Source organism: Tamandua tetradactyla, chromosome 2, assembly GCF_023851605.1.
Source record: "Tamandua tetradactyla isolate mTamTet1 chromosome 2, mTamTet1.pri, whole genome shotgun sequence".
Classification (NCBI taxonomy): domain Eukaryota; kingdom Metazoa; phylum Chordata; class Mammalia; order Pilosa; family Myrmecophagidae; genus Tamandua; species Tamandua tetradactyla.
The window spans coordinates 175,358,597-175,502,775 of NC_135328.1; the positions used below are offsets into that span (position 1 = coordinate 175,358,597).

Genomic DNA, 144,179 nt, shown 5'->3' on the forward strand with positions numbered 1-144,179 from the left:
CTGACTCTAACTACCACCCTTGGTCCTTGGCTTTCCTGCCACATAAAACACATAGTGGTGTCTTCTTTCTCTTTAGCTTTCATTTCCCACTTCTTGCTTCTCCCATGGTGTCTCCCTATGGCCTTCTCTATAAGGCCTCCTTGTAGGAGGATTAAGACACATCCTGATTCAGTTGGCCAGACCTTTGTAAAAATAACCTCATTGGAAGGTCCTTTTTATCATGGGGTTACACCGACAGGGATGGATTAAGGTTAAAAATATGTTTTTCAGGGGTCCATAGCTCTAAGCCACCACATCCTGAATTCAGCTTTCTTTCCCTTCGTGCCAGAAGGGCCCCCAGCCTTAGCAGAACACTCGCTTGATCCTGGTACCAGCTGCCAAATAACTTTCTCACCATCCTGTCTTTGTGGGGCCTCCCTATAACACCTGCCCCCAGTATCTTGCCCAGCAGTTCCAGAAGAATCTAAAGCAGATTCACAGGTCAAGAAATCTGGACTAGGCTTTAATTCTGGTCTCTCTTCCACCCATCTCCCCCCACCCCTACTACATATATTTTGCAAATCAAAGTGGCAACAGTTTCACCCTCTCTGGGCTTTTGTACACTCTATTACCTACGTATGACTCTTTCACTCTTTCTCTGTCCAGCTAATGCCTTCTTGTCCTTCAAGGTGCCTCCTCTAGGAAGACTTCTGTGAATTCCATGATGGGGTAGGGTCTCCTCTGAGCTCCACAGACTCCGAATTTTCCCAGAATAGCACTTACATCTTTATATTTTTATGATCCATTTCTATAATCTCTGTCCATCCCACTGTGGGCTGCTGGAGAGCAGGTCTTCTGCTCCCAACACAGCATCCGGTCCAGAGTGGAATTGATGAGTGCTGGAAAGATATATAAGTGGTTGGATGGATGGATGGATGGACGGATAGACAAGAGCTTCTCTCCTTCAGGGTAAATAAACTTTGGACTTGACTCCCCATCTCAAAGAAGAGTCTCATGACCTGAAAAAAAGTCAATCTAAAAACTGAGTCTCCTTGATAGCACAGAATATCTGAAGATAACAACTTACAGGTGCTCAGAATGGCACATCTGATTCATTCAGCTTCACTGAAGTTGAAGTTAAATGACTGGAATTCATACAAGGCTAGATGATGTGGGACATTATGATGTAGGCTGGGAGTCAAGGAGAACCCCAGCCATGAGAGGCTTGTACACAGAGTTAAGGAGACAAACTTTTATCATAAGGCTGATTGGGAGTTGGTGGAGGGATCTCTGGGCATGATAAGGTGCCGTCAACATTCTTGAGTCCTCTAAGTGAGGATGAGATCAAGAGTCAAAGGCATTAGCCCTAGGGATACTTCCATGTCCACTCTGAAGAGACTGGACAGAGAAAGAGAACATTTACCAGACCTCAGGGTCCCTATTATGAGCTGAGATATGGGTATTGTCAGAGTGGCTAGGACCTACATCCAGGCTACCCAGAAAATTGCCCTACATTCGCAGCTTATATTCTCTCCCAGCTCCCTCTACTTCTTAGGTCCTCCCTCATGCTATGCCCATGAGGGCCAGGGAACATTGGTCTTGTAGATTGAGCCCAAATCCTTCTCCCACCTGCACCAGCCTCCAAACAGATAGAGATAAACATTGGTTAGTAGCTACTACATACCAGAGGACCAATAATGTAAATCATTTCTTAATTCATTTAGTAAGTGTTATTGACTATCTATTTATCAAGCAGGATTTAATCAGAGAACCAGAGCCACCAGAAGATACACATAAGAAGCAATTTATGATAAGGAGTTGACCTTATGCAATTATGGGAACTGGTTAAATATTCTCTGTGCTTCTGTGTCTTGTCTGGAACCTGAGGTCCACAGGAGAGGCAGTGAGGAAGAGATGAACATGAAATAGGGGAAGCAAGGATAAACTGGAACTCGTGAGGATTCTCGCCATCTCTGAGCCCCTTACTTCAATAAATGTCTTCTAAGAGAAGAATGTATTCTTGCCATGCAGTGGTCACATGCACCCAGCCCAAGATTTGGAAAAGCTGAAGGAGGAGGTCAGAAAGGAACTAGTGGAGACACAGGGCCCCTGCCACTGCCCCATGCCAACAGAGCAAGCCAGCAGAGAAGCAACGCGGAGCAAGAGCTGCTCCAGCATCTCAAGATCTGCCCTGACCTCCCAGCAGGGAAAGAATACGCCTGCTACGTCATGCCATCTTCCACGACTCACTCTGAAACTAAGCAGGGAAAGTGGCTGCAGCTTAGCTAAGTTGACACAATAGAAAACCACTGAATCTGCAGGGTACCTGGCATGGTGCCAGTCAGTAAAGACACAGCAGGAAAAACCAGAGTCCCTGCCATCATAGTGCTTAGCCTAGTGCCAAAGACAATCTCTAAAACAAACACAATTTTGGTGCCAGGGTAGAGCACATTTAGTTCTTGACAGACTATTTGTTGAGATACAGTGAATTGGTTAGAATTATGTTCAACTACTTAGTATCAGAAATACCCCTAATAACAGTGGCTTAAACGAGGCTAAAATTTCTCTCTGACTTAAAGAACAGGATGATGTTTATTTGGTATAAAATTTATATTTTGGGTAATGTATTTCCTAATTTAACTTTTATGGTCAATTTAGTTGAACACCATAAGTACATGAAATCTCAAATAGGGAGTGAGATTTTGTTGGTTTGTCAGGTTAGTGTGATGCCCCAATAAATCCCAGAACGATTTGGGCAGTGAATGGAAAGGCATTTGTGGGGCCTCCTTGGGGGAATGGGGTGAAGGGGGGAGGTATTCAACCTCCCCATTTGGAGAATTTCTGATATTCTAGCAAACAGTGGGGACAACCAAATCAATAGGCCAAGCCCTTGATCTTGGGTGTTTGCTCCTATGAAACTTACTTCTGCAAAGGATAGGCTAAATCTACTTAAAAGTATGCCTAAGAGTCACCCCCAGAGAACCTCTTTTGTTGCTCAGATGTGGTCTCTCTCTAAGCCGACTCAGCAAGTGAACTCACTGTCTTCCCTCCTACATGAGACATGACTCCCAGGGGTATAAATCTCCCTGGCAACGTGGAACAGGAAGCCTGGGATAAGTCAGGACCCAGTATCAAGAGACTGAGAAAGCCTTCTTGACCAAAAGGGTGAAGAGAGAAATGAGAAAAACTAGTTTCAGTGGCTGAGAGATTTCAGAGTCGAGAGGTTATTCTGGAGGTTTATTCTTATGCATCATACAGATATCCCTTTTTAGTTTACAGTGTATTGGAGTGGCTGGAGGGAAGTACCTGAAACTGTCGAGCTCTGGTCCAGTAGCCTGTATTCTTGAAGCCAATTATATAAAGATGTAACATTTACAATGTGTGTAACTGTGAGAACCTCATATCTGATGCTTCTTAAATCCAGGGTATGGATAGATGAGTAAAAAGTAGGGATATAAATAAATACATAATGGGGGGAAAGGTAAAATAAATTGGGTACATGGAAGCACTAGTGTTCAGTATGAAACACTAGTGTTCAATGAGAGGGAGGGGTAATGTGTATGGTATGTATGAGTTTTTTCTTTTTTCTTTTTCTTTCTTTGTCTGGAGTGATGCAGCTATTCTAAAAAATGATCATGGTCATGAATACACAACTATGGGATGATTTTGTGAGCCACTGATGGTGCGCTATGAATAGAAAGTATGTGTGTGAAGATTTTTCTCGATAAAAAAAAAAGAACAGGCTGATACGATGGATACTACATTGTCAGGGACCGTGGTTGTTGCACCATTTTGTGGCTTCATTTTCCTGAAGTCATTTTGTGATTCAAGATGGCTGCTGACTGGTGCTCTGGCTATTACATCACAATTCCAACCATCAGAAAGGAGGAGGGAAGAGGATGTATATACACACTTTTTAAGGGCACTTCCTGGTAGAGCCACACATATCTTCAGTTATTTGGCCAGAACCTAGTTATACAGCCACACCTAGCTGCAAGGGAGGCTGGAAGACACTGTTTGTATTCTATATGGCCATATGCTCAACTAACAATTAGAGATTCTATTAGTTTGAAGGAGGGATAAAGTGGATGTTATTGACCCACCAACAGTCTCTCCATCAGGTGATACACATCGGTGGTCAATATGTCAGATTCTGGGAGCAGACAAGCCTGGATTCCATTTCTAGTCTGCTATTTTCTAGCGGTGTAATGCTGAACAAGGCATTTACATTCTCTGAGCCCCCATTTCTCCAAGCACATGAGTTCATGATCATTACATGCGGGTACTATCCTAAGCGCTTTGTATGAATTCTTATCCCAATCCTCCCAATGACCCTGTTAGTTAAGTGGTAACATAAGCCCCATTTTACAGAAATGGGAAACTGAGACTGAGAGGATGGAAATAACATGCCCAAGGTCATGTTCATTGATAAACACATATTCAGTAAGTGCTCAGTGCTAGGCTCTGTGCTGGACTCTGGAGGTCACATGTGGTCCTGGCCCTTCCAGGGCTCGCAGCTGGGAGGAGGTAGAGCCTGGCCTGTTCTTTCAACTCCCAAGGCCACCTCCACCCCCACCCCCATCGCATATGTGCAAGGACTTGAGGGCTGGCTGAAGGGAAAGGATAGCAAAGTTTGTCTTTTGTTTAGCCTCTTCCCAGAGTTCCCAGCGCATGTCCACAAACAGCTGTGACAGTGTATCTGCCGGCCCTAGCTCAGCACAAACTGCTTACAGGTCTGGCCAGGCTGAGGAGGAGCAGCCTGCAAATGGGTCCATCATTCACCAGCAGCTCTAGCCAGCTGAAAACAGTAACAGAAGCCCTGTCATACACCAGGTCTAACCTCATAGCGCTTCACACCTGCTATCGCATTGGGTCCCCTTTTGCAGATAAGGAAATTGGAACACCAAGATGACACAGGAACTATTCCAGGCAGATGGAACCGAAGATAAAGCCAAAAGTTAGAAGTGCCTAGTCTGTATGAGGACAGAAACATGCAGTTTAAGTGGCTGTGGCACTGAGTGGGGCAGGGAGGTGGACACTGGAGCCATTTATGAGTTTGGATTTTTCCAGTAGGCAGCAGAGAGCCAACTGCAGTGACCAGTAACACCCTATGGGAACCCAGCAGTGGGGACTGCACATTAAGAGGGTGATATAGTTTCCCAGTTGCTAAAACAAGTACCATGCAATGGGTAGGCTCAACAACAGGGATTTATTGGCTCATGGTTTCAGAGGCTAGAAGTCTTGCTTCCTCCTGGATTGATAACCTTCTGTCTGGTCAGCGGTCTTTGGCATTCCTTGGCTTTTCCACCACATGGCAATGCTCATGGCAGCACCTTCCCCTTTCTCCTCTGAGTTCCACTGACTTCTGGCTTCTGGTTGGACTCTGACTTCTCTTTCTGTGGCTTCTCTATAAGGACTCCAGGGAGAGGATTAAGACCCATTCTAATTCATCTGGGCCACACCTTAACTGAAATAACCTCATCAAAAGGTCCTATTTACAATGGATTCACACACACAGGAAAGGATTAAGATTAAGAACATATGTTTCTGGGGTACATCTATGCAGGCCACCACAGGGGTACTTTTGGGAAAACAAGCAAAATGTTTGTACCCTACTTCTTTGGCAGCACCTCAGGGGACCAGCTTGATAACAGCTCTCGATTTGCCCTTCTGTAACCAGATAGCCCCTCAGGGAATGGGAGAAGATGGGGGAGAACTGCCTCTCGCAGGCCTCAGTTTCCCCTTCTGCAAAATATTTCTTATATCTTGGTCCCAACACTGGGTACACAAAGCCAGATCGTGCCACCTTCTGCCAGGAACTTGCTCTAAAACAGACCTTCCTCCCAGCCTAGCGACAGTGCCCCACCAGCAGCAAGGGCACCAGGGGACGTTAGGAGGGAGCCATTCAGACCTCAGGTTCCAGCACTGGCTCCGGATTCCTCACCTGTAGAAAGGGATATCAGCGAGTACCTCCCAAGTGGTTCAGATGAGGACATGAGACAACGTTCACGAAGTGTCATGCTCAATGCCAGGCACAGCACAGGCCCTTGGTGAGTGGGGGTGGGGGGCTCCCTCTCCCCTTTGCTCTGCCCAATAGAAAAGGCCAGGAGAATCATTATTCATTATTCAGAGGCAGATAGTGCCAGGGCTGGAGATCAGCCCCTCCCCACCCCCAAGTGGTAGCATGATGGTTGAGAAGAATCTCTTCCAAGCTCACAAACCATGGTGGAGACCAAGCCAGTTCTAGCACACGGTTCCTCTGCCACCCGTCTGAGGGACCCTTGCCTTGACCATGAGGCTGTGGGGTTTGGGGGGTGGGGACAGGGCTTAGCACTCGGTTCTGGGACCGGCAAAGTGGAGGCCAGGGTCTCCTTCTCACCCTGACAAACACTGAAGAAACCCAACCCAGCCAACTTCCCCATCATGTCTCCTCCACCGCCTGTTGCTCTGAGGACCAACTGTGTTATTTGTGATATCTGACATTTGCCCCCTCTCCCAGTCCCCGCCCTCTTTCCTGTTTGGCCTGTGAAATGGAAAGGGCTGTAAACAGGCAGGCGGGCTCATCGCCCCCCGGGCGGGCCTGTCAGCCAGCCAAGGGAAAGGTAGGGCCCAGGGGTCCCCCCACCCCCACCCGCCCCACGCAGCCCAGCTGAGGAGCTTGTAAAGATAGGATTTGTTTGTTTTTTTGGATCTGGCTCAGGATCTGGCTGAGGCTGGGCCCTTTGGGGAAAAGCAACTTTTAAATAAATGCTTCAAGATTGTGCAAACATTTCAGTAGTATTGGAGGCCTGGAGTTCTGGGTCAAAGAGGGAAAAAAATACCTGTCAATCACTCTAGAGATGAAAACCTGATAGCAGGGTGGTTGGTAAGGACTGGGGCTTGGGTTGCAAATCTCAGCTGTGGCTGGCTGGGACTGAACTACACTTAAGTTTTCTCTCAAAAATCATTTGCATGTTAATCAAAAGAGCAGCCCTGTTTGACAGGCACACAGAACACAAGGCACTCGCAATAAGATCCGTGTGATTGCGTGCAAAAGGGACGCGGCTTGGAGACAGGCAGAACTGGATTTTAGCCCTGGCCCTGCCACTCATTAGCTCTACAGTCTTGAGTAAGTAAAACAAGGGCTACAACATCAATCTCATAAAGATGTTGTGAGAATTAAATAAAATACGGATTGCAACATAAAACTTGCCCTAAAGCAAGAGTATGGTAATAAATAATGACAACATTATTAGTTGCCATTTATCAAGCATCTTCTATGAGCTGCGGATTTGCATATATTCTCAGTGATCCTGAAAACATGTGCTATTTTGCATGACTATTGTAGTACCTATTTGGGGACAGCTCTCTATTGGCGATAAGTTGGGTTCAACCCTTGGCCTGAGGGGCTCATGATCTTGAAACAGGCAAGCTCCATGTTGAGCCAACAGACTGTAAGCTGGACCAGGGAAATGTGTACACAACTTGGAATAGGGAGTGAAAGAGAGAGAGAGAGAGAATCGGTTCTGGCCAGAGATTCCAGCCGACTTCTGTGGAGAGGAAAGATCAGAAATAGGTCCTTAAAGATGAGTATTTGCATCCACAGGCAGGTATTGGAGAAGAGTGTTCCAGAAGGAGTGACGAGCTTAAGCAAAGAAGAAGGCCCTGCCTGTAGAAAGAGTCTGGATACAGGTGCAGGAAGAGGGTCATTTGGAAGAGAAAACTGGCAATGTGAGGCTGAAGTCCACATGCAAAGGAGCATCACCAAAAGTATCCAACTTTGTTCCCTGGGGCAGGGGAGGGTCTGCTCCTGTGTCCTGGGCTCTCCTGCCAGGGGTGTAGTGTGACTATGCAAATTTTCTAAGCTTTTTGTCTTTATACTGCTTTTTGTCCCTTCTTGACCAGCCTCAAAGACTCCTCAAGATGAGGGAGTTTGGGGAAGGTTACAAGTGCTCCATAAATGCTGGGCACTATTATTTTGCATGTGCACAGAGACATGCACACACATATATACACTTGCATATACACACATGCACATGCAGGGCTCAGGGATCAGAAGACCTGCCTTTACATCCTAGCTTCTCCATTCCCTGCAGCACAACCCTGGACAATGAGTGTATATAATGTGAACAAAGTGCCAAGATGATGCCTGACACAGCATGATTATTATCTAACACCTGGAAACCCAACTTGCCTGTTCCTCCTTCAAGGAGTAACTACCACCCAACCAGGTCAAATCATGAGACCATGTGGCTCTCAGCAATTGGCCTCCTCACCCCTTCACACTTATGGAGAAACTGAGGCTCAGAGGAGGAAGAGAGCACATCAGCTGGAAAGCAGGGGCAACAGAGGAGCACACAGAGAGAAGACTTCCTGGAATGCGCAGCCACTGCGCTGAGCCTTGGAGAGTGAGCAGGACTCCAAGGTGGGTCCACGTGGAAAGGACATTTCAACAGAGGGAACAGTATGAACAAGTGCCCAGAAAGACCATCCATGAGCGTGGGGAAAGATGAGTTATCCAGTTTGTAAGAGCAAAGGGTGGTGACTAGGCATGGTGGAGAGACGGCTGGAGAGGTGTTGGGAGGTCAGTGCATCAAGCAGGAAGGACCCCATGGGCTGTGCTTGGGAAGCTGGACACTTGAGAGCAATGAGGAGCCCTGAAGGGTAGCTGCATCGGGTCAGCAATTTAGAAAGATGCCCACAGCATTCCAAGCAGGACTCTGGCAAGAGGGCTGGTGAGAAGCAGATGCATCTGAACGAGACTAAGGAGCTACAATCAACAAGACACCTCAAAGACATTTCTTTTCAAGAAAAAAGAGGGAAGACAGAAGAGTGGTCACAGCGGATACAGACACTGCTGATGATTTCAAGTCTGTTGACTGAAGCACTAAGTGCTATCTTTAACTCATGGGATTTTGAACAGCAAGGAGAATCCTCAGAACAGGGGTGCTTCCTGAGCCTCTGCCCCTCACACCCAGCCACTGCCTGGCCTACTAGGCCCAGCACCACTTCTCATTCCTGTAAGCCTAGCCACCCCCCGCCCCACCCCCACTCTTGTGAGGTCCAGGCAAGGAGACATAGAGAACAGGGTGGAGGAGGCGGCCCACTCTTTTCCCCAAGGGTGTTAGGTCCGATAGATTGCAACACCCAACTTTTTTCCTCCATATATGTGATACTGCCCATTCCAATTTACAAATCCCTTTCCTTTCGTCTGCAACCCTGTGATGGCAGTTATCATTACTATTCTCGTAGGCCCTCGAAGAGAGCAAACGGCTTTCCCACACCGACAATCAGGGGCGGAGCCAAGCTTTGAACTCGGATTCCTATAACCCTGCAGCCAAACGCCCTCCCATACCTCCCGCTGAATCTCTGCTTTCGCGATCCCGCCGCGCCTTCCCCTCCTTCCTCCCCTCTTCCGCCCGCCTCCTGCCCCACTGCTTCCCCCTGCCCCCACGCCCGCTCCTACCCCCTCTCTTCTGCCCCCTCCCCTTCCTCCTCCGGCGCCGCCCCCTCCTCCTCCTTGTCCTCGGAGCCCAAATATGCGACACCTGGAGCAATAGCAGCCGCCCGGCGGCCTGGGCCTCATTACGGGCCGGCCCTTATCGCGGCGTGCATCACATTATTTCATTTCAAAGAATCCGCAGAGAAACCCGTCCCGACCGACAACAGAAAGTAAAAACACAGCTGACTCCCATTAGGGCCCTCTCGCAGGCTCCGCGTGAGGTAATGAAATATGGAAGCGGTGAGATATGTAATGCTTTATTAAGCGGTCTCAGCTACAACGGCGTGCATGCCAATTACGCCTGCAGGCTACCGCCCGCCCCCGGCCGCCGGACCACCCAGCGCGCGCCCGGGCTGGCCATGGGGGGCGGCGGTGACAAGGGAGGAGGGAAGGGAGGATGGAAAAAAAAGAAGGGAGGAGTAAGAGGAAGAAGGCGAGGCAGGAGAGAGAGGAGGGGGACAACGGGAAGGAGAGAGAAAGATGGGGAAGGGCCAGGAGGAGAAAAATGATTAAGAGGGAGCAAGAGGAAGAAGAGGCCGAGGAGGGACAGCTGTGGTGCCCAGCGCCATCTCTGGGTCACGGAAAGTAGCAAAGGCATCGCCAAGGCCCCAAGGAAAGTCACGCCTGTTGTCTCCACTGGACGCAGGGACCCTGGGATCTCAAAATGATTTGAGCAAAACTGAAAGGACTCAGAGAATACTGGAAGACCAAAAAGGGAATGGTCAAAAATAAGGCTCAGAGAGGGACTTAACAGGGGTCACAGAGATGAATCCTGGGCAAGGTTGGAGGGAAGTCAGGCCTTCTGTTTCCTAAACGACATCGTTTCCATCCTGCTAAATGGCCTCTTCTTTTCCCCCTAAACTTTGGACAATTCTCTGGCTCTCCCCTGCCTTGACAAGGCTATTTAGTCTGTCTGAGGCTCAGTTTCCTCATCTATACAATGGTGATAACATTCCCATCTTCTTGGGGTTACCATGTGGAACAAATGAGATAATGCACAGATTGTAATCCATGGTAAGCAGTCTGCAATAATTGTGATTATTCAGTCTCACCATGAGCTTATTCCGTCAGTCATTCAGCAAATGATTCTCCAGGGCCCCCCTGGTGCCAGGGAATGTACTTGCTAATGCTCCTGCATGGAAAAGGCAACCAAGGTAATCTGACCCCCATCAGGAAGCTCTGGTAAAGGTTCAGCTGCAGAGAGGGAAGTGGAAATTACTGGCTAATATGAAGTTTGGGATTATCTGGGGATTTGCATTATCCATAACAGGAGTTCTCAGCCATTTTTCTACCTCAGTACAAACAAGTAATGGTTCACTGCCCTGGAGGGTCCAGAGTGGGGGCCACAGCAGGTAACCTGGGGTGCAAAGTATGTGTAATTACCATTGTCCGCTCAGGGCCCCGCATCTATTTCTGATGTCCAAGCCAGCATTGCAAAAGGCAAGGGAGTTGCAGAGCATTATTTTAGAAAGGAAACCTTGAATTCCCCTTCATTTCTTAAAAGGAAAGAAATTGTTTGCAAGCTTCTTTTGTCAGTTTTAGCAGCACATTCCTCGTGAATCCAGCAGGCCATGATTCCTAAATTAAGATCTGATGATCCAGGCCATGGGAGAGAGCTTGCCATTGGTGCCCCCAGCTCCCATTTGGCCTCACTTTCTATTGACCTATCCACCCTCCCCACCGCACCCCCGTCTTCTCAGGTGCCCAGTGCTTTTCTGATACACCCCTCTACCAGGAGAGAGGAGTAGCATAATGACGAATACCTAGGCGGTGATTACCTCCTGCCAGGCGCTATCACAGATTAGTTAATATATCATCAGATCTTTAGTTAATATATGGAAGACTGAATATCCAAACTCATTCAAGGAACTTCTAATACTCTTTATAGTTCACTAAGCAGGATGGACAAGTGTTAGCTAGAGATGAGTGATAGGAGAGCATCAGAAGTTTTGTTAAGATAAATTATTTAAATCAGTAGGAAGGCAGGGTTCTCATTCATCCCTTGGTAATTGTTTTTCTTTTAAATCTTGCTCCCTGTAGAATTTCTCCAGGTTATTCAGAGTTGCTTAGAGCAGAAAGGTCCAGATCTATGTTTTCATCATTCAGGTGATATAATAAAATATAAATGAGAAAACTATAACTTTCATTTATGGAGCGCTTAGTATGTGCCAGGTACTATACTAAGCACTGTATATACATTTATCATCTTGTTTGTTCCCCACAACAATCCTCTAAAAAAGTTTCCCAAAACTTTCCCACTTCTTCACTCTTCATATCTCTGGACATGCTATGCCTTTTGCCCTACAAGTCTTCCCTTTTCTTTCCGTGATGCACTATTTAGGCTTCAGACTAAATAAGATGGTTCAGACAAAAAAGCCAGCAATACAATGGTTCCAATAAAATGAAAGTTTCTGTCTCTCTCTTATATAATGGTTTGAGATATGCATGTGGTCCAGTGTGAGAGGGCAGCTGTGCTCCTTAAAGTCATCCGGGCTCATCTCTTCATGGCCACAACTAGGTCACCCACAGCACATTCACACTGCAGCCCTTGGGAAGTGTGCAAGCAATTTCACTCCACTCACGTTTAATTAGTAGCAACTCAGTCACATGACTTCTCCTAAGTACAAGGGAAGCTGGATGTTATGATGCCTAGCTGGGTGGCCATGTGTCCTGCTACAATTTGAGAAGAATATTTCCATTATTAAAAATAGAAGAAAAGAACAGAACTGGGAAAACAAGCAACATACTCTACCACTCCTACTTATCTTGTATCATCCAGTTTGAATATTGCCTCCTCCAGGGAGCCTTCCTTGATCCCCCCCCCCAAGAAGAATTAATTGCCCCCTCTTCTGTGCTTCTATAGCCACTTGTACTTCTCTACGTTATGTTCTTTGGTTTACAGATCTGTCTTCCCATCCAACCCTTTGGACTGCTATATACTCATTGGTAAATAATAGGCACTATAAGTCATGAGCACTTGCTCTATCCCAGGTTCCATACTAAGGAAGTTTTATATATTAACTCATTTGATCCTCACATGTCTCTGTGGATTTCCTCCTCTATAATGGGCATAATAATGATACTGACTTCACAGGATTGTTCTGAGGATTAAAAGATCTGATATTGAGGTGGGTATTGAGCACATGTTCAATAAACAGTAACTACTACTTTTGTATAAGTGTGGCTTGACAGATGTATCCCTGAAAAGGGTCATTCCAGTCACATCTGAGCAATAGATGTTAACCCTATGCCAAGGCTATACACCGAGAGGGGTTGAGTGAGAGGGTTTTTGGTAAGGTGGGAAGGGTTCTACAAATACAAAATACCACAGTCCTGGAAGGCCCCTCTACCAGGTGAGGAAGATAAGTTACCCAAAGTCACACCACTAGTAAATGCCAGAGCCAAGGTCCAAACTAGGCTGTGTGACCACTGTGCAACACCTCCCCAAGAACTGTCACTTAACATAGATCCTCATTTTAATGTTGAGGTGGGGGGTGTAATTGGCTAGATACAGTGCGCGAACCTCTGACACAACTAGCAACATGGAGAAAGACCACAGTTCAGACATTATCCTATTTAAGACACTACCACAATCTCTTGACAGCAACAAGTACTGAAGGCATTTAAAAGAGGCAAAAGTATACTAAGTATCGATTTTGAATTGGTTTAACATATTAAATATCATCAGGACCTTTTCAAAACATTTGGTTTTCTCTGTTATCAGTAAGCTACCCCAGGCCATTTCCATTGTTCTTGGTCAGTTGGGATATCCTAGATTTATTCTTTCATTACACTTAAGAATTTCTGAAATAAGAATGTGTCTTACAATACTGGATCAGCCTCCAAGTGGAGGAGTGTTGCCAGATAGTTGTCATGTTTATGCAACGTTACTTCGATTGTGTGATTTACAATGATAACACACAGAGTTGACTATTAATTTTAATTTGGATCCCTAATTGTTGCTTAAAATGTCTGCAAACAGATTCTTCTGCAATGGAAAAGAAAGTTCCTTTTTATGTGGGAGACGCCTGTCAGTGCCGTTACTGGAAGTAAAAACTTCCCCATCTCCTGGGATAGATCACAGAATTTTCTGAAGGGTATAAGGTGGGTCTAACAGATCCAAGATCCCATAACTTAGGCACTAAACACCTGCCTGTCAAAAGGCTTCCAGCAAACCTTCAAGAAAAGCTGTTTAACTTACAGCAATGTGCAGTACAGTTAATGGAGGAGAGGAGGGACTACATGTTTATCCAAACAGAAATGCACACGAAACACTGATATTTTTCCATTTGTCTTGTTATTCCAGAAGAGATAAAGCTTGTATACATAGGATGCAAAAAGCAGCATGATCACCATGGTGTTCTACATAACTGCTGTTGATCTAGAAGGATACAAAACAGTAGTTGCAATGTACTCTCAAACTTAGATCGTGATTCTGAAAACAAGAGTAATTGAAGGAGCAACTGTATATAATCAATGATTTTTCTTAATCACGCAGCTTTAATGTGGCAGTTCTCCTTCTGCCTCCCAAAAAAGTACAATTAAATCAAAGGGGCATCTCAGAAATAGCACTTAGTATCAAGGAGTTAGAGTTTTTCATTTTACACTAAGCTGCTCATTAAAGAAGAGGTGTTAAATTCTCCATTAGCACCTGTTCTGCCACTTGTTTCTAGCGTATCTCTCACCATGACAGAATAATAACAAAAATGATGACCCCATCAGTAATATGCACAAACATTTATATAGGACTTTACAGTTTCCAAAATCCTCACACATAGTTCCTCATTTCATCCTCCTTAAAAAGGCTCCCTATGGCAGTCCCTTTTTAATGGATCAGGAAATGGGGCTCAGAGAGATGAAAGGACCTGGCCACGGTTACGGTTACGCAGTGTGTGTAACTAAAACCCTCCCTGCTCCTCTTCTCCATGTCTCACCACTCTCCTGACTTTTATTTTTTTCTCTCTCTCTTCATCCTTTCTCTGATTTTCCCTTTATCTCTCCAGCATCTTTGCCTCCATCTCTATCTCTCTATTCCTGTCTCAGGGCTTATTTTCCTATCTGTTCCTCTCTTTCTTCTTTCCCTCCATCTCTTTCTGTCTTAGGCTTCTTTAATTCTCTCTGTCTTTTTATTGCTTCTTCTCTCTTTTTGCCTCATATGCCTCCTTCTTCCCTCCCCCTCCTCCTCATCTTCCTTCTCCTCCCTCCCTCTCTCCCTCTCCCACTCGTTCTCCTCCTCCAGCCCTGCCTCTGGCTTCTTAGCGCCTGAAGATGAAAGTTTTCTCTCCTGACAAGTGCAGCTATCTCTTCTTTGAGGATAGGCACAGGCGAGGAAAGAGGGAATGGAGCAAGGGGTAGTGATGGGAAAGCACCTTGGCCTTTGTCGCCCCCTAGAGTTTATTTGTTCTGCCAAAACCTCCTACCCCAGACTAGTCCCCTTTCACCCCAGCCAGCAGTCCTAGGCTGGGGAACCCTGGGAGGAACCTGGCCAGGTACCAGTCTCTACATACTCTGCCTCTGTGTGTGTGAAAAGACAGAGCTAAATGGAAAAGCCTGGGCATCTTGACAGAGAAAGTAGAATCAATACCAAATTTGGAGTTCCTCATCCTGGGTTTGAATCTTGTCTCTGTCAATTACCAGCTTTTTTACTTTAGTCTTGTATTTCTGAACCTCTGTTCCTAACCCATGAGGAATACCTTGCAAAGGGCTGTTGTTAGGGATAAACTGATATCACAATGACAAATACCTGGAACATAACTGATGGTTCGATAAAGGTGTGTGGATTTAGACCCCAAATCTAACGAAAGGGAGGTTGGTCAAGAGTGTTGAAGTGAAGGAAGGAGTGTTTAGGGTAATGGGAATTTGTACATGAGCCTCAGGTTCTCTAACTCTAAAAGTGGCCACAAATTCTTTCCCTCCCCTCAAGAGATGGAGTCTGTTTCCTTACTCTTGAATCTGGGTTTGACACATGACTTGTTTAGGCCAATGGGTCTTTAGCAAACGTGATGCAAGCAGAGGCTTAAAAAGTGCCTATGCATTGGGCCTTGGCCTGGCTTGCTGTTTTTGGAACCCTGTGACTGCAAAGAACCACAGGCGAGCCTGCTGGGTAGTGAGACACAGAGCCCAGGTACGCTTTTCTCCCCAAGCATCAGCCAGCTAACTGCCAGACCATGAGTGAGTGAGGTCATCACTGCCATCTGACCACAGATGTATGACTGTTTTAGTTCTTTTATTTTGCTGCATAATAAATTACCCCAAATCTTAAACAACAGTTATTGCCTCACACAATTTCTAAGGATCAGGAATCTGAGAGCAGTCTAGCTGAATGGCTAGATACCTCAAGGTATTTCAAGAGGCTACAGTGAAGCTGTGGGCTGGGACTGGTCATCTCAAGGCTTAACTGAGACTGGAGAACCCCCTCCTTGCTCACTCTTGTGGTTTGGCAGGCCTTGGTTCTTCACTGGCTATTGGCTGGAGGCTTCAGTGGCCTCTCCATATGACTGTTCATGAATGCTCATGGCAGCTAGCTTCCCTCAGAATCCATGATCTAAGAGAGAGAACCAGCAGGTATGAGTGAGAGTGGCCAAGAAATAAGGTATCATCTCTTATAATCTAATCTCAGAATGGGCATACCATCTCTTCTACCACAGACCAACAATGGTACATTGTGGGAGGGACCACACAAGGATGCGGTCACTAGTAGGTAGAGCTCATAAGCCATCATTCTGGAGGCTGGCTACCACCATGAGTAAGCCCAGCTGAGACGAGCAGAAGAGCCATCTGGCTGAGCCCAGCCCAGGTTGCCAACCCATAGCTTTATAAATGGTGAGTGTTGTTACAAGCCCCTAAGTCTTGGAGTGGTTAGCTAATGAACAACAGATAACTGGTATAAATATCACGTGCCCCAGCACTGCCTTCTTGTTCACCATTCACTAGTCTAACGAAGTCACTCTGGTCACCAGCAGCATGGACCATGATTGCACTAGCTGGGTGGATCTGCAGGGTCTACAGAGGCCTTGAGTCTGGTTCTTCTTGCTGCTGCCAGCCCTCCCTCCTCCTTCTCTAGAATAACCACTTCCTTTGAGATACCTGGGTAAGGTGAGTCCTAGGAAGGGAGGCACATGGGACAGAGGGATATGTGGATTGGTGAGAGCAGGAGAAACCTAAGTCACCCCCCATCATACCCCACTTTCACTACAGACCTCCAAGTTACATCCTCCAGCTCAATACGCATGCAAGCCTGATTCTCCTCCCAGGCAAATGAACATCACAACCCAGAGGACCATCAGAATGTGCCTCCCCACCTTCATATTATACAGTTGAGAAAGCTTGCCCAAAGTGATATCACAAACCTACAGCAACAACAAGATTTAAACTCAGCATTCCTCCTTCCCTCCTGGGATTGTTTCTTTGCAATATATAAAGAGCACACTGCAGCACTGGTGACATTCTGTTAACAACTGATTATACTTGGAAATATTGCCCATCCTTGCAACTCAGAGACCAGCCCAGGGCTTACAAGGAAAAACAAGCAAGAACAGGAAAGGGGGTAAATGAACTCACTACCTGACTTGGGTTCTCACTAGGTACCACCCTCTTTCTCCTTCTGCCTACCCCTAGCCACCCAGGACTCCTACCTCCCCCATATGACCAGTCTCACTTAGGCCCCCACTCCAACTTAGACTTTCCAGGAGGCACATGTCTATCAGAAGACATCTGAATCAGAACCGAGAGTCCTAGAATCATGGCATCTCAGAGCAGGAAAGACTCTTCCCAAGCACAGGGAAGATAGCCATTCAACCTCTGTTCCTTGCTCCCAGTGACCAGGAACACACTGCTTCCTGGGTGGACTGGAAAGAGTTGGATGCAAAGAGGTCTGGAGACAGATCTACCTCAGCTCAAGTCCTAGCCCTGTGACAGACAGCTGTGCAGCCTTGGATAAGTCACCTAAACCCTCTAGGCCTCAAATTCCTCCTCTGCAAAATGGGAATAATGCCTCCCAAACAGGGTTGTTGCGATGACCTGATGGGTTTATAAATGTGTACGAAATTTCCAGAAAGTAATCAGCACACAATTTTAATTATATAGGCAGAAGGTGATGGGACAGAGGGATCCTCTCCCTTAGCAGTGCCTGCTTCCCACCAAACCACCCCATCACCACCACCACCAAACTGACAGGGCTGGTAAAGATTTAAGATCCCTGAGATTCCTCACCAGATATGGACAGAGTCAGAAATCCCTCATTTTCTCAGGGATTTGGGTAGACACTGGGTAGTAGGATGCTAGAGGATGACAAGAAGGCAAATTACTGTATGGGCTGGGGCCAGAGTATTCGAGGATAGAGGAAGGGAGAGAGAGGATATATATAAAGAGAGAAACAGACAGAGAGACCGAGACAGGGATGTGCATACAAGAGGTAATGGAGAGGCTTTAGCAAGTCACATGGGTGGAACAAAGGCATACCTGTTCAGCTCTGTTGTTCAGATTAAATAAAGGGCAGTGTGATGGTGGCTCAGTGGCAGAGTTCTGGCCTGCCATGCTGGAGACCCGGGTTCAATCCCAGTGCCTGTCCATGCAAAAAAAAAAAAAAAAGAAAGAAAGAAAAAATGGTTAAATAAAGACCACTCAACTTATTCCTTCTCCAGCATCTAAGTGACTCTGCATCCCTCAGGAGCAAGGAAGACAGAGCTCAGTGATTCCTGAGCTGTGAAATCAGAAAGGCATAGGCCATTTGGATGGAGACTCCAATACTGCAGGGTAGGGAGGATGGGGGCTGGGCACAAGAAGCACCTCTCAACAGGAATATCATCTGCCACAAGGCAAAACAAATTTGCAATCAAAGCACTGAGTGTGAGAAGTTGCTAGGGAGCAAGGGACAGGAAGTGGAAATTCATTAAACCCTCCCACTGTCATTCATGTACAATATACAACTGCCTGGAGAGCCTTTTAATTTATTGGGCTGCCTCCGTGGTGGTTTATTTGTATGTAATTCAACAGCTCTGAGGCCTTCTATTGGCTTGCTTTTTAGCTTACCATCATCCATTGCGCCCCCACTTCCACTTTCTACTTCTCTCCCCCCATCTGTGCTGCACAGGCTGGTGTGGAGGGCTGGCATCAATAGGCTTCCTGACCCTTTAGCTTCTGGATGGGTTCAGACAGAGGAGACCAGCAGGAGGAGGGGGGAGGGAGGAGTGGGGGTGGGGTATTTATTCGACTATTTTCCCCCTGCTAGGGCAACAGGACTTAGGTGCATCCCTCTAACAAGGAAAGCTACAGCTCCTCTCAGTAGAGGTCCTTTCATGCACCGTCTCTCCTGGATCCAGCATCCGCCCCCTGCCTTTGGCTCATCATGTCTAGGGGTGTTAGCTTCTTGAAGTTACCAGCTCCAGGACACTGCACCATCCCTTGTTGCTTTTCCTGAACCCTGCCCACACCTTTAGAAATAATCCCTTTTAAAAACTCACCTCCATGGCTGAAGGATACACTGACTGAGAATTAGAACAGCGAACTACTGGTGTACGCGTATGATGGAGTACTGGACGGCTACAGAAAGGAACAAAGTTGTAAGGCATGCCATGAGGTGAATGAACCCTGGGGACATTATGTGGTGCAAAATAAGCCAGAAAAGAAAACAGATTGTATGGTCTCTTTTATATAATACTTATGAGAAAATTGTAAGCTCTTACAGCAGTCACATTTAATCTGGAGCTGTGATTGCTATTTCTAGATGTTGAGAGGCTGTGCTCTAAGTGTATACCCTTTTATCTCCCTGGAACTTTGGCTACCTGTATGACACCAAAGATTCAGGGTTGGAGTTCTGCAGTTCTGAAAGTCAGCATTGCCACATACAGCAACAGCTAAAGAAACTGAAAAAGAGATCAGCCTTCAATTAGAGATAAGAATAAAGCCAATCTGGTTGGGACCAAGGTGAATCAGAATACAGGGGTAAGGAGGACATTATCTGTATTTTAGAAGTACAACTATATGAGACCAACGGAAGAGAGTTTTATTTTGTCCAAAACCTACACTTTCTGTAGCACATAATCTAACTCAACCTGTCGGAATAGCTCATTCAAACAACTCAAAGACATGGAGCCCAGAATGGGAATGCAGGCTTGTAATTCCATATGGTTCAATGTAATACCAGGATACATCCCAGAGTATGTTGTGCAGATAATTAAAAAGTATTGGCAAAGTCCCTTGAGCGACAGGAGAAAAAATATGGAACTACCAACCTTTACCACTGGGGAAACCCCTGATACTGTCTCAAACATTAGGGGCTCCCAAGTTAATAGGCCAAGCCCTTAACCTTGAGGCTTCCTCCTGTGAAGCTTGCTTCTGTAGCAGAGAAGATAAGTCTACCCATAGTCATGCCTAATCGTTACTTCCAGATGATCTCTTTTATTACTCAGCTGTGGCCTCTCTCTCTCTCTAAGCCCAACTCTGCAAGTAAAATCATTATCCTCCCCCACCCCCACATGTGGGACATGATATCCAGGGATGAAAGTCTCCCTGGCAATGTGGGACATGACTCCCAGGGATGAGCCTGGCCCTGGCACCATGGGTTCAACATCTCCTTCCTGACCAAAAGGGGGAAAAGAAATGTAATAAAGTAAGTGTCAGTGGCTAAGAGAGTTCAAATAGAGTCGAGAGGCTAGTCTGAGCTAGTCTGACTGAGCTTCAGCTAGATATTGCTAATTATGGTTTGCCAAACTCCAACCAAAACCATTCCTATTAACACTAATGAAGACCTAGAGCTCTATCTGAGATTCTACAAAGGTTTCATGCACTAAGATTATTTTCCAGAAACCTACAACCTCCAGATGGGTTCCTTAGCCAGATAAGTCCTGAAACCCAGAAGGGCCAACCTTTCCAAGAACATCAAAACCAGTTCCATTCCCCTATCCCATAATATTAACACCCCTTTCCAACATGAAAGTTAGAATAGGCATAGCCCCTAAAGACTGGGAGAAGGATTAAAGGAGAAGAAGGAATTATAACAGAGAAGATAGGATTTAATAAATGAGTATAACAGAGAAGATAGGATTTAATAAATCCTAATAAGTCTCCAGTGTCTTGGAGCAGCTAGAAGGAAAAACCTGAAATTGTGAAACTGTAACCATACTAAACTTTGAAATCTGTTCTATAACTACCTGTTATAATCTACTTTGAAATTTATTGCTTTTCTGTTATATATGTTATATTTCACAATAAAAATGTAAAAAAAAAAAAAAAAAAAACACCTCACCTCCATTAACCAGCTTGAGTGTGCCATCTGTTTCCTCCTGGGACCCTGCCTCATGCTCTCCTCCAGTGCTATTTTCCCCAATGGTCCAAAGTTCCTGACCCTGGACTTCTCCTTCCATGGTTTTTCCAGGAAGCTGACCCTCAGGTTGGGCAGGGCTAGCTGTGGTCCCACAGGTGATGCTCCCTGCCATGGGTGAATACCATTTTAACCTGAAGAAAATCAGGACTCCTGGGAGGGCACACGCTTCTGAATCCCTCCCCCACCTTCCACCCCCCACCCACCCCAAATACACATACCTACACAGAATGCTCACATGTGTGGAAATTCAGACCAGTGTTTCTTGTTCTCTGCCTGTTGCACGTACTAGTTCCAACTCCTCACACAACTAGGGGCTCCTGTAGGGGTCAGGAGAGCTTGGTCTGTGCTCTGCAAATGTCTCTATATGACCTTAGGCAAGTCTGTCCCCTCTCTGTGCCTCAGTTTCCCATTCTGTATAAAAAGAAAGGTAATGAGTGATATTCAAACTCTTAACCAGCAGAATTCATTCTTCAAGTAAAACCTTACAAGACGTCCAGTGTAAAAGCAGAATAAAATCAGGCCTGCTTGGGATGAGAATGTGATGGGAAGACAAGAGCTCCACGCCTTCTCCATCTCACCTCCACCTGGTTCCCAGTAGTTATCATACCTACGGAACCCTAGGGGCCCTTGAAGCACAGTTTGACAATAGTGACCCAGATGGTCTTTGAAAACACTCCAGGCTCGGGCAGTGTGTGGTGAGGACAAAGTGGAACATGTGTGTTCAAAGGAAATGACTGTTAAATGAATGAAAGGATAAGCTGGAAGAACACATGCCCCTCTCCCCCAGCCCTCTCCTGCTCTGTCTTCTTTCTCTGCCCTCAACATTGAATGAAGTAGGGCTCAAACACAGGCCTGCAGTTCACTAAAACTGGGCTCCTGGTCGGGCAAGATTCATTCCCTCCTCTCTCATCCTGGTCGACAAGAAACAGCTGAGCCCTTGTGCCTAGCCTCCCCCTTGATGGGAAGCTTGCAGTTAGTTCCCGGTCAAGGGCAGCCCGTTACCTCTGAATGCAAGCAGAGGGTCCTGGCTGGGGCCAAGAACAATATTTTGTCAGTGAGTCTATTACGAAAATAATGGAATAAAAGAAGCCACTCTCAATAAGTGATGTGAAAGCTTCCCTCCGATCTGCCATGGCCTGACAAGGGCTGAGATGGCCCTTCCAGGATGGGCACACAGCCAAGAGCTTTAAATAATCATTAAAAACACATTGGTGATTTATTACTGGGGACTGGCCGGGCATGTGGCTGTGAGACTGCCACCCCTTCGGCCCCACACCACAGTCCTCAAAGCCTGCTCCTTCCCTCTTCAGTTCTGGGGGAAGATGGGCATGGCCACCCCACTCCTCCCAGGTAACCCCAAGCTGTGGACTTCCCCAAGGAGAAGAATCTGATTGCAAAAGGTCCATCTGGGCCAGGAGAAGGCAAATCATGGTGTTATCTAACGTTTACTACCAGTGTTTAAGGCACTTTTACAGGTACTTGATACGTGTTACCTCATTTAGTCCTCTTGACAACACAATGAGGTAGACACTCTTATAATTATGCCTATTTTAAGACTGAGAAAACTGAGTGTTTTAGTCAGGGTTCTTCAGGGAAACAGAATTGATGAGAGAGAGATTTATTGTAAGAATTGTCTCGTGCAACCATGGGGATTGGCAAGTCCAAATTCCATAGAGCAGGCAACAAGTTGGAAATTCCAATGAAGATGGAGTTCTGTTCCTCAGGAGAAGCTGGCTGGCTGATGAAGAGGCAGAAATTCTTCTTTCTGACATCTAACATTTTCAGCTCTGGCCTTTGAGACCTCCAAATCGTTTGATAAAAGACTCACCACAGTGCTGAAGGCAATCTTTGTTGACTGCAGATGCAGTCATTTGTAGATGCAATTGACTGACTACAGATATAAACTCAACTATGAAATCCTTCACAGTAACAATCAGGTCAATGCTTGCTCGGATGAACAACTTAACACCATAACATAGCCAAGTCGGCATATGAACTTAGCCATCACACTGAGGAAAAGAAATGTAAATAACTTGCCCACAGCGTGAAGCAGAGGACCGGGAATCTAAACCATGTGTTCCTGGCTCCTGAGAGCTCTCTATGCTGTTTCCCAAGAAGGATGGGGCAAAACCTCCCTGCCACCTTCACCCTAGGATTCTCAGTCATCACCTTCCTTGGTGCCCTACAGTTCTGTGCTTATTCACTCACCCTACAAGGGAACCCCTTGAAGCCTCCCTCATTTCCCAGTGAGGATGCAAGGCACTCAAGAGCCAGAGCTCTCTAGCTACCTTGCTGGTCCTTATGATTCTGACAACCTGAGAGCAAAGAAGCAGTACAACAATCAGTGAACATCTACAGCTGCCCTGGGAGGTGGTGAGGTCCTTGTCACTGAAAGCAGAGGCAAGTGCCTTGGGAGAGCCTGGAAAAGATGTCTAATGAAGTTGCTTCCTGCGATCCCTGGGACTCTCCATCACTCTCCTCCCACCCAAGAACCCTCCATGGATCCCCCTCTCTAGTCAATCCATGGTACTTTTCCACCTGTGTCTTATGGCTCTCAGTTTTCAGCATCTAGAGCCTCCACTCCAGCTGAATAAACCTCTCTCTGCCCTGGCATTACTTCCTCAGGTTCTCCTTTGGTCCTATCTTTCAGAGGCTAGGTCAGCACCCATCTTCTAGAAAACTGTCTCCAGGAAAAACAGAGAACAAGAACACACTGGGCATGCACCATCTGGACCCCTCACTAGGCTCCTTAAAACATCCCAGCTTGTATGGCTTCAGAGTCTAGTATTAATTCATCTTTTGCTGAGCATTTTCTTTGGGCCAGGCTCTGGAGACAGTTCAATAAGTGAGGTAGGAGCCCTGCCTTGAAAAACTGACACACAGTGGGGGGGACAAATATAAAGATGAAAAATAAAAAGTGGCACAACCAAGACCCGTGTCCTTGAAATTGAGTGAACTTCAGGGAGGTGGGGATCTAGCAGCTCACGCATGGGTGTCAGAGTCAGTCAAACAGGGTACAACTCTCTTCCTTGGAACTTCCTGGGTGGATGACCTCAGGCAGGTTACTTTGCCTCTCAGGACTGCAATTTCCTTATCTATTGAAACAGATTCTTATACAATTAAATAGGAGAATGCATGTAAATTTACTGGTCTATAGTAGCTGAACAAAAACAGTAACTATTATTATTACCTTAAAGAAGAAGGTGACAAAAAGCAAAAGAGAAGGGCAGATGCTCTCAGTGCTCAGAGAGGAAAGCAAAGGAACCTCAGAGACAGGGGAGGGATGAAGGAAGACTTCCTAGAGGAGGCAGCATCTAAGCTGGGGCCTGAAAGATGCGTGCTTCAACAGGCACAAAAGGAGTGAAAGGGCATTCCAGAAAGACTGCACAACCTGAGAAAAGGCCTAGAGATATGGAAGTGTTTTGGTTAAAGGCACTAGTCTGGTGTAGCTGAAGCACAGGGGTTTGGTTGCATTGGAGTTGATTCCAGAGTGCTTTATGCCAAATGTACCTTGGCAGTGACTCTCTTCTCCTCAGTTTCACTGTCCTTAGAAGGAGGCCATTGAAGTCAGTAACCTTGGGACCCCCCAGCCCTCCAGGACATTTCACTCTGCTGCACCCAATCTCCCAGGCTCCGAAATGCTTCCATATGTCAACTCTGACCTGGTTCCTTATCTTTGCCTGCAGAACGCAACAGGCCAGCCCTGCTTGCAGGACTTGGATGGTCTCCCTGCTGTCCCAGAGCATCCAGCTTTTCTAGAGCCATCAGCTGTGAGGCCCCCAATGCAAAAGAAACACAAGACCCAGGGTGGTGGGCCCTATGGAAACATGGATGCTTCCCGCCATTCCTCCACCACCTCCCTTCACTCCCTCCTCAGGCCTCAGAGCGCCAGAGGACAACTTTGATTTGTTTGGGGTCTGCGGGATGCAGAGAATGTTATCATTCTCGGGGAACTCCAAGTCCCATCCTCACTGCTTATTCTGGCCTCTCTGCGGATGCTGCAGGCAAATTTGGGTAAAAAGGTCTCCCTCCTGCTCTCATACCACCAAGAGCTTCCTAGTTCCAAGGGAGGTCTCATGTTTCAGAAGATTGAACTCAGTGCCTAAAGGAGCAGCAGGCCACTTCTTTAATGGCTGGAGCAGAAGACTGAGTAGGGCTGAGGGTTCAAGCTGTATCATTCCCCCTCATATCCCGTGACCCCCACCCCTGCAGACGGCAGCCATTTGCTTTTTCAACGTGGCATCTGAGAATTCTAGGATCTACAAACTAATGGAATCTCGCACTAATAGAACCTTGAGATGTTGAATCTTAGACTCCTAGAACCATGAATTTCCAGAATCAGAATCAGAATCACTGTGCCCAGGGAAGAGATGGATTCCATCACTCGCTAACTGTGCGACTTTGGGAAAGTTAGTTAATGTCTCTGTGCCTTCATTTTTCATCTGTAAAATGGGGATACTAATAGTACCTTCCTCCCAAGGTTATTATAGAGATCTAATATGTGTAGAGCATTTACAACAGTGCTGGCACATGGAAAGCACCATAGAAGTGATGACTGTAAGTCTAAGGTCAAACAGCAGAGTTGCTGCCAGAACTCCTTGGCCTCCGCCTCTAGAATATTCCCCTGGATGGGCATGCCAACTCTCAAGGTAATTAGGAGGGGACCAGCCTTGGGAAAGATAGAATTGTCAATGATGGCCCCATCCCCCACAACAAAGAGAATGTCCATGTAGGTGACAAAGGTTCCCATCACCCAGAAATAGAAGGGCAAGAGAACCATGTTTTTTTCCCAGAACAGGGAGCATTTGGCAGATGGAACTGGGCTCTGGAGATAATTTAATATTCTTCTGGTGAGTTGACTTGGCTCAGCTGGATGTTTCTTCTGCCCCCCACATGAGGCCAGCTGGGCTTCAGTCATCAGAGGACTCAACGCTGGGACATCCAAGACGGCTCACTTCACATGTCTGGCATCTTGGCAAGGATGACTGGACGGCCAGACTCAGTTGGAATGCTCAGGAACCTGGGCCTCTCCTCCCCAAGTGGCCTTTCCACATGGCTTCTCCATCAGGGTTGCCAGACTTCTTGCACAGTAACTCAGGACTTCCAAAAGGACGAGAGTAGACGGTACCAGGCCTTCCCAAAGCTTGGGAGAATGTAATAGACGGAATTCTAAGTTAGCCCCCATGATTCCAGTCCCTAGTGCATGCCCTGCATAAGCCCTTCCCCTTGAACGTGAGTGGACCTGAGAATACGATAAGAAAGCCACTTGCTTGATTTGGTTGTTTTATATGGTAAAAGTGAGGGCACAGATTACACTACATTGTATAAAACTCCATCATAGCAGAATGGAGAGGGATTCTTTTATTAGTTCAAAGAAGTAAGCCCCCACATTGTAAGGGCCATACCACTAGGAAACTCAAGGGAGTCACCCTCTAGGGGGTGCCCACTAGATTAGCCTCTAGGAGCCAAGAGTGACCCCCAGCTAACAGAAAGCAAAAAAACAGGATCTCAATCCTAGAACCAGGAACTGAATTCCACCAACAACCTGGCTGAGCTTGGAAGAAGACCTTGAACCTCAAACGAGATCACAGCCCCAGCCTACATATTGATTCCATAATAAGACCCTGAGCAGATGACTCATCTATGCCATGTCTGGACTTACAGAACCTTAAGCCAATAAATGGGTGTTGTTTTAATCCCCTAAGTTTGTGGCAATTTGTTACACAGCAACAGAAAACCAATATAAGCCAGAGCTGGCAGAGCATCACTTCTACTACATTCTGTTGGTTAAAAGAGTCACAGGATCAGCCCAGATTCAATATGAGTAGGGTCCATATAGAGACATGAATACTCACTAGGACACGTGGCTCATCAGGGCCATTTGGACAGAAACTATCATAAATACAATCAATTCCCTGAGACCCGGATCCTACCTGGACCCAGAGCAGAACCCTGTGTCTGGCTGCCAAGTCTCTATGAGGCAAAGTGTACTTCCATGGTGGGTAAACTATTTTGCTTGAAGTTGCATTTGTTATCGAACCTGATTCCCTCTTGCTAAAATTCCAGCCTATTTTATATCAATTCAATCAAAGCATGTTCTAACCAGAAAGATACACAGGATCATTTGGTTTAAACCCCTTAATTTACACTGAGGGAATCTGAGGACAAGAGGGAAAGGTGTATTCCAAGGTCCCAGATCCAACCAGGGACCAGGGTTAGAGCCCAGGGGTCTGAACTCTCAGTCTAGGACTTCCTCCATTCAGCTCTTACTTTTGTCCTCAGTACATCATTCTCTCCCGTCCACCAAAGGAAAGGCACTCATTTTGCCTTGACCCTCAGCCCCCCCTGGGCTCCACCCTGTCCTGGCCCCATGGTGGTCCTAAGGCTCACCTTGCGTCTAAAAAATTAAGACGGAAAATCAGGAGTCTCCAAAAATTGGACCACCCCTCTGCTCTTACCTCACCTCCTCACACATACTCTACCCAAGACTCAGAGTTTTGGAGGACAGGGCTATGTGCCAGGAGTTGGGTTTCACACCAGGTCCTGGTTTGACTCCTCCTGGTCCATTCTGGGACCTAGGGCAAGCCACACATGACTGACATTCTGTTTCTTCACCAGTAAATGAGGAAAATGCCCCAGCAGGTGAGGTAAACCAAGAGAACACCCATTACAGACCACAAAGAGTTGATTTCCTATGTGGTTTTTCCGAGAGAAACCTCAGCCCCTGCTCCCTATGCAGTGTCCCTCCTTCTCCAGCTGAAGGTCCAAGCTTCCCATCATCCCAGTCCCCTCACCCATCTCTCTCCCTTCACTTTTTTTTTAATAGCACTTATCACTATTTGAAATTACACTAGGCATTTATTTCTTTATTTTTTTAGCATCTGTTTCCCACCTCACCGTAAGTTTCACAAGGGCATGAATCTGTCTGTATTATTCACTGCTGTATCTTAAGACTTTGACAGTTAATGCTCACATAGCATTTGTTGAATACAAAATGGGACCAAGACTAAGAAAGCACAAAATTTCAATGCTGGTCCAAGAGAGGATCCCCAAGAGGGGATCGTATCTGAGATACCAATTTGTCCAATAAAGAACACAATGCGCAGGAAGCCCAACCTAACCAACCCACTCCATTCTTCTCTGGATCTTGATTTCACTTAAAGCTTGAACACTTCACGCAATGCTGATTTACAAATCTAGAGAATTTCTGGATTGTTGGCATTTTGAATGAACAAGTTCTACAGATTTGAGTCTGTTTTTTCTCTCCCAAGCTCATGGAGACCATATTCATTTTTGCATCCCTACCCGGAGTGCCTAACAAGTGCCATGTGGGTGGTTGTCGCTCAATTAATTAATTACAGGTTGAATAAGTGAGTGAATGAGTGAGTGAATGGATGAATGAATGAAGAACTATAGACAGCTGGACTATTCAATGGATAGATGATATATGGACAGATAGTTGGCTGGGTGGCAAGATGCATAAAAGGTGGGAGGGAGGGATGGTTGATGAATGGCTAGGTGGGTGGATAAATGAGTTGACATCTTTGATTTACTGTATCTCAAAATCTCCAAAGTTGTGGAGCAAAAGAAGCAGATTTTCTTTGTGGCCCTACAGGGCAGAGACAGGATCACTAAACCAAAGCTACAGGAAAGTAGATTTCAGCATATTTTCTAGAGACGTGCAATTAAAAAATGGAGACCTCCTATCAGAAGATTGGGACAAGCAATAATCCAGACCCTGGATGGGATGTTGGGCTATGTGATTTTTTCCTTCAGACTCAGAACTGTAGGATTCTAGAGGGAGTGTCAGAAGGGAACTCCCCATCATCCGGTTTTCGTGAAGGCTGGGCCCTATTCTTGATCCTGAATCATGGGGATTCCTTAACATGATCCTCCTCCTGGAGTGGAGGACAGAGGAGACACCAATTGGGCCAACATCGAGAGCAGTTATTAGGTACACTCCAGACAACAACCTAGAAGGCTTGTTCCTCACACTACATCTATCTGCTTTTAGTACTTTGTCTTTGTGGCCATTTTGGCAAGAATGTAAAAGCTCCAAAATCTTAAAAAGCAGAGACCAACATGGACCTTAAGCAAGTTATTGCCCTCTCTGAGCTTCAATGGTCTCATGTGTAAAATGGATATAACAATACCTTCCTTAGAGGGTTGTTTGAAGAATTAAATGACAAAACTACATAAAGTACCTAGCACAGTGCTGGACACATTGAAAACCCTCATTAAATGATAATATTGGGATTGGAATTGGTTTTAGCATTGATGTTAGTACTCAAACCCACATCTGTATTTGTATTCAGATTTATTGGAAGTATTACCATAGACTAATAAATCTCAGGACCACAGATTCATTGATTTTTGGAATAACGAATTTTAGAAACTGACACTCTCAGAGGGGTCAAACTTTTAGAATTACCAAACCTTAGAGCCATGGATGATCCATGGATGGTTCGATTCAGCCACTCCCAGTGGGGGCAGGACCTCTGAGTCACTAGCCCAACCATCCTAACCAGCATCCACACAAGGAGAAGATGCTTCTCTCCAGTGTTCTTTATCTCACAGCTCCAGGCTCTGAGCTCACCTTGGGGGACCTGGCTGGACCCCTTTGGCCCTGGGCTCCTATTCTCAGACAACCCAGAATGCCAGGAATTTGTGGTGACAAAGAATGGGGGCCTTGGACTGGGCCAGGGGGATGATGAAATATGGAAGCTCCCAGAGTTGGGCCTGGTGGGGAAGGCCACATTTTCTGTGTCATGTTCTATTGCACGCCAATCAATTACAGTGTGCCCTATATAAACACATCATGAAGGCTTTGACAGGGGGCCGGGGTGAAGTTGGGTGTCAGGGTAAAACAGGGGATAATAAAATCACTGGAGATTTATTTCTCTAAATTGGAAACTTCATGCTTACACCTGACTAAATCATCAGGCTGAAATTGGAGCCGACTCCCACGGAAAACACATGTAACCTTATCCCATCTTTGTTTAACGGAGACCCATCAAGCCGCCTGATGGATTCTGCAGATGCAGCCAGCGTCCTCCTTTGGCTCCTTGAGTTCTGGGGGTCTCAATCAGACCTGTCTTCAACTGTGCCCACCCTGCTCTCTGGGAGCCAAAGAAGCCTCTCCTACAGGCAGGTGTCCAGGTGGGATCCCCATCCCCAAGACAGCACCCCTTTGCTCTCTGTGCCTAAGTGCCAATTTTCCACAAAGCTACTCTCCCAGAGAAGGAGAGACGTGTTGAATAAGATGGACGGCAGTCACCATATCAAGGGAAGAGCTCTAAGCTAGAAGTTGGAAGCCTGGGTTCAAATCGCAGCTCTGTGATAAAATCCCTTTATCTCTCAGGGTTAAGAGAGTTAGCCGCTTCCTTTTATACTGCCTCTTCTCTCATAGAACTTTTATAAGGATTCGATGAGTGAATGGGTTGAAAGAAGTACTTTACGAACTTATGGTATAATCAGTCTCTAATTTTCCAGTTAAATTATGAAGCATTGTACAGGGAAGCAGTATAAGGTCACCCACTCTCTGTGTGAAGGAGTTTCCCTTTTACCAGGAGTGACCAGCAGGGTTGAGAGGAAGAATCTGGGAGGGGAACTCATCAGTAAGCACCATCTGTGTGCTGGGCGCTATTACCGCAGTTCGTGCAATAGCTCAACTAATGCACACGTCCTAGGATGATACCCGTTCCAAAAATGACAAATAAGGGATCACAGAGGTTCCCTGACTTCCCCAAATCAGGCCATCAGGATAGCAGCCACGACTTCAATAGAAGTTTGTCTGACTCCCAAATTCTTGAAAGTGTATGACAAGTGCTCCATGAGGCCTGAGGGAGAAAAGGTGGGCAGTGCATTCCAGAACACAATCTGGGCCCTGCCCCTCTCCTAGCCCTTCCCCTTCAGGTCCGGAAATTCTGACATACACAAATACACTCACCTCAGTGTACCCTGAAGGCGGTCAGTGGCTGGGAGGCGGCAGGGCCCGAAGCTCCCTCTGCAGAGCAGGACTCCCAGCCCACACCTCTGCCATCACCCTTTTGAAGGGGTGAATTGGGGGGAGGGAGGCGCCAGGAGGAACCCCTGTGTGTCATTTTCAGCAGCAGTCAGCAGAGCCTTGCAAAGTGCAAGATGGCTTTTTTAGTCCAGCATAAGGATCTAGTTAAAAACCAATAAATCAGCAGTGAAATGTGCAGAGCAGCCTTCTCCGTAAAATCAACATGGCTTGTGCCTCTGCGGGGAGCCTTCTGACAGCCGGGCTGAAGCCTGGGGCTCAGGCAGAGCCCTCCTCTGTGCCCACAGGGGGGATAGAATGGACGGGAGTCTCCTCTATCCCCTGAGAAGAAGAGCTCTAGGCAACCCCGGCCCTGCCTGGGTGGCACCTAAACTCCAGACGTGCCCTTTCTAGATGCAGGGATGCCAGGAAATGCGCGAGCAAGACCCCAGACAGCCGTCTGCCTCCTCCACGCCACCCCACCCTGACACAGAAAATCGAATTATGAGATGAATGGGCTGAGGAGTGGATGAGAAGGGAGGGCCCCGGGACACCTCCCCAGCACAAAAGAGAGCCATCTGCAGGGATGGGCTCGGGGACCCCCTCTTGACACCGTTCCCGTGGAAGACATCCCACGGATCTCTCACAGAACGGGCACTCCGAGCCTCCATGTGCCCAGCCCTGGCCCCCAGGCCGGGGGTAGAGATTTAAAGAGACCCCCAGATCACCCTCAAGACGGTATTTAATATCTGTAAAACTGCCACTCGGGCAGCCAAGGTAAACAGCGTCCCTGGCAGTTCAAAGGTGAGCGAGTTTAAATGTTTCCCCTTTGCCTGAAAGGAATCCGCGCCGGGCCTGTGGCAGCCGCGGCCCCCGGGGAGGCCCGGCCCCCCGCGCCGCCAGCCCGCAGCATCTGTGCACACAGAGGCTGCGTCTCCCACACAAATACTCAAAATTTCTCATTAAAACTTATGACTGTGTCAACAGCGCAGGCTGGGCCCCTAATCTGGAAAAGACATTTCGCCACCCGCCCCCGCCCACGCCCCGCCCGCCGGCGCGCTGTCCCCGCCCGCCCCGAGGCCCCGGGAGCCCCGGGCCGCCGCCTCCGCCGCCGCCGCTGTCACTCAGCCCGCGAGGCCAAGATTTGCAACTGTTCCACTCCATCTCCTCGGGTTCCCGGTGACCCGGGCACTCTCTCTCCCTCTGGCTCGGGCGGCGGGCGGAGCAGAAGCTGGGAACGTGCTGACACAAGGGCCGAGCACCAGCGGGATGCTGGGCGCACAGACCCTCAGCGCGCGGGCGGCCCGGCTGAGGCGGCTGGCTTCCCAGGCCAGATAAGGGCGCTGGGAAGGGGCCGCGGCCGAGCGAGGGGATGCCGGTGGGCGCTTCCGGTGAGCTAGGAAAAGGCTCTTTCTCCAGTCAAGGGCATGCTTCAGAGTAGGTTAAATAACCTCACCCTAATTGCATCCTTTAAAAGCTTGTTTCTAGCCCCTACCAGTTACTACAGCAGAGCTAGCAGGAAAAGGAGCCTGGCCCTCCTGGAGCTGACAGCCAGGCTAAAGGGAAGGGAACAGGGCCGTCAAACAGCACTGGCAGAGAGAAAGAGACAGAGAGAGACAGAGAGAGAGAGCACCCCTGGTGGAGGAAAGAGAAAAGTGCTCTTGGAGGTGAACTCGACTTTCAGGGTCTAGACGTGCAGCCTCTGGGGAAGAGGAAAATCAGAGAAACAATTTGGAAGTGGAAAAAGTCAACTCTGAGTTCAAATCCCAACTCTGACACATGATATTTCTGTTTTTTCTTTTATGAAACGGGAACAGAAAGATAATATCTGTATACACCTATTCAGTTCCTGGTACACAATAAGTACTTGATAAAGTAGTAGCTATTCATTCAGACAACACGTATTTATTAAGGCCCCCCTCTATGTAGGGCTGTGAACAAAAAAAAGCTAACAGTTTAGGAGGGGACAGGTGGTACCCGGGAAATTAAAGCAAAGAGGGCTACATGTTATGAAAGGGAAAGTACAGGGTGCTGTGCGGGTGCTCGAGGCGGACAGACCAAGAGGAGGGGTAGAAATACATTGTGACTTAAAGATGAGACCTTGCAAGGGCAGCAAGAGGGAGAGGTGCCAGGAGAGGGGATAGCTTGTGCAAAGGCCCTGAGCAAAAGAAAGCATATGAGCACAAGCAAAGACACAGAAATATGAATGAGGCTGATGAAGAGGCAGGAAGGCAAGCGCCTACACAGTGTGTGACTCTCGAAAAACACTTTTGGATTTGATTCTTCATTGTGTGTACCTGTACTTACTTATACATATGTGGATATACATTTAGTGTATGTGCATTTAAAGATGCCCAAAAATGTGCACCCACAAATAAGCATGTTTAAAAATATGTTTACATGTGCCTGGGTGAGCACTTATGTGTGAATAGGAGTGTATTTGTATGTATCCCTATATATGTGCCCACATGTCTATGCTCGTGAAAATCTGGAGGATTTGTGCATCTGTGTTTGCACAAGCATCTGTACCTATAGATTGATGTATCTTTATGTATGTCTGTACTCACACACTCTTTAATGAATACTGATTTCCCACTTCCGGCACCCTCTTTGGTGTGAGAACTGGAGCAGCTCGGTCCTGAATACACCCGTACCTTTAATTGAGGGCAGACGTTCCCACCAACAGGCCATGCCTGGAAATGATACTCATCAGCCTGATGGACCAACACCCTTTTGAAGCAGCACAAATATTCTGTTTCCTCTGCTCCAGGGAAACAAGAAAAGCAAATCTTGTTGAGAATTCCCTTCTCCAGAAAACTGAAATCCAGGCACTTACCCCTTCCACGCCATCCTCAGACCAGAGCCAAGGCCTGTGGAGACCCTGCCCTGTGGTGAGCCGGAGCATTTCAGCACTGGGGGTAGGAAACTGCTACAGGGAGCATCCACAGTGCTCTGCCGATGCACTGTGTGACCTGGGACAAGTCGCTTTGCCTCTCTGACCTGGTGAAAATGACCCCTCCATCTTAGGCTAAAGCAGAACACAAACATGGATGCTGCAAGATGATGACTAACCCCCCCCAAATTATTCACTGGACTGGATTTGCCAATTTTAAAAAAAAAAGGAAAACTCAGAAAAGTCTCATGAAGTGCATCATGTTGAGTGAAATATGTCAGACATAAAGGGACAGATATTACATTATTTCATTGATATGAAATAGCCAGAACATGCAAACACACAGAGACAAAGTAGAATATAGGTTACCAGGGGTGGGAAGAATGGAGAGCTAATGCATAATGGATGCAGGGCTTTTGTTTGGGATCATAGAAGAGTTCTGGTGGTGGATAATGGTGAGGATAGCACAACGCTGTAAATGTGATTAATCTCACTAAATTGTATGTTTGGGGGTTGTTGAAATGGAAAGTTGATGTTGTGTATATGTTTCCACAATTAAAAGAGACAATAAGAATTAAATCAATATATGATCCCAGACTAAATCTAATAATGAAAGAGAAAATGCCCAAAAGTACATTGTATCAGTTTGAATCTGTTATGTACCCCAGAAAAGCCATGTCCTCTAATCCTCATTCAATACTGCTAAATAAAAGGCAGAAAAAGCCCAGAGATCTCAGAGAGAAACACCCAGACAAGTTTGGAGAGAACTTAGAGAAAAAAAAGCCCCCTGAGGAGCTGAGAGAGGAAGCCACTGAAGCCAGAAGCTAAACCCAGGAGAAAAGGAGCAGCAGACACTGGCCTGTGCCTTACTAGCTAACACAGGAACCCCAGATGCCAACAGCCTTTCTTCAAAGAAGGTATGGTCCTGCTGATGCCTTAATTGGGACATGATTATGGTCTTAAAACTGTAAATTTGTAAACTAATAAATCCCTATTGTAAAAGCCAACCCATTTCTGGTATATTGCATTCCATCAGCTTCAGCAAACTGAAACAATAGGATTTTAAAACTTTTTACCACAGACCCTGCCCTGTGGTGAGCCGGAGCATTTCAGCACTGGGTGCTGAAAAATTTTTTTTACAAAGCTATTGCAATCAAAACAACATGTACTGGCACAAGGACAGACATTTAGACCAACAGAATCAAACTGAGAGGTCAGAAATCAACCCTTCACAGCTAGGCAAATTGATTTTTTTTTTTTTACTTTTAAAAATTATTTATTTCAAACATTTACAGTTTTCACTTTAAATGCAAAATAGCTGGTAAAAAGAAAAAAAATTGAAAAACGCATCATCCTGAACATTTGCCCCATATACAGCCATCAGCTTTTGGTATTTGCTTTCAGGAATTAGGTAAAAACAAAACAAAACAAAAAAACTTTAAACAATTATTTCTCCTGCCCCCGCCCCCCCAAAAAACAATGTAGAGTTGAGTATTCTATTTAATAGATGTGTGATTCCATCCGAATAAGGTCTCTATATTAATTAAAAGCCTGGCTACATATTGTTCCAATCCTTCCCTTCTAAAGTAGATCTTAGTCTGAGCATATGTTTATAAAACTCACAGTGTTCCTTAATAATCATTAGGGTTGTCACAGAAACTCACTGGATGCCTGACACCCCAATGGCATAATGAGGGAAGGACTTTTCGTGGGCACTCAGGGGCATCTGGCAGAGAACCTGAGATCCCTCCTTCCAACAACAGCCCCACTGCTACTACATGGGAAGGAAGTCTGGGTGTGGTCCCTGTGCTCCAAAGGATCACAGCTCACAAAGGATCCCGGCTCCTCCAAATCAAAATAAATTTCTCATCAGCTCCACCTTGCTGCTGGGTGTCGGAATCCTCCCTGCCTGGGTCAGCCTTAGGTATGGCCAATTGACTTTTGACAAAGGTGCCAAGTCTACTCAGTGGAAAGAGGTTAGTTTATTTAACAGCTGTTGGGAAAACTTGATATCCACATGCAAAAGAATGAAAGTGAACCCTACCTCACACCATATACAAAAATTAACTCAAAATGGACAAAAGACGTAAATATAAGAATGAAAATAATAAAATTCCTAGAAAAAAATAGATAAACATCTCCAGGACCTTATTTAGGTAATGTTTCTTAGAATTTATACCAATGCACAAACCACAAAAGAAAAAATAGATAAATAAGACTTCATCAAAATTGAAAACTTCTGTGCCTCAAAAGATTTCATCAAGAAAGTAAGAAAACAATCTAGAGGATAGGAGAAAAGATTTGCAAACCATGTATCTGACAAGGGTTAAATATCCATAATATATAAAGAACCCTCATAACTCAGCAACAAAAAGCCAAACAACCTAATTTTAAAATGTGCAAAAGACTTGTAAAGTCATTGCTCCAAAGAAAATATACAAATGGCCAAAAAAAGCACATGAAAAGATGTTCAACATCGTTAGCCGATAGGGAAATGCAAATCAAATCACAATGAGATACCATTTCCTACCCAATGAAAAGCTACTATTTCTTAAAATGGAAAAATAACAAGTGCTGGAGAGGATGTGGAGAAATAGGAACACTCTCTCATTGCTGGTGGGACTGCAAAATGGTGCAGCTATGGTGCAAAACAGCTTGGCAGTTCCTCAGAAAATTGATTATAGAATTACCATATGACTCAGCAATCCCACTTCTACATATATACTGAAAAGAACTGAAAGCAAGGAATAGAAAAAATATTTGCACACCAGTGTTCATAGCGGCACTATTCATGATAGCCAGAAGGTGGAAGCAACCCAAGTATCCATCAACCAATGAATGGATAAACAAAATGTGGTATATACACACAACGGAATATTATTTGGCTGTAAAAAGGAATGAAGTCTTAATACATGCACCAGTATGGTTGAACCTTGTAGGTATCATGTTGTGTGAAATAAGCCAGACACAAAAGGACAAATATTGCATGATCTCACGGATTCTGAATTGTGATTCAAATCTCACAATCTTTACAATTTTTTTAATAATAATTAGAATAAGCAAACTTGTAGAGTCAGAATCAAGAGTAACAGTTACCAGGGAATGGGGGATAGGGGTTGGGAAAGTTAAGGCTTAAAATGTACAGGGTTCCTATTTGGAATAACAGAAACGTTCTGGTAATGGATGGTGGTGATGGCAGTGCCAACAATGTGAAAGTGCACTGAATTATAAATTGAATGTGATTAAGAGGAGAAATTTTAGGTTGTATATAGTTACTAGAATAAGAGTTTCAAAAATAAACATAAGCCTGTACAACACAAACAATGACCCCTAATGTACGCTATGAACTATAGTTAGGACAATTATAATCATATTTGCATCAGTTATAAGAAAAGTACCCCACTAATATAGTATATATTACATAATAGGGAAAACTGTATGTGTGAAGAGAAGGTATATGGGAACTCTGTATTTTCTTAATATTAATTTAAATTTCCTGAACTATATAACTCTACCTAATGTGGATATATATATGAAGATCCTTATTCTTAGGAAGTGTATATATAAGTACACAAATGAACATAGAAGTTCACAGAGGTACATAGAAATTCAAAGTATATGATGTATACAGATTATGCTCAGGGCGGGCCACAGTGGCTCAGCAGACAAGAATGCTTGCCTGCCATGCCAGAGGACCCAGGTTCAATTCCCAGTGCCTGCCCATGTATTAAAAAAAAAAAAAAATATGCTAAAATGTTTAGAAAATAGATTAAGACAGCCAATTAGATAGCTAGCTAGATAGATAGATAAGAGAAAAGAAAAGAAAAGGGCAACTATGACAAAATGTTAAAAGTTGGTGTTTCTGGGTATCTGGGTGGGGGGTATGTTAGAGTTCCCTGTATGGGGTTTGTATTATTTTTGCAACTATCCTGTAAGTTTGAATTTTTTTTTAAGTTAAAAAACAAAAAAACCTATCAACACCTTGCCTCCAAATGTAATGGCAAAGAAGATCCCTCCTATAGGAGGCCAATCCTGGGCCCCACCCCTCCCCCACCCAGAGAGCCCACCCACTGACTTTCCTCTTCTCTGTCCATGTCTTTACCTGGGTGTTTATCAAACAGCGGATTGTGAACCATTCACGGGTCACAAAATCAATCTGGACTGTTGTGTCCAAGATTTTTCAAAAAATCAAAATAAGATAGAAAATACTGAAGTGCCTCGCACATAGTACAGGAGAGTGTATCATGAAACTTTTGTTTCATTTGCGTCTCTGTATGTGTAGGTGTCCTGGGTTTGGAAGGGAAAATGTGGGTTGCATCTTATTGGGGGTTGCAGTCAAGAGAGCCTGAAAGCCCATCTCCCCCTTTCTGCACCTCCTTCCTATCAGTGGTCAAATTCAATTGAGAATCTCACAAAGAAACCACCTCTCCCTCAAAGTTCACGTTTCCCTCCAGCTACTGCACCCCTTCCTAACTACTCCCCAAATCTCTTCACAAACAAAATTCCTTAAAGAGTTTTCTCCACCAGGTATGCATGGCATCACCTCCTGTTCCTGTACAACTCAGCATACTCCTGACCCCACCGAGACCAAGGCCACTAGCTGCTAAGTCTGATGGACACTCCAGCCTCAACTGCAGGGCTTTCAGGGGAGGAGGCCATTGGCCAGGTCTTCTTCTGAAGAACTCTCTCTCCATGGCTCCCATGGCCTCACCTTCTCCTGGCCCTACCTCTGGGCCCTGCTTTCTGAGTCTCCTCTGGGGACGCGTCTGTTGCTGCCCAGCTCTCTCCTAGACCCGCTTTTCTTCTCACCCTCCCCTCAATAATGGTGGCTTCAAGATCCACAGGCTAATGCTTCCCAGCTTGATAGCTCCATCCAGCTCTCTTGCCAGGTCCCAGACACATCTACTTTTTGGCCTCTCAAGGCTCTTCTCCACAGTTCTCTTCTAGTCCACACACCCAAATAGAGCCCAGCTTCCTCCTGTACCCTCTCTAATGTCCTCTGTGTCACATCTCCACTCACCACATCCCCCAAAGCAGAAACCTGGCATCATTCTTAACTCCCCTTCTCCCAGCTGTCCAGTCACTACCTCCTGACTTCTCTCTGGTAGCCCTTCACTTCTCGTTACCCTGCCACCCTGCCACTACTCTCAGTATCAGAGCTACAAGCATTTTCTTGCCTCAGTTACTTCCAGACTCATCTAACTTAAGGGTGTCCAATGCATCGAATAGGACCATGTCGCTTTCTGCTTTAAACCCTCCATACCTCCTCTTGGCTTCTGGGATACAGTCCAGGCTCCTCATACACGCCCTGGAAGCTCTGCCCATTGCTGACCCCCCACATGCACCCCCTCCAATTGGATGCTTCTGCCCTGATGGGCGCTCCCTGGGCTGGGTGGCCCGTGACCAGCCGGCCCCTCAACGCGCCTGGCCTCCCTAAACGCTCTCACTCTCAGGTTCCTCTGGCCAAGGCTGGGCTGACCCAGGGCACCCCAGGCTCACATTCAAAGACTCGGGCCGAGCCCAGCTGCTCAGCCCCATAAATGGGGATTAGGCACCCCCCTTTGAGGCAGGCGGGTGGGCTCTGAGAAGTGTTGGTTTGGTGTAGATTTTATGGCCGGATCACATTTCGTCATCAGACCCCTCTCCGAAGCCAGCCAAGGGCAGGTCAGGGGCAGGGGAGCCGGAACTTGAGCTGCCCATCAGTCCAGAGCATGGAGCTGCTGGCACAAGAAGGAGCCATGGTGAGAAACAGGGGCCTGCTTCCCAGCTGCCCTCTGCCACCTACCCCCTGCATGAACTTGGGCATATCCTTTATTCTCTGGACAACGGTCTGTAAAATGGAGGCTCTGGCCTCAGTGGGCTCTCAAGCCACTTCCATTTCAGGGCTCCCAGGTGTTCTGGGAAGGCATCGCCCTTCCCAGAAACATGCAGGGTTATCATGCTTATATGCCAATGAGTTAGGGTTGTCAGATAAAATACAGGATTCCCATTTAAATCTGAATTTCAGATAAATAAATAATTTTTATATAAGTATGTCCCAAATATTATACAGACATACACTTATGGTGTACGCTTTGCACGGATGGGTGCTCCAGGCCAAGACCTCGAGGCCTTGAGGTGGGATAGAGCTGGGCATGTTCCAGGAAAGGCTAATAGGGAATCAACACATGGGGCATAAGCTGGAAGTGGCCAGAGATGCGATGGAAAGATCGGCTGGAGTCAGATGGCACCCTGTCCAACCCCTGCAGCCGCTGAGATGGGGAGAGGGTGCTCAGAGGAGGGTTTTTGGACTCCGATCTGTTCTCTATACAGAATACACAACAAATCGCAGTTAGTGGATGGCAACTCTTGGACTGTCATTCTCATCAGGTGCTCAGTAAATGCTGTGTCTTTGGTGCCAGCTAATCCCACCCCCAAGCAGTCCCCATTGGGCTAGAGCCATTTCTTACCCACTGCGAACCCAGATACAACAGAGCAATGACAGGTGGTAGATTCCCACCCCCACCGGCTGAGGCACTCCTCCCTTCTTCTTCTGTCCCAGATCAATGATAAGGAAACCACCACGGAGAGTATTGTGAATGTGAGAGCATTTCAGGGATGCAAGAAAAGTTATATAAGGGCGAGGGGTTACTTTTTAAGGGCACTTGCAAGATCCACTTACAGCCAATGAATGGATAAATAGAATGTGGTGTACACGTACAACAGAACGTTGTTCAGCCACAGAGGGGAGTGAAGTCCTGATATGTGCAACAACACGGACGAACCCTGATAATGTGTTGAGTGAAATGCGCCAGACACACAGGGACAGTATTATATGATCTCGCTGATTTGAAATGAGAGGAATAATCAAACTTATGGAGTCAGAGTCTTAAAGCAGGTTACTGGGGAACAGGGTGGGAATGGGCGATGGGAAGTTAAGGCTTAGAATGCCCAGGGTTCCTGTCTGGAGTGATGGAGAAATCTGGTGATGGATGGCGGTGATGGTGGCACAACATAGCACACTGAGGTGTACAGCTGAAGGTGATTAGAAAGGGAAATGTTAGATGGTATATACAGTACCAGAATAAAAATTTTAAAAAAGGATCCTTGGAGGTGCACCACACACACCATGGTTAAACCATGGACTTTGGTTAATGGTACAATTATAAAAAGGTTCTATCGTCAACTGGGACAAGCATTTCACACCCATGCAAGGTGCTGGTACTGGGGTGGTGTATGAGAATCTTGTATTTTATGCATGATTGTTCTATAAGCTCACAACTTCTCTAACAAATTAAAAAAAACCCAGTTACATGATCTTCTCATGTCATTCTCACAAGAACTCTAGGAGGTGGGTATAAAAGCCCCATTCTAGTGCTCACTTTAGCAACATACATATTAAAACTGGGAAGATTAGCCTGGCCCCTGAATAAGGTTGATACATTAAATTCGTGATGTGTTCCATATTTCATGACTCCTGACATGCTTCTTATATCACTGATGCAATCAAGATGTTTCACTAATAAAAAACTACTGTTTATCCCATTTTAGAGATGAAAAACTGAGGCCCAGAGAGGGAAAGTCCCTTGCCTAGGGTCTTTACCAACAGTAGGGAGAGGCACCCCCCCTACATGGGACATGACATCCAGGGGTGAAAGACTCCCTGTAAACATGGGAGATGACCTCCAGGGATGAGCCTGGCCCTGGCACCATGGGATTAGCAATGCCATCCTGACCAAAAGGGGGGAAAGAAGTGTAACAAATGAGGTATCAGTGGCTCAGAGAGTTCAAATAGAGTCGAGAAGCTACACTGGAGGTCACTCTTATGCTTGCTTCAGTTAGACATTGCTACCTAACTTTTCAGATCTCAACCAAAACCATTCTTGTCAACCCTAAAGAATACCTATGGCATTATACAAGATTCTACAACAGTTCCATGTACTAGGGTAACTTTCCAAAACCTACAACCTCCAGATGGGTCCTTGGACCAGATAAGTCCTAAAATGCAGAGGAGCCCACCCTTCCAGAACATCAAACAGCTCCATCCCCCTATCCCATATTATCAACAGCCCTTCCCAACATGAAAAAGTTAGAATGGGCATAGTCCAAGTACCCCTAAAGAAGTGGCAGAAAGATCAAAGGTGATGGTGGAGTTATTCAGAGAAGGTCGGGTTTAACAAATGAGCATGAGGGCTGAATCATTATACTGGTATTTCTTTTGGCCTCTAGTACTTTAGAGCAGCTAGAAATAAAAACTTAAAATCGTGGCATTATGACCCATACCAAACTCTGAAATCTGTTCTACAACTAATTGTTGCAACGTGCTTTGGAATTTATTACTTTTCTGTATATATGTTATTTTTCACAAAAAAAGAAAAATATATATTTCTTCTAGCCTCCAGTGTTTTGGAGCAGCTAAAAGGGAAAACCTGAAAGGGTGGAATGGTAGCCCACAACAAACTCTGAAATCTGTTCTGAATCTACTTGCTGAAGTGCACCTTGAAAATCATTGCTTTCCCTTTTTTCCTTTGTATATATGTTATAATTAACAATAAAAAACATTGAAAATGATATGTGAGTATTATGAATAGTGTTGTACTAATTAATTCAATTTAGATAAAATAAACAAATTATTTGAAAGATACAAATTGCCAGTACTGACAGAAGAAGAAACAGAAAATCTGAATACACTATCCCTTTAAAGAAATTGAATTCATAATTAAAAATATTCCCACAATTAGAAAAACACATTGGAAAAAAATAAACTATTTTGATGTAATATTCGATAATGATAAAACACCTCATACCTCTCTTTTCAGAGTGCACAAAATGAAACGAGGTCTGGGCTAGGGAGAAAAAAGGTTAATGCTTATGTTTTTTGCTTTTAGAATACTTAACTCTTTATCAACTTTTAACTCTCTGGTATCTATAGCAGATAAACTATCACAGTTAACATAGTTAAGTTCAACACTTGTCTCATTTTAATGTAAGGATTTGTTTCCATTTTCCTACAGGCAGTCCCTCCTTCCTCACAATCCGACTGTGTAGGTGCTACTGTTGCTCTTTTGAATATTTTCAGAAATGTTATTTTCTTTAGAAACAAAATCTCTAGCCTGCACTTTGTTGTCATGTGTTCCCTTTGTCTTTTAAAATCCAAGGTTTCCCCTCTGGCCTTCTCTCTAACCCCAGAAGCCTTCTTAGAGGCCTTACCCCCGGCTGTTTGAACTTCGTATACTTTAATAATTTAACTACCTTTAATTACTTTAAAAAAATGCTTTATTATTTTCATAGCTTATTGCTGATTTTAACAGGCTGTTAATTTCAGTCCTTTAGTTTTATTTTATGTTTTAGATAGGGCTGGGCAAAGAAAAAGAAAATAAAGATAATATTTAGCAGTGAAAAAAAAATTCCCACAAATAAAACCCCAGGTCCAGATGTTTTCAATGATGAATTCTATTAAATATTTATTGAATACATAATACAATTAAAAAAAAATCTTTCAGAAAATATAGGAGGAAGGAACACTTCCCAACTCATTATATGAGGTTAGTATAATCTTGACACCAAACCAATCAATGGCATTGCAAGAAAACCAAATTACAGACCAACATCCCTCATGAAAAAAGACCAGAAAAATCTTTAAATTATTTTCAAATCAAATCCAGCAATATAGAAACAGAAAACAGGTTGTGAACAAGTGGAGTTCATCTCAGGATGCAAGGTTGGCTTAACAATCAAATGTCAATCAATTCTCCACATGAACAGAATAAAGGAGAAAAATCAAATGGCCATTTAAATACATGCTGAGAAATCATTCAATAAAATTCAAAACCCTTTCATAAAAAATGCTCAGCAGTCAAGGAATAAAGGGAATTTTCTCAATCTTATTTTTAAAAATCTGTGAATAACCTACAACTAATAGCATACTTAATAATGAAATATTAAACCTTTTTCCCCTAATATCCAGGACAAGACAAGGATGCCACTCTAATAACTTCTATTTAATATTGTATTGGTGATACTAGCCAGTGGAATAAGACAGGAAAAGAAATAAAACTTGTAAAACATTGGAAAAGAAGAAGTACAATTGTCTTTATTCAGCAATGAAATGATGTTAAACATGAAAAAGCCTAAAGAGAACACACAAAAAAATTATTAGTGCCAATAAATAAATTTAGCAACAATTCAGGATTCAACATCAATATTAAAAATTAATTACTGCTTTATGGTTAGTACTTTTTATGTTCTAAGAAATTTTTGTCTACTCCAAAGTCATGACTATATTATCCTATGCTTTCTTCTAGAAGTTTTATAGCTTAGATTTTTAGGTGTAGGTCTAAAATCCATTTTGAATTAATTTTTCTTTCTTTTTTTTCCTTTTTGTTCTGGTAGAGGTTCAGATTTTCCCATATGGATATCCAGCTCTAGCCCTATTAGTTGAAGAGACTTTCATTAACCTATTAAATTGATCAAAAGTTAATTAACAATGCTCACTTCAGCAGCACATATACTAAAATTGGAATCATATAGAGAAGATCAGCATGGCCCCTGAGCACAGATAACATGCAAATTTGTGAAGCATTCCATATTTTTCTACACAAAAAACAAACAGATCAAGATTCTCGGAGAAGGAACAGAGGAAAGGAAGCTTTCTCCTGGAGGTGAAACAATTACACAAAGCGCAAAATTTGAAATTGCACCACATACCAGGGCAAGGATCAGATGAAGAAGAGCTGAGAAAATCTGGTCAGTTAAACATGGGTTCTTGTAAAGGTCTAGAATAAGTTGGACCAAGCATAAAAAAGAGCCTTAACACAAAGTTAATCAACAATAAAACCCTAGACAAGAAGGAGAAACTGACCTTAACTGATAAAGATAATCAGCTGCCTAGACATCAGAAAAGAAATTACAAGCCATGCTAAGAAACAGGAAGATATGGCTCAGTCAAGGGAACAAACAAAAACTTCAGGAGAGACACAGAATTTGAAACAAATCTAAATCGATTCAAGGAGATGATGGAAAATATGAATAAAGAGATAAAAAATATTAAGAACACAGTGTGGGCACATAAAGGAAGAACCTGAAAGTATAAACAGAAACATAACAGAACTTATGGGAATGAAAGACACAACAGATAAGATTAAAAATACACTAGAAGCATATAACAGCAGGTGTGAACAGGCAGAAGAAAGAAACAGTGAACTAGAAGATGGGATAATTTAAATCCTACAGTCAGAAAAAACAAACAGGAACTTTGTGTGAGTGACAGCACAGAGCACACAAACATATGCAGCATAGATGTCCCAGAAGGAGAAGAGAACGAAAAAGAGGCAGAAAGAATATTTGAGGAAATGATGGCCCAAAATTATGAAAGATATAAATATACATGTCCAAGAAGTACAAAGTATTTCAAATAGAATAAATTCTAATAGATCTCCTCAGAGATGTAAGCTAATCATAATGTCAAATGCCAAAGATAAAGCAAGAATTCTGAAAGCAGCAAGAGAAAAATAATTCATCACATACAAGAGATCCTCAGTAGGACTAAATTCTGATTTCTCATCAGAAACCATGCAGGCAAGAAGGCAACGGTTTGATATATTTAAGGTATTGAAAGAGAAAAACTGCCAGTCAAAAATTCTTTATTTTTATATACATCAAAACTGTCCTTCAAAAATGAGGAATAGTTTAAAGCATTCACAAACAAAAATTGAGAAAGTTCATCCACAAAAGACCTGCCCTACAAGAATTACTAAAGGGAGTTCTGGGGTTGAAAGGAAAAGACAGGAGAGAATGGCTTAGAGTAGTATGAGGAAATGAAGATTACCAGTAAGGGTAACTCTAAAAGGGTAAATGGAAAATCCAATAGTACTGTATGCTCAGTATACGACTCTACTCTTTCACTCCTCTAAGAGTCAGAATTTAAAAAAAAGAATATAATTAAACAAGAAAAAGGCATATTTACTGATAATGGATATGAATGGATATCAAAATACATTAAATATTTTAAAATGGATATTAAAATATTACTCAATCATAAAAAGGAACATAGTCCTGATACTAGCGACAACATGAATGAACTGTGAGGACATTACACTGAGTGAAATAAGCCAGACACGAAAGGACAAATATTGTATGATCTCACTGATACAAATTAATTGAAATAAATAAACATATAGGGTTAGAATATAGAATATAGATTACCCAGAGACACACTTGGGTAAGAGAATGGGGAGTTGATGCTTAATTTGTACAGAATTTCTATTTAGGTTGCTTGTAAAGGTTTGGAAATGGATGGTGGTGGTGGTAGCCCATTATTGTATAATTAACAGCAGTGAATTATATGGGTTAATGTGGTTAAAAGGGGAAACTTCAGGTCACATCTGTTACCAGAATAAAAATTAAATGATAAAGCATAGGACTGTATACCACAGTGAACTTTACTGTAGAAGACGGACTATTGTTAACAGTACCAATCTAAGAATGTTCCTTCGTGAATTACAAATGTATGACACTAATACAAGGTGGTAATAATCATTATTATGTGAGAAACAATTTGTAGACTACTTGTGAATTTGGTCATTTTTTGGCCCCATCCTCAGAGACTACAGCATTTTGGAGTGTGTTTATTTTTATTCCATAGTCCACCTCCCAAATCAGTCTTCTAAATCACGCTTTCAATTAGACATCGGTCAGGGCTGGACGGCTTTTCCCAGAGGACAGCTAACCCAAGACACTTTCTCTCTGCAGTGCCACACACTGTATGTATAGGATGCTGCTCTGGAAATAGCTGTTGTTGTCTGAGAGACTTGTGTACTGTGCGACTTTGAACATCAGGGTGTGTGACTTCGAGACCGGAGTCCAGGTACAAGTGAAAACAGGCAGGTGGGCACTCAGGGAGAAACACCAAGGCCTTCTCACGTCTGGTCCATTGTTACCAGAATGTTCAAAGATTCCTGTTCACCTGCTATCAACAGAACTTAAGAAAGAGAAACAGCAGAGGTGCGCCTGGACTCTGGTTCTGTTTCTTCAGTATCAGGTGCCCAACGTCACTGAAATGATTGTGGGAAACATGCCTTGCAGCATGTCCAACTGTACGAAGGCAGCTGTCGGTGCCGGGACAGCAGCCCCACCTTGCCCAGGGTCTCTGGCCGGATCTGACTCGCTGCAGTCTCTCCGGCCTCAGTACGCAGTCCCGTGTAGCCCACGGGCTCCCTCATAAACCCAGGAAGACCTCACTTATATCTCTGCATTTTGCTGGGAACTTGCCTGTTAGAATGGTCTGAATAAAGTATATCTAAACAGAATAAATAAATAAAAATATTAGGGTGATATATAGGGGGAAATGCACTTAATGTAAACTGTGGACACTAGTTAACACTACTGTTGTAATAATCTTTCATGAGTTGTAACAAAGGTAAACTTCGTTTAACTTTCATCAACCGTAACAATGTTAAACTTTTTTTTAACAAAGTTTAAAAAAAAGTACAATTACAAAAAAGGGCTATCATCGATTGTAATGAATGTTTTACACCAATGCAAAGGTATTGGTGGCAGGGTGATATATGGAAATCTTATGTTTTATGCATGACTGTTCTGTAAACCTACAACTTCCCAATTAAAAATTTTTTTAATCAACTGATGAAATGATGGGATGTATTTCTGGACTCCATGCTATTCCGTGAGACTCATGTTCCATGAGTCTGTCTTTATGCCAATCCCAACCTTTCTTTATTACTGTAACTTTATGTCACTCTTGCAATCAGATCATCTTAACTCTTCTGCTTCTGTTCTTTTCTTCCAAAACTGTTTTGGCTATTCCTGGTCAACTGAATTTAAAATTTATAAATTGGATAAATTTATATATAAATTGGATAAAATGGATATATAAAATTTATCCATTTTATATGGATAAATTCTCAGAAAAGGATGTTGTACTTTCGATTGGGATTGCATTGGAAGAATTGACATCTTAACAATATTATACCTACTGGTCCAAGAACATGGTATATCTCTCTGTTAATTTAGTACTTCTTTAATTTCTTGAAGCAACATTTTGTAGTTTTCAGTATAGAAGTCTTCCATATACATTTTTTGTCCATCAAAGTATATTAATAAGAGATAACAGGCAAACATCTATCTCTATTCTGAACACATAATATATTTCTATAACTGAACAGTAAAATTACAAAGAATCTTATAAAAACTAGAAAAACACTTGAATGGATCCTTTACAAAGGAAGATATGCAAATGGTCAATAGGTGCATGAAAAAGTGCTTAATATCATTAATAACTTGTAAATGTAAATAAAAACTGAAAAGTGATAGAACTACGCACCCACTAGAATAACTAAATGAAAATGACTAACAACAAAAAAAATATTAATGAGGATACAGAACAACCGAAACTCATACATTGCTGGTAGGGACCTAAAATGGGTACAACCACTTTGGAAAACTCTTTGGCAGCTTCAAAAAGTTAAAAATACATTTACTTTATGACCTAGCAATTACACTCTTAGGTATTTACCCAAGAAAAATGAAGATACAGGTCCACAAAAAAGACTTATACAAGAATGTTTACAGCACCTTTATCCATAATAGCCCCAAACTAAAAGCAGCCCATATAAAAAAAGTTATATATCCATACGATGGGATACAACTCAGGAAGAACAAAAAGCAAACTACTAATCTACCAAAACATGGATGAAGCTTGAAAATATTATGCTGAGCAAAAGATACCAGACACAAAAGAGTACATTCTGTTTGACTCCATTTACACAAAGTTCAAGAACAGGCAAAAACAAAGCTATAGTAAAATAAAAATCAAAACATTAGTTGCCTCTGGAGGGTGCGAGGAACTGGAATGGTAACGAAGGGGCTTTCTGGGTCAATGGAAATGTGTGTCTTCAGTGGAGTGATGAATACGTGAATTTATGCATGGATCCAAACTCATCAAACTACATTTAAGTATGTAAATACACCTTGATTTTTAAAGTTTTAAAAAATTGTGATGAGATCCATGGAAAGGGCAAAGGGAGCCCCATGGGAGTTGAGGGAAAGACAGAGCTACAGATGCCCAGGGACCAGGGAAGGCTGCAGAAGAGGTGGCATTTGCACTGAGCCTTGAAGAATGGGCAGGAGCTGGGTGGGGAAACTCTGAAATTCAGAAGAGATGTCAGAGGTGAAGAAACTTGGGGAGGCACTAACTGTAAGGGATTGCTCAGCTCAATCACCGATGCCAAGCATGAAGCAAAGGAAGAAAGACCAGAGGAAGCATCTGGGGAGCGGGGGTGGGTTGAGGCGCGACCACATGGCGCTCTGTGTTGCTGGAGAGAGACTGGACAGGGCCAGGTCATGGGGACTGGAGTATGTGTACTCGGGGCGGGGGGCTCAGCAACGTGCTAGGGGTAGGCTTAGCACCTAGCCCACTGCTGAGTACATAGAAAGCACTCCATAAATGTTTGTCGAATGAATGAAATATAAATAAAGGCGCTGCTAACAGGTCTGAGGCTAAACAATAGCTTGGAGCCCCAGAGAAGACCCAGGGCTGGCTCGGGTTCACCCTGAAGAGAAGCCAAGCACAGTCCTGGATGGCTGAACTTGGACACATTCTATCACGCAGCTCAAGCCGCCCTGGGGGCACCATATAACTTTATTGTAAGCCCGTGCAATAACACAGGCAAATGGAATAACAATGTAAAGTTGGCTTTAATTAAAATGCAGGGTGTTTGCCTCTCCCTCCTTTTCGTCTTAAGCCAGGGGCGGCCTGCTGAGCTCTGCAGAGCAATCAGAGGAATGTTTCCAGGGCAGGAGGCAATCCCCCCTTCTCCCCTCCTTAAGACGTTCACCAACATTTGAGCAGCCCTTCCCCCTTCCCAGCCTCCACCACACTCTCTTCTTATATGAGCCACATGGCAAGAGGGCAGGAGGAAGGGAAACAGGAGTGGTGATGCCTTTCTAAGGAGCACCAGGAAAGGAATGCCAGTGTGGAGAGGAGAAAGGGTTTTCATCCATTTATGTATTCCACAAATACTGCCTGAGCAATTACTGCAGGCTAGACCTCAGATTGGGTGCTAGGTCCTGTCCTCCAGGGGCTTACTGACGAGTAGGAACTTACCGGTGCAAAACAGGTACTCATCCAGGGAAACATGAAAATCCATGAATCCAGGAATGTCCTGAGCTGTGGAAAATTAAGTTGATCCTAAGAATTTCCTAACTATGGTGAAAGACCTCATGCAAAAGAACCAAGAGACATGGACAGCACAAGGCACTTTACAGACTTCTTACCCTTTGCTGCTCCCATTTTGCAGATGAGGAAACTAAGTCTGAGGGAGGTTAGACCAGCTGCCTAGAAGTGCTTATTAAATTAAAAATTTAAATTAAGCTACATGAAATTGTTGACATTTAATAGCTTTAGCCTAAGAATGGCAACTTCATATGGTTCAACTAAAATTTTAGTCCAGATTTGTTTGGGTCCAAAACCCTTATAGTTTCCACCACCTCTGCTTTCTCACAATCAAACTTGCTCATGGAGTCTGAGTGGATGAGAAGCTGGTGGGTGGTACAGTAGAGTAGATGAGAAATGGAAAGGTTCGCCTTCTAGTGGAACCCAAAAGACCAGGAGAATTGGAGGCAGCATACAGGGGACTTTAGACAGAGTCACTGCACCTTTACTTGCATCTTCTTGTGCCCAGTCTTGAGCCTACCGCTTCTGGGGAGGGTGCAGGAAAAAAGACTTGGTCCCTGCCTGTGTGGAGCTCAGGTCAAGGACTCTTGCCCAGGTAGGATCTGGAGGAGAATAGTACAGAAGGGTAAGGAGAATGAGGGAGATGTTCAACCTATTAGTGTGCAGAAGGAAGGCCACCTGGAGGAGTGGAGGCTGGAGGGGAGCCTTGTAGGGCTGGTAGGTTGTAGGATGGGTGGAAAGAAGCAGCAGGCTGTAAGGCAGTCAAGATAGCAGAAGCAAAGGCACTGAGGCTGGAATAAGTGTGGCTATGTGAAAGGAAGGTAGCTTAGGTGAAGTTACAGTATGTGCAGGGGAACAATAAGGGACTAAGTGAAAAGAATGGTTGACAACCTCATTGACTCCTTCCTTAGTATTTACTAGCCACCCACTATGTGCCAGGTACAATGCTAGGGATACAGCTGTGGACAAACAGAACTAGTCCCTGTCCTCGTGGGTCTTTTAACCACGCCATCTTTTAGCCATCTGCTCAACAAGGGCCCAGTTAGTTAATCACAGTTTAGCTAAGTCTTGTCAACATGAAGTTCACGACACCGTAAGTACATGGAAACTTGAGTAGGGCATGAGATTTTGTAGGTTTCTCCAGAGTGATGCCCTGATAAATCCCAGAGTGATTTGAACAGTGAATAAAAAAGTATTGGCAAAGTCCTTTAGGGGAATAGAGAGAAAGGAGGAAAATTCAACTTCTCCAAGTGGAGAATTCCTGATATTCTCACAAGCAGTGGGGACAACCAAAGCAATAAGAGGAGCCCTCAATTTGGGGGTTTGTTCATATGAAACTTAACCCTGCAAAGGATAGGCTAAGCCTACTTAAAATTAGGACTAAATGTCACCCCCAGAGAACCTCTGTTGTTGCTCAGATGTGGCCCCTCTCTCCATCCAACATGGCAAACAAACTCACTGCTCTCCCCCTCTCTATGGGGGACATGACTCTCAGGGGTGTAAACCTTCCTGACAACATGGGACAGAGGTCCTGGAATGAGCTGGGAGTCAGCATCAAGGGACTGAGAAAACCTTCTTGACCAAAAAGGGGAAGAGCGAAATGGGACAAAATAAAATGTCAATGGCTGAGAGATTCCAAACAGAGTCGAGAGGTTATCCTGGAGGTTATTCTTATGCATTATATAGATTATCACCTTTTTAGTTAAGGTGTAATGGAGAGGCTGGAGGGAACTGCCTGAAAATGTAGAGCTGTATTCCAGTAGCCATGTTTCTCGAAGATAATTCTATAATGATATAGCTTTCACACTGTGACTGTGTGATTGTGAAAATCTTGTGTCTGATGCTCCTTTTATCTACAGTATGGACAGATGAGAAAAACATATAGATTAAAAATAAATAAATAATAGGAGGAACAAATGCTAAAATAAATTTAGTAGACTGAAATGCTGGTGATCGGTGAGAAGGAGGGGTAGGGGGTATGGTATGCATGAATTTTTTTCTTTTTTCTTTTTATTTCTTTTTCTGGATTGATCGCAAATGTTCCAAGAAATATCACAGTGATGAATATACAACTATGTGATGATATCGTGAGTTATTGTTTATATACCAAGAATGGAATGATCATATGGTAAGAATGTTCATGTCTGTATGTTATGCCTAAAAAAATTTTTTTAATTAAAAAAAAACATGAAGTTCAAGGAACCATAAGGGCTCCGAACAGGATTAGGAGACCTGTACCAAGTTGAATGATGTCCCAAAAAAACTCACATCCACTGAGAACTTCAGAGTATGGCCTTATTTGAAAATAATGTCTTCGCAGAAATGATGAGTTAAGATGTGGTCACACTGGATTAGGGTGGGCTCTAAATCCAACAGGACTGGTGTCTTTTAAGCAGTGGGAAGTTTGGACACAGAGACACAGACACACACAGAGAGAACGCCCTGTGACGTGGAGGCAGAGATTGGAGTGATACGCCCACAAGCCAGAGTGTCTAGGGCTACCAGAAGCTGGAGGAGGCTAGGAAGGACCCCCCCCCCCAGAGGTCTCTGGGGAAGCATGGCCCTGCGGCACCTTGCTTTCAGACTTCTAGCCTCCAGAACTCTAAGAGAATAGATTTCTGTTGTGTTGAGCCATTTGGTTTGTGGAGCTTTGTTACAGCTAATCAAGTCCGACAATGGAGAAAATAAAGAGGACTTCCCTTCCCTTTAAGGAACATTTAAATGGAAACCTGAAGAATGGGAGTTAACAAGGCCCTGGGGGAGCATTCGAAGCAGAAGCAGCAGCACCTAGCAGGGCTCTGAAGTGAGCTGCAGCCTGATATATTTAAAGAACTGAAAGAAAGCCAGAGGGGTGGGCACGAGCTGAACTAAGTCCAGGGCACCCAGGACAAGTCAGCCAGGGCCTGGTGGATCACGCTCCTGAGTTCAGAGTTTACCGTAAAAAAAAAAAAAAAACAAAACAGAGAAAGGGATATAACCAGTCCTGCACCTTCTCAAGGACTGTTTGGGCAGTCCTGGGGAGAACGGGTAGTAAGAAACAAGAACAGAAGCACGTTTGGGCAGTTCTGGGGAGAACGAGCAGTAAGAAACAAGAACAGAAGCAGGGAGACCTGTCAGGAAAGTGTTTCTGCAGTCATTCCAACAGGCAGAGGGGGCAGTCACGGCCATCAAGATGGAGGGGATCTACTCAAAGGACTTAAGGGCAAAGACACAAACGGACATTTGCACACCAATGTTTATAGCAGCATTATTTACAATTGCAAAGAGATGGAAACAGCCAAAATGTCCATCAACAGAAGAGTGGCTAAACAAACTGTGGTATATACATACGATGGAATATTATGCAGCTTTAAGACAAGATAAACTTATGAACCATGTAATAACATGGATGGACCTAGAGAATATTATGCTGAGTGAATCCAGCCAAAAACTAAAGGACAAATACTGTATGGTCCCACTGATGTGAACGGACATTCGAGAATAAACTTGAAATATGTCATTGGTAACAGAGTTCAGCAGGAGTTAGAAACAGGGTAAGACAATGGGTAATTGAAGCTGAAGGGATACAGACTGTGCAACAGGACTAGATACAAAAACTCAAAAATGGACAGCACAATAATACCTAATTGGAAAGTAATCATGTTAAAACACTGAATGAAGCTGCATCTGAGCTATAGGTTTTTGTTTTGTTTTGTTTTGTTTTGTTTTGATTTTACTATTATTACTTTTATTTTTTTCTCTATATTAACATTCTATATCTTTTTCGGTTATGTTGCTAGTTCTTCTAAACCAATGCAAATGTACTAAGAAATGATGATCATGCATCTATGTGATGATGTTAAGAATTAATGATTGCATGTGTAGAATGGTATGATCTCTAAATGTTGGGTTAATTTCTTTTTTTCCGTTAATTAAAAAAAAAAAAAAAAAGAGAAGGGATAATTGGAGATGAAGGGATACAGACTGTACAACGGGACTGGATATAAAAACTCAGAAATGGACAGCACAATACTACCCAATTGTAATGCAATTATGTTAAAACACTGAATGAAGCTGCATGTGAGGTATAGGTTTTTTGTTTTTGTTTTTTTTTGTTTTTTTTTCTTTCTATTATTGCTTTAATTCTTATTCTGTTGTCTTTTTATTTCTTTTTCTAAATCGATGCAAATGTACTAAGAAATGATGAATATGGAACTATGTGACGTTATTAAGAATTACTGATTGTACATGTAGATTGGAATGATTTCTAATTGTTTTGTTAATTCTTTTTTTAATTAATAAAAAAAAAAAAAAAAAAAGATGGAGGGGTGCGGAGGGGTCTCGGGAGATTTGGGTGGTGGAAATGGCCCAGTGAAACCGTACAATGCAAGTGCTGAGATGTAACCTCCCTCTTCCTCAGTTTCCTCATCTGTAAAATGGGGCTGCTGCAGAAGCTTACTCGTAAAGCCATTAAAAATGTTTTTAGTGAGTTGATACCCTATAAAGTGTGTGAAATGGGAACAGTTAGCTGTGACAGGCTGGCACAGTCAGATTTGGAGGAGGATGAGAGACCCATTTGGGCTATGTTCAGTTGGACATTCAGGGGGAGATATCGGGTAAGCTGCTGGAGCCTGGAGGAAGTTTGGGACTTCCTGGTGTGTGCAGGTGGTATTCGAAGCCACGGGAAAGGAAGCCACGTCCCAGGCAGGGAGGGGTGCAGAGTGAGATGTGCTGGGGCTTTGCTCCCCCACGAATGCCACCTCTCAGGGCTGGTTCCTCCTGGACACCAGGACAGCACTGGGGACAGCAGTGGCTTTAGCAGTGCCCGTGGAGACATCGAGCAATTCATCCTGACTCTGACCCCAGCGGCCACAGCTGGTGGCCTTTCCTGGATTCCCGGGGGCAGCCAGGCCTGAGTCAGCTCCTCGGGGCCCTGAACCTGTCTGAGCCTTCAGACCCACGGCTTAGGCTGATAAGCCCCGGCTCGTGCTGACAAATCCCTTCTAATGGGGAGATCAACCTTTCAATAGTACTGCTGCTGCTCAAGAGATGTGTCCCAGGGCGGCAGACAGCACGCTGGGCACAGGCCCAGAGTGGCCACGGGAGAGCAGGCATCCCAGCACCGTGGGCTCTTACCAGCCTCTGCGGCCTGTCACCACCTGCTCCAGCAGCTCAGGGTCTCCCATTGCCCTAGCTTATCAAAGACACACCCTGGGAGCCCCATGGACAAAGGGAGAACAAACCAGGAGAGAACCTGACCCTGCGTGGCTGAGAAGACCAGAGCCTTTGGCAGGCACAGTGGCTTTTGCTCGCTCCCACCACAGGGTCTTTGAACTTGCCATTCCGTCCTTGCAATGCCCTTCCTCCAGACATCTGCAGGGCTTGCCCCATCACCTCCTTCAAGTCTTTACCCCAAAGTCACCTTCTCAAGGAGGCGCTCTCAAACTACTCCACTTCAACTCGCAAACACAACCCTCCGCGCTCCCTATCCCCCCTCCCAGCTTCATTTTTCTCCATAATATGTTCACCATCTGCCACGCTATATATTTTGCTTTTTATTTGTAATCATTCATCTTCTCCTACTAGGGAGAAAACTCCATGGGGCGGTAATTCTGTCTCTCCTGTTCACTGTTGAATCCCCCAAAGCTGAGAACAGAGCCTGGTCACATAGTGGACAGTCAATAAATATGTGTCTATTAATCAGTAGTTGATTAAGAGGCTGCCTGGTGACTAAGACTGAGCACTGGGCCCAGAATCAGAGTCCAGCATTTGAGTTCTTATTCTTCCTTATGTCCTTTATCAAAACACTACATCTCTATAAGAAGCCTCAGTCTCTACATCCATAAAATGGGGGCTGTGATACCTACCCTGCCGCCAATATAAAAAGGAGCTTTGAACACCAAAGCAAAATATGTGAAGTAGGAACAGAGAGAGACAAGGCAGTAGGAGCGGGGACCATGGACCATGGGGTCAGAATGCCAAAGTGGGGAGGGGCTCTCAGGTGACTTGTGGTGTTGGTCAGGGGAACGCACTTGGCCTGTGAGGCTAAATCCAGGACGATCCTACTAGGGGTTCCTGGAGAGCCTGTCTGATTGATCTGAGTCCCCAGCGACCAACACTGGGGTTGGGGGGATCCCCTCCTGGGCCTGAGCCTACTCTGAACACAGTGTGCACAAGCAAGCCTGAGTCATCCTCCAGGGATCCCCATCTTTTCCTGATGGGAGGATTTCCTAGGGAGCTAGGAGAACCAGATACCACATCCAAAAGGCCCTAAGCACCTTGAAGAAGAGGAACCTTTTGGGTCAGTGGCCCAGCATTCTTAATACAGGACAGAACTGTCAGCTCCCTGCTAAGGCGGCTGTGGGGTTAGGCAGGAGCCCACCAGGAGCAGGCAAACTTCTCCAGACCTGCCCACTCCTACCCCAGGTACTCACTGGTCATTAAGACTCAGCTCCAGCGTCACATCCTCTGGGCAGCTTTCCTTGACAGCTTCTCCCCACCTCACTGCATCGCAGGTAGAACTGACCACTCCCGCATTTGTCACCCCTGTGCCCTGTTCAGTCATTCATTTCCTGAAGACAATATTTATGGAGTTTCTGCTATTCACCAGGAGCTGCCCTGACACAGGAAATGCAGCAGCAAAGAGTAAAGGTGATGCAATGCTCTTGCCTCGTGAGCTTACAAATGCTTCCAGAAACTCTCTACTGGCCTCTTTGAACCATGTTTGTCTCTTCCACTGTGCTCTGAGCTCCTCAAGGCCAGACGTTCTGCCCGATACTTCTCTGTTCACCCTGTGCCCAGCACCACTACACCACTGGTTCTGAATATTGAGAGTCTTCTTTACAGAGCCCACCCCCCACCCACCGAGTACCCCTCAACTTCCGGGTCACCCACGCCCCCTCCTCAAGCCTCTGTACCTGCTGCCATCTGTCATGAGGGCATTAGTGCCCCAATGCCATAGCTGGTGACCTGAGGATCTGATTGGTCAATGCTCCTGCCTTACTCTGGTGTTAAGTAGTTTTAAAGTCACCCATTCCTGCACCTAGCACCATGTTTAGCACACAGTGTGATTTGGCTAATGTTTGTTGAAGGAAGAAAGAAAAAGGACAAGGAAGGAAACAGAAGGAAAAAAGGAATCAATTCTGCCTCCACTACCATGTATCCATGTGAACTTAGATAAGTCATTTCAGCTTTCTAAGCCTGAGTATTGCAAGTTACTCAATCACTTTGCTCAAATGTGTTCCATGGACCTATAGCATCAGTATCAGACCTGTGGCCTTGTTAAAAAGGCAGAATCCCAGGCCAACCCCAGACCTGCTGAGTCAGAATCTGCATTTTCACAAGATCTCTAGGGGAACCAGAGCTACGTCAACATTTGAGAAACAAGGTTCTAAGCTACAAGGAAGGTGAGACCAGCCCTGCTGACCTCCCAGGAGAGTTGAGCGTCAAAAGGGATGACTAATGTGAAAATGTTTCGAATACTGGAACACGCTGGGCAAATGAGATGGATTGCTATGATGGTTCTTATGATTAATAATAGTCCCTGCAGAAAAGCCACTTTATAGTTGCGTTTGAAGACTTCATTAAATACTGTTCAAATGTGCTATTAAAAGTTATGTTCTCGGCGACTTCGTTTTGAAAACCCCAAACCTTTCAAACAGAATGTAATCTGGGCTCGAGGACAGGAACGCTGGCCCAGCTTAGGAGCGCTGCCATGGGCATGATTGAATGCAAATTTATTTCCCACCACACCCTGCCAAGTGATTGATCCTGGGGAAGGAGGAGATGTTGGGAACCTAGTTTCTCAGAGAAAGGAAAAACTAAGTAGACGCAGAGGGTGGAAAAAGACAACCATGGGGTTTCATGCTGGTTTGTAGGGTTGTACTGCATGTCTATAATCTTCTGTCTTTCAGCCTCTGCCAAACCACGTGGAAGGAAAAGAAGGGAACTGAAGAGAAGAGAGCAGACTCTGGTAGGGAATTACCTCAGCCACAGGCTGGGGCAGAGGACTGCTGCGGAGAGAATCCTTCGGCTGAAGCAACCACAGCTGCAGCTGCAAGTAACTGCAAGGGCTTTTGATGCTAAACTGGCCTGTAGCCGCATGAATAGTCCCATCGGGCTTTGGGTCCCAAGATAAAGGCTAAGAGTGAGTTAGGTGGGCAAAGGTCTTGAGTAGACATTTTTCCAAAGAAGAAATACAAATGGCCAACGAGCACATCTAAAGATGCTCAACATTATTAGTCATTAGGGAAATGCAAATCAAAACTAGGAGATACCACCTCACACCCACAAGAATAGCTATTATTAAAGAAAAAATAAAGTAAAATAAGTGGTAGAGGGAATGTGGAAAAGCAGGAACCCTTGTGTTTGTTTGTGGAGCTGTAAAATGGTGCAGCTGTGGTGGAAAACAGCTTGGCAGATCCTCAGGAAGTTAAGCATAGGACTACCATATGACCCAGCAATACTACTTTTAAGTATATACCCCCAAAGAATTGAAAGCAGGAATTCAAACAGATATTTGTGCCCCGACATTCATAGCAGCATTATCCACAATACCCAAATGGTGGAAGCAACCCAAATGCCAATTATCAATAGACAAATGGATAAACTAAATATGGTATATACATACAATGGTATATTATTCAGCTGTGAAAAGGGATGGCATTCTGATACACAAGACCACATGGATGAACCCTGAAAACATCATGTCCAGTGAAATAAGCCAGACACAAAAGGACAGACATTGTGTGATCTCACTTAAACAATACAGCTGGAATACGTCAATTCACAGAGACAGAAAGTAGAGTTCCATAAGTAGAGAGAGGGGAAATGGGGAGTTAAAGCTTAATGGGTACAGATTTTCTGTTTGGGGTTGGAAAAGTTTTGGTAATGGATAGTGGTGATGGCACGCAACATTGTAAATGTAATTACTACCACTGAATTGTATACTTGAAAGTAAAATGGGAAATTTTATAAACGTATTGTCACAATTTAAAAAAAAAAAAGAGTGAGTTAGGAAGCTGCGTCTAGGATTTAAGTCTAGGATAGAGGGAAGACAAAGTGAGAACCAAGATTAAATTAGGTGGAGATTGATAACTGTTCAGGACAAGTGAGAAAAATAATAAATACCAGGTGTTTTGGTTTCCCAGCTGCTAAAACAAATACCATACAGTGGGTTGGCTCAACAGCAAGAAGTTATTGGCTCACAGTTTCAGAGGCTAGGAGGTCTGCTTCTTCCAGGGTCAAGATCTTCTATCTGGCCAGCAATCTCTGAGTTTCCTTGGCTTTCCTGTCACATGCCAATGCGCATGGCAGCATCTTCTCTTTTCTCTTCCGGGTTCCCCTGACTTCCGACTTCTGGCTGCTCCCCATGGCCTCTTTCTCTCTGTGTCAAATTTCCTTTGTTTATAAGGACTTCAATCATATTGGATCAAGGCCCACCTTATTCAATTTGGGCACACCTGAATGAGGAACATCTTCAAAGGACCTCTCTCCAAATGCATTCGTATCCACAGGACCAGGGTTTTGGACCTGAACGTGCCTTTTGTGGGAGACACGATTCAATCCCCACACCAGATATCAGAAGCAGCTAATCCTCTTGCTGCTCTAAATTATGGCCACATGCTCAGCCTAAGCTGGCCACCTCAGAGTTAGCGCCTCCAATAAGAAACAGCAAACAAAAATCCCAAAGTTGGAGGGACTTGCCCACCAGGTTTTGAGCCTGTGGCTCTGTCTATAAACCCTCAATCTTGCTTTACCTCCTATTCCTCGGTTTCTCGCTTGTCTTTCCCACAGTTATAAATCTCCCGGTTCCTAGCTCTCGGCCTGACTCCATACTGCCCCCTGCCCGCTGACCCCTCAACCCTTTAAAACCACAGCACTAATCCTGAGTCATGATCTATCCCTTTATGTCACTTAATTTTCATTCTCTCAGTCAGTCAGTCATCAAACATTCGGTAGCACTTTCATTGGGCCAAGTCCTGTATTGAGCTCCAAAGACACAGGGATGAGTTAGACCCAGATTCAACCCTCAAGAACCCACAGTCTAGCGGGAGAGATGGACAATTACAACACTATAAGTTCTATTACAATGGGAAGTAAAGGAAATGAAACAGAGAGGGCAGTCAGAGAAGGCTTCCCAGGGGAAGTGCACCTGTGCAGTGACATGAAGGCCCAACCAGCAAGACTCAGCCCAGGTAAAAAGAGGGAAAGGAAAAACCCAAAGGGCAAACAAGCATATAAGAAACACTCAGCCTCACCAGTAATCAGAAATCCACAAATTAAAACTATGAGACAGCATTTTACAACCATCAGATTGGCAAAAATGTAAACACTGAATAATACCAAGTGCTGGCAAGGGAAACCTGAACCCCTGAACACTGTTGGGGTGCAGTTAGGCAGGACTCAGTGACATTAAATCCAGGTATGTCTTAACACCCAACAATCTTCTTGGGTCTTCACCACAAAGAAACTTGGGCCCTGATCTCAGAGGGAAAAGATACAAGAATATTCATCTCCGCACCACCTGTGGTGCAGTTAATGGCCATGAACCGGATTCTACAGGGACATGCGATGACACGGGTAGATCTTAAAGACATGTATTAAGTGGGAAAAATAAGAAACAGGAGGTACTCTAAAGGAAAAATACATGTACAAATTTAAAATATACATAAAGAAAATAACACCATGTATTTTCTAATAAAGAGACTGTCAGCCTTCTCACTGATATATTCCCAGTAACCAAATCCCTTCCTATTTTTACTAGCTGGATGGTTGATACAAGAGACTATAAAATTCAATCAAATTAAGAATGTGAGTTAAATAGTTAGATTCGGTTGAGTTGGATCAGGAAAGGTTCCTTCAACAATTCATTTAACAAATATTTACTGAGCATCCACCCTGTGCCAGGCATTGTTTTATTCATTTGGGATACACAGAGGGAAAAAAGACAAAAATCCCTGCCCTCATCGAGCGCCTGTTCTAATGAGAGGTACTGAAATGCTGATGTTACGTACCAAATCATGTCTGCCCACAAACACATGTTCAAGTCCTAAGCGCCAGTGACTATGAATCCTTTTGCAAACAGGATCTTTGAAAACATTATTAGTTAAGATGAGGTCAAATTGAATCATGGTGGAATTTAATACAATACGATTCTGAAGTCTCTATAAGCAAAGGAAATTTGGATGCAGTAGAAGACAGGGGAAGACGGAGAGGGAGAGAGATAGTCATGGGACCAAAGCAGAGATTGAGTTATGGATAGCTAGCACCCACCACCCAGGCTTCAGAGAAAGCATGATCCTGCCAGCACCTTCATTTTGGCCTTCTAGCCTCCAAAACTGTGAGATGAAAATTCCAATTGTTTTAGCCAACCAGTATGTGGTACTTTGTTACAGCAGCCCTGGCAAACTAAGAAAGTTGAGATAAATTTAAACAACTCTAGAAAGTGTTGAACCTAATCAAGTCAAACTGGATTGCTCCAACGTGGGCTGAGTTGTTTCAGAATGAACTGGGATAACTTGGGTAGTGCAGGGCTTATCTTAGCCCAGCAGACTTGACTTGACCGTGTAGAACTAAGCCAAACTGAGCTGAGGTAAATTGAGTTATGCTGAGCTGAATTAGGCTGGATTGTTTTTTTATTTAAGTCAGATTGAGTTGAGGGGAGATGGGGTAAGTCAAGTTTAAAGTGTAATTGATTTATACTGAACAGAGTTGAGGTACTTGTTGAATAAACCTGGAGTGGGTTAGTTTAAGTTGAATTGAGTTGATAGGTGGATTGGGATGGATTATCCAGAGTAAGGTTGAATTAAACAGAGTTTCATTGTGTTGAAAAGAGAGGGTTGAAAGGAGAGAGCGTGCGCTAAATTTCTGAACTGCATTGGGTTGGGTATATTGAGTCAAGTCTCCTTGAGCAGGGCTGGATGGAGTTCAACTTGTGCAGGTGTAGCTCCACTGAGCTGAAATGATCTATTGAGTTGAATACATCTGTGCTGAGTGAAACCACCCAGATCTGCAAGGACCTGAGATAATGCACCCAACCAACAGAGCACAGATTCAGGCAGCTTGAAGGAGTCACTCATCCTCTCCACAGATTGTGCTCAGGAACTGGCCACAGCCTTTGAAGGAACACCTACCTTCTCATCAGGACTGGTGGAAGACAAGTCTTCCTGCTCCTTATCCTTGATCCATTCTGGAAAGCAGTCCTTTGGGGAGAGGGAGCGGGAACCAAACTCAGATCCATGGACCATCCCCTCCCGGGATCCTCTCTCTCCACACATTTAGCAGATGGCAGTGGGCTGTGGCAGGATTCAGAAACAGGCTGCCAAGTCTCCTCTCCCTTTCAGCCTTCAGATGAGCTCCCTAACAATGGTCTGCCTGCAGTCCTGAACAATCTGGAGCCTTAAGGCCGCAGGAGGAGCGCTCAGCCTTCCTGGCCATGTACACAGCCCAGGGGAACTTCAGGAGTAGCTCCCAGTCCCTCCTCGGGTGCCACCCGCGACCTGCCAGAGCAGTTTGCTCAAGGTGTCAGATGAGCAGCAGGAGCAGCAGCTTAGAATCAGCCAGCCCAAGACAATTTCCCCTCCCAGCTGAGACTTGAGCAGAATCACAGCCATGCCTGCCCAAGGGGGACAAGGTTGGATGGGGGCTTCTCCTCACCCCTGTTCTCCTGCCATCATCCACCTGATATCCCCAGAGCCAGAACAACTCTCAGTTCTGCGCAGGGTGTCCCCAGTGCCTGATGGAAGCCATGACTTCATGGAAGATGCCTCACACACATCTCATTTTTGTTTTCCTGGAAGGGGCATCACCTGTACTGAGAATAAGGCAGTTTGATACATCACCAACTTAAAAATCACTTTGAAAAAAAAATTCTAGGTTTTTATCCTCCCAACAGACATCTGTAGGACAGAGAGCAAGAGTCAGAAGGATACAAAAACTCAAAAATGGACAGCACAATACTACCTAATTGTAATGTAATTATGTTAAAACACTGAATGAAGCTGCATCTGAGCTATAGTTTTTTTTTTGTTTTCTTTGTTTGTTGGTTTGTTTGTGTTTGTTTTTTCTTTTTCCTTTTTTCTTTTTTATATTTATTTTTTATTTTTTATTTTTATTATTTTTATTTTTTCTCTATATTATCATTCTATATCTTTTTCTGTTGTTTTGCTAGTTCTTTTCCTAAATCGATGAAAATGTACTAAGAAATGATGATCATACATCTATGTGATGATATTAAGAATTACTGATTGCATATGTAGAATGGAATGATTTCTAAATGTTGTGCTAGTTAATTTTTTTTAATTAATAAAAAAAAAAGAGTCAGAAGGAAAGGAGAATGAATGGGAAGTAAGAAAATCCTAATTATGGTGAGACAACCATCACTATGGGAGTGGGAAAATGGGGGAGAGAGCCCAAGATACTAGGAACGTCTTGGTGGGGCCTTGAAGGGGGACAAAGAACTTCCCTTCTCCAGCTTCTAAACTGACACTTCCAATCTTTGGAGCCACAGAGAGCAGAGGAAAAGGAGGCTGGACCTGAACATCCTATATGCTGTGAGAGACACTTCCCACAAATCAAATGAGATGGGGTGGGTGTGTCAAGGAACCTTAGGTGACAGACTGAGAATAGTCCTTTATAGATTGTGCCCTCACTGCCACAGCGTCTTTGTATGCACTCTTTTCTGCCCAGAGCTCCCTCCTCCCCTAGACAGACCTTCCTTCTCTCTGACAACTCCCACAATCCTTCAGGCCTCAGCTTACGTCACTTTCTCGGAGATGCCTGCCTGTTTGTCCCCAACTCACCAGCCAATCTCAGAGCACTCGTCAACTCTCCATTGAAGCATTTGTCACAGTTCTACTTATTTATTTGTGTATCTCTTCCATTAGAATGTAAGTTCTAAAAGGTTTGGAACATTGTCTCTTTGTTCTTCACTCTATCCCAGACCTAGTACACAGTAGGTGCTCAACTAATACTGATGAATGAATGACTTAATCTAGTACACTCATGCACACAATTCACAGATGAGAAAACTAGGCTAGAAAGCAAGGAGTGATACCCTGGTTCACACACAGGGACAGGGGTTGAGCCAGGACTAGAACTCAGACCCCCAATGCCTGGACAGACTGCCATGGTTTCCAAGCAATGGCTGGGGCAAGTGCCAAGGCAGAGGCTGGTGTGAATTAGGGCTTCCTGCCTCTCTGCTCCTTTGCTCAGCTCTGCAAGCCTCTTCTCCCCAAAGTCACTGCCAAGAGCTGGGCCTATAAATTCCTCCCAGCCCTAATCCACTGCATCTGCCATCAAAGCCCCTCTTGATTACCCACCACAGAATGACAGGCTTGGAGCAAAAGTAATGAGCCTTCAGTGCATCAGAAACAACTGTTCTGACAATTATTTCCTGAACCTTGACCTGCTGAATGGGGTAATTCAGGCTCCCTGCCTTTGGAATCCCATTTTCCTCCCTAAACTCCACTTGAAGGCATCCTGCTATTGTGCTAAGCATTCAAGGGCATTATTGCAGTTCAGCCTCATAAGACACGTGGAGGTTCTTTACAGATTGGGAAACTGAGGCTTACAGAGGTTAAATAACTAGCTCAAGACCAAACAAAGAGAGATAGGGTAGGGATTAGAAGCCAGATCTACATGACAGCAAAGCTGGTGTGCTACACCCTTATGCTATGACACCTTCAGTCTCTCTTCCCTGGACCCAGTCCCAGACCTGACACATAGCAAATCTCATGGATGTCTATGAGATTCAGCTTCCTTGGATCAGTGAGGCTCTGAGGCCTTCATTAAAATCTCCAGGGGACACTCTGTGGTCCAGAGGAAACCTGAGTGGCAGAAACTCCAGAACTCCAGTACACAACTGCACACACGTGTACACAACTGCACACATGTGTACACAACTGCACATACATGTCTCTGTCAATAAAAGCTGGGCCATTCTCCATTGGTCTTCCAGGTAACATGTCTGAGCAGAAGATTCTGCTGCCAAAATCCATCTGAGGAGCAAGCTGCTGCACAGTGGTACAGGGTCCCGAACTCCCTCATGTCTTCCAGATGGGCAGAGCAGAATAACCAGCCTGCTGCCCACCTCTCCCCCTCCCCCTCCTGCAGGGCCTTGGTAACAGAGCAGGCTTTCTCAAGGACCCTCCAGATGGGGCCGGGCATGGGTGGAGAAGCCCCGGCAAGATCTGGTGAGGTTTAAGGATGAAGCATGCAGCAGCAGTGTGGGTAGGAGATCCAGAAACAGAGGGGAGAGGCAAGGAGGAGAGCAGTCCTGCCAAAAATGGTTAACCTGGTTCTAATCACGAGGAAACATTCAAGGGACATTTTCCTAAATAGTCTATCTAGAATCCTCAAAAATGTCAATGTCATGAAAGACGACCAAAAGGGAAAAAAAACAGGCTGGGAACTGTTCTAGATTAGAGGCTACAGAGACATGACAACTAAATGCGATGCAGGATGCTTGCTGGAATCTTGGATTTAAAGTTAAATGTTACAAAAGTCACTATTTAGAAAACTGGGGAGGACTGACTATGAACAATGTATTAGATAATAGTAGAGTTTCAAAGTTAAAATTTTAGTGCAATAATTGCATTGCGGTTATGTGGGAGTATTTCTGTTTTGAGGAAATATATGCTGAAGTCTGAAGCATGAAGACTGTTACTTACTTGAAAATGGTTTAGAAAGAGAGAAAGAGGAGGAAAGGAGAGAGAATGAGGGAGGAAGAAAGGAAAATACATTGAGTGATGAATCGCATTAGAGGGTATAGCAGTGTTTATTGTACCATACTTTCAACTTTTCCGTTCTTCAAAATTTTTCAAAATAAAAGTGGGGTGGGGATTTGGCTAGATTGAGAAAAGAAGAGAAGGGAACCCTGAAGCAGAGGTGGGAACAATTTGGGGGGCTTGGTCAGGGAAACAATGGAGAAGGAAAATGGGTGGGTAGGTCTCAGGTCTCCTAAGCCAGATCCACAGGGCTTTGAAATCCAGGAGGGAGTTTAGACCTGGTCTAAACTTTTTTCTCTATGCGCAAAATGGGGATAGAAGTGAGGTCTAAGGGCAATGTCTGGGGCAGCAGCGTGGGTGGTCTGAGAGAGAGAGAGAAAGAGAAAGAAAGAGAGGGAGAGAGAGATTGGCTGGAGGCAGAGAGAGACAGAAAAAGGAGAGGCCTGACCAAATGCTACAGGAAGACACCCATGAAGTTGAATCTGGACGGTCATTCACAGATGAGTCCTTGTGACAGGCTGGGAAGCCAGGAGGTGAGAGGGGGAGGGAGGTTCGTGAGCTTGGACCCAGCTCACCCCCATCACGGGCATGGCGCAGTACACCGGCCGGGGTGGGCGCAGCACGGCAAGGCAGAGAGAGATGGACTTGGGGAGGCAATTTGGCCAGGACAGGTGCCCCCACCACCACCACTCTGTCCTCAGCCACGAAAGACAGATGATAATAGCTCCTGCCTTATGGACTCGTTGTTACGGGCATCTAGGAATGAGCTAATCTCAGTGAAGGGCTCAGAAAGCAGGTGATAAATATCAGCTTCTCACTTAATAACCCTGCCAACCCTCATCTAAGAACTGGGGATTCACACGTTCCCTCGGCATAGCCATACAGACCCCTCTGCTGTGTGCCAGCACCGTCCGAGGTGCTGTCAATGCAACTCTGAATAAACAGATCCAAAGACCTCTCCCCGGCTGCTTTGTAAAGGGGAGAAACAAACAGTTAAGAAGATAAATAATGAAACTATACAGTATGTTAGGTGATAAGAAATGCTATGGAAACTGATAAAGCAAGATTGGGGAAGAGCGGATGCTGGTGGGTGGGGGGCTTCCATTTGAAACTGGCGGTCCAGGAAAGGCATCCCCAAGGAAGACATTTGGACAAAACTTGGGGGTCTGTCAGATCCTGGGAGGAAACCATTCCAGGCAGAGGAAAGAGTAAGGGCAATGTTTCTCAGGAAGGAGTGGGACAAACCTGGAAGAGGGCGATGTGGCTGGAGTGGGATCTGTAGGAAAGAAGAGGATGTCGAGGCAGGAAGTGGTAAGAACAGAGTATGAGGGGCTCTGAAGCCACTGTAAGAATTTTACTTTTACTCTGAAGAAATGGGCCATTAGAGGGCTGGTGTCCCACAGTGACATGATCTGATGACCATTTTACCAGATCATTCTGGCTCCAATGTTGAGAAGAGACTGAAGGCAATGAGGGCAGAAGTGGAGAGACCAGTTAGCAGGTTAATTTAATAATCAAGCAGCAAGACAATGATGCCTGGGAACTAGAAGGTAGCAGGGGAGGCTGAGAAGTGGTTGGATTATGAACAAATTTTGGAAGGTAAAATCAGCAGGGCCTTTCAACAGAGGGTCATACGACTACTTTGCCTGGTTCTTGTGAAATCTAGAAAAATGTGTTCCAGAGATCTCGGTGGTTATGCCTTGCCTGCTGCAGACATGACCCCCTGTAGTAGATGGTCAATAAATGGACTGTTATTGGGAGCACAGTGGTTCACAAAGCTTGCCTTCCATGCAGGAGACCCAGGTTTGATTCCCAGACCATGCACTCAGAAAAAAAAAAGGACTGTTATTATCAGATGTAAAGCACCTCATGAGTAACGGCATTCCATTAAAAGCCTCTGTATTGCAGCCAAGCAAGAAAGTGGTGTCTCCGGAGCCTGCGAGCCCCTCCCCACCACTCCCTGCCCCAACAGGACCACAGAGGCCACAGGTTACAGAGAGGGAGCTCACGCCCCGGCAAAGATTGATGCCTTTTAAACAGACCCAGAGTGAGAAGGACAGAGTAAGTCAATATTTGTCCGAGCAAGCCAAACAGGCAGGCTCGCCCAGGAATGCGAGGGAGGGAGGGAGGCCCAGTGCCCAGGGAACATTATTTCAACAGACAGATATTTGGAAACCGTCGCTGTCCTGCATGTGGGGGAAGGGAGCGGTTTGTCCAGCCCTCTCTTCTGCCCAGGGATGAACAGGACCAGACCAGACAACAATAGGGCAATGGAAAGGAAAGGAAAGAGAAGGTAGACTCACACCGTCACGGGCAGGAGAACTGGTCTACCGCTTCCCTTGACTGGAAATTGAGATTCAGAGAGGGGAGGGAATTTGACCCAGGATAAACAGGTAAAATCCCCCGGTGGTTCTTCACACCTTTCAGGTTGAATTGCAAACATTTTAGCCTGCCCTGAAAGGCTCTCCATGATCCAGACCAGGATCCTACCTGTCCTGCTTACCTCTCCTCACCCTCTAACTCCAGCCAATCTGACTGTACGCCCCTCAATCACGTTGAGCTTGTTTCTACCACTCTGCTTGTGTACACACTTTTCCTCTACTTGGTTCACCCTTTGTTAACTCCTGTCCATTTTTTAAAGCTAGTTCAAGTTTCACCTCCTTCTTGCTTGGAGGTTAGAGCTTGAGGCCTGAGACCAGTGAGTTCTGGATCTGCCAAATATTGGCTGTATGACTTCAGGCAAGCTTCTTAACCTCCATAAACCATACTTCAATCATCTTTAAGATGATGGAGTAGACTGCGTAATAGCTCCTCAGAGATGGTCAAATCTCAGTTCCCAGAACCATGTAAATATGTTACCTTACATGGTAAAAGGACTTTGCAGATGTGAGTAAGTTAAGGACCCAGAGATGAGAAGTTACATTCTACAGATGAAGCTCATGTAATCATTAGGGTTTCTAGGAGAGAAAGGCAGAAGGGTCAAAGTGAGATGTGATCATGGAAGCAGAGGTTGGAATGATGAAAGGAAGGAGCTGCAAGCCAAGGAATCTAGACCACCTCTAGAAGTTGAAGGCAAGGAAATGGATTCTCCTCCTGGACCCTCCAGAAGGCACCAGCTCTCATGAAACCTTGACTTTAGCCCAAGGACACCAGTTTTGGTCTTCTGACCTCCTGATCTATGAGAATAAATCTGTGTTGATTTAAGCCACTACATTTGTGGTAATTTGTGACAGCAGTAATAGAAAACTAATTCAGATGGATGTCCCTATCTCCATGGTCACTGCAAGGACTAAGTAACAGAACACATCAAGACCCCTGATCTTGTATCACACCTGACAGTGGGACCTGTCAAGTTGGTGTCTTTGGCATATCCTTCTTTTGGGAGAGTAGGGATGGAAGCGCTGGGATAGTGGGTTGTAGGGGGCCATGAGGATCCAGGTGTGGGCCCCAAAATCTGACGGGCATCAGGAAATGCATCCTTGGTAACAGCCAAACAAAAGGCGGGGGTGGGTGGGGTGGGAAATAGCATAGGTTAGAAGGGAGATTTTCAAGCCAAGAGAACAGCACACACAAAGACCCAGAGGCAAGAATATGGTACATTGAGGAAAATGCAGGTCACCTGGGGTGGTGAAGAATAGTAGTCAGTCACAGATGAATGAAGCTGGAGCTTGATCAGAGGACAAATACACAATAGGACACTGAAATTGCATTTGAGCCTGAGAGCAATGGCATGCTATGGAAAGGGTCAAGCAAACTGACTTGGTAAGATTTTTTTATCTTTTTTTGGGGGGGCGGTGGTGCATGGTCTGGGAAACAAACCTGGGTCTCCCACATGGAAGGAGAGCATTCTACCACTGTACCCAGATTTTATTATCTTTTAAAACATTATACTTTTTTAGCCTAACAACATCATTTATCCAGCACTCATTATGTTTCAGACATTCTTCTAAGCACCCTGCACAGATTATTCACTTAAGCCTCACAACGGCACCAGTATCTATAATGTTCACGGTTTAGAGATGAGCAGCTGCAGCACAGAGAGGCTGAGTAACTTGCCCAAGACCACACAACTAGTGGCAGAAATGACATTTGAACCCAGGTGATCTGGTTCCAGAGCCCTGGTGCTCACTCTGGCTGAATCCTTCTCTTGGAAGGCAGGTTTTAGCCATGTCTGGGTGATGCCAAGGCCTAGCATAGGACTGGACAAAGGATGTGTCCAGGAATTCTGGGCTAGGCTGCCCAGCAAGTGCGCCTGGCTCAGGCAGAGAGGTCTTGCTCTCCAGGAGGCAAGGGCCCAAGGCAGCCTGTTAACAACACGTGTCCCTGCCTTCCCTGGACTCGGGCCCTGTGACCTGCTGATATTCTAGGAGCCCCATTCGGCCCCAGCACCCGCCCGCCCGCAGTGCTGCAAGCTCTCAGGGGACATTGCCTTATCATCTTCCCAGATTTCTTTGGGGTTTCTCCCAGCTCTGCTTTTCTGGAAGGCCTTTCCGCTTTGCTGTAGATCCTATCTCTCTCCCACATGTTTCCCATTAGCAGAACGATTAGCACACTCCCATTTGCATAAGCAAAGAGGCCCCCCCAACCCCCGTCCCAGCCCTCCCCCCACCCCCTGCCCCGGACCCACATTAGCCTCTACCTGGCTGGAAAGGGGCTCCCTCTGCAGAAAGTACCAATGTAACCCCATCAGTAAACGCTTGTCCTCTCTATGCCTCAGTTCCCTCATTTTTAACACTCTCACCTATTTCACAGGGCTGTTGAAGGATTATGTGCAACAGTATACATAAACAATGTGAAAGGAACAAAGTATTATACATGGGGTGCTTATTCCTATTAGTGATGTTATTATTACTGCATCTAAGCAAACAATGAAGTTAAAATTAAAACAGGTAAAAATTCAATTCCGTAGTAACCATTCTGAACAACAAAAAGGAACGAGCCCGCGTTAATCACTGAGAACCTACCACTTGGGCAGGCAAGCCAGGAGCCTTCTTATCTTGTCATCTAATTCTCACAATTTTTCTATGACATTAGAATTGGTGTTCCCATTTGACAGATGGGTAAATTAGGCATGGAGATGTGAGGTCACTATTGAGCAAGGTCACACATATCTTGTGAGTAGATTTGAATCTAATCTACCTGGCTACCTGGGCTGACTCTACTGGACCTTGCTGTCCCCGGACCTAGCCTTCCTCAAACTAGGGCTCCTCTGAAGAAAAGTGAAAGCAGTGAGCATTTGTGCAGCTGCAGCTGACCCCAGACCTAAGACCCTTAAGACAGACTGGCAGGAAGCACAAATAAGAGCCAGCATTTATTGGGCTCTTACTAGATGCCAGCCGTCACGTGAATTTAATCCTCATGACAACCCTAAAGGTAGGCTATCCCCATTTTATAATTGAAGAAACAGGCCCAGAGAGGTGGAGTGGCTTGCCCAAGGTCATACAACTAGGAAGTGGTAGAGCCAGGATTTGAACTGAGGTGATCTAGCTCCAGGACTTGAGTCCATAACCTTAACTTCTACACACAATAATGAAGGTGCTGAGAGGTGAGACATGTTCCACACACATTCAAATAAAACCACAGCATTCCCAATGATCCTAGCCACTATATCTGCTCTGGTCTAGCTGTCCCTTTTAACATTCTGTTTCCAAGATGTTCTGGATGAAAATATCTGGGGTGGGGGTGGAGGGGTAGGTAGTGCCTGGTTCCAAGGCCCCAAGTTCCTAGGGCACCCACTTTGGAATGAGCCATTTCCCGTGCACAGGAGGTGAGGTCAGGTAGCCTCAGGGTCTCATTTCCCTATCAGGTCTTGCTGCTATTTAAATACCCTGGACCTCAGATTGTGCACTTGATATGAGGACTTGTGGCTGCTTGCCTGAGCCCTCACTGCAGTCCATCTGTTACCCTTTAGAAAGGACTCAGTGGCCCTGGCTTAGGAGCCAGAGAGAGGAATATGCGGGGCAATAACTCTCCTTGCCACCCAGGAGGCGTACTTCCTGGCTTCTCTGTTCCAGGGACAAATCTGGAAGGAGATACCCTGAGCCTCCTTGGGAGACCAACAGGCCCAGTCTGTCTCTCCATCCATCCAGTACCCAGAGCCTTACATTCCCATCTTCAGAATCCCAGGATCCAGGCTTCTCTCTGGAACCTGGTGGGTGTTGAGGTGGAAATGATCTGGGGACCCCAACACAGCAGTCCTACAATAGAGGCCTTTGTAGATGACCAAGAATTTCTGAGACTCCATTTCCAATAACTTGACTAACTAGCAGATCTGACCAACAGACCAGGTAGACAAAGAATTATGTCTACACAAGAAGCCCAATCTGAAAAAAAAAAAAAGGAAGGAAGAAACTTCTGTATGTGTGAACCCAAATGGAGAGAAATAGCCTACAAAGCATTGGGCCCAATGGCCAAGGCCTCCCTCATCTCATTTATCCATTTATTCCTCAAAGCAATGTCTATTGGACAAGAAGCCAGTGAACTCAACTCAACACAAGATCAGAATTCTAGTGTCCAAGCCCCACCACTCCCTTTCTGTGTGACCTTACAAAGGACTTCCCTCCCTGGGCCCCTATAAAATGAGGGGTTGGCTGCTTCACCCTCCTGGGATTGAATGATACAGATTTCAAGGGCTCTGGTCAAGCATGTGTCTGCTCTTTTTATTCCAGATTCTTGGAGAAACATTCACCGTTGACCAGACTTGATCATAATAGGTGGTTTTGCCCTCGACTCTCATTCCAGTCTGCCCACATCTTGTCCCTTCTAGTAAGAAAAAGAAAAGAGACCTACTCCAGGACAGGCTTAGAGAAGATTCACAGGACATCTTGGATCTGCCAGGAGGCGGATTTGTTGGCTGAAGGCCCCAAGCCCTTGAGCCAAGCAATTGTCCCCTTAATTAAAGACACACCATGGTCTGTGGACAGAGCCAGTGGGGACTGACTCATTTACACTTGGATGAAGCCTAACCAAATAGCTCCCCTTCTTAAATTCTCCACTGCATCCTCCACACCCTTGAGAAATGAAATAAAACAGTCTCTGTGACTTGACAGGCCCCTTTGGACATTTCCACATCTTCTGACACATGCCATCATACTTTATGACTGAATAACACTGATCTGTTTTGTAGTTCCCACCATTCCGTGCTGCTTTCCACCTTTAAGTCTTTCCACATGCTGTTCCCTCTGCCAGGAGTGCCTCACCCCCTCCTCCCCCTCTCCTGAATAACTCCTGGACACCTTTTGAGATTCAGCTCAGGGCCACTGCTTCCTTCAGGAGACCATCCCCAATGCCCAGGTTGGAGCAGAAACCCCTGTCCTATTCCGGAACAGCTCAGTGGTGACTGCTCACATGGCACATTGTCTTGTCCTTGTCTGTGTCTTACCTTGTGTCTGACCCATCAGCATCTCCCCAGCACTTAAAAGAACCTGGCACATAGGAGGTTCATCAAAAGAAAATGTTCATTAAACTAATCTGAACCTTATCAGGGCAAAAAAGGAAAAAATGAGGAATTTGTGAGTTTATAGTTTGAGTCAAGAAATGTATCATGTGCCAGGTTCTATGTCATGTATATAAAAATCAGTAATTGTGGTAGAATTACAGAGTAGAAGCAAGAAGTGAAAGAGTGATATCTAACACCCAGCAAAGTGCTTGGTACAAAGTATTAAATAAGAATATGAATGAATGAATAGATGGATGAAGTTCTGGGGGTAAACTCCACCTGCCTTTACTCCAGTGGACCACTAAACATCCAGGAGTGAACGATTCTTAAACTCTTTCTGAAAAAATTGCAATTGGGAATTCCATCAGGGTTCACCCTCTCTTCTTCTTTACTATAAGTTATTCTCATGTTAAAAATGATCTTCCTGTATTACGAGAGCCCCTCCTGCTCACTTGGATGCTTATTTTATCTTGTCCTAGAATTCTAGGGACAGGGACATCCCTCCCTGGCCTGTCCCCGTCCCATCGTCTCCCATCTCCACTCAGCCAGAGCTGTTGGCCCCAATGAAAAGATCTAGTTTCACTGGGAAGGACTGGTCTGAAACTGGCCCTTGCTGAGAGACAGCAATGGACAAGGGCTGATCCCCATCTCTTCCTACATACAGCTTACAGGCTTAGGGAGTATTGTGATGAGACCACTTCATCGTTCCCGTCCCACTTTCGTGCAGGGAGCCCCCAATCTGACATAAGAGACACAAGTCAAGTCCACCCCTACAGAAGGGGTGATAGGAAACCTTAACCCAAAACATTCACTGCAAAACAGTGTAGATGCACAAATAGAGCTGTCGTTGTCTTGGGTCTTGTGGGAAGAGGAACAGCTGAAAATGAGGTGGGGGGAGGGCTCCTGCACATTGTGTTCCACTCAGGCAAGAGGCTTGCCAAGGGTGCCCTCCCACTGAAAGAAGCAATCAGGAGAACCACATGTGTATTTGCATAATATTTGCATTCAATTTGCTTCTGATTTACATTAGTCCCCTAGCCTGGGCCCACCTCTCGGGCAGTTCTCTAGGTGAACATGTCCCTCTGGTTCTGGAAAGTGCCAGCCTGGTCTCAGGGTCTCTGAAGTCTGCTCTCTTAACATTTCTAGGTCACCTGGGGCAGGAGAGGTAGGGGGTCAAGGGTGGGAAGGGGGATGATTCCCAAGGATCAAGAATGCCAGGTGGACAGGGGACCTGTGTAAGGACACACACTATGACAGAGCCCAGGTTGAGGTGGATGAGGAGGAGAGGTGCTCCTCAGACTCTATACGTCACCTCTTCCCACTCCCCCTCATTCTCCCCTTCAACAAAGCACGGGAACGATAAGAACATAGAGTGGAAAATTCTGACTGGGGTTGGTAAATCAAGAAAGGTTTTGTGAAGCAGGTACTTGAGCAAAGCTCGCAATGAAGGATAGGATATGAATTGGAAAATGGAGACCACAGTGGTGAAGGGCAGATATCGTTCACCCATAGCATGATTTAGTGATTCATTTGATAGATAGATATGGATAGATAGATAGGGTCAATAGGTAGGCAGATTAGATATATTAGATAGCTAGCTAGATGCATGCATGTATGCTAATGCAAGCCCAGCTCCGTGCCAGAGATTCAGCGATGGGTTAAGCATGTTTCCTCCAGTCAGAGAGACAGACAAGTAAGCAATTAATTAAAATTCAGCATAGTGAATGCTATGCTAGAGAGGTGTACAAATTGTTGTGGGGGCACAGAGGAGAGGAGTATTAATTCAGCTGGGAAAGGAGATGGAGAAAGCCCTGGAAGAGCAGACAGCATCGTGAAAGAGATGTGAATGGTGTGTCCTGATGGATAAATAGACGGTCACCTAAAGAAGAGGGTGTGGGGAAGAGGATTCCAAGCAGAGGAAATGGTCTGAACCAAGTATGGAAGTATGGATGAAATACAAAATGGCTACACAGAGAGGTAAAATTCAAGTAGGAGGCAATCAGACTGAAACAGGGGAGAGCAGGGGGGGATCAAGAAGGTCCCTAGGAGAAGGGCAAATGCAGAGTGTAAAAAAAACCTTCTGAGGTAGAAAAGGTGGTTACAGATGCTTTGTAGAAGGTATTTAGAGTTTCAAAGGGACATTCCTAAATTGGAAGACTGGGATATTTGGGAGGCCACTCAGAGAAATAGGGTAAGTGAAGGAATAATATAGAAAGGAAATGGTGAGATGGATGGAAGGGAGGGAGGGAGGGAGGGAGGGAGGGAGGGAGGAAGGAAGGAAGGAAGGAAGGAAGGAAGGAAGGAAGACTGAAGAGCTAAATGTGGTTGGATGGATGACCCCCATATAAGAGAGGAATCTACTCATCTACAAGGATATCAAAAAGAAGGAGAGACACTGGACTGATAAAGAGAATAACTTCTCATCTTGAAGGAGACATAGAGATCCTATTACTAATAACAATGGTGATGGTGAGAGTTTAATTTGAAGATAACTTCCAAATTTACATAGAATGTCCACATACTTGTCGCACTTCACTGAACATTTTCAAAGATGTGAAACTCAAGTATGAGATATGCAGAGCAATTCTACAGTCTTAGGTGGAGATTTACAGTCAGAGCAACACAATTTTCTGACATGAAAATGAACCAACTCCAGCTCTAGGGAACAGAGTGACAACAGAATGGAATATTTGACACAGGGATTGTCCCGGACAATCTGGTCACTGTCAGCATGGCTTTAGTCCACAACCATCAGTGACAGCAAAGGTCTAACCTACAGGCACCCATTGGGTCAGGAGCAGGGAGGACAGAGCATGGTAAGGGATGTTGTACCAAAGGACAAAGAGGGCACACGTGCACACACACACACACATACACACAACCAAGGCCATGCAAAGATGCCAGTCCAGGTAAGCCTGACACACTCAGAGCTTGGCAGAGTGATGGAGAGGCTTTCTGAAGGAGGTAACACGGAAGCTTAAGGGAAGAATGTTGTCCTGTGTTGAGACAGGAACACCCGGGGAGGAGCGGTTTGGGGGACAGGAGATGGAAAGGAGGCTGAGAAGAGGTGAAGGTGGGAAATTATAGGTTCCGTTAGGGATCAACTGATCCTGAAGTGTTTCTGTCCAAGATACTGCTTGTGCAGCCTCCCCTTCTGGGAGCCCTCCCCTGTCCCTTTCTTTCCATATACACCATCTATCCAAAAATCTTTCCATCCTTGCATGGAGCTTTCAGAGGGTGAAGATGAGCTGGTAAAAGACAGCCTTGAGAAAGCAAATCTACAGCTTGAGGGTGGAGGCTCCACCCACATGGATCCAACTCGAGCTCCAGTATCTTTCTGTGTTTTTTGGCCCAGCTCAGCCACCTTCCCCTTCCCCTCTTGTCCAGTCTTCCCAGTCAGGACGCCCCCAGCTGCACACATTCCCCGACTCTCCTTGCCAGATTTGAAATGATTCCCGTTTCCTTCATCCAGAAGAAACATGGTTAGTTGTGTGACCTTAATCAAGTCAGGAACATTTCTGGGCCTCAATATCTCTGCCCATAAAACAAATTTAATAAATTCCAGCCCTGCCTGCCCCACAGGGTTCTGATGAGAATGAAATGAAATGTAAATGGTCACCCATTGTTCATGTTAAGTACACAGAAAACAAAATAAGACACAATTGCATTAAAGTGATTTTTTATTTTCTTCTTTTTGCTCATGATACTCTTTAATGCTTTTTATTGTGAATAAGGATCACTTAAATAATACAGTGAGAAACAAAAGTTCTTTAATGTTAAACTTGCTGAGAAAAGCTTAGCATTTTAAAATTATAATTTCTTGATTTGCATTTCTTGATTTGCTATTTTGTGGGAATCCTCTTTTATAGTTATTATTATTATCATTGATTATAGATAATTATTCCCATCTTACAAATGAGGAAATTGAAGTTCAGGAAAATGAATTTGTCCAGATATCAACAGCCATAACTGGTTGACCTGGCACTCAAATCTTTTGTCTCAAGTCTCGAGGTCTTTACCTAATAGAACAAATGTATTTTTGTGTGAAAGCTTCCCAATGATGACAGTGCTTAGATTCAATTTTTAATTATCATGTGTGTCCAAGTGCCACATACCAGACTATATGTACAGTGAAACTTCACCTATCTAGAACCTTTGCTTAACAAGTTATTCCAGATACCTGAGGTTTCTGGATAGCTACAGACTTAAGCATCAACTTTTTAAATTAAATTATAATCATCCTTAGAAATTTTTCTTTAAAAATGTGATAAATCCTTCTCTGACTTCTTAATCAGAGTATACAGAAAGTAATTCTTTCTTAATATCTAAGGGCAACCATGCTGGTCCAGCTTAATGCATGTAACCTCATCATTCCTTTTTCTCTCTGACCTCCATTTTCTCCAAAAAAAAATAAATAAATAAAAATTAAAATGGCTAATAATTATTGAGCATTTACCTTATGCTTTGTTCTAAGCAAGTGTTAACTCGCGTAATCTTCCTAACCTTGGAAAGTGCAGTTTCCTCCTCTTTTACAGACAAAAAAGGGAGGCACCAAGAGGTTAAATGACTTCTCAGGGTTCAGAACTGGTAGGCAGGCAGTAGCGCTAGGATTCGAACCCAGGCAGTGTGGCTCTAGAGCTGTGACCAGGTGCTCCCAGCTCAGGCACCGGGCCTCACCTTCCAAGGCTAAAGCTGTGTGTTTTGTTTTGGTTTTTTATGACATTCCTTTGTTCTTCTTCATGCAAAAGCATTTTTAAAATTTGTACATTTAGTCACTATTATTATACATTCTAGGCATTCCTAGATTATACCATCTCAATCTTTAACACCTATCTTTCTTTCTGATTTAATTTATGCCCCCAGCCCTCCTCCCTCTATCATTCTCACATGCAGCTTCATTCAGTGTTTTAACATAATTGTATTACAGTTAGGTAGTATTGTACTGTGTTTAATGGCCACAGAAGCCTACACCCGGCATTACCAAGGATCTGAAGAGAAAGGGGAGAGCAAACCCTCCTCCAGAAACTCCACAGAGCCTTTTGCAGGCCACAGCAGACGCTTCATGGAAAATCTTCTTTCTTTTTTTCCCCAGCTCCCAACTGTTGCCACATTTACGAAACTCAAAGATCCTGTACCCTTTTCCTAAACTTGGCCATCAGCCCTTCCCCTGTCGGCCCTCCAGCCCTGCCAGTTCTGAACTTTATACCTTCAACCTTTTTCTGGCTTTTGACAAATGGAAAAAAATATCACTTTTAGGACTGGTGTGTGTGTGTGTGTGTGTGTGTGTGTGTGTGTGTGTGTGTTTCCATGACCATAGAAAAAATGACATTTTTTGGTCCTCCCCTTGCTACCAGTTGCATAACACCAGAAGAGACATGGGGCTGGACAGAAACTCAAGGAGGAGGCCACAGCCTAATGCCTACCCACCCCCCATCCACCATGGGCCACAGAGCAAGCCCATCTGCTGTCCAATCCCTTCCCCTTCCCTTCTGCAGGGAATTACTGTTGTGGCCTCAAACCCAACCTGGAAAATGTTGCATTCCTGCCCACCTTCCAACCTCATCGCCCACAACTCCCTGGCACAAACCCTTTTTTCCAGACACACCAGGCTCCTCATTGATCTCAACACATGTTTCATGCTTTCCTACCTCTGTGCCTTTGCCCACACTATTTCCCCTCCAGGAATACCCACACTTCTCCTTTCCCTTTATCCAAATTCTACCATCCTTCAAGGTCTTCCTAGAGACAAGTACCTGACTAAATACCAACTATGTGCTGCCAGGTGCTAAGGATACAAGTGATGAATAAGGCAAGTCAGGTCCCTGCTCCCAAAAAACATCATTAAAAGTAATTACACAATGACTTCCAGTAGACCTAGATGGCAGTACAAGACTCTCTATTACCCCACAGAATCTTTGAATGGCTAGCAAGAAAATGGCAGAGCCATCCTCCACAGAACTCCAGAAAACAGGTAAACAGTTGCAGTAACCAAGAGAAAGCTCAATCAAGAAAATACAGCTATAAAAATCGTAGAAGAAGCTTGTGACGCCCTTGCTGGCACCTCCCCACATCCACCCCAGTGCAGTATAGAACCAGCCAGCACTCCCATTGTGGGCCCTTGGATGTGTTCCAAAGGAAGCAGAGTATCCCCCAATGCACATGCCAGGGACCTATATGTCATTGCTAGTGTATCAGGTACCAGCATGAAAGCCTGAACTAAGAAACACCTCTTGGGTACCCTCCCAGAACTTGTAGACAACATATGACAAAGCCACAGTAATTAAAACAGTACGGTAATGGCACAAGAACAGATACATAAACCAATGGAATTGAACTGAGAGTTCAAAAATAAACTCCCACATCTATGGCCAATTGATTTTTGATGAGGATGCCAAGTCCACTTAGTAAAGAAAACGTCTCTTCAACAAATGGTGCTGGCAAAACTGGATATGCTTATGCAAAAGAGTGAAGGTGGACCCCTACCTCACACCATATACAAAAATTAAATCAGAATGATCAAAGACCTAAATATAAGAACTCAAGCTATGAACTCCTGGAAGAAAACACAGGGCAGCCTCTTCAGGATCTTGTTTTAGGCAATGGTTTCTTAGGCTTTACACTGAATGATCATGAACAACAAAAGAAAACAAATAGGTGGACTTTATCAAATTAAAAACTTTTGTGCATAAAAAGACTTCATGATGAAAGTTGTTCTAGTTTGCTAGCTGCCAGAATGCAACACACCAGAAACGGATTGGTTTTTATAAAAGGGGATTTATTTCTTTAGTTCTTCAGAGGAAAGGCAGCTAACTTTCAACTGAGGTTCTTTCTTATGTGGGAAGGCACAGGGTGATCTCTGCTGGCCTTCTCTCCAGGCCTCTGGGTTCCAACAACTTTCCCCAGGGTGATTTCTTTCTGCAAATCCAAAGACCTGGGCTGAGCTGCGAGTGTTGAGATGAGGTATGCTGAGCTGCTTGGGCTGTGCTATGTTGAACTCTCTCATTTAAGCATCCAGCCAATTAAATCAAACATCATTCATTACAGCAGGTACACCTCTTAGCCAACTGCAGATGTAATGAGCAACAGATGAGGTTCATGCATCATTATCTCATGTCCACAGCAACAGAACTAGGTACCTTCACTTAGCCAAGTTGACAACTGAATCTAACTACCACAAAAGTAAAAAAAACAAAAAAACCTACAGAATGGAAGATGATATTTGGAAACCACATATCCAATAAGGCTTTTTTGGGTGGTGAGAGAAGATGCATGGGCCAGGAATCAAACCCAGACCTTCCACATGGCAGGTGAGCACTCTACCACTGAACCACCCATGCACCCCAATAAGATTTTTTTTTACATGGGCAGGCACCGGGAATCGAACCCGGGTCCTCGGGCATGGCAGGCAAGCATTCTTACCTGCTGAGCCACCATGGCCCCCAATAAGGTTTTAATATCCAGAATATATAAAGAAATCCTACAACTCAATGAAAAAAAAAACTGAATTAAAAATAGGCAAAATGTCTAAACATACATTTCTCCAAAGAAGATATTCAAATGGCCAAAATGCACATGAAAAAATGTTCAATATCATTAAGAAAATGTAAAATAAAACCTTAACGTGATACCATTTCCCACACTCTAGAATGAATACTATAAAAAATGGAGAATGACAAGTGTTGGACAGGATGTAGGAAAATAGGAACACTTGTTCACCGTTGGTGGGAATGTAAAATGGCACAGCTGCTGCAGAAAACATTTTGATGGTTCCTCAGAAAATTGAGCATAGAATTACCACCTGACTGGGCAATCCCACTTCTAAGTATATTCCCCAAAGAATTAAAAGCAGGGACTCAAATAGATATTTGCACACCAATGTTCAAAGCAGCATTATTCACAGTAACCAAATATGGAAGCAACCCAAGTGTCCCTCAACCAGTGAATAGTTAAACAAAAAGTGGTATATGCATACAATGGAATATTATTCAGCCATAAAAAAGAACAAAGGTGACAGGTGACAACATGGATGAACCTTGCAGACAAAGGAGGTGAAACCTAAACCAAGTTCTGTAATTATCAAAAGCATTGAGGAGGGGAAAGTACATTACAAAGATAATGAAAATCCAGGCAGAGATGCTATCCCTTCTCAAAATCATTGGACAAACTGTTCAACTTGCATGAGGTCCAAATTCCTGCCAGGAGGTTACTGCCTGGTTCTGTTTCTAAAAGGATGGATGGGTATCTGAGCTAAAGGAAAACAAGAAAGGTTTTTGCTAATGAGTGAAGCAGCAGTAGAGTTCATCAAGGTATTCTGTGATCTTGCTGCCAGCCCACTATTTCTCCTCTGATGCCAAGCTGAGGGTGATCCGTTCTACTCAGCCAACTGCTCTAGAAACCACTGTCTCAGGTTGCAGCGCATTTCATTCCACATCAGAAGGGCAGGTCTTGTGGTCCCAAGGACCCATCAGCCTCTCAAACGTGTGCTTCAAACATCACAGCACCCGTAACATGCAAAATGCTCAAGACTTATTATCAAACAGACCTGAGACGAATGGTCTAGGTATTGTGAAAGAGAAGAATACTCTGAAAGCCACAGTTCACCCTAAGACGGAAGAACTCCCTCATGCTGCTTCCAGCCAAGCCTCAGTCCAAGACATCATCACTTCAGGCAGGACTTTCCATGGGTGAAGCAGTAATGGGAAGAGAATAGGGACTACTGACAAGAGCATTAAGAGATCCTCATGGAGAATGAAAGACTGTGCAAGGTCTCAATCATTATTATTATTATCATGCGTATTAGCCTGATGAAGAGGAGCAGAGAGAGTCCCTGCATCCTTAAAAAAGAAAGCAAATATTCTGGTGACCATCAAACGGCTTAAGCCAAGGGGAATAGGGCTGCTGGCGAACTTGGACCCTTCTAACTTGCTAGGAGCCTCTTTCCTTAGAACTATTAAAATAACATATGTATAATGAACAAGCTGGAGTGTAAGTATGGTTGAAAGTGGAAGGCTAGGGGCATGGGTGATACCAGAAGGAAAGATAAAGGCTAAAAACTGGGACTGTAAAACTTAGCGAAACCTAGAGTGGACAATTACGGTGATTAAATGTACAAATATAAGAAAGATCTTCTATGAGGGAGAACAAACGAATGTCACCATTGTAAGGTGTTGAAAATAGGGTGGTGTATGGAAAAAATACAGTTAATGCAAACTAGGGTCTATAGTTAACAGTAACACTGTAATATCCTTTCATTAGTTATAATAAAGGCAATATACCAAAGCTAAGTGTCAATAAGGAGGATATAAGGGAGGGGTATGGGATTCTTGTTGTTGTTTCTCCTTTTCTTTTTTTCCCCTCCTCTCTCTTTGCAGAAGAAATGGAAATGTTCTCATATAGATCATGGTGGTGAATGCATATCTATGTGATTTACCAGGAGCCACTGATTGTACTTAGGATGGACTGTATGGTGTGTGAATAAAAACTTTAAAAATAAACAGAAAGATACAAGTGCTGAAGAAGATGTGGACAGAGATACACACCTATTCATCACTGGTAGGGAAGTAGAGTGGTGCAGCCCCTCTGGAGGGTAGTGTGGTGGTTCCTCAGGAGGCTAAGTATGGGGTTGCCATATGATCCTGCAACCCCATTATTAGATGTATATTTGGAAGAACTAAAAGCAGGGACACAAACAGACATTTTTGTACTGATGTTCACGGCAGCATTATTCATGATTTGCAATGGACGGAGGTGGCCTAAGGGTGAGTCAATTGATGAACGGAAAGGCAAACTGTGGTGTATACTTATGATGGAATATTGAGCAGCTGCAGGAAGGAATGAAGTCATGAGGCATGCAACTAGGTGAATGAACCTTGAGGATATTATGCTGTGTGAAATAAGCCAGAAATGAAAGGACAAATACGGTATGGTCTCGCTAATATAAACTAACCATAACAAGTAAACTCTGAGAATTGAATTTGAGTGCATAGGTTATTAGGGGATAGACAGTGGACAGAGACTGGGCAATCAATGATTAAGGAGTATAGGATGTTCGATAAGGCTCATTGTAAAGGTTCCGAGATTGCAAGCTCTTACAGCAGTCACATTTGCTGAGTGTTAACTGTTATTTCCAAATTCTCAGATGCTGAGCTCTTTGTGTATAATCTGGCTGTGCCCTGGAACTTTGGGTATCTGTGTGATATATGAGAATCAGAGTTAGAGTTCCGCAGCTCTGAAAGTCAGTAGTACTCCATACAGCAAGTGTTAAAGAAGGTGAAAAAGAGATCAGACTTCAATTAGAGAAATGAATGAAATGGACCTGGTTAGGATTAACCTAAACCAGAATACATGGTAAAGGATAATATTGTCTGTATTTTAGAACTTTACCTATGTGTGAGACCAAAATTAAATTTTCTGTAACATACTATCTAACTTAACCTACCTGGTCCATTTATTTAAACAACATAATTAAAGGGGACCCAGAATAGGTAGTGAGCTCTTGTTATTCTATACAGGTTAATGTAATGTCCCAATATATTCCAGAGTATTTGGGGCAGAAAATAAAAAAACTATTTGCAAAGTTCCCTTAAGGGACTGGGGAAAATGTGGAACTATTCCACCTCGGGAATTTCTGATATTCTCTCAAACATTTGGGACTCCCAATTTAATAAGCCAAGCCCTTGATCTTGAGGCTTACCCTTAAGAAATTTATTCCTACAATGATGAAGCTAAGCCTACTTAGGACCCTCCAGAGACTCTCCTTTGGCACTCAGATGTGGCCTCTCTCTCTAAGCCAACTCTGCAAATAAACTCACTACCCTCCCCACCCCCAACATGGAACATGACTCCCAGGGATGAAAGCAGCCCTGGCATTATGGGATTGAGAATGCCAATTCCCAATGGGGAAAAGAAATGAGATAAAATAAAGTTTCAGTGGTTAAGAGAGTTCAAAAAGAGTTAAGAGGTTATTCTGGAGCAAGCTCCAGCCAGATATTGCAAAGCTGCCTCAGTATGGCAAGCCCCAACCAACAGTATTCCTGAAAACCCTAAAGAATATCCTTGGCTCTATGTAAGACTCCATAAAAGTTTTTCTTAGTAAGTTCATTTTTTCTGAAACTTAAGGTCTGCAGATTGTTCCTGTGCCAGATAAGCCCTGAAACCCAGAGGTACCAGCCTCTCCAAGAACATCAACCGGTTTCATTCCTCTATCCCATAAGGTTAACACCCTTTTCCAGCATGAAGAAGCTAAAATATTCATTGCTCAGATATCCCCGAAGATTGAGAGAATGATCAAATGAGAGGGAGGAGGTGTAATTGAGAAATAAGGATTTAACAAGTGATTATAACTACTGACTCATAATACAGATATTTCTTTTTAGTTTCTGGTGTGTTCGAATAGCTAGAAGGAAATACCTGAAATTACTGAACTATAATCCAGTAGCCTCAATCTTTGAGAATGATTGTATAACTGAATAGATTTTATCATGTGACCATGTGATTGTAAAAACCTTGTGACTGACACTCCCTTTATCCAGTATATGGGTAGATAAGTAATAAAATAAAGACTAAAAAAAAAAAAACCAACATCCAGAACACCCCCCCACAAAAAAATCTAAAGTCCTTAAATGTAAAATAAAAGAGAGCAAATGAAAACTAATTTTATGAAAGATCATTTAAATGTAAATTTTTAAATAAATATACTAGCATTATGGAAAACAACAACAATGACAACATATAAATCTGGTCAGGAAATATTTAATTGGTGCAGGAAGGAACCAACAACAAAACCAATATAATCACAAGACCTAGAATGACCTTGCAGATCTCTATTTTCCATAGAGACATGGGGAAATGCAAATGTGTGCTTACAATATATTATAATATATCAGGTCCTCTGGAATAAAAATAAACACCTCCACAGGTATAGTTCAGTGGATGACTGTAATACTAGTTCAGACGATGCAGCCATCCCTCACTTCCAAAATTAAAATGGGATCTTGAAAAAAGTTGAGGATAGACTAAATATAATGTTGATCAGTGCTGAACCTGAGTACTTGGTACACAGGGTTCATTGTGCTATTCTCTCTATTGTAGACTAAAATTAATCCAATATGACTAGAGTCATTACAAGCAAGGAAATTTGGACACCAAAGTAAAAGCCATATGAGGAGTCAGAGAGGACAGAGCACCATGAGACAGAAGCAAAAACTGATTACCTGCACGCCACCACCAGAATGTGAGATTCGGGAGAAAGCATAGCCTGCCCATACCTTGATTTTAGACCTCCAACCTCCAAAACTGTGAAATGATTAATTCCTGCTGTTTAAGCCAATCAATCTGCTGATACAGCAGACCTGGCAAATTAAGACACTCTACTTTTGAGTACGTTTGGAACATTAGAAAAAAGTTTTTAGCAAGTAGTCTCAAAAATCCAGAAACCTGTTGCAGCTACCACTCTACTTTTTAACACTGCTGAAGTCTTTCTCTGCGGGGTAGGCAACTGCTGATTACAGGAGGCTTAGAGCTACCGTCTTTGCATATATGCAAAATAAAGACTCTTCTGTGACTACAGGAAAAAAAAAAAAAAGAAGGGAGGAAAGGAAGAAGAAAGAGAATGGGGTGAGGAGGGAAGGAAGGAAGAGTGGAGGAGAGGACAGTGAAGAAAGAGAATGAGTTTTCACATCGTGTGGACCAGGTTCCCATCCCAGCTACAAGTTTCAAGCTGTGTGATGTTGGGTGGGTGTGTGCAACTCTCTGTGCATCAATTCCTTCCTCTACAAAATTGGAATAATGTTCCCCACCAGTTTGTTGTGAGGCTATAATTAAATAATGGATGTTGAGTATGGGGCACATAGTAGGCACTCAAGAAATCCTGATGATTATTATTTTATAAAATCTGCACTTTATAAAATAGATACACTCAGGAAATTCTTTGCTTTACAGAAGAATTCACCGCAGGGTCCCTTTAAGCCCTCAGCCCGGCTAGTGCATTTTAAATGGGGTTGCGTCTGCAGCAATCCATTTACACATAACTTTTCAAGAACGCAGCAACGGAGGCACTAATGAAGGCAGGCACGTCTACAGAGACAGCTCCCCAGGCTGACTCTCTCGGTCTCAGATCCTGTCCAGCAGGATTCTCTGAAAGACCAGAGACTAAAGCATCTTCTCCGAAAGCCTGCAAAGCCCTGCCAGCTGCCCTCTGGGAAGCCTTTTTTTCTGTGCATATCTGGAAGGCCTGCAGCATCTCCAGCTATGGGTCCAGGCCTTTGAGGACAATAGCAAGAGGCCAACACATTAGTTAACACTTACCGAGGGCTTCCTACGTGAGGAGGCACTGTGTTAATTCCCATGCATTATCCTGCAAAAGGCAATAAAAGCTAGCGTCGGTATAACCACGGGTGCTTTCAGATGAAAGAAATTCCCCTAAGTCCTCACAACAATCACCCAGGATATTATCATCTCTGCTGGGGTTATTTTTTCAGATAGAGGAACTAACGCATAGAGTAGGCAAGTCATTTGTCCAAGATTACACATCTGTAAATGATGGGTTATTAGAACCCGTCTTGCTCTGAAGCCCCCACGTTACAGATCCCCTGCTCCAGCCCCATATCACCAGCCCCTCCATCAGCACCAGATCCAACAGGGACAGCACCATAGGGCAGAGAGTCCCCGGAAGAGGCGCTGCCACTCCCTCCGCCCCCTCCCCCTCTCACTTAGCCTTCCACAAGCTGTTGTCAATTGCACTGAAGTATTTACAGCAACCAGCAACCGCCAGCACCTCTGCCCACGTGGGCTATAATTTGATGCTCAAGTTGTTAAACAGCGCTGAGCTCTTCACACATGAGTGTCTCTCCCAAGAGCCGGGCTGGCTGCCTCTCGACTGCGGCGGCTAGCTGCCCGCACACCTCTCCTGCTGGCCCCAGGCGTGTAACACACATGTACACATGGCAAATACATCACCACCACAGACTCCTCTTCATGTACACACAATCACCACCACAAAACGATTCCAGGTTCGCTGTCAGGACACACCCACCAACATACACGATGTGTATCAGACCCCCAGCCCACCCCGTACACACACCCTGTCTCCCACACACAACATACTACAAAGATAATGACTGTGGATATTCTGTTTAAAGCAGTAGTCACAAGTGAATGGTGACGGCCATGACAGTAATGCCTGTCCCATACAGACTCCCAGGGAACGCAGTCATCCCACACGATAGTCAACAAAAAATTACCCACACTCTCAACTCTGCGTTAGGGTAACCAGAATAAATACTAAAAACTGTTTTCCATTTGTTTGTGCTAAATGGCAGCTGTCGTTTGGATGCACCTGTAAGTGCTTACATCCTGGTGTGCGTGAACCTCTGACTCTACCTCTGCACATCAGTGCCAGTGTGTGTCATGGGAGGGGGGGTTTAGGTGGTGTGCATGTGCTCACACATTAGCACATTTGCCTCTGCGCATCTGTCTGTACAGAGCAGACCCAGCACTTTGGCTCTGTGAGTGACCCTCTCCCCAGAGAGGCTTTGCAGAGTTGGTCTGCCTGCTGCATATTTATCGGGGAGCAAACACATCTCCAGGAACCAAATCCCCACCCACCATTACTGCAGAGACAGGGGTGTTCAGAAAGAGGAGGGGAAGCAGAGGAAGAGGGAGAGGAATGAGAGGGGTGAAGGGACCATGCCGTAAACGCAGGGGAAGAACCTGGGGTCCATTAGCCCAGGGAGAATAGATACAGTTAGGTGTGCTCATCTGTTTTCACCATAGAAATGGTCCAGAGAAGCAGGAGCTGAGTTGGTCCAGGGTTTCTGAGGAGGAGCAAGTTTCTAGTCCCTCCTGGGGTCCCCTGGGTCATCCAGTGTGTGAGGACAGAGACCAACCTTTGACCCCCCCATGCTTGTCTGAAACCTTTGATTAGACTGTTTCCATGAAAACTGACCCACTCAATTTGTGGGTGTGACTTTTTGATTAGATGGAGATGTGACTCTGCCCATTCAAAGTGGGTTTTGATTAGCTTTCTGGAGACGTTTAAAAGGGGAAACTTTCTGGAGAAACCTCAGACACAGACACAGACATTTGGAGATGCTTGGAGGGCCGAAGGAGATGCTTGGAGTGCCAACAGAGAGAGCAGATGCCTAGACACAGACACTGGAGATGCAGAGCCCAGCAGACCTTGCCATGTGCCTTCCCATAAGATGCTAAGCAAGCCAGAACCCAAAGTTGTGTCTCGGAGAAGCTAAGCGAAGGCTCACAGATGCTTAAAGAGGAAACCGTTGGCATAAGAAGCTGGAAGCAACGAAACTGGGAACAAGGACTAGCAGATGCCAGCCACATGCCTTCCCATGTGACAGACATCAGCCTTTCTTGAATTTAGGTATTTTTCTCTGGATGCCTTAGTTTGACCATTTTTATGGCCTTAGAACTGTAAACTTGTAACTTAATAAATTCCCTTTTTAAGAGCCATTCCATTTCTGGTATATTGCATCTGGCAGAATTTAGCAAACCAAAACAGCTCCCTCCCTGAGAGTTCTGACAGGGGCTTCCTAGAAGGCTCCCTGGGAGGCTGGTGGAGTGAGCCTGAGCTGGAAGGAACCCTGCAGAGCTGTCTTCTTACAGAGGTTCAGGCCTGCCCCAAACAAGGAGCTACATCGTAAGCACAAAGGCCAGAAAGATGAAATGGGAAAGAAAGAGGGAGGGAGGAGATTGGAAGGGAAGAAAGAGTGAATAGGATGGATAAGACGGAGGCCCAAAGGAGACCTAGGGCTGCCCGGAGAGACCTGCTGCAGGAACTCTTTTGCAACAGGAGCCTAAGAAAGAGTTTAGGATTAGTGTCCCTCAGGCAGCCTTCGCAAGTCACTGATGAGAAGTACGGTCCTAGTCTGTGCACCTCTATGCCACTACAAAACAGGAAACCCTCTTGTGGCCTGGAATGCACAAAGCAGAGGTAAGGATGAACACACCTCCGTCAGCGGACTCTGCAAAGAGACCTGCCTGGAAGGCCAGGGACCAGCAGGAAGTGGTGGAAGAGAAGAAGAAAAAGACTTCAGAGTAGGGACAGGGGAGCGCATGCAACGTGGAGTCAGAAGATCAGAGTCCAGACCCTGATTCTTTTACTTACCATGGGACCCTGCAACAGCCACCAAACCTCAACAAGTTTCATCTGAAAAACGGTGGCCGTAATGTCCATACCAGACATGTTAAGGATTCAATGAAGATGGAAATGCATCTAGTTATACCTGAGCGAGCCTCCTCACTGAGCAAGGTTGCCATTGGGAGAGGAGTCAGGTGACAGCGTAGTAATGACAGTGAGCTGTGTATCTGCCAACTGGAGATTTCATTATGATTAATACTAAGGGATGCTCATATGTCCTGCTTCGTTCCACAGAGAATTTCACTTGGCTGTGAGAGAAAGATTATTGACTGATCAAAGGATGGACAAATGGACAGGGAAACGAAGGCAGAGGTGATAAGAAGGCAAGAGACCTCTCATTCATTCAGGCATTCTATTCAACATTTATGGACTGAGCACCTACTATGCATATCAGGCACTGTTTGATTTTAGTCCAGGTTTAGACTCAATTAGCCCAGATGACTTTAACCAGGGATACAGCTATGGCCAATGTGAGTTTTCTCCTCTCTCTTCCACACATGAGCATGGGAGCCCCTTTCGTGTTCCCATGCACCCCCATTCCAAAAGAGGGACCAGTCCTCATGGATCCTGGTGAACAGAAAAAGGATGGAGTTGGAAGATGGGTGGGTCTTCATCTGGGGAACCCAAACCCTGCAGGGAGCCCAGGCTCTTTGGGGAAACCTCTCCATATGGGGTGGAAGTGGGGGGAAGGGAGAGAGAAGGGACAGGTAGTTGGGTACAGGAGCCACTCAGCGCAGACTGGAGTCCAGAGGTCTCTGTGCCTCCTGAGCAGGACTTACTGGAGTTAATATAAAAGAGCATCTCTCTTTCTTTCTCTCCTCCTCCTTCTCTCTCCTTTCCAAGAATAGGCATGATACCTTTTGCACTTTTTAACAACGCTGGTCACAGTGTCTCAGCTCAATCTTTGAAATAATGAATAGAGCAGGGGACTCACAAAGAGGCATGGCAGAGTCAGTGTTAGATAGTCAACAAACCCTATTTCCTTTTCCTTGGGGTTTACACAGCTACACTATATTTCTCAGTCTCTTCTGAAGTTAGATGGGGCCAAGGAAAGTGATCAGAAGTGATATCAGCCACTGACAGACCTGGCCCTTAAAAAAATATCCTCCCAGGATCATCTACTCTCGCTCTTTCTCCTCTGCTAGCTGAATTTTGATGACCTAGTAGAGGGCTTCAAGGTCTTAGGACTTGGGACCACGACGTCCAATGAATATAATGTGTCAAGGGGAACTCCATAAATTTGGATGGGAAAACACTTTATCTTTATTTTCACACAGCTCTAAACTGAAATTCAATTTAGAGCCGAATTCATTGATGGGAGGCAAAAACCAAAGCAGTATTTCCAAAGCCTGTAATTTTAGCACAATAGAAATCACAGATATTTTTCTATATGGCATGCTGAGTTGTTGTAGCAATAGCAAAACATCATTTATGCTGTGCACAATTTGAAATTGCACAGCGATCTTATCCATTGCTAAATTTCATTTAACTTGTTATATTACTATTATACCACAAATTTTTTCACAAGTGTTATTTTTAAAATATTTTAATACTTGAGTTTCAGTATAATTTATTTCTTTTGTAGTTCTGTCAATGTGATTTTACGCATTTAAAAATATTCTAGAGGACTGCCAGGGAAGACAGCAGAGTAAAGAGCTCCAGGTCTCAGTCCTTCCACCAAACAGCTATTAAATAGGCAGGAACTACCTGAAACAACTGTTCTAGGGCTCTAGTGGCTGAAGAACACTGCACAACATCCAGGGAAAAGCGGGAGGAAGACGCCGATAAACTAGAGAAAACAATAGTGAGTTGTTCTCTCCAAGCAGTGGCTGCCAACGTCCATCCCCCTTGGAATCCAGTCCGTGGCTAGCTCACTGGTGACAGAACGGGACATAAAAATCCTCTTCCTCTAGAACAGGAGTGGGCATGGCCGATCCCTGACCACAGTTTTTGATTAGGGAATTTGGATCACTGGGTCCCAGCACCGAGCTACTGTTTCAACCCACCCTGGACAAAGGTGGTGGCAGCCATTGTTTCAACCCTTTCCTAGACAGGGGCGGAGGTGGTGGAGGTTTAAAATCACAATGCTTTAGGGCTGCGGGGAACAGTTAAGTGAAGGACTGCATCTGCTGGGCAAGCCAGGAAAGCCTTTGGAGGGGGGCCATCAAAGAGGCTTACAGCATCCTCCCTGTGACCCTCCCCAGGGCACACAGGAGCTGTGCTGCACCCTCTTTGTGGGTCCCAGGTTTTGGCCGGGAAATACTGACTTGAGAAAAGTACTCTCCAGAATTCACTTTCCAGACAAAAGCAGCTAGAGACAACAAAAGGAAAGTTAAAAAAAAAAAAAAAAAAAACTATTGAGGCAAAGCAAAAACAAACAGAACAGAATAATATTCCTGGAGAAGGAACAGAGGAAAGGAAGCTTTACCTGGAGGTGAAATAATTGCACAAGAAGTGCAATCTTAAAAAATGTATCACATATACAAGGCAAAAATGTGATGAAGAAGAGCTGATGAAATCTGACCAAAGGGTTTTTAGACCTTGTTCTAAAGATCTAGAATAAGTTGAACCAAACATCAGAGAAGAGCCTTAACACAAACCCAAACAACAATAAAACCGTGGACAAGAGAGAGAAACCTATATTCAGAGCAAACCCATCAAGATAATCAGATGTCTAGATATCAGGAAAAAATATATAAGCCATACAAAGAAACAAGAAGATATGGCCCAGTGAAGAAAACAAATTAAAAAGTAAGAGGAGATGCAGAATTTGGAACAACTAATCAAAGATATTCAAGCAAATCTCCTGAATTAATTCAAAGAGATGAAGGAAAATCTTGCTAAAAAGATAATGGATATAAAGACAATGTGTGAGCATAAAAAGAATTTGAAGGTAGAAACAGAAACATAAAAATTATGGGGATGAAAGGCACAAAAGAAGAGATCAAAATACACCAAAGGCGTATAACAGCATATATGAACACGCAGAAGAAAAATTAGTGAACTAGAAGATAGGACAGTTGAACTCTTACAGAAAAATAAATAAAGAAAAGAATAGGAAATAAATTATCAGGGTCTCAGGGATTTAAACGACAACATAAAGCACACAAACATACTCATCATGAGTGTCCCAGAAGGAGAAGAGAAGGGAAAGGGGACAGAAAAAAATATTTGAGGAAATACTAGCTGAAAATTTCCCAACTCTGATGAAAGACATAAATATACATGTCTAGTATTCCAAACTATAAATCCTAATAGACCTACTCCAAGATACAAACTAATTAGAATGTCAAATACCAAAGATAAAGAGACCTTTTATCTACCTTGTCAACAGACGAGTAGAACATATGGAATAAAATAAATAATAGGAGGAACAAATGTTAAAATAAATTTAGTTTGAAATGCTAGTGATCAATGAAAGGGACAGGTAAGGAGTATGGTATGTATAATTTTTTTTTCTGTTTTCGTTTTATTTCTTCTTCTGTTGTTTTTTTATTTCTTTTTCTGAATTGATGCAAATGTTCTAAGAAATGATCATGATGATGAATATGCAACTATGTGATAATACTGTGAATTACTGATTATGTATGTAGAATGGAATGATCATATGTTGAGAATGTTTGTGTTTCTTTTGTCATATTTTTTTCAAAACTTTAAAAATTAATTAAAATTAAAGAAAAGAAAATGAAAATTTAAAAAAAGAGGAAGAGAGGATTCTGAAAGCAGCAAGAGAAAAGTGATTCATCACATCAAGGAATCTACAATGAGACTGAGTATCAATGTCTCATCAGAAACCATGCGGGTAAGAAGGCTGTATTATGATATATTTAAAGTACCGAAAGAGAAAAACTACCAGTCCAAAATTCTTAATGTGGCACAACTCTACTTCAAAAATGAGGGAGAATTTAAAATATTCATAAACAGAAACTGACAGTGTCTGTCAACAAGAGATCTGCCCTACAAGAAATGTTAAAGGGAATTCTGCAGACTGAAAGGAAAAGACAGAGAATGGCTTGGAGTAGTATGAAGAAATGAAGATTACCAGTAAGGGTAACTAAATGGGTGAAAATAGAGACATATATATATATATATAATATAAATAAAATATATATAAAAAACAAAGGGTAAAATGGCTGTAATAAGCACTGCTTTTACAATAATAATATTGAATGTTAATGAATTAAACTCTCCAAAGACAAAGATTGACAGAATGGATTTAAAAAAGCATGATCCAACTACATGTTGCTTGTAAGAGACTCATCTTAGATTCAAAAACACGAATAGGCTGAAAGTGAAACACAGCTGGAAAAAGATAATCCATGCAAATACTAACCAAAAAAGAGCTGAGGTAGCTATAGTAATATCGGACAAAATAAATATTAAATGTAAAACTCTTTTAGAGACAAAGAAGGACCCTATATGTTAATAAAAGGAGAAATGGGAAGAAATTACAATGATAAACATGCATGTACCTAACCACAGTGCACCAAAATACATGGTGCAAACACTGGCAAAACTGAAGGGAGAAATATACGTCTCTACAATATCAGTCGGAGACTCCCATACACCACTGTCATCTAGATTCCATACCTCACTCTCATCTAGAACATCTAGATTAAGGATCAGTAAGAAGACAGAGAACTTGGATAATATGATAAATGAACTACCTAGAAGACATATATAGAACATGTACCCCAAAACAGCAGGATACACATTCTTCTCAAGTGTGCATGGATCATTCTCCAGGAGAGACCACATGCTGGGTCACAAATCAAGTTTAAAAAAATTTTAAAAGACTGAAATTATACAAAGCACGTTTTCTAACCCTAACGGAATGAAGCTGGAAATCAATAGCAGGTGGAGAACTGGAAAATTCACAAACATATGAAATTAAACAATACACTCTCAAACAATCAGTCTGTCAAAGAAAAAAATTGCAAGGGAAATCAATAAATATCTCAAAACAAATGAAAATGAGAACACCACATATCAAAACTTATGAGAGGTAGCAAAGGTAGCGCTATGAGAGAAATTTATGGCCCCAAATGTTTATATTAAAAAAGAAGAAAGAGCTAAAATCAAAGACCTAACTGTACACCTGGAGGAACTAGAAATAGAAGATCAAATTAATCCAAAACAAGCAGAAACAAATATTAGAGCAAAAATAAATATAATTGAGAATAAAAGAGAGAGAATTAACAAAACTAAAAGCTGGTTCTTTGAGAAGATCAATAAAATGGACAAACCATAGCTAGATTGAAAAAATGAAAGAAGACTCAAATAAATAAAATCAGAAATGAGAGCAGGACATTACTACTGATACCACAGAAATAAAAAGGATCATAAGAGAATATTATGAACAATTTATGCCAACAAATTAGATAACTTCAATAAAATGGACAAATTCCTAGAAACACAAACAATCCACACTGACTCTAGAAAAAATAGGAGACCTCAACAGATCTGTTACAAGTAGATAGTGAAAAACTCCCCATGAAGAAAAGCCCAGGACCAGATGGCTTCACAAGGGAATCCTACCGATCATTCCAAGAAGAATGAATAGCAGTCCTACTCAAACTCTTCCAAAAAATGAAAGAGGAGGCAACACTGCCTAACTCATTTTATGAGGCCAACATCACCTTAATACCAAAGCCATATAAAGATATTACAAGAAAAGAAAATTACAGACCAATTTGTTTATGAAAAATGCAAAAAATCCTAATGATATACTTGCAAATAGAATCTAACAGCACATTAAAAGAATAATACACTGTGATCAAGTGAATTATATTGCAGGCATGCCAGGGTGGTTAAACACAAGAAAATCAATTAATGTAACACACTGCATTAATAAAAAGAAGGGGGGAAATGACATGATCATCTTAACTGATACCAGAAGGTATTTGACAAAATCAAGCATCTTTTCTTCATAAAAACACTTAGAAAAATAAGAATAGAAGGAATTTTCCCCAACATGATAAAGGGCATATATGAAAAACCCACAGCCAACACCACACTTGATGGTGAAAGACTGAAAACTTTCCCTCTAAGTTCTGGAACAATAATGGATGCCCACTGTCACCATGGTTATTCAACATTGTGCTAGAAGTTCTAGCCAGAGCAGTTAGGCAATAAAAACAAATAAAAGAAGAAGTAAAACTTTCACTATTTACAGGTGACATAATCCTACATATAGAAAATTCCAAAAAATTCTACAACAAAACTACTACAGCTAATAAACAAGTTCAGCAAAGTGGCAGGATACGTGATGAACATGCAAAAATCTGAAGGGTTTTCATACACTAATAATGAGCCATCTGGAGAGAAAAATCAAGAAAAAAATCCATTTACAACACCAAATAAAAGAATCAAATATTTAGCAATAAATGTAACCAACGATGTAAAGGACTTGCATACAGAAAACTACAAAACATTGCTAAAATAAATTAAAGACCGAAATAAACGGAAGGACATTCCATGTTCCTAAACTGGAAGACTAAATATTGTTAAGATGTCAATTCTACTGAATTTAATTTATAATTCAACATAATCCCAATCAAAATTCCAACAGGCTACTTTGCAAAAATGGAAAAGCCAATCACCAAATTTATTTGGAAGGGTAAGAGACCACTAATAGCCAAAAATATCTTGAAAAAGAACAAAGTTGGAGGATTCATACTTCCCAACTTTAAAGCATATTATAAAGCTACAGTCATCAAAATAGCATGGTAATGGCATAAGGATAGATATATTGATCAATGGAATCATATCAAGAGTTCAGAAATAGACCATCACATCTGTGGCCAATTGATTTTTGAAAGGGTACCAAGTTAACTCAACAGAGAAAGAATAGTCTCTTCAACAAATGGTGCTGGAAAAACTGGATATTCTTATGTAAAAGAATGAAGGTAGACCCTTACCTTACACCATGCACAAATATTATCAAAGACCTAAACAGAAGAACCAAACTATAAACTCCTAGAAGAAAACATAGGGAAGCAACTTCAGGATCTTGTTTTAGGTAATGACTTTACACAAAAGGCACGAAAACAAAAGGAAAAATAGATAAGTGAATCCCATCAAATTAAAAGCTGTTGTGCATAAAAAGACTTCATCATGAAAGTAAAAAGACAACCTACAAAATGGAAAATGATATTTGGAAACCATATATCTAATCAGGATTTAATATCCAGAGTATAAAAGGAAATTCTACAACTCAACAAGAAAAAAGACAAACAACCCAATTTTAAAATGGGCAAAAATTGTGGATTACCAATTTAATAGGCCAAGCCCTCAAATCTTGGGGCTTGCCCTTATAAGAATGCAGGTAAACTCACTGCCCTCCCCCCTACATGGGACATGAGATATCAAATGTAAATCTTCCTGGCAACGCGGGATATGACTCCCAGGAATGTGCCTGGATTTAGCATCATGGGACTGAGAAGGCTTCTTGACCAAAAGGGGAAGGGAAAAGAAACAAAATAAAGTTTCAGTGGTTTGGAGATTTCAAATAGAGTCAAGAGGTCATTCTGGAGGTTATTCTTGTGCATTATATAAATATCCCTTTTTGGTTTTTAGTGTATTAGAATAACTAGAAGTACCTGAAACTGTTGAAATATAATCCAGTAGCCTTGATTCTTGAAGATTCAAGAATTATTGAAGCTTGAAAGACTGAATCATTGACTCTTGAAAGATTCAAGAATCATCTTTCAAGAAGCTTGAAAATTCTTAAAAGCTATATATAAAACTATACAGCTTTCATGGTGTGACCGTGTGATTTTGAAAACCTTGTGACTGATACCCCCTTTATCTATTGTATGGACATATGAGTAAGAAAATTAAGACTAAGTAAATAAATAAGTGATAGGAGGAGATAAGGGATCTGAGATGTTTGGGTGTTCTTTTTTATTTTTATTTTTATTCCTTTTTTTGGAGTAATGAAAATGTTCAAAAATTGACTGTACTGATAAATGCACAACTATATGATAAAACTCTGAACCACTGATTGTACACTGTGGATGATTATATGTTACGTGAATATATCTCAAGAAAAGTGCATTTTAAAAACGGGCAAAAAGGATACATGGGTAGTTCAGCGGTAGAATTCTCACCTGCCATGCAGGATACCCGGGTTCAATTGCCAGCCCATGGATCCCCCCAAATGAAAAAAAAAATGTTGTGTTCTGTCATGAATTACAACAAATACATAAAACCGATGCAAGGTAGTAATAATAGGGTGGTACATATGGGGAAAAAAATACACCTAAAGTAAATCTTGGATGATAGATAGAACTATCTTAATAATCTTTCATCAACTGTAACAAAGGTTAACTACTGTTTAAAAAACAGTGTATCCAGTCAGATATTGTTATTTATCTTGGTTTGCCAAACCCCAATTAAAACTCTCCTGCCAGTCCTAAAGAATACCTAGGGCTTTATATGAGATTCTACAACGGTTCCATGCACTATGATTATTTTTCAGAAACCTACAACCTCCAGTTGGGTCTCTGGACCAGATAAGTCCTGAAATGCCAAGGGACCAGCCTTTCTAGAACAACAACTAGTACCATCCCCCTATGCCGTATTATCGACAGCTCCTTCCAACACGAAAAAGTTAGAATGAGCATAGCCCAAATACTCCTAAAGAGTGGGGAAAAGATCAAAGAAGGAGGTGGAGTTATAACAGAGAAAACAGGATGTAACAAATGAGTATGACTGCTGAAATATTATATTGATATTTCTTTTAGTCTCCAATGTCTTAGGGCGGCTAGAAGGAAAAACCTAAAATTGTGGAGTTGTAACCCATACCAAACTCTGAAATCTGTTCTATAACTATTTGTTGCAGTGCTCTTTGAAATTTATTGCTTTTTTTGTGTATATGTTATTTTTCACAGTAAAAAGAAAAAAAGTAGTACAATGAATTCTTTTACAGAGTGCATCATCAACTGTAACAAAAGTTCCACACCAAAAACCAAAGCTACAGGCTGAGCCCCCAGTCTTGGGGTTTGTTCACATGAAACTTAACCCCACAAAGGATAGGTCAAGTCTACTTAAAATTTAGGCCTAGGAGTCACCCCCAAGAGAGCCTCTTTTGTTGCTCAGATGTGGCCTCTCTCTCCAGCCAATACGACGAGCAGTCTTACCAGCCTCCCCCTCTCTGCGTGGGACATGACTCCCAGGGGTGTGGACCTTCCTGGCAACGTGGGACAGAGATTCTGGAATGAGCTGAGACTCAGCATCAAGGGACTGAGAAAAACCCTAGAATGAGCTGAGAATTAACACCAAAGGATTGAGAGAAACTTCTCAACCAAAAGGGGGAAGAGTGAAAGGAGACTAAGTGTCAATGGCTGAGAGATTCCAAACAGAGTCCAGAGGTTATCCTGGAGGTTATTCTTACGCATTAAGTAGATATCACCTTGTTGTTCAAGATGTAGTGGAGAGGCTGGAGGGAATTGCCTGAAAATGTAGTGCTGTGTTCCAGTAGCCATGTTTCTTGATGATGATTGAACAATGAGACTTTCAATGAGCTTTCACAATGAGACTCTGTGAATGTGAAAACCTTGTGTCTGATGCTCCCTTTAGCTACTATATCAACAGAAGAGTAGAACATATGGAATAAAAATAAATAATAGGGGGAACAAATGTTAAAATAAATTCAGTTTGAAATAGTGGTAAATGAAAGCGAGGGGTAAGGGGTATGGTATGTATAGTCTTTTTTTCTCTATTATCATTTTATTTCTTTTTCTGTTGTCTTTTTATTTCTTTTTCTAAATCGATGCAAATGTACTAAGAAATGATGAATATGCAACTACGTGATGATATTAAGAACTGATTGTATATGTAGAATGGAATGATATCTAAATGTTTTGTTTGTTAATTTTTTTAATTAATAAAAAAGTTTTTAAAAATGTGAAAGAAAAGTAATTATACCCTTAATGAGATAGATACAATAAAAAGCTAAGCATGAAATAATTAAAAAAAAAAAAAGTTCCACACCAATGAAAGGTGTGAGTGGTGGGGAAGGCTATGGGGATCTGTATTTTATGCAAGATTGTTTTGTAAACTCACAACTTCTCTAATTGAAAAAAAAAAAAAAGCTTTAGTCTAAGGGGGTCAAAAACTTCACTACACTGCCCAAAGTAATCCATAGCACAGGAAAAGAGGAATTCCCCAGAGAGAACGACATAGCTCCGGGATGGAAGGTGGCTGGGTCTCTGAATGCCTATGCACCATAAGTGCCCCCTCCCCTCCTACCACTGCCACTGGTCCAACATTTGGATTATGAGATGAGTAAGAACTAACCTCTATTTGTTAAACTACTGAGACTTTGAGGATCGTTTATAACATGGAGGGAGTCCACGTGACTACAGGGGGGAGGGGAAGGTAGAGCTCTCAGCTTACAATAACTTTGGTTCTCCTAACTTCCCTTATATAATCATAACGGAAGGAATGCCCTAGGTGCCCTCCCCTAGCTCCTAATCTCCTACTGTCAAAATTCTCTCCAACCTTCAAGTCCTGGCTCAAATGCCATTTCCTCCAGGAAGTCCTCTGTGCCTCCTCCCCTCTATGATCTCTCTCAGAACTTATTGCTCCTGACCTGAACCAACAAGGATGATGAGATTTGAGTTACAGTTATCAGATGGTGAGCTAGCCCAGGGGAAAGAAGTTGGGTACATTCCCTGCCCGTCCCCTAACCTATACCACCCCACCCCTACAGTGGGCCTAGCCCAAGGATGCTCAGCCACAGTAGGACCAGTAAATGTTTGCTGCAGAGAAAGGCAGGTGAGGAGTTGGGGAACTGCCAATTTGATTCAGCTCTACTCCCCAGGGTCTGGCCCAGGTCCACACAGAATAGGCTCTTGGGAAATGCGTGCTTAAGGGAAGAGGGGAGGACCTTAGCACTTTCCCATATCGAGAGCTCAGTTTCCCTTTATCTGAGACTGTTTCTGCTCAGTCTGGTTTCCAGCCAATTTATATTGTCATCTAGGTCTCTATAATTTTGTTAGCCAGAGAAGACTTCAAGTCATGTAGGGGTTAAAAACATGATGAGCCCTCTCCAACCCAGGTGAGTGAGACCTCTTCCTGTGTCCCTAAGATGAGTCAGCCTGTTTGTACAACAAAGAGAAAGCCACTCCCTCTGTCTACCCTGCTTCCTCTCCCACCCCAGCCCTACCCCACCACCCACCCATCCACCCAAACAAGCATTTGGAGCCTCTGTCCTTGAACAAGGAAAACTCATCTTCTCTGCACAGTTCTGGAAAGCCCAGGCTTACACCCTGGACAGCTGCTGTGCAATGGAGTTGTGGAGATGGGGTGTGGGGGGGAGGGCAGGGACAGCTCTTTAGCCTCTACTTCAGAAGGTGCCTCCACCAGCCCAAGCTTCTTTTGTCTCAAGAATGGAGATGAACTGCGTTGAGGAATAAGGGTCCCCTCTCAACCTTCAGGTTGTCTTGCAACACAGGGACTCAGGCACCCCCAGCCCCTGCTCTTAACACTGCTGTTTCCACTCCCTCTCTCCCACCACACCAGGCACCAGAAACCATTATTGCTCCATTAAAGGTCATGCTTTTGAATAAGATTAACTCCATTTGTCTTTGGGCAACATGACACTTTCAGAGCCCTTCCGCACACGCAGATTCATTCATTCACTCATCCGTTCTGGCAACAACACGCCCAGTACCCTGCCATGTGCCAGGCCCTGTGCTGAGGTCTAGGGACAAAGGGATGTATTTCAGATTCAGCAACTGCCCTCAAGGAGCTCCCAGTCTGGTGAGGGAGGTGGAGCAGTAAACAGAAACGTAAGTTCTTTGAAAGCACCAGGGCCTCTAGGAGCTTGGGGGACAGGATCGAACCCCAGGCTGAGGAAGAGGGCATGGTGGAGAAGGCTTCCTGGAGGTGGCACCTGTCCTGGGAGTAAGCCAGGCGGAATGGGAGAGACACCTGAACCACAGAATCACTGGATCATGGATTCATCAAAGGGAAGACTCAGACTCCTAGAATCATTCTTTCAGTCAACAACTATTTATTATGCCAGACATCGTGCCGGTTAAAGAAGCCTCAGAATGAAATGTAACCTCACATCCTAAAGCTAGTCCAGCCCTTGAGGGGCAGACTGGCACTTTCAATTCCAAAGGCCCAGGGAGAAGGAGGTCAGATGAAGGGCGTACCCCAACCTCATGGTGTTCAAGGAGGGCTGTTCAATTGGAATCTGTCTGGGACAGACAGTGGCATGCTGGGAGGGGATCTGCATCCCTGCTCCTGCAGTGACTGGTCAGTCCAGTGGCCAGAGCTCCGGAGACCAGAGTCAGAGTCAAACAGGATGGGACTTGGGGATAATGGCCTCTCTCCCTCCCCAACAGGTTCCAGCCTCCTAGAGATGGGAATAGATCCCCTCGTTCTAAATTACAGCCCCCAGCTATTCTCTCAAAGCTCTGTGTATTCTCCCTTCAAAGCCTGTATTTCAGATTCAATTAGATATGCATTTATTTCTTTCTTTCTCTCTCCTCTACTACACTGTCTACCATCCTGAGGACAGGAACCACATCTGCTGTGTCCACTGCTGTATGCACAGTGCAGAGTAGAGGACCAGGCACAACGCAGGTAATAAAAGACATGCTGCATTGGGACCGATGGGCAGATGTGGAAGGACAGTCCAGAAAAGGAGGGATAATCTACTTCATTTTCCGAGAGGATGGAGGTGCAAGGGATAAAGGTCAGTGCTGGGTGGGTGGAAAGGCTAGACTCTGGTGAGGCAGCACAGACACAGAAAGGCATTGGGTCATGGCCCCTCAGAAAAATCCATTCCTTCTAGGATTCCTCCCTCCCCACCCCAGGGGCCTTCCCCCATCTCTGAGCCCAGAAGCTCTCCGCCCAACTCCCACACGGAGCAGCCTGGCCCCCCAAGAAAGCAGGGGACTGCAGCCATTGCAAACCTCCTAATTACAGAGGTGCAGGGAGGTGCAACCCCCCAAGTGCTTTCTCTCCCACCGTGCATCCCAGAAGTGTGCAGAGGGGCAAGGAATGGAGCAGCAACCGTTTTGCTGGGGGCGGGGGTGGTCATTGCTTGGGAGGCGGAGCCTCGGACCCGCAACCACGACTGTAAAGCCTTCGCGACTAATCCGTGCGGGGTCCCGCCTTGAGAGCGAGAGCGTAGAGCCAACCCGGTTAGCCCAAGCGCATCTCGGTTAGCACACGGTCTGCTCCGGTCTGTATAAGGGCATCCCCGCTAGCGCAGGGTCAGGCCCGGTCAGGGCAGGGTCACCCCCGTTAGTATAGGGTCATCCCTTTTAGCGCTGGGTCTGCTGAGTTTGGAGCAGGGTCTTCCCGGTCAGCCTCGTTAACGGAAGGTCAGCCCGGGTCGGGGCTGTGTCGCCTCCGTTAGCGTAGGGTCATCTCTGTTAGTGAAGGATGAGTCCTTGTCAGCGCTGGATCAGCTCCGGGGAGTGTGGGGTCAGCGGCGCCCCCAGGTGGCTGGGGCCCGCCGGCGCTTGGGATCCGGGGTCGGGGAGGCTTTGGAGCACCTCAATCCGGAGCGCTTCCTTTTGTTCCTCTTGACACTCGGGCAGGAAGCCTCGGGGACTGGGATCCCGGGCCTCACCCTTCAGGAACCGCTTCTGCTTCCGAATATTCTTCGCACGCGGCTTTGGGGTTCTTTCTGCCCACACTCAATTTGGGTGGTGAGCGCCTGTGCGACCCGCAATCCGGGATGTAGGCGGGGAGGAGACATGTCACCAGGAAAAATCCAGTCCAGCTCCAAGGGAAGCGAAGGCGGAGCCTGGCCCCGCCCCCGCCCCGGGTGCCCGTCTGCAGGCACCCACTCCGCGGACTTGTCTCAGAAAGCCCCGGTCCACCCCCTCAGCCTTTGGGTACTTCCAACTAAGATCTCAAGTTTGGCATTTTGAACAGGTACATCTGGGGAGGAGGCAGAGCCACTGCCATTCTCCTCTCAGGTTTTGGGTCCCCCACCCCCACCCCGTGAGGCGGCTTGCTCTCCCCACCTCCCCCCAGCACTCACACAAACTCGGGGCAGGGCTTCCCAGAACGAAGGGGGCCGCGAGGTCAGGGTGAACAGAGAGCAGAAAAAGGGAGCTGGGGCAGAGGGCCCCTTTCATATTTGGGGTCAGACTCCTCCCCTACAAAACCCCATCCCAAGGCCACCGCAGAGACACAGCGAATAGGACTGACAGCTCTGCAGGCTGCAAGTTGGCAAAGACACTCACCCACATCCCCCTCCTCCACAAAAGATATGTGGAGTGGAGGGACCAAGTCGGCTACTCCTCTCCGGTCCTGCTGGGAGGAAAGAAGGGTCCCCGGTGAAGCCCCTTGAACCCAGAAACGAGGAGAGCCAAGCTTCCCCTACGTGCTCTGCAGTGGAGGCTCTGAGGTGACCGCCTGGGCTTGGGTCTCCCAGGTCCCCGCGCAGCCTGTCCCAGACCAGCTTGACCCCAACCCGCACCCTTGCTGCAGAGGGATGACTGAAGAGGGAGAACCCTTCTGCTTACTAGAAAGAGGAGCTGGCTGTTGCTGACCCCAGACCCAGAAGGCATGTTCACGCTAACATATTCCAGCTCTCATTCTCAGACGAAGAAACTGAGGCCCAGTGACAAGGAGAGGAGAAGTATTGGCCCAAGGTGACAAGAGTCAGGGCTAGAATCAGAAATTCTCCACTTCTCCCCCTCCTCCCAGTATTAGATAATCCTCTCCAGGGTAGGTCAGAAGATGAGGACCACAAGGCGGAGGAAGGGGTACCAAAACCATGGTACCTTCCAAGGGCAAATAGAATTCAGAATTCCTAATGCTGCCCCCTCCCCCCACAAACAGAGACATACACACTTGGCCTCTCCTCCCTTCATGAATCATTTCTGCTTCTGAATATTCTTTGCCCTCATCTCTGAGACTCCTTCTGCCCAAAGAAGTCCATTTATGTGTATGGGCATATGCAAGACCCTGAATCCAAAATGTAGGTGAAGAGGAGACACGTCACCCGAAAAATCCAGCCCCAGCCCCAGCATAAGCGACGACTGAGCAGGGCCCCTCCCCAGGCTCTGAAGCTGGTACATCCCGATTCAGGAACAGGGGTCCAAAGCTACAGCTCGAGCCCAGACGGCCTAAAATTTCTGCATTTATTCTATGCTTTGTGAAAGACCTAGAGACAGGAGGGGCGCAGGAAGCAAGGGTGGGTACAGCCAGGCAGACTGGCAAACCAACCACCAACACACTCATAAAAGCAGGAAGGGAAGGAAGCTAAAAGGAAATCCAAAAGGAAAGACAGGATTTTTTTTGCACATTCTGACCATTCCCCTCAACCCCTTTCTCACTGCCAAGCAAGCCTGCTTAAATCAGATGTTCTGTATGTCCTGGTGCTGTGTGGCTTGGGGAACTCCAGGTGGATGGGTGGGGGGGATGCTCCTGCTAGCCCACCACCTCCTTTCCCCCTTCTATGATGCCCATCTAAAGGCAACCTATTTTATGCCCTGATTTATCAGAAAACTATCTTCTCTCCTGTGCCTTGATCTAAGCTTTCCCCCCACACTGCATCTGGGAAAGGAAGAGGGATCCAGAACCATGCGCAGCACAGCCCACACTTGAGATATCCGTGGAATACAAAGGGAGATGCTGGGATTTGAGTTTCTGTAAAATATCTGACCGAATGCTTTAATTATCCATGTTGGTGCAATATAGGGTGCAACATTTTGCTGAGCAACTTTGGACAATCTTACCCCTTCTCTAGACTTTAGTTTCCCCATCCGTACAATGGTCCCACTGAAACAATGGGGATCCATTCCTAGCCCAAAGCAGCCTGCAGGGGCTGGACCATATTGGAAACAGGAGGAGGGAGGAGGAAGCAGGAGCTGGCAGAAACCTGCCCACTCCACTGCTGGTCAAATCACTGCACCCCTCAGCACCAGTCTTGCCCCTTCCCTACATCATCTGATCTGGAGAAGGAGGTAGGGAGAAGGTGAACAGGTCCCAGTCTGCTGGGGAATGGAGGAAGAGGCTGGGAACTCAGATCTCCTCCACCCCACTCCAGCAGGTACAATTCCTAGTCCTCCATCCCAGGCCTCCCCACCCACATCCCTCTAGCCTCGGCCCCAGCCACCCATGGAGGGGAGCACACTCAGGGACTCATACTGAGGCAGTCACACATACATGTGAGACCCCCCCCACACACACACACACATTAGACCCCATACACACAGTCATTAACCTTTCCAACTAAGCACAGTCCCCCCACAAGCTAATACATTCCCTTCCTCTTTCACACACAAAACATAAGCATAATCACAGATCCACAAATATCAAAAAAGCAGACAAGTACCTACAGGATGTGATACCCGCAGCTATCATAAAGTGGAAATCTACAACCTTAGCCCTTAAGACCCCCAAACTTTTTTGCCTCAGATAGGGTGGTAATCACTTGCTTAGACTTCCCTTCCGTTTGGATCTACCAAGTTAGATTGCTCGTAATGATGCAGGGCAGATATTCGCTGCTTGGACCTCCCGTGCAATGCCCAGCACACAATAGGTGCTCAATGAATATTCGTGGAAGAGAGGATGGATCCAGAAGGGAAAGAGTTCTCCAGGGCTGGGGACAAATCAACTCCCCTATATCTGATCCTCACCAGGCAACTCCTCAGACAGGAAAACTGTTTCTGGCCACCAATGAGCCCTGAGGCTGGCTCAAAAGGTCAGCAGCTGTAGACGAGAGATAGAGATCCGCGGTTGCTTCAGAGCAGATCAGAGCCCAGAGTGGCTGGCTGCCTGGGGCATATCACAACGTGCAAGCAGCCTTACACGTCTGCCCTCACGCTGCCATATGGAAGATCCACGAGTCTGCAATATTATCTCGGAACGATCTTCGATCCTCTAGTCCTTCTGGGGCTCGGCAATGCGTGGCTGGCAGTGGCGGCCGGGGACGTCTTGGGCTGGGCGCGAGGCCAGCGCGCCAGGTCACCAGCCCCGGAATCCGAATTCTTATTTCGGGTCCAAGGTTTTGGCATCTCTCCCTAGCTCTGCCACTTACCCAATGTGTAACCTCAGACTGGTCCCTTCTCTACAAAGCGGGAAGTGGAGACATCGGGTCCTCAGGACTCTCTAGCTCCCACAGTCTGGGCCTCGCGCCTATCCTCTTTGCCTGGGATGATTCATAGGAAAGCGAGGTGCAGCTCCAAAAAAGTGGGCCATCTGCATGGAACTCACAGTTGAGTCGGGAGCCCAGACGGTCCAGGAGTAGAGGCAGCCAGGAGAGAAGACGCAGGCCAGGGTGGAGGTGGGGGTGATTTCCCAATATGCTGCCGATGGCCCGCATATCTGAATCTGAATGGGATGGAGAACCTAAACCTAGGGGTCCTTATGGCACGGACACCTGCCGGAGGTACGGGATGCAAAGGCAGAGCCCTCTGTAAACCGGCAAATTAACCTGGACAATAAGCCCTTCTCCTGCGAGCTCAGTCCCCGCCCCTTCTACGAATCCTGTTGGGCAGTGTCTACCCACATAACCAGAAATGCGCTTTTCCCGGCCTTGGTGATTTCTAGGAATCGAAGGAGCGGACTTATATATTTTTTTCTTCCCCACATAATTCTCCGTTTCTTGAGCCAAGATCCACACCATCACAATTCCAGACACTTCTCCCTGCGTGCCTCGGAGGTGGCACCAGCCTACGGCGATTCTCTAACTTCGGGGAAACCGGCACAGACCTCCCTGGTTCTGGCTTCCCGAGACTAAACGCGCGGGACCCCTGTGCGGCGGCTGAGGGCATCCTCCTGAGCCGCCCGACCCTGCCTGCACTGACGCCCGTACCTCCGGGGAGAGCCGGGCAACAGGGAAGGGGGTAGACGCTGCAAGTCTGCCGGCTCCCCGTCTGGGAGGACGAAATTGCTGCGAGGAGGCTGGCGTGGCCGCAGGAGGGCACCCGGCCGAGACGTCCGCCGCAAGGAGAAAGGTAAAGCAGCCGACCGCGAGCGACCTCCGCTCCGAGTCCGCATGGAGCGAAACAAGACCGCTCCGCCGGGACCCAGGACGCAGTGCTGGGAGCGGAGCAGGGGTTGTAAACAGCCCCGAGGGTGGCGGCGCGGAGTCTAGCCCCCGGCGCAGGTACCCGAGGAGACCGCCTACCTTTCCTAGCAATCCGAAGCCGCCGGGCCTCCGGAGCGGCCGCAGCCACCAGCCGCACGACTCGCTACACTGTGTGGAAGGAGGCGGTGCCCGCTCCGCCCTGCGCCGCGCCGCGCCCCCTCGCCCGCGGAAACGTTCGTTCCCCGCAGCAGCGCCCGCAACCTCATCCGCCGCACCACGGCTTTCTCCACGGGTGCGTGTCTACACTACCCCGTGATCAACAAACCAATTCTGCTCCGAAACGCCAATCATCATTTGTTTTGCGGTGGAAATTCCCTAACAGACGAAAAGCTTAGGGGGCCGAATTATCCTGCTCAACCCCTGCCCACTTTTAGGTCTTTCAACCTTTCTCCAGAAATCTCAGCGCGCCAGCTCCAGGGACAAATGCTGAGTCTCATCATCCTGGTTGGGCCCCCTACACGTACCCCCAGGCCCTGGCCGAGACGACCTTTTGAACCACCAATCGAAACAATTTAGACGCAAATGCAAACTCGCCTCGCTTCTATTTGGCGGGAAGAACAGGGTCGGAATTAAATCCCGGATCCGGTGCTTTAAAGACCCTACATGAGCTGCATCCTTCCACCTCCCCCTAAGCACGAAACCTTACGAGGCACGCTCCACACTCAAATCTTCTCTCCCTTTCTCTTGCAGGGTTCCTCTTTTAAACACCGTCGGCGCCTTTATTCGCCTGACCCTGTGCGGGGAGGGAAAACCCGCTTGGTCGGTGATTGTCTGGTCCGCGACCTCCCCCGCCCCAATCAGTATCACAAAACGCCGCTTTCAACAGATTCCAAACCCTCTTCACCCAGGCTCACGGAGCCTTCAACTTCATTAAGTGCGCGCTACGGCGACGCTGGAGGAGGCGAAGTTTAAATAAACCCAAGCGGAGAGGGGAGGAGGGGTGGGCCTGGGGAGAGTTACCAGTTGCAGGGGGAGAGAAAGAAGTGTTTTTGAAAAGGGGAAAAAAGTCATCGGGGGGAAAAGCGCTTTGTAACCACGAAGACGCGCCCGCTGTGGCGAGAACAAATTGGATATGGAGGGGAAGTGTCCGCCCCCACCTCAACTCCGGCTCCTGGGTGGTCTGGAGAGCCCCAGGAGAAAGAAAGAAGGATGAGGAGGAATCGGCTGTGAAAAGAATTAACCGCTTTAATTGGGCTGCAAGAGAGAAGTGGGGAAAGATGTGCCCCGATCACCCCAACCTAAATCCCCCTCAATAAAATTAAATAAAATGTCTCCTCTTAGCCGCGATGAAAAAAAGTGTTTCAAAGTTTGAGAACCAAGGTTGTTCCTCACAGCCCTAGAAAGTAAACCTGCAAATGGGGGAAATGCTGCTTTGAAAGGTCCCCTCCCCCTCCTATGGCCTCGGGCCTCCCGGCGCCGGATGAAAAGGAATGAAATTGAACGAAATTGAACGAAATGAAGTGAAATTGACCAGCGAAATTCGCCAATTTTCTTCCCTTTTAAACTGTCCGCTCTCGGCAGCACTCTCTGAACCCGAGGCTGATTTGTAGCATTTTTTTTCTCACCTCGAGAGATGGAGGTGTGCCCTGGATATTTTCTTATTATTGTCACCAACTGTTGGGGACTGTGGGGAGGGCAGAGGCTCAGCGGCCTCCACCCAGGCCTTGAGATAACACACAGGAACTGATCGAAGACTAAATGGTCTGTTTCTCCTCCCAGGAGGCTGGTCCCCTGAGTGAGCCTCCTTACAATAAATACGCATCTTATGCACCCACGGGTGGGAGGGAGCACGGACTGAGCCTACGGGAGCTGGGGGAAAAAAACACAGGTCTCTACCAAACTCCACAAGTCCCTCATTCTTCTCCTTGCCCTTCCCTCTAGTCCAGCTCCCAGGTGGGCCCTTGCCAGCCCCTAAGGCTCAGGTTCTCCCACATACATACAACCTAAAAGAGTCCCCAATACCAAACGCTCACTCTTCTCCCTTGTCTTCCACTTCCGGAGTCTCCACAGCTCCCTCAGCAATTTCCTTTCCGGGTATTTTTTCAAGCCTCCCTGGCCCTCAGTCTTCAGCCATTATTGTATATGGGCCAGGGTCAGCCTTCTTCAAATTGGTCTCCTTGGGTCACCAGGAAATTGGGATCTGGGTCATGGTTCTGGACACCAAGCTTCCTAGAAGCTGCTGTAAGGGCCACCCTCTCACCTCCCTAATCCTCTTACATTTATCGCTTTCTGATACAGACCCTTGGACACACAGATAACCACACACATCGTGCTATATGCTCAGGTAAATTTACACACACACACACACACTTTCACCCTGACACACTGAGGAGTAGCAGTGGTGGAAGTGCCTCATCTATGTACTCACCATCTGATATGAATTCTGCCAACTTAATTTACACGATTCGAGACAGGAAAAAACAAATAACGATAAATCGTTTACTCACAGCCCCAACCTAATATCTGGAGGTAGCAGTTTCACGGTATATGAGATCATGAAGCTACCTAGTGCTTTGTCGAGGGTAAACACACTACATACACACTTCCTCCAGTGAAAAGAAATCAAAACTCAGAAAACAGCAGCCAGCCAGCGAGATGATTTATCCTAGAATCAGAAGACATTTCCTCCTTTTTACCAATCAACCAAACCTTACTCATCCTGGGCCATTTTTGTAAAATGGTGGGAAGGTTGCCCACCGCGTTCAACCTTTCTCCAGTCCCACAGCCTCTCAAGATGGAGGAGAGGGCACCTCACCTCTGGCAAAGGGATTGCGTTTCATCTACAGTGTGTACCTCTAGCCTTTTCTCTCCGTGGTAAAGAGGACTAGAGGAATCAGAAGTTCCAACAATCCTTCCGTAGTTCTGATGTGCTCTTCCCACCCTAATCCGGATTCTAACCCTCTTTCTTCTCCCCTTCACCCCCACCTCCACTCCTACCATTGGTACAGCCTGGGACCCTAGCTAAAGAGGCTTCTACGGCCACTCTCTCCCCACCCTCTCAAGGTCTCTCCATCTGAGTCTGTGATTTTCTTCTTTCTTTTCTAGTCTGTCACTTCATCTCCCTACCCTCACTCTCAATGTGTCTGTTTTTTGTGAAGACACAACTGCCTCTTCCTGCACCTCCTATGATTTCAGTTGAGTGCTCAGGGGAAAGAGCTGAGCAACCATCTTTGCCTCACCCAAAGCATCATCTCTCCCCCAACATGTGAACGAGTTGGACCGCTGGGAGTCCCAGACACAGAGAGGAAGGGCGGAGGGGGGGGGGGGGCAGCTCTGCAGACCTACAGAGGACTCCAGCCAGCCCAGTGGATTTGCCTTCAGGCAGCAGTTTCTGGCTATAGATCCTATGGCTCAAGGATTGGAAAGAATTAAACTAAAAAAGTGAGACCCTCCTGTCTCTTCTTTATAGTTTACAGTACACCCCCCTCGATCTGGAGGAGAGAGAGGTTTCACAGTCCACAATTCAAGTCCTTCCCTCAGCATTCTGCGTATGGGAAGTGGGGAGGGGTGGCGAGTCCAAAGAAGGCCCTACAGTGACCAAAGATAAACCGCACTCCTCTTAGAGACAGAGGCACAACGGCAGAGTGACACATACTTTCAAGACACACACAGAAATAAAAAACACAGATATCCTGAAATACAACTCACATACATACACATAGAAAGAATACATGATGACCCAAGCAAACCCAAACATAAATCACAAGCTCCATAAAACCCCTCTCCCCTCCCCTGAAACACAGAAGCATGCAGAATATGCATGGAGATTCATTCATCTCAAATTATACTTAACGGATATAGTATCCATAGGCACTGGGCACCCAGTTTTGCCCAGGCCACACTAAAGTCTTAACTAGAAGGCAGTGAGACTCTCCAGGTGCATTTGAAATAAGACCCCTCTGCCGAGCCTCAGGCAGAAAACTTCCTAAGACCAGAGTGAAAATGAAAGCAATGGAGGGGTCACAAGCTTCCCAGGGTCCTGGTCCCATCAGCAGCTTGAAGGCCAGGGCCACTGTGCTCCTTGTATTTGATAAACACCAACCCTGCTCTTCCCAGGGGTTCTTCCTCACTGCCCATCTGCTCCAGAGCTGAAAGGCTTCTGGAAAGAACTCTGACAGGGACAAGGGAGTAGAGGCAAGCAGACAGATCTGGTGACCGCTGAAGTTCACATACATTTATTCAAATGACACCAATGGGGGGGGGCAGATTTTTCTTTTCTTCCACACAAACCATCAGACAATTTCACACAGCTTCCCCTCATTGGAGAAGTCTAAATCGATGCACACCCAGTGGACAGAGAATGCAGATAGCAGCCGGCTGTACAGATATTTACACATAATTACAGGAGCCCCTGCCACAGGACATGCCCTGCTCACCCCCACACCTTTCCAGTCCCTGGCCCAGACCGTCCTCTCCCACCCCAACCGCATCGCCTTTAGCTACAATAAATATCGCAGGACCTGGGGTACAACTGAATGCTGGAAATGCTACTGGCTCTGGATGGCTGGACCCAGCCGGCCACGGGGAAGGAAGAAAGTTCCTTTAAAAGCACCCAAACGTGAAAAAAAAAAAAAAGATTTTTCCTCAGTGGAGTGAAATGGGGGTTTCCGCAGGGATTGTGGGGTTCCCTACGACAGCTCTTGGTCCAGCTTCGCCTGCGCAGACGCGGCTTTAGGCGTCAGAGGGAACTAACTTCCTTGGAGAACAGCAAAAAAAAAAAGTTGACTTTTTTCTGTTAAGCACAAAGCGAATAATAGGTGTCTTTAAATTATAATATTTGACAAGCAGGGCCTCAACGTTGGGGAAGGAGTGAGGGAGAGGCAGATGGGGAGACCTCTCAGCTCAGTTGGTTTTTCTGGAGGGTTCTCTCCGAGAAAGCAATTTTCCGGGGCTGCCGAGAGGCGCACAGGCTGGGAAAAAGCGAAAGCTCACTCCTCTCCCCAACCTTTTAATGCTCCAACTGGGTTGGGATCGTTGCTTGCGACCGCGTCGCGTCGACCCAGGCCTCTCCCTGAGCGATGGAGCCCGCTGCGTCCCAACTATCGACAACCTTCTCCGAGGGGAGCCTCAAGCACCAAGCCGCGCACGCCGATCCACGGTCTGGAGACTCTTCAAAGATAGACTCCCTGAGTTCCGCTGGGACCGCAGAAGCTCCCGGGAGAGGCTGAGGAGTGCTGGCCTAAGTGGCCCTGTGTCTGCCTCGGTCAGAAGTGGCAGCCACTGAGGCCGGCGACTTTGCCGGCAAACGGGGGCCCTGAGGACAGGAGCGCGTCCGCGGGGTGCGAGAGGCGGATATGGCCGGCCACCGGAGCCAGGGCCGGGGCAGTCAGCATGGCTAGGACCTGGGCTTGACCTCCAGGACCCGCGGCTGCCGCGAACGGCGATCCCGGGGAGCCGTCGCCGCCACCCGGGGGTGCTGCCCCGCCGCCACCGTGGCCCATGATATGGTCTATAGAGAAGGAAGGCCTCTGCCCTGCCCCAGAGCCTCCGCCGCCTGCGCCAGCCCCCACGTCCGTCTTGAGGCCCTGGCGCAGGAGTGCGGTGGATAGACCCGCCGTGGTACCGGTTGCGGGAGGGCTCAGGGACGCGGGGTAAAAGGCTTTGGCGCAGCTCAGCTCGGCGCCTAGGAATGCGGGCAAGCCGGCGGGGCCCGGGCCCGACCCAGTGCCCGGGGCAGGGGCCGGGGCCGGAGCCGAGGCTGCGCCGGCGAACACCGAGGCCGTCGGGGGTCCGGTTGGAGGCGCAGTGGCGCGGCCTGGGGGCACCGACAGCTGGCAAGGCGCGGCGGCGGCGGCGGCGGCGAAAGCGAACGCGTGCGGGTGTGGATGCGGATGAGGGGCCGGGCCCGGCGGGGCTGCGCTGTAGGCGGGGAGCGCCAGCCCGTAGCCGTAGCCATAAGCGCCGTAAGCGGCGAATCCCGGCAGGAAGGCGCCGGGATCCCCAGCGGCCGCGGCTCCGCCACGCAGCAACAGTTCTGGATGCGGATGAGGGTGCGGATGCGGCGGCGGGAGCGGCTGCCGCTTAAAGCGCTTGCGGCGCCGCAGGAAGCTGCCGTTGTCGAACATGTCTGCCGACTCCGGGTCCAGCGTCCAATAGTTGCCCTTGCCGGGGTTGCCCGGCTCTCGGGGAATCTTGACAAAGCAGTCGTTGAGCGAGAGGTTGTGGCGGATGCTGTTCTGCCAGGCGGGGAACTTCTCCCGGTAGTAAGGGAAGCGGCCGCTAATGAACTCGCAGATTTCGCTGAGCGTCAGGCGCTTCTTGGGGCTCTGCAGGATGGCCATGGTGATAAGCGCTATGTAGGAGTACGGCGGCTTCACCAGCGGGCTCCGCGTCGCCGCGCCCCCCGACGGCGGTCCCGGACCGGGCCCCGCCGCGCCCCGAGCTGCCGCTGTGCCTGGTCCTGGGCTTCCCGCTGCGGCCGCCGCCCCTCGGGGCGCTAGAGCGCGGGGCTCGCCATCCGAGCCGCCGCCCGACTCCTCCTCGTCCTCAGCTGCGTCTGCCTCGGCTTCCTCCGGGGGAGGCTCGGGGCCGAGGGGGAGCACGTCCCGGGGGGCGCGGGGCCCGGAGCGGACTAGGAGCTCCCCCCCACCACTGCCGCCGCCCACCACGTCTATATCTGCGTCGGCCTCGGACAGCGCGGCCGGGGAGCTCTCGGAGGACATGATCTCGCAACAGCAGCTGCCCAGGGTCATGGTGCCGCCGCCGCCACCGCCGCTCTCCGGCTCCGCTCCGGCCGCGGCTCGGGCTCCGCCGCGCCGCCTCTGGGGCTAGTGTGTTTTGCGCGCGGGCGGGGAGGGGGCGGGGGACTGAAGCGGGCAGGGAGGGGGTGTCCCCCAGCTCCGCAGCGCCCCCTGGTGGTCCCACACCGCCGCTCTCACCTCCCGTTGCGCACTGGACTGGCGACTCTCTCCCACTTTCCCTGGAGCGATGAGCCAAGCTGGGGCCTGCACCCGGGGCGCGGCGGAAAGAACTGAAGCCTTTTCTTACCTTGACGGGTCTCGGCCCTCAGTTCCCGGGGTCAGGGAATTAGTCCCTCCCGCCTAGCGGCTGCCTAAAGCGGAAGAGCTGCGGCACCGGGGCGGAGCTCCCGGGGCGGGGTGGGGCGGTACGGAGGGGGCGGGTGGAGCGCTTCGGCGGAGCGGCCTGGCGGGAACAAACCACCGCCGCGGCCGGAGCTCGGCTCAAGCGGCTGGAAGCGCGTCCCGGTCTGTTGCCGTAACTCCTGCAAGCCCTCAGTGTCGTGGAACCGCCGCCTTTAGTGCGCGCAGACCCCCTGGACGCCAAGGCTCCCGCGGACGCCGGCCAGAGCCCGGAGAAGTGGCGACAGCTCCCACCCATCGTCTCCCGAAGGCGGCGCCGGGACCTGCGAGACCAAGGCGAAGTTGGAGCGCAAACAGGAACCTGAATCGCCTGGACCAACGCCGCCGAAGTCCAAGTGGCTTCCGGCCCAAGGTGGAGACGAACTTTGAGTGATCGCAAGGAGCAAGCTTGGCGCTCGCAGCCTCCCGCCGCGTTGAGGCGAGAGATTCTGCCTGCGCCCCTTTTCTCCCCTCCGAGGCCCGGGACGGCTACCCATCCCCTCGCCGTGGTGTTGTACTGCGGACGCGGGAGTGTGCGCGGGAGATCCGGGAAGCACACCGCCAGCCCATCTACCCGCGCCCCGAAGCTTCTGTGTTGCGCTGCGGTCGCATCCCCAGGACGCAGACCCCGGTCAGTCGCTCCTTATTTGCCTTTACTTTGACCTTTTGTCTCGGTATCCATTTGTCTCAGTCTCTGTGATTCTTGTATCTCCCTCGCCCTCCGTGAATCTCTGTCTGTCTCCCCGTGGAAACTCTGAATTTGCCTGGATTGAACTGTTCGTGGATCTGGGAATCGTTCGCCCAGTTCCTCCTTGTCTCCCTCCTAGTTGCACTGGAGGGCCCGCCCCGCCTTTCTTGCCGAACTTCTAAACCCTACAGACAGACAGCAGGAACCGAACGGACACCTCCCTCGATGAACCCGAGCCTCGGCTCCGGGCCAGAGCTGCCTTTATCGGCCCAGAATCTCATGCAGAGATTTGGTCCTGCGCGCTCTTTCTCCCCAGCCGGGTCCCCGCCCCTCTCTTTAGGCCTCTTTGCTTTCCGGGAACCCGGAACGAGTAGCTACAGCTCAGACTGGGCCCATCTCAACCTCTGGGAGGTGAAAAAGAAGATGCTGGATACTGATGAGGACTGAGCGGAGGGCGGTGAGGCCGCCGGGACAGCGCCGCGCAGTGGTCAAAGCTCGGTCCTGCGAGGCCAGAGACCCAGCTGCGCTGCGCTGACACAAGGCCGAGTAACCGTCAGCAGCATGCTTCCGCTTCTGAGCCTTAGTTTCCTGGTCTATATAGTAGATGATAGCCTGGAGTCAGGCTATCAGGATTCAAATCCTGGCCTCGCCACTTAGCTGTGTCACCTTGGGCAAATTTCTTAAGCCCTGTGTACCTTTGTTACTACCTCTGGAAAAAAATATTAGGAAACACTACCTTCTAGCTAACATGTAAAAATAGCCCTATTACTCTGGGCTCTGTATGTAGAGGGTGTTGAAGGCATGCTGGGGGCTCTTAGGGCACTGTTCTCTGAGAGAGAAAGGGTTAGTTAGGTACAGTGTAGTCCTCCATCTGGAGCGCAAGCCTCTGTGCAGGTGGGTCAGAATTACCACTACCTTCTGACCCCTTCCACTAGCTGTGCTGAATTAGGGCCCCTTTAGAAAAGTACTGGCAGCAGGGTTGGAGGGAAATTGCAGCCCCAGCTGGCTGTGTCTGAGCAGGATTGATGTGAGCTTGGCTGAGTTCTCCCTTCCATCTAACAGCAGCGTCCAATCTATGGAATGATCTTGTTTAAATACAGTTCTCACATTCCACAGATGGGACAGTAGCGGGCCAGAGAAGGGGAAGGGACACACCCAGGCTCTTGCAACCAAATAGAGCAGGGCCAGGTTGTAACCCTCATGTCACGGTAGAGTTCTCCATCCTCCCAAGCCATCAGGCTAAGAGCAGAGGAGGGTGGGAGGCAGGTTCAGCTGCTCATATCCAGGGAGAGCAAGTCCTTCGGGCCCTCCTCTGGGGTTTCTGACCAAGCGGAACCACTTATTGTGCTGAGTCTGCATAAATAGACTGTCCTCGGGAAAAGGAGAAGAGGTCCAGTCAGTCCTTGTGGACAGGAAATTGGTCAGGGACTAGTGGCCCTGGAATTGGAATTTCCTGAGTGATAGCATCCTTGAGGGTAGGCAGAGGCCCTGGAGACAAATTTCTTGCATGAGTCCAGATAAACTCAGATACCTGGGATTGTTAGATTTAGCAGATCTGTTTTCCTCTATCAGTCCTACACATATTCTGAGCTTGTTCTTTCCTGCATAAAATCTCTCACAGTCATGGGACCCCAACACCACCCGTGGACACCTCACACTATCGACCACACGCCAGCTCCAACCCAGCTCAGCTCTACTACTGTCTGAAAAATGGCATCCTCCTCCTTCATCTCACCTTTTGAATGTGTTCATTTCTAAAAAGGCAAATGTGAATCAGTAGCTTTCTACCTTCCAGGGCTCCCTTTGGTCTCCCAGCTTTATCCTCTTGCACAGATTCAGGGCCAAACTGGCTGACACTCAGGTGGGCATGTTTGCTGCCCAACCAACCTGGCTCTAATGTTCCATGCAAGACATTCTGTGGAGCAGTTGCAGCCACCAGCCCCAGCCTCTACCTGGCCCTGCTGCTTCTAAGATCCAGGTTGGGAAGAGGGGTAAAGAACCCTCTATTCTGCATAATGGAGGTAGGGCATGACCTTAAGGGACCATCAAGACCCCTACATGCACACACACAGATAATACACCTACACTTATACAGAGGTGGAAACTGGCCCACGAGATTATGTGACTTGCCTAGTTTTTGACGGACCCCAGGTGGGGTTGGACCAAGGTGTCCAGACTTCCAGCCTAGTACTCTTTTATTTATACAAATATTCCTGCTTGGCCTCTAACCCAACACCAGTCTAGCCTGAAAAAGAGAGTTTTCTGGGACCCTCTTATCCCTCCCAAGGTTTTGGTCCAATTTACTTTAAACAATGCCGGGGTGGGTGCACAAAGTACTGGGAGAAAAGGACGGCCCCTGAATTCACCATTCTTTTCGTTTTCTTCGCCTCTTGCATGGCTCCGCTTTTCCCGTCTGCGGCGGAGCCTCTTCGACGTCGTCAGCTGTTTCTCTGAACCCTCGTGAGTCTGTCGCCCCCTCCGCGAAAATCTGGGAAGTTTCTTGGAAGCCTGGGTCCCCAGCTCCCGTGCCTGAAACCTCCAAGGGGCTTTTCAAGTCCAGGGGCCCAGAAAAGATTGGAACAAAACGTTTAGAGGTGCCCGTTCGGGGTTTTCCGCTTCAGAATGTTCGGATAACCGGGGAGATGTTGTTGAGTATTTATTGTGAAGGATCTGTTGCCATCAGTGGTAGCCAGGCCGCCTCTCCCTTTCCCTCTTAGGGCCCCTGTAGACGCACTGTTCTTGGCTAGGGAAAATGGAGTCCTCTGGCGATTACATGAATATACGTAAGTCGAACGCGAAACTGGCACAGTGCAGAGCTGGGCTGCAGGCCGAGTTTATCGCCAGCCTCGGCGTGATCTCTTGCGGCCATCCCCGGCTTAGAATTTGCTAGGGCTGGAGCCCGTCTCTCCACGCAGCCCCGCTGCAAAGCGCAGCCTCAAGCTGGGCTGTGGAGCCGGCACGCGGTGCGCACACACTTCTTTTCTAGTTTTATAAATGAAACGCGCCAGCCTGGAGAAAAGTGGCAAAGCTAGCGCTGCGCTCCCTTAGCCCGCCCGACAAGGGGCCGCGGTGCGGGAGGGAGGTGGTGGTTTCTGTCCTGCCTCGCGGCCGGAGCCAGTCCCATTTCCCGACTTCTTCCTGGGCTCGTCCCTTAGTTCACTCCAGAGCGATCCGCCCCCGTGGGCCGGGTGGAAGGAGGGAGGTTCCAGACCCGGTAGCCCGCAGGGTCAGATCGCAGACAGCGGGGCTCCTCCCACGCAGGAACGGGACTCCTGGTTGGAGTTCAGGGAGGGCCTGGATCCTCTGCAGAGAAATGAGAGGGGCCCCTACGTGGGCTTCTTCACCGCGCAGCCCACCTGCCCCACTCCAGGCACCCGCTTAAGGATCGGGCGCTTCTGCGGCCTTCTTCCTCCCGAACGCCCCCCCCCCCGCTCCCCCACCTACGCCTCGGCGTGAGAGGGTTCGAGAATGTGAATTCCCATCTCGCTCATTATGCCGAGGTCCCCTCCCAGCATCACCTACCCCCCAAGAACTACGTGACGAGGGCCTTGCTAGAGTACACAATACTCACAAGCACCCGCGCCCCTAGCACTGCACGGCGGGAGAGATCAGAGCCAGCCGCAGATGCGGTCGACTGTCTTTCGTGGGAAGAGGGTGCAGACTCAGGAGACTGTGATAACAGCTCGGAGCTGTCGGGAAAAGTGAGGACCAGATGACGGCTTTTGCCTGAGCGGGCCTCGGCTTCCCAGTGCCCCCGAAGCGGCCCCTGCTACCCACTAACCCGCAGACCTTGTGCGCCGGCTTCGCAGATCCACTAATGCGCAGCGACCGCGGCATGGCAAGTTCTTACAGACTGCAGCAGGTGTGCTGCCGGAGGCGGGGGCGTGGAAGACAATTCCAGATTGTGTCTGAGCTTGAGCCTCTGTCTGTCTGAACCTGTGAGTGCCCGCGTGTGCACTTATGATTTCTGGGTCCTCGGGTCTGTTTCTCTGTTCGTGTGTGTCTGCGTCAAATGTCTGTGTTCCTACCCCTTTGAGCGACGGTGGCTCCGTGTGCCCGAGGTCACCCCTGAGCGACCGGCGCCTGTCCACGCGTCCTGCCTTCCCGGCTGCACGCACTGTGCTCGCAGGGCTGGAGAAACTGCCCTGGAAGACCCTGGGCCTACAGTTTTTCTAAGGAGCCTGAAGCAAAGGCTTGGGACTGCAAAACCCGCTACCCGCCAGGAGCAAGACTTGGGCGGTGAAGGAAGATTGTGTGAGGACGCGTACCTGGGTAGGGGTCTGTGACTATGGCGGGGAGGAGGATGGAGGAAGAGAAAGTGCTGTAAATACAGGTAGGTACCGTGCTGCAGGAGAGCCACGAGAGCTAGGGCAGCGCGCCTTCCTTCCTACGGATAGCAGGTCACATTGCGGAACCAGCAGTATCTGGGAGACTTGACCCTCTTCCAGAGACCTGAATTCGGGCAGGGCGGGAGAGAGGGGCATAGCGGTCGGCACCCGGCCCCAATACGCAATACCGCGCGTGCGCCATCTGGTTTAGCCGTTGGCAATCACGGACAGGGTGACAGGTGAAGATGTAAGTCCCCGCACGGGCGGGGAAATATTACTGGGTCCCTGCGACCTTCGGGCGGATGCGGAGCCCAGCAAACCTCACCGAAGCAGAGCGAGAGGACCAGTGGGAGCCCTGCTGACGGATTCCTGGGGAACAGCGACCTCTGGAGGAGCCGCGCACCAACGAGAAGTCAGAAACCGAACGACAGGGTCTGGGACCAAAGCGTCCCTTTTCCCCCCACCCCCGTCCCTAGGCAGTCACCCAGAGAATCATAACCTACGGATATCACTCTTTGCTCAGGCTTCTTCCTTTCCCAAATCCTTACTCAAATCCTGCCTCCTCCAGGAAGAAGCCTTCCTATGTAAACCCGCCCATCTTCCTTCTTCCTCCTGCTCACGACCTAAAGCCTGAACCTCCTAGAGTAGCGCTTGCACACTGCACTAAACAGCTGGCCCGCTTCCTTTCTCTCTCTTCGAAGAGACTGTTTATACACTCTACCTACCCCTTGTATTACAGGCTGGATGTGCTGATCTGTATTTGTGTACTGGCACCCCCACCCCAGCCCCAGTAAATAAAAACTGAGGTCATCTATTCAAAAACTGGACTGTAGGTTTTCAAAGCTGGTTTCTCAGACGGCACACTTCAAACCCGAAGAGAAAGCTGACTTGTCCAAGGTCAAACAAGTTGGTAGCAGAGGTAGAACCAGAAGCCTAGTATCTGGTTTCCTAGTCCAGGGCTGCCTCCATTTCACCTGGATGGGGAACAGCTAAATGTGCAGGAGGGTTCATTCTGAGGGTGGGGGAGTTTGGGAACAGGAGAGAGGAGATGCAGGAGGCAACTGGGAGAGAGGTCCTGCTCCAGGACACTATAAGGATGGCAAAAAGGGCAAAGCTGTGCTGGAGGGCAGACCCTCCCTCCCTCCTTCCCCAGGTAAGATCACACGACTTTGAAGCATCCTATATTTTAGGGGGTCAGAGAGCATCTTACCTCAGCATGTGAGGCTGGAGGTTGGAAGCAGCTACAAATCAGGCAAATACCACTCCTGGGAAGGAATTGAGGGAGTAGGATGATCTGTCCTACTAACACACTCCCAGAGGGCGCTACGGAGACACCAGATCAACAGAAGACTTGGTGCTTGCATTTATAGAGTTAAAGGAGAAGCTGATGATTCACATGTCATTTGCTTGAGGCCCCAGGGGTAACTCCCAAGAGCCTGAGACTTTCTCTGAGCAGCTTCTCTTTCTGCCTGTTGTGTACCTATCTGCCCAGGATGCCTGGTTCCTGTGTTCTTGTCCAGCCTCACCTCTAACTCCTGCACTCCCATCATACCTGACTTGCTCCTTCTCATCTGTTCATCTTTGCACATACTGTTCCTTCTGCCTGGCTCACTTTCAGCAGCCTTCTCCACAAGCTTTATGAACTGCTTTTCGCAACCACACCTCACCACAGCCAAGCTGAGAATCTCCTGCCTAGGGTTCGTGAAGCACTTAGCTCCCTCTGTTGTCATGATTTGTTTTCCAGTCTGTCAACCCCTGTAGACCGTAGCAAAGATTATACTGTCTTCAAGTTCACATTTCCTCTTCTATAAGATGGAAATAATAATTGTAACTACTTCATTGGGTTTTGGTAAGGTTTGAATTGAGATGACACATATAAAGCACTTAGCCTAATGCCTGAAACTTTGAAAGAGTTCAACAAATGTTTTTCATCATCATCATCATCATCATCATCATCATCATCATCATCATCATCATTAATAATCACTCTATCTCTTGCTAGGCATAAAACCTGACCCAGTAGGTGCTCTGTGAATGTTAGGTATATGGATACATGAAGGAAGGGGGGGCAGGGGGAGAGATGGTGTAATATATCTCTCCCTGTGTCAGGGAGCCAGTTTATATCATCAGCAAAATCCCATGTTCTCTGAAACCAGGGATTATTTCAACCCCCTCAGCTCCCATCCCTTAGAAGGGGGCAACGTATCCTCCTATTGGATAGATTTTTCCAGTGGTTCCTGAACCCAGCAGTCATTGGGTTTCTTTCTCATTCTCTGTCTTATTTTCCCCTTTAAAAATGGTTGTGACAAATTGAAACATGTATGATATGAGTCTCCTCTCCCAAAAGGCCCTCGTCATCTCATGTAGAATAACTTAGGAGTTCCCTAAAGGGTTACTCTGCCTCCCATCACCCTTTACTTTCCCATGTATATCTTCACAGGTACCAGACTGAGTCCTGCCGAAATCTTCCACGGGCTTTCAGAGCTCAATCTCCTCGGTGAAGTGAGCTGCACTTGTTTATAGTCTATTGGGAGGAACCTCCCTTCTTGTATTCCATGTGGTCCTGATGGGGCTGTCCAATCTCTGTCCCCTTCCACCTACCCTCAGGGACAACTGACTATGCTACAGCCAAAGGGCTCTATTTTAAAATGCATATTGGATTTTCATTCCCCTACTTAAAATCTCTCTCTGGCTCCCAAGTAGTATCCTTGGGATGAAACCCAAAATCCTTAACACGGCCCTGGAGGCCTTGCCCAAACTGGCCCTTGCTTGCATTTTCAGGATTATGTCATGTCACTTTCCCATTACTGCATGTCCTGCAGCCATCCTGTCATGGCTTTGGGCCCCAAAAGCCAAGCTACCCACCCTCCACCTCCAGGCCTTTGCATATGCTGTTCCTTATGCCTTCATTGGTTACATCCAGCATTATTCACATCTCAGTTCAAAAATTACCCTCTCTAGGATGCCTTCCCTATCCCCTTACTATATATACTGTATATACTGCTCTGATTCTCTGCTCCTTTCCTTCATGGGATGTAGTACAGTTCTTAATTAGGTATTTGTGTAGTTATTTGATTTGTGTCCATTTCCCTTCTAGACAGTAATCCCCACAGTGACAAATACTTTTCCCATTTTGCTCATCATTTTATCTGTCTGGCACAAAGTAAACACTCAATAAATAACCATAAATATGTATTGAATAGAACAAATGAGTGGAAGTCCCTGCCTTCTACTGTTACTGAAGCTAATTCACAGCCTCTCATGGTCTCTGTGTTTCATCCTTGGGAAATGAAGAGAGGGGTGAAGAGTGATCAGGAAGGAGAAAGTCAGGCAAGGCAAGATGTCTTCATTTAGAAAATGAACCCTCTGCTTTTCAGCTGGGTACATGATCACTCAGAATAACACCTACATTTCCCAATTTCCTTTGCAGCTAGGTGCAGCCATGTGACTAAGTCCTGGCCCATGGGCTGTCAGCAGAGGTGTGTTTAGTGGCAGTTTCCTGAAGTCAGCCTTCAGAGGGAGAAGGTTTGTACACTTGGAGACCGTCTTTATCCCAGCAGAGCCATGAGAGAGAAGGTTCCTGAGTCCTGGAAAGCAATGAACCACCATAACATCCTGAACTGCCTGTATAGATTTTTATGTGAAAAAGAAATAAACTTCAATCCTATTTAAGCCACTGATTTGGGTTTGTGTGTGTTTGGTTTTGCAAGGGAGGTAGGGGTTGGATCTGTCTGAACCTAACTGTAATACAAGAAGTAATAGGAATTACATCCTGTGGACACAAAGAATGGTCTAGGGTTGTTCAGTCCAGAGAATAAAGGGTTCAGGGTTGACATAGCAAGTCCAAATCTCTACCACGGTGCCCTAGGACAGAAAGAAACAGTACAGCCTGAGTCAAGAGACCTAGGCTCTAGTCCTAGCCCTGCATCTGCCTCCCTGTGTGACCACCAGGGTCTCAGTTTCCATCTCTGACAAATAAAAAATGCATCCCCATTATGCATGATTGTTCAGTAAGCCCACAACTTCTCTTAAAAAAATTTAAGTCAAATTAAAAAAAAAAAAAAGACGAAGAAAGAACTGCATCTCCTATCCCCAGCTATCCCATGTGAGTGCAGGGAAAATAAGAGTTGATGGTGGATGTGAAGTTCTATTACTGATGGATTCTTTTGCTTAATGCACTCAAATGACCAACTCCTGAGACACCAGGGTTTCAAAGAGAAAAAAAGTTTATTATTAGGCGCATAGCAGAAGATCAGATGGTCTATCAGCCCAAAATCTATCTCCCCCCAGCTATAGTAATTCTGATAGTTTTATAGAATCAAAAGATGGGCAGGTTTTAGGATAATGAGCACAGTGGGCCCAGATGTTGTAATTGGAGATGATCTAATTCTTGAGCATGCGCAGACTGATTACATGCTTAGTCTCAGAACATATGTAAGAAAATGGCAGCTTTATTATGATGATGGACATGATTTCTGGTATTATAATGAGGTATAGGGACTTGCAGGTTAAAGTCTAAGCTACTGTGCATGTCAGGTGGGCCCATTCTGGTTAGAGCCAGTCTTGGTTATCAAGATAACTTTGGACTTCGGGTGGGTTAGCTCTAGGCTGACCCAAGACCCTTCATTAATAAGCATTAGGGGCTGTCTATAGCAAATACAAGACTCTAAAGTTGAAAAACTGGATAAATGGATACAAATGAAGATCAGTCACGGATTTTTACAATAGCAGGGGCACAAGGTAAAGGCTATACCATCATTATCAGAGATCAAGACAGCTGGATTATAATTTAGAGATTTCAGGTCGTTCCCTCCGTCTACTCCAATAAACCAGAAAGCAAAATGGAATAACTATATTCAGTAATCAAAATCACCCCTAAAATACTAATTTCTTGGTTACAGTTCTTTGCAAAGTAAAAGATTTCAATAATAGCCAACACTTATTTAGCACTTACTCTACTCATAACAACTGTATGTGATACGTTTTACAAAGAAGGACACTAATACTGAAGGTCAGGTGACTTGGCCAAGGTCATAGAGCCAGCGTATGGCAGAGCCTGGCTCTGGACCCGGACAGTCTGGCTCCTGCAGAATGGGGGCTCTTAACCATTACGGTCTATTTGGAGTTCTGAAAGTGTGCAGTTGCCATTCACAGCAATAATCATCATGTTACTGCAAATTGCATGCTCATCCCCGCTTAGGTCAACCCTGCATGGCACCATCTGCTACATGAGCTGACATCGCAGGTCTGGGCCAACCCAGAGGTTCCCAGGCTGCTGAGGGTCTTGTTTTGAGCCATGGAGTTTGGCTCCCTGTTCGTCACATGCACGCCTCTCTCGAGGGGCTCTGTTTGATCTTCCCTTGTCTGCTTCTTCCCACAACACTGGGGCCACTCAGATTATGGGGATTAGAGGCAATGATATGGGAAATCTGAGGCAGGGGAGGGACGGATCTTTGAACATGATCCTCTTGTCCAAAGAAAGTAGTCACAGTCGGCGCCCCAGTGGGGAAGACTGGGAAGGGGGGACAGCAGTGTTTGGCGGGAGGCCTGAGGTCTGTACAGTGGAGGTCCAAAGAGGGAGCACCCTGCATCTGCCACTTGACACCCAGGGTTTCGGGGCTGGAAGGGAGAAGGAGCCATTGCCCTGGACAGATTGACACCAAGACAGAGACCCCACGCGGGGTCGGTGTGACGAGTGCCCACGCTTCCCAGATCCAGAGGCCAGAACACCTGGTGATGAATCCTGGTGAGAAATTGATGGAAAGCCCACCAGGAAGTAGGGCAGTAAGATTTGAGAAGGCGATATTCTGACCATGGTCACCACAGGTTCCTTTGAGAAATAAACAGGGACGACTGCCGAAAGAACAAGTGCGAGCAGACAGGGAGCTCGGTGTCCTGACAAGGGCTGCATGGAGATACACTCCTATGAATTTTTCCTGCAGATACGCCAGCACACATATGATATGCTATATATCCAACGCTATTTGGAATGCCAAAAGGTCAGAAACAATGTCGGTTTCCATCAGTAGGGGTCTGGTTAGGCAAACAGAATAGTGTGCTGTGTAAAATAGAACATGCATGTTCTATTATGTGTTGGTCTGGGAAGAACTGCAAGATATATTGTTGAGCGAAAAATAAATCAAGATGCAGAGGAGTGTAAACATTATGCTTCTTGTTTTGTTGTTTTTTTAAGGAGAAAATAATGCGTATTTGTATTGACTTGTACCTGCGACATTCATTCCACTGATTTCCTTTTCAAATCAGGTGCATACAAGGTGGCCAACAGGTGGCGCATTTGTCTCCACAAAATAGCTTGGGGTGGGGAGGGAAGGGACAAGAAGAGTACAGGGAAAGGGGAGCAAGTGGGGGAGAATGGAAGGGAGAGGAAGTGAAAGATGAATATATGAAAAAAGGAAACTAAAGACCTGTCACTTGGCTTGGAAAGTTTCCTTTCAGAGTCAGGTCTGTGGGTTTGTGTGTTGGAGGTGGAGTGTGTATTGATGTGAGCTGAGGTTTTCTATCCAAGTTTCGTCCTCCACTCGCCTCTTCCTCAGAAGAAAGAGGATGACTTTGGCTTCAGGCAGACCAGAAGCCAAGTCACTTAGAGCTTGACCTTGGACGAGTCACTTAGACTTTATGAGACCCAACATTAACATCTATAAGGTGGAGCTAATAATTCTAATAATACCACCTTTGCATTTCAGGAATAAACTCTTCTTGATCATGTTATTTTGTAATACCCTACTGGATTCAATTTGCTGATACTTTGTAGAGGAACTCTGCATCTATTTTCATATATAAGGTTGTTCCATATTTTGTATGCCCACCCTTTCCTTATCAGCTTTTGATCACAGAATTAAGTAGAAAGAATTGGGTTGACTTCTTTTTTTTTTAACCTGTGTTCTGGAGCAATTTAAATAACTAGAACAGGTTCTTTGATGGTTTGACAGAATTCATCAGTAAAACTGTTTAGCCTCTGTGCCCTTGGGGCAGTAGAGGAAAGGTCTCCAATAATGTTTTCTGTTTCTTCTGGTCTAATAGAGCTATTAAGATTTGTTTATTCTCTTAAATCAGCCAAGCCAGACCAGGAGTGCTTGCTTACCGGTGAAATGACCACTCCCCTGAGCTGTCAGGGTTGGTATCTGAGGCTGTGGTTAAATGGTGAATTCGCCAAGGGGTGAATTCTTTTTATAACTTTGTAGAGCAGCTTTTCTCTATTGCCACCTCCAACCCCAGTAAGCCACCATCCTTTTTTGCCTGAATTAATTCAGTAGCCTCTTAACTGGTCTCTTTGTCCCACTCCAGGTCCCCTGAAGCTCCATCTCCATATATGGGGCTGTGAAATTGCCTCGGATTACAAGTTTGGCTATATCCTATGGCTTATGATATATACTGCTCTCTTACTCACTTTCCCCCTAAACTGAGAGTTATTTTGATAAACATTTAAAGTTTTTCAATACATTGTTTGAAGTGTGCTTTAGTTAAGATGATATTATAGGTCAAAAAGATTCACTCCCTCCTTCATAGTAAGAGACCTGTGACTTACCTTGTATCCTGGAAGGGAGCACGTATCCTCACCTCATTGACTGTGGGCTCAGCCTTGTTATAAGCTTTGGCCCAAAGAATGTGAGTGGATGTGATGTACTCCACATCTGAGCAAAAGCTTTAAGAGGCACAAGTATGTCACTTTAACCTCGGTTCTAGAGTGAGAAGACACCTGAAGCAGAGCTACAGCCTAGAGCTCTGGGTCTCAGGGAATCCACAGCCTACAGGTAATATGAATGAGAAACTTTTTTGGTGATATGCCACTGAGATTTTAGGGATTGCAGCAGTCTAATATAGGTGGATTTTGTCTTCGTTATTCTTCTTTTATGAGTAATTTATATTTTTAATGCATAAGGCTCATAAAATATGACCTATGAAAGTTCTTATTTTTGAAGTGCAGTTTGGGGACTTATTGAGACATTTTTATGAATGTATGTATATGTGTTCCGTAGGCATTTAAAAAGAAGGCGAAATCTCTTTTATTTCTATTAAATAGAAAGATATATTATTAACTATGTTATTATGTACTTAACATTATTAAAAGCATCTGTCACAATATTTCCCAAACTGAGGTCCAAGGACATATTCTCATAAAGCAAAGAATCTATGAGAATTTTTGAATGTTATGTTTTCATTGCAATAAAAGCTTTAAAACATTCATATAAGCATATTCTGGATCACCTACATGCCTCCTTATAACAGAAAACTGATATTTAGGCTCTTCATTTGCATTTATTATGAAGTAGTACAACTTCCATCTTGAGATGAGGCAAAAACCAATGTAGACTTCATAAATAAACGCTGTACTTGGGCCTGACTGGTGACACAGCATGCTACACAAAAGAATGCGTGCAGCTCCTTCAAAGTGGTGGATGATTCCAGCCTTCACATGGCTCAGTGCATGCCCAAACCAAAAGATCTGCCAAGGAGCTGCCAGGCCCACATTCATGGTGCAAGGGATTTGTTTTGGCAAAACAATATCCTCTCTTACATTTGATTCACGTTGTGCACTTGCATTTCTATTTTGTAGCTCTGTTGGCATTTCGTTTATTAAAAAGTTTTGTTTTACAATTGTGTAAGAGATACAAGCCTAACGGAATTATACCTGCACATATTAAGTGACATTAAAATGAAAATAATATGTCAGTACTGGGGGTCCACCAAATTTTTTCCTTCTATGAGGAGACGGTTTTAGCGTTCTGGATCTTGTCAATTTCCCCTGTACTTCTAGGATCTCCCAAAGAGGTACTTCACGTAGGCTCAGAAACAGCCCAGTCACTGTGGAGGGTATTCCGGGTTCCTCATTTCTCCTTCTGTCTTTCATGGAGGCCTACAACTCTGAAAGTTGCCTGCAGGAGCTTGCCAGTGTCCTTGCGCTTATGTACCCAATAGCCCAATTTTCCATGTGCTGGGGTGATGGAGTCTCTCTAAACAGCTCACCACATCCTGGGCAAAAGGCCACCCTTCCTGTGTTCCAAGTTCCCTAAGACAGGAAGCAAGCTCCCTCCCCAGGCTTCCCCTCTCAGCTCTCTCCTATAGGGAATGCTCCACAGTTCCCCTACCCTCAACCTCCCTCCAAACTCTACCTACCCACTGCCATTTCCTTAACCCTGAGCCCCCTTCCCAGCCTCTTACTTGTATGTGCTGAGCCTAGTCCTCGTTTCCCCAACTCCCCCCAAATAAAAGTCTGCTAAAACAACAGCTTTGATTCAAACATTTATAACTATTTCATTGTCAAATTGCATATATAGCTTTTCCTGCTAAAATAATCATCTGAATTTCATATATGTAAAATTTCCCCCAAATTTACCTTGACTAAAACAAGGGAATAAACCAAGAAAAGGGAGGATCCAGGAAACAGAGGATCCAACACAGGACAGAAAATGAAGGGAATTCCCAATAACAGGAAAGGGAAATTCCAAGTCCACATCTGTGCAGCAGACAGAGAGAGCAATCAGTCCAGACTGGAGCTGGAAGACAGAGGGCACAAGGAGAGATGCCCTCAGGAAGGGAAAAGCACAACCAAAAGCAATGAGAGATTTCCTGATAAGTTTGACCTCACGAAAAATGGTGCCAAAGTGCTAGTGGAAGGTATGGGAATATTTAACTACAGATACAGAGAAAGCTAAGCAAATGATAAAACAAGAAATTATTAACTCCAGGACAAATCAGAAGGCGCTGGAAAAAAAAAATGGACTTGTAATCATAGTATTCTGCCAGCTTATCAGACAACACTATTTACATAGCAATAATGTAAATGCTAAAAATGAATTTAACCAAAAATTGCAAACCTCAACTATTTTGGGTGGGGAAGGGAGGAGAAGGAGATTTTAGAAGCAAATTACCATCTACCATAATAGGAAGTTAATCACTACTAGTTCAAGAGAGAGTAAAAGCATGGAAATATGGAAATATGTTGCAAAAGAAACAAATATGATTTGAAATTACATGCTACCAGTTAACAAAGCATGGGTCCTGAGAGTGGGCAAGACACCATTATAAGCCTTTGACTGCTATTTGACTTGTTGGATTATATGCTTCCTTCAGTTTAATAAAAATTAAAATTAAGGGTTAAAAACGTATCTTCAGATTAAAGATGACTTCCAGGTTTCTACAAAAATGAAGTGGGGAGTATTGGCTTACCATTTCTGAAGGGTCCTTTCAGATGATTTTCTTAAATTAAGGTGGGTAGAATAATATTGAAATCTCACTTCTTGAGAAAAAGTGCTTAGTGCTTTTTTAAAGACAGAGCTGAACTGAGGCTTTTGTTCTTTTCAACTATGACTAAAGTGTCAAAATGTCTGTGACATATATAGCTTTCCAGATTATGAACTGAGGATATAAAGGTCTCTTATTCATTCCGTATTAACTGCAGAGACCAGCACAAGGCCTGGCACACAGTAAGCCCTTGATGTAGTTGAATAAAGGAAAATAAAAGACATTTTTTTAAAACATTTTTTTGATATTCAAGTTCAGCAGCAACCTCCTAGTATTTCCGTACAGACCTCCCTACTTTGAAGGCCTCCAAGTATTCCAAGAACACAGGGACAGAGACCTACAGAATTCTGAATGGAACTCAGAGCTCAGAAAGCACTTCCAGCTTCATCCAAGTAAGAAGTGTCCTCCTCTTCCTGGAAATGTCTTGATTAGGAAGGAACTTATCAGGACGTGCTCTGAGGCCGGAAGAGGAGTGTATCACCACTGGAAGCAGAAGAAATTTTGCTTTTGATCTTTATGGAGCTCTAGTACTTAGAAAACTGAGGCCTGGATCTTCGGCTACTGATGGGCCCAGGGAGGAGCAGTTTCCTCGTCCTCAAAAGGGGAAATAGCTTATAGCCTCAGCTACCAGCTCTTTCCTCTCTATAGCAGGTAACAGATAAGAAGGGATAAGAAGAAGCCTTGAGGCCTTCCCAAAGTACTATCAACTCAGTCATTATTCAGTAAGTCCGGTACAGTCTTCGACTGTGGAGGGATTCATTCTGTAAGTCACTCATCAACAATATTAAATGACAGCTTGCTACGTATCAAACAAATTAGATCGTACCCTTGCTCTAAGGGGTTAATAACTTGGCAGTGGGGTGGGGGAGGGAGTGGGGGGGGAGTAATCTGTCCAGGGCATTTGCACCACACCATGCTCATCCATTACTCTACCTCCAAAGAAGTCCTTTCCAGCCTTCTCAACTTTCCCACACTTTTCTCTACCCTCTGCCCTCCATCACCTCCCCAGAGCTTTAAAGTCTGGTGTCTAAGAAAGGTGCATCAGGCACATCCAACCTACAAACCACATTTATCCTTGGCTCAGGAGCCCTCCCCTTCTCTCTTCCTTACCTCTAATCTAGGTTTAATAGGATCTTTGCAAAAGCTTGATGTTTGGATCAGCATGAAGGATCAGGACAGGATGGAAGGCCAGCTTCTTTCTTCAAACCACAACTTCTGAATCTCTGCTCAGTGCTGCCCTGTCCTTGGTACTGGGGACAGTCATGAATCAGCTCAGGTCCTTGATGCCCAAGATCAGGTGAGACAGAGGCATAGCTGATCATTCAGAGTCCAGCCAGAGTCCAGCCCCAGAAATTCAGATGGCGAGGGAGGTGTCCTGCAGTCTTGTCCCTACAGTAATGAGATTTAACCTCCTAAACCAAGCCCTCAGCCTTGGCTCCAAGTATTTTCTCCAAAAGACTGTGCATACTAATCACGTGGGGATTTTGTTGAAATGCAGAATCTGATAACTTACTAGGTCTGAGGAGGGGCCTGAGATTCTATATTTCTAACAAGCTCTCAGGTGATGTTGTAGGTCCATACATTGCACTTTGAATGCAAGGTTCTAAAGCACTTATTTCCCTGAAGAATGATAATTGCACTCTCTTCCCCATTGGTCCATAAGCTCCATGAGAGAGGGACTTGCCCATTCACTGGCATATCCAATATATAGAACAGTGTTCAGTACATTCAGTCATTACTTGGATAAATAAATCAACAGCTGATGCTGAGCTGAGAAGAATTCCAAACAGCAGACAAACCCTGCACAAAAACACACATGTACCACCCCCCTCCCCGCCCCCACACACACATCTCATCTCTACCATGATCTGGGATGCTGGTGACAGCATTTTACTAGGCCAACTATGTGCACAGCTACAGCTTTATAAAACTTTTCCTGATGACTCACAAAGGGGCTCATCCCACGTAGCAACTCAAGATCCTGACCAAGACTTACCAACTATCTCCCCAGACCACTCCCCCAAATCACCAGTCAGCACACCAAACCCAGAGGAAGACTACTTTCCTTCTTTTTAATTAAAACAGCTTTAATTAAAAAATAATAATAATAACCCAATAAGTTCTAAGTTTCTCAGGTGATGGGGCAGATAAGGAGGCTCAGTACCTCCCTGAAAGGTCAAGAGCCCCTAGTGATGCTTGTCTCAGTCATCTTGGAGTTGTCCACGAGCCCTGGAACTGGGCAGCCAATTGTGTCTCTGTGGGAGGGGTGCTCTCTCCCAGTAAGAAACAGAACAAACAGGCAAAGGGAGGTGGAGTGCAAACTCGTGGGGGAAATGAAGATAGTAAGGAAATAATGAACCCAGGAGTCTGACCTCTCTGACCCTGCTAGCCGTTCAGGAGAATGGGGACAGGGTATGATTTACTAAAGAGAAGGAAAGGGAGGGTTGGAGAGAAACTAGTGGAGGGGAAACTTCCTGTGAACTCTGTGTTGTCAAAACAGAAGGAGATGTTATTAGGAGAAGGCTGAGATAAGGAGTCCGTTGAGGAGGTGGCTTGAGAGAGAGTAGGTGAGGTTCGGAAGCCTTGGATATCACCAGAAAACCTGGGGTAAGAGCTGACAGGTGGTGATCCAGCTTCGAGGCATGGAGACCACAGACTGAGGTGGGGTCGGGGGAGGGTTCTGCACAGATGCGGGCTCACAGGTGCAGGGAGAAGAAACGGAGAAACACAAATGGGGAGAGGGGTTAATTCAGCCCGGTGAAGACATGGTAGGAGTCTCCCTAGGGATAGGGGGCAGAGAAGAATGTATCAGGCGTGCTCAGTCCAAGCGGCAGAGATGGGGTGCGCTTACAGGCAGCGCTCCAGTCGTGCGGGGAGGGCCCCACAGACGTGCTGCAGCCCTCAGGAAAGAGGCTCACAGGTAGCGCTCCAGCCCCGGCGCGAAGCCCGGCTGCCTCAGGTAGGCCCCTCCCGGACTGAGAGGACCGAGCGCGGCGACCGGCCCGGCCAAGGCCAAGAGTGGCTCTGCCGTAAGCGGGCCGGGGCCGGGACGCGCCGCGGGAAGCCCCAGACGACCGGGGGCCGGCGTGTAGAGCGGCGGGGTGGCGGCCGCATAGACGCCGGCGGGTGGCGGGGAAGCAGCGGCGGCGGCAGCGGCGGCCGAGCAGGGCGGGAAGACGGTGCCGGCGTCGGGCGCGACGCAGCAGGGCGGCTCGGGGGCGCCGAGCCCCGCCAGCTCGGGCTGCAGGCTCACCAGGCTGTCGACGCTGAAGAGGCGTGCGGGCGGCGCGGGGCCCGGGACGGCGGGGGGCGGCGGCGCGAGCAGCCCCGGCGCGGAGGCTGGCGGCGCGGGCGCGTAGGGCGCGTAGGGGAAGGGGAGCGGGCCGGGCCCCGGCGGCGCGGCCGGGTGGGCGGGCAGCTCGGCGCGCTTGAAGCGCTTGCGGCGCCGCAGAAAGCTGCCGTTGTCGAACATGTCGGCGGCCGCCGGGTCCAGCGTCCAGTAGTTACCCTTGCCCGGGTTGCCCGGCTCGCGGGGCACCTTGACGAAGCAGTCGTTGAGCGTGAGGTTGTGGCGGATGCTGTTCTGCCACTTGCGCGGGCTGTCGCGGTAGAAGGCGAAGCGCTCGGTGATGAAGCGGTAGATGGCGGCCAGCGTGAGGCGGCGGCCCGGGGCGTGCGCCAGCGCCATGGCGATGAGCGCGATGTACGAGTAGGGCGGCTTTCCGCGCTGGAGGGGCCGCCGCCGCCGCCGCCCCGGGCCAGCCAACGGAGCGCGGTCCGCTTCCCCCAAGCCGGCGTTCTCCACTTCGGGCTCCGGCCCGGGCTCGGCTCCGGCGAGCGGTGACCGTGGCGGCCCCGACGGCGCGACCGAGGGCAGAGCCGGAAAGCCCGAGAAAGCGCCGGGCGGATCCATGTCGCTGCGCCCAGTCATCGGGACGCCGAAATCCTTGCCCGGCGGCTCTGGAGAGCTGGGGCCGCTGACCGACCTTATATGGACACTGCCTCCCCCCACCCACCCCACCCCCAAGGGAGAGGGCTCAGGCTTCTGCCTTGGCTTCCCTGCTGGCCAGCGCCTCTCCCCCTACTTTGCTCCCCCAATCCCTTTCCTTTGCCCCCTCTTTCGCCCCTCCCTCAGCTTTGTATCTTTGAGTCCGTCTTTCCTAGACCCAGTTTCGGGTCGTCTCCATTTCCGTTCGGCCAGCCGCTGCCCCCGCCCTGCCCCCGCCTCCGCTCCCAAATCCCCCCCCCCCCATCCCACCGGATTTGATCAGCCCCTCTCCTTTCCGTCCCACCTCAAAACCCTCCCCTTTGGGCCAGACCCAATCACCAATCCATCCATTTAAGGCCCTCTCCTGGCCCTCTCCTCACTGCTCCCCCTCCTTGAGTAGGGTCCCCTCCATCCTCTCCTAGCCTTCTCCCGGTCCTTCTATCCCAGAGTAGGCCCTGGCTGGGGAAGGGGTGAGAACTGCTTTGCCAGCCCTCCTTGAACTGGAGCTGTGTCTGATCAGGGAGGCGCCAGGCCCCCCACACTTTAGGGAATTTGGGCTGAGGATGTGCAGATGTGGGCATGGGGAGGACGCAGAGGGAGGCGGGTTTTGTCCCAGGGAAGAATGTTTGGTTCCAGATCAAGGTCATCATCTCTTCTCTCTGCTACCTCCCCTACATCCTTGACTCGTCCAGGCCACTTGTGAGTACTTTCGGAAAAAATAAAATTGTGAAAAGGGGTCCACCTAGCAGATTTGGGAACCAGAGGTCAGACCACTTTGAATGGAGGGCCCCAGAAAACCAGAACTTGAAGTTGCCCTTCTCAGGCTGCTTCCTCTTCACCTTCCTTCTGTTCTAGAAAATTGTGCTACACTGCCCACAGATGTACAGACACACACACACACACACACACACACACACACACACACACACAGCATAATCACACAGGAAGATGCACAAAATGCAGGTGGTAACATCGTCCAAAGTTCCAAGGAGTTGGAACTGGGGGAAAAATCCCACAAGTGTTTCTACAGACTGGGGGCTGAGAGAGCTGCTTACACCACACTCCCATCTCATCGGGGAAGATAGTCTTGGCAGTTTTTATTAAAAACCCACTCTAGGAAGAATGTCCACTTATGTGGACATGGGAAACCCAACAGAGTCTAAGTGGGATGGGAGTAAATTTTGTAAAATAAGGAGTAGTCCATGATCCCTCTCCGGAACAGCACCCACCACCGCCATCCAGAGGCAATGCCACTCTGAGCCAGTTTCAGGAAACCTCTTCTCCTAAGTCACAGGAGAGGCTCAGCCCTGAACCTGGCTTTGAGGGAACCAGAGGCAGTGCAGCTAGTCTTGTCTTTAAGGAGTCTTGTCTTCTGGAAAAGACAACCTGGCAGTCTCAGGCAAGAGACTTGAAGGAGGAGCAGGGCTGAGTGTAAGATAAGCAGGTGAGCTGCCTAAGGCACAACATATAAGGGAGTACTCACTCCCAGGGTCCTGCAAATGCTGAGGCAGCCTCTTTTGCCTCATCCTAATCCTGCAACCCTGCTATGTAGTGTCTCTGCGTGCAGGTGACCAAAGCCACAGCAGACCTGTGGCCTAGGTTTTCCTCCTTTCCCTGCTTTCTCCCAGCTACAATCTGAACTGATAATATAACAGCCATCATGACTGAATGTTTTGTATACGGTAAACACTTTATATGCATCATCTCACCTAAGAATCAACAGCCCTGTGAAGCAGGAACAATTATAATCTTCATTTTACAGATAAGATGAGCACCAAGGCTCTGAGATGTTAAGTGACTTACACAACTTCACACAGCTAGTGAGTGGCAGAGCTGGAGTTAAATCTCAGAGTTTCAGAGCCTTGGCACCACCATTGTTTTAAGAATGGCCTAGTTTAAAGCTGGGTTGTCCAAAATAATTTAGAGTTCTTCCAGCTCCTACAGCTTCAGGTGGCAGAATTGATTCCTCCTCTCTCTTGACCTCTAGGTCAACACATCTAAGTGCCCATTGGACCTCACACATGGACACTTCAAGGTGTCTCAAACCCAGCATGTCCTAAAGGAAACTCCTCTCAGTACCCTCTCCCACCTTCTCCACCAGGCATAATAACGCATAAGCCCAGGCAGTACCAAAAACAAGACGGTGTGGTCACAATGAACAACTCACCAAAAAAGAAGAAGCCAAGACAAGCAACTGAAGCAGCAGAAAATCCAGTTCCAAGAGTAAAGTGTCCTGGGGCCCAGTGCCTTATTTGAGCCTCAGTTTCCTCACCTGCCAAATGCCCCCTCCTATATAAGATTCAAATGAGGCCACGTATGAAAATGCCTGGCCCACAACTGGCAGTTGCTAATAGGAGTTATTTTTTCTACTATACAACAGGTATTTCCAGTGTTAAAGTAGAAGAGGAAAGAGAAAGGCAGAGCCAGAGAGGTGATTTCAGAGCCTACTTGTTTCAAGCAGGTAGAGCGTAGTCCTGCTGCCCGCCTTGGGCACGAACCAAAGCTCGCAGGGTTGCAGCTGCCATCTCTCCCACCTTCCTTTAGGTTTGAAGACCAGCCAAAGTCCCCTTTGCAGCCACTGTCACCTCCAGGGAGTAGGGGAGGTGCAGTGGTGCTTATTGCCTCCTGTGGCAGACCAAAGTTTTCCTGTATTTTCACTTTCTAGCCTATGCAAAGAGCCTGAGATGTAGTTTATATTCAATAAAAGATACTGCATGTGTAATTGACTCATCCTGGGAGGGTGAGGGCAGGGAGCTGGGCCAAAGGAACCCAGACTTTTCTAGTTCTGGGTGTCTGCCTGCCCCCCTCCATTGGACCTGCTCTCTGAAACCAAGCAGGCTAGTGTCAGGGGGTGGTCCAAGGGCTAATCCGTGTTTTCAGCGTGGCTGGGCCCTCTTTTCACAGGCCCTGGGCCGGACGTGATGCGGCTGAGCATCCGGGCATAAGATGGCCAGTGAAGGCGGCCCCTTTCTCATGGGGCTGGATTCCAGGCGACCCAGCGTCTGAGTGGAGCCCCCGGGGCAGGAGGAACACAGTGGCTGGGCTGGGCAGCCCTTTGTCTGACCATGCTGGCTGGATATGCGGGCTGGCAGGAGGGATTAATGGCCAGGGATTGGCCCTGGGGCCGGCCTTCCCACTGCCCTTTGGGGGCCAAAGGCCCAGGTCAGGGCACACAGTGTTGATGGCTCTCTAGATAGGAATGGAAATTCCCACCCTTGTCCAAAGCTATTAGCATTAGCCCCAAGGCTCGCTGCCCCTAGCCCTGGCTCTGCAGAGGCACCACCAGCCTAGATAGGCAAGCAGCAGAGGAGAGGGTGCTGAAGCTTTTAGATCTCAGGCCTAAGATTTTTTTTTTTTTTTTTTTTTTTTAAAGGGAAACATCTTTAAACATTTTCTTGTTTTATTGTATTTTGTTTGTTTGTTTGTTTTTTACATGGGCTGGGGCCGGGAATCGAACCGAGGTCCTCCGGCATGGCAGGCAAGCACTTTGCCCGCTGAGCCACTGCGGCCCGCCCCAGGCCTAAGATTTTTAGCTTCTCTAGGAGCATCCCACGATTGCCCCTCCAAGGCCTGGGAAGAAAGAGCTATGTTAACCCAATGAGGTTTTGAGGTCCAGCCTGAGCTGTCACCAGACCCCATAGGGCTTCCTGTGATTCCTCAAACACCTTGAGTTTGAGAACACCTTAGAGTCATTTCTTCTCAAAATGCTTCATCACAGTGTCTACGAATCCTATAACTTAGGGGTTCATCAGATTGTATGGCAACCCTAGAGACACCCCCATTTCCCACCCCACGTCTTCAACCCAGGGATCATGAGGGTTGCCATAGGGCCTCCCTCTGCTACTCCCAAAACTTGCACCTAGAGTGAGAGCTGCCCAGGATACTGGTCACTCCTCAGGAACCTGGGGCAGGTAGTCCAACCTGGCTGTTGGGTACCCTGGGATCTCACGTCTTTTTGACCAGTCCGCTCCTGAACTAAACGATGAAAATTGCCCACCCCAGCCTTACCTGCAGGGCCTTACATGGCTCAGAGAGGGAACAAATGCAGACTGGAACCAGTGAGAGCATGAGGAAATAACCCAAGAGGAGGATGACCCTCTGTGATTTTTCATGCCTCAAGCTCTTTCATTCAGCAAATCCTAAGGATGCTTACTCAGTGTCCAGCCTGCCCTGGGTGCTGGGGTCAGAATGATGAGTCAGACTATTCTCTGCCTTCATTGTGCTCAGGAGGAGGCAGCTAAGCAGACACTTCCCATACGGGGCAGTCAGTGTGATGCGGACAGAGTAAGTAGTGCAAGAGAGAGGACCTCACCCAGCCTGGGGAAGTCCAAAAGGCTTCCCAGAGGGGTAAAGCTCCAGCTGGCCAGGTGGAGAAGGCCCCTGGTTGGATTAGGGGCTAATTCTCTGTGCCCCCATATATCCATCATTATACTTACTTTATTATGTTATTGTTGCCTCTTTATATTTCTGTCTCCCCCACTAGACTTTGTCTATATTGAGGGCAGGTAGTGTTTCACTCATCTTTGGATCTCCTCACCACTTAGTATAGTATTGATTACCAGGTCAAGTGCACTCAGGGTGTGAAGGTCTGAAAGCAATAGCTTGTGGTCCATTCTGGGATGTGCAAGACTTTCAGTGTTTCTCTGAGGGTTAAGTGAACTAATACATCTCAAGTTCTGAAAGCAGCAACTGCTACATATCAATGCTGCATACATGTTGGCTGTGGTTTTTGTGTTACTATTAAAATTACTGTGGCTGTTGTAGAGTGTTGAGGGTCTAAGACAAGGAAGGCAGATGGGGCCAGATTGTAAAGGACTTTATTTGCCAAGCTAAGGAGCTTGGATCTTTCTAGAGACAAGAGGGAGCCTTTGAAAATTTTTCATCAGGGGAATGACATGATCAGATTTCCTGTTTAGATCTCTCCGTCTGGCAGGGAACAGACCAGAGAGGGAAGAGAGTGGAGGCTCAGAGACCAGATGGGAGGCTGACCAGGTGATGAGGTGTGAGCCAAGGCTGGCTCTAGGGGAGCATCAGACATTTCATTCACATTCATTCCAGACCAGGACAAAGAAGAGAGAGAACCTCCAGTTGTCCATCTCAGATTATGGTTTAAACATCAAATTTGTCCCCTAGTCCAAAGACTGTTGTCATCCTCCACTCCTTTTACCCCTTCTCCAACCATCTCCACTCACCAAGATCTATCAGTTCTCAGAAATTTCCCTCAGACTCATTCTCTCCTCTTTCCCCTCTGTCTCAGTTCTTGTGCGGCCAATATCACTTCTGACACTGCCGACTGCAGCAGCCTTCTGTCCGGTCTCCTTGCCTCCCTTCCTTCCACTTGGATTTCTTCTCTGTTGAGCAGCCAGAGGGCTACCTCATCCTGTGGACCCTGCTCAGATGCCTTCAGAGTGTTGCCCTTAGGAGTGGGATGAACTCACCCACATGGCTGGTGGTGCCCACAGGGTGCATCCTGCAGAGTCCTTCTGCCTCATTTCTCACCAGTCTGCCCCTGCCCTGCTCCCCCCACCATCAGCACACGCACATTCTATACCGAACCAAGCAAAGTTACTCTCAGTTAAAGTCTTAAGTGCAGGTCCTCTCTCACTCAGCCACTACTAATCAAAATCAGTACAACCCGCTTTGCCAGCTTTAGATACAAATTCAGTCTCATTTAGTTTTTCAACTATAAGCCCTTCATTAGCAAGAAGTCCTATCTTTCCCTCTGAACAAATCCACCCTCAAATTGTCAAAACAAACGAAAACCCTGAGGGTTTTCCCAGCCAGAGCCAGAGAGGGAGCTCAGGGTTTCTCAACTCTAGCCCTTTGGCCAGGAGGACCCTTGCTTCCCTAACATCCCTAATTCCCTACGAATTCCTGCTTGTCCTTTGAGAAACATTCACAGACCGCATCTTCTATAATACCTCTCCCTATTTCTCCTTTCTTTCTCTTTCCCTAAGCAAAATGATGGCTGATGCCCCTGGAGCATGGAGGCTTCTGCTCACGCACCGTGTCTGCAGCTCTGCGTCTGGAATGGAAGCAGCTGTGAGCCAGGACTGTGCTTAGTTCATTCTTCATACCCTTATAATAGACTGTGCAGCTGCACAGCTCAGTGAGTATTTGCTGAGTGACTTGACTGACTACCTTACTGAATGAATGGGTGAATGAATGAATGAATGAATGAAAGAAAAATGACCATGCATGTCTGGAAAGGCAAAGGGATCCCATGTCTGATTTTTAGCTAGGAAGCTGCTTTCTGCTGTCACTGCCTACCTGCTCAGCTCTGTGGCTCAAAACTGAGACCCCTCCCCACGTGGCCCTTGCTTTAGCAGGGTCCAGATTCAGCTCAGGCTCAGAAAACGTTGGCTCAGCCCTGAGAGTGTAACTCCAATCTCTCCTAAACCACACACCCAGCATCCGAAGCATGTTCTGTGACATTCCCAGCTTTCAGTGTTCTGACATCTACCTCACCCCTGCCTAGCCAATCCCAGAACTCCCAGGCCTCCCTGTTTCTCATTTTCAGGGAAGATGAGGGCGAGTGGTGATGTCAGCCAGCCTGGTTGGGCCAAAGGAGTCTAGGCCAGGAAAGAGTGAGTTTGAAACCATCAGTTGTTTGCAGTATGATCCTATGCAAGTTGCATAACCCCTATGGCCCTACATTAAACACACAAGCCCCAAGTGCACAAAGAACTCTGAGATGCTCTAGACCAGTCTAGTGCAATTTATAGGCCCCTCAGCTAAAGCAAGGAATCTGGAAACCAGAGCTGTGTGTAAACTAGACACACAAAATGTGTCTTGCACACACAGTATGAATGCTTTTCAAATGGATGTAGATGCTGCTGTATTGGCAGATACAACCACATTGAAAAGCTTTGCTTTTTTAAAAATTTATTTATTAATTAAAAAAATAAACAAAATAAAACATACATAATCAGTAATTCACAATATCATCACCTAGTTGCATATTCATCATTTCTTAGAACATTTGCATTAATTTAGAAAAAGAAACAAAAAGACAATAGAAAAAGAAATGAAACGAACACAGGAAAGAAAAAAAAAAGAGATTATACCTATCATACCCCTTACCCCTTGCCTTCATTGATCACTAGCATTTCAAACTAAATTTATTTTAACATTTCTTCCCCCTATTATTTATTTTTATTCTATATGTTCTACTTGTCTGTTGACAAGGTAGATAAAAGGAGCATCAGACACAAGGTTTTCACAATCACACAGTCACATTGTGACAGCTGTATCATTATTCAATCCTCCTCAAGAAACATGGCTACTGGAACACAGCTCTACATTTTCAGGCAGTTCCCTCCAGCCTCTCCATTACATCTTGAATAACAAGATGATATCTACTTGATGCATAAGAATAACCTCCAGGATAACCTCTCGACTCTGTTTGGAATCTCTCAGCCATTGACACTTTGTCTCATTTCCCTCCTCCCTCTTTTGGTCTAGAAGGTTTTCTCAATCCTTTGATGCTAAGTCTCAGCTCATTGTAGGGTTTTTCTCAATCCCTTGATGCTGAGTCTCAGCTCATTCCAAGATCTCTGTCCCACGTTGCCAGGAAGGTCCACATCCCTGGGAGTCATGTCCCACGTAGAGAGGGGTAGGGTGGTGAGACTGCTCATTGTGTTGACTGGAGAGAGGGGCCACATCTGAGCAACAAAAGAGGCTCTCTTGGGGGTGACTCTTAGGCCTAATTTTAAGTAGGCTTGACCTATCCTTTGCGGGGTTAAGTTTCATATGAACAAACCCCAAGACTGGGGGCTCAGCCTTTGCTTTTGTTTTGTTATGATGACTTTCAATCTGTCAATGGATGCTAAAAATGCAACTACTATCATATGGGGCAGCTGAGAGGTATTTTTAATCCTCATTCTTAAACCACTGCTCTAGTCCAATAAACCTTCTTTACAGTTTTAGACACTGAGGTCCAGAAAGGGTAGAGACCTGCCTGAAGTCCCAAAGCAAATCACTGCAAAGCCAAAAGTGGAATTTGGGACTCTGACTCCCCAGCTCCTTCTTCTCTATGTTTAGTCAATAGTATTTGTTCAGCACCTGTTTTGTGGCAGAATCTATACTAGGCACTCAGGGGTTGACATTCAGGCAGGTGTGGGGTTGATGCAATGGATGAACAAAAGATTTATCCGTTGAAGGACTTGAATCATTGAATAACCACTGCATTTGTGATGTGAGCAATGGACTAGAGAATGTTTTTGGCTTCAAATAACAGGAAAACTCAGCTCGAACTGATCTAAATGATAGGGAAATATATTCTCTCCCTAGGAAGAAGGTCTAAGGCAGGATGTCGCTGGGGCTCTGGCTCCACTTTTCTGTGATTCTCTTGGCTGTCTTCTCCCTCATGGGTTGGCTTCATCTTCAGGCTGGTGGCTGGATAATTATAGCAACCAGAAGGACACCTGAGTTCCAGGTGCCCAGAAAAGGTAGGAAAAAAAAAGAGGTTGCCTATTTCTGTACCTGTTTCTTGGAAGAGGGGAGTCTCCTCCTTCTACCCTCCCACTCCAGACCCTACAATGTTTCTTCTGCTCTCATTGGTCAGAAGTGAATCACTTTTTCATTTCTAAACCAATTGCTGGCAAGGAGGGATAAATTACACATTTGACTAGCACTAATCAGAACCTGCCTACTTCTGGAACTGGTGATGTAGCTCCTTCCCCTGAAGCTGGTTGCTGGGTGGAAGGGGCCAGGTACTGAAAAAAGCAGAGTTCCTTTAGAAAGAAGGAAGAAGAGCCCTCAACAGTGTCTGCCAGGAAAAGTAAAGAGAGAAAGCTGGAAGACTTGACTGGAGTCCAGTAACAGGGCAACTTCTGTAGGCACTTGCCTCTCTTCCTTACATAATAGGCTGCTAATATCTGTCTGCCTCCCCCATTTGGCTCTCAGGTCGTGGGGACCAAAGCCTGTGACTCATCCACTTGTGGATCTCAGCAGAGGGATGACAGAAAAGTAAGAAAAAGAAGAGAAGTGATCAGAAAAGACAGCTTGTCCACAGGAGGAAGCCCTGGCTCCCATCTGAGAAGTGTCCAGGCAGGGGCCAGTGGTGAATACCCTGTGAAAGATCATCTGCCTAGGGGACCATGCCCTTCTTGAGCCTCAGTTTCTCCTTTAGAGAATTGGAGGAGAGTGTTCTTGGCCTCTAGTAACATTCACCTTCTGCAAAAAATTTAGTCTCTAACTTCTTGATACTTGGATGAGCCCTTGGGTGAGCCCCAGGTGGAGGTTAAATGAGTAAGAGTTCAGAAGAGGGAGACTTGGATAGATAGAAAAGAAGGGTGTGCTGGAGTCAATTCCAACCACCTTGTGAGAATAGACAGTGCACATGTTATCCCCAGTTTGCTTTCTGCAGAGTCATGTTGGTCGTTTGAAATCAGCCACAGTGGGAATAGTTGCACCACAGAAATTGGCCAACACTACAAATTGGGGCTTTTTGTCTTCCACCCCGAGATCCAGTTGCTCCATATTCACCAGCACACCACGTGGCAAGATTCCAATGAATAAAATGATAAAGATCAGACAAGACTGAGACTGTCCTGTGTGGCTCAGTGAGAGGACTTCAGAGAGGGAAGGCCCAGGTCTTCAGGACAATGTGGGAAGGCCTCTAGAGGGAGGGGGAGGAGGCATTTACCTGTCCTCTTTCTGGGATCTCTTAGGTTTGTATTCATGGAGCCCTGTGTTTGCGAACAGCACCAGACCAGAGCCTTAGATAACATCCCTAATCCTCTCGGTGGCTCTTAGGCCTGACTCTTCCCTATTTGATCCTGAGTCCTGAAAGAGACATACTATTTGACTCAGTAACCCTCTTCTAGGGTTCCTCCTGAGGGAATAATCAGGAATGTGCTCAATGATGCATGTTAAGGGAAAACTTGAATCTAACACCTGGTATTAAGGTTGAATCTATTCCTTGGAACATGAAGTAAACATCAAAAGAATTGTTTTGGAGGAGTTTTTAATAACATGAGGAATTGTTCATGATATAATGTTAAATATAAAACAGGGCACAAAAAGTTATACAGTATGGGTCCAATGCTTATGTATAAATGCATATGTAGAAAAAGAACTGAAAGAACATACACTAAAATATCAACAGTTTTATCTGTAGATGATAGATTTGAGGTGATTTATATTTTTTTTAGGAATTTAAAACTACGGACATTATTCGTGAAGCTGTGCTCTTGTGATAGATGCACTTTGCTATATGTATATTAATACTTTAATAATTTTTTGATTTATACATATTTAATATACAAGAAACTGATGGTTGTCTCAGGGTGAGAATACTGGGTGATTATGGAACAGGAGTGAGAGGAAGACTTTCACTCTGTACTCATTTGAATCTTTTGGATTTAGAATCATGTGAGTGTATAATCATTTCCAAAATGAGTTGATGAAATTAAGTTTTTTAAAAAATGGATAATAGGCATGCATGACTTCTCTAACAAGAAAAAAAATGTCAGTTTCAAAAACAATACCCAATTTACAGATGAGGGAATGGAGGTTCACAGCGAGGGATGAGCCACCCTGAGTCGGCCAGTTAGAAGATGGCTCCTGGCTCCAGTGTGTGTCTACTGGTAGCAATCCCTGTGTG

The 144,179-nt window shown here is 46.1% G+C and overlaps 2 protein-coding genes, 3 long non-coding RNA genes, 1 other non-coding gene and 1 pseudogene across 8 annotated transcripts; 3 read left to right on the top strand and 4 right to left on the bottom strand.

Moving 5' to 3' along the window:
- Window positions 1-15,554: 15,554 nt before the first annotated feature.
- On the bottom strand, window positions 15,555-114,293 carry LOC143663127 (uncharacterized). Its single transcript, XR_013165821.1, has 5 exons — window positions 114,212-114,293; window positions 21,002-21,194; window positions 20,706-20,888; window positions 17,921-18,023; window positions 15,555-16,004 (listed from the first exon to the last, which is right to left on the bottom strand). It is a non-coding gene; the product is annotated as an uncharacterized LOC143663127 (long non-coding RNA).
- On the top strand, window positions 41,033-41,129 carry LOC143675328 (U6 spliceosomal RNA; annotated as a pseudogene).
- Window positions 44,145-44,251, top strand: LOC143675266 (U6 spliceosomal RNA). Its single transcript, XR_013171506.1, has one exon. It is a non-coding gene; the product is annotated as a U6 spliceosomal RNA (small nuclear RNA).
- On the bottom strand, window positions 111,187-113,916 carry FOXD2 (forkhead box D2). Its single transcript, XM_077136566.1, has one exon. It carries the CDS (start codon window positions 113,914-113,916, stop codon window positions 112,429-112,431), a length of 1,488 nt encoding a protein of 495 aa, XP_076992681.1. The 3' UTR covers window positions 111,187-112,428.
- Window positions 114,294-129,692: 15,399 nt separating the features above from the next.
- Window positions 129,693-131,410, bottom strand: LOC143663135 (uncharacterized). Of its 2 annotated transcripts, none has more exons than XR_013165825.1 (3): window positions 131,096-131,410; window positions 130,693-130,971; window positions 129,693-130,326 (listed from the first exon to the last, which is right to left on the bottom strand). It is a non-coding gene; the product is annotated as an uncharacterized LOC143663135 (long non-coding RNA). The 2 variants fall into 2 exon arrangements; XR_013165824.1 differs by having other exon boundaries at window positions 129,695-130,065.
- Window positions 129,930-139,673, top strand: LOC143663142 (uncharacterized). Of its 2 annotated transcripts, none has more exons than XR_013165827.1 (3): window positions 129,930-130,304; window positions 130,704-130,879; window positions 139,528-139,673. It is a non-coding gene; the product is annotated as an uncharacterized LOC143663142 (long non-coding RNA). The 2 variants fall into 2 exon arrangements; XR_013165828.1 differs by having other exon boundaries at window positions 129,930-130,233.
- Window positions 132,497-133,513, bottom strand: FOXE3 (forkhead box E3). The gene has a single exon (XM_077136589.1). The coding sequence runs from the start codon at window positions 133,511-133,513 to the stop codon at window positions 132,497-132,499; it is 1,017 nt and encodes a 338-aa protein (XP_076992704.1).
- Window positions 139,674-144,179: the final 4,506 nt, after the last annotated feature.

Coding starts and splice junctions, on each gene's coding strand:
- FOXD2 (XM_077136566.1), bottom strand. CDS start 113,916: ATGACCCTGGGCAGCTGCTGTTGCGAGATCATGTCCTCCGAGAGCTCC.
- FOXE3 (XM_077136589.1), bottom strand. CDS start 133,513: ATGACTGGGCGCAGCGACATGGATCCGCCCGGCGCTTTCTCGGGCTTT.